Source organism: Atractosteus spatula, chromosome 15, assembly GCF_055471065.1.
Source record: "Atractosteus spatula isolate fAtrSpa1 chromosome 15, fAtrSpa1.hap1, whole genome shotgun sequence".
Lineage (NCBI taxonomy): Eukaryota > Metazoa > Chordata > Actinopteri > Semionotiformes > Lepisosteidae > Atractosteus > Atractosteus spatula.
The window spans coordinates 23,600,702-23,716,409 of record NC_142720.1 but is presented as its reverse complement, the minus strand read 5'-3'; the positions used below and the strand labels follow the sequence as shown (position 1 = coordinate 23,716,409).

Here is a 115,708-nt window from a genome sequence, read left to right as displayed (position 1 = left end):
TTGTCATCAGATGTACTGTAGTTAGAATTGTAATTAAAAACTGTAACAGTTTAAATAGAGTTGTGCTGCTATGTCTTTACAGTATTGACCCATAATACTCAGCTTCATTCAATGAAATTTGGGAGTTCAGAATGTGGAGCTCAGGACAAATACATTCTCTCCATTTAAGGGTGTAGCATTTGCTTTTAAGTACACAAAAGGGCAAAGAACACAGTTAAGCGTAAGACATTTTCGGTCATAAATTGCTCACTCCCAGGATACCTACTATTTGACCATAAGTGAAAAATGATGTTTAGGAACATGGGAGACCTTTTGGCAGAGACCTCAATAATCTCAGCTCTTTATCTGTGAATGTCAGGAGTTAACATTGTGTCTAAGAGACTCAATTGCTTTCTGTTTTCTTTAATGGATGACGTTAACTAACTATTCTTTCTGAACCATAAATAAATTGCACTGAACAAACAGATTTTTAAGATAGCAATATCTCGGTACCCTAGTGTCTAGCATCATTCCTCCTGCAGCCCAACTCAGTTCCTCTTACTGCATACTTATTACACCTTCAGGCTTCTTGTTATACATTTCTCAAGGCATCATGATACACAATCAATCAATATTAAGCAGGAAGGGTTGATTACCTTGATGTTAACAACATTACATTTGAGTCAATTAGGCAGTAGCAATGTATTTCCTAATAGAAATCTATCTCGTCTTTGGTTTCTTCAGTAGAATTAATACAATACTATGTAATGTGTGCTGTATCTGAAGCAAGTCCAGATATGAGCTCATTTTATAAACTCCAGTCTCAACAAAGTGTATGCCTGTTTTGTAGTGCTTCTATCCATCCATTCATTATCAATGTCCTTGTCCTGACAACAGCTGTGGCATGTTGCCATGTTCCTTCTAATACGACCAGGAAGAATCATCTGCCCTTCCAACCTCTGCTTGTTGAATCTACTTCATCTTGAGTTGGCTGTTCTTCACTGTATGCTCTATCTGCCTGGTCACCACCTGGTTCAGGTATTTATTTTTCTCTGCTTGTTCACAGTCGGCGATATCTCACGGTATCCTAGGTCTCATAAAAGTTCCAATGCAAAAGAAAAAATCATTCTTTTCTCATAAGCATGCTTTATATCCTAGTTTAATGTGTGATAGCTCCAAAGCCTGGGGCTATGGGAGGTATTTTCCTGGACAATTTAAAATATCTGAACAACTGCTTACAGTGGGTGCAGATTAAAATTATATTGAATATGAATGGAGCAAAGGAATAATATTCAGGAAATAAAAAATAACCTTAAGGAAACCATGAAGCATTTAAAACCAACAGAGCTGTCAAACTGAAACATTTCCTGCCAAGTTCACCACGTCTTAATATCCCCTTACTTCCTCTAAACAGGGTAGTTAATAATTTAAGCAGAGTGCTATTACATTTCTACATTTTTGAACTCGGCTAAAATAACAAATACATCATTTCCTTGTTTGTTAAATTTATGGTGGTCTCTGATATACAATAAAGTTGATAGTTGTTGGAGAAATTGAAGTAAACCTAAGACCAGTGATGATTTAAGTGTTTTTAATATTAGTATGTTTCCCCTTGCTCCACAGGAATATAAATTCATTAGTTTAGGTCATGAAATATTTTTTTCTCTTGTACAAAGTTATACCACAGGGCCCTGTTTTCTTGCCTCTTGACATCGTTTAGCTATGCTTGTAATCATGAATCTTGTTAGAGTATATGCTCTGAGGCACAAAGTTAATTTGCTATAAGCAGCTTCAAATGTTTTAGGCTGCAGTACAGTGCTTGGGACTGTATGTGTGCGTATGTAGTTTTATGTTTTACTTGTGTAAAAATCTCATTTGAGAGTCACTGGAGTTTATTATCTTGCTAAACTCAGCTGAAGCTATTTTAAAATGAACATAAATATGGCTTGTGAAAAATGTTAACTATCTAGCTCTGAATCGTACAAAATACATTTTTGTTATTTTTGTGTTTCTTAGCACTGTAAGATATTTTTCTATGGCATTATTTTCAATATTAAGTAAATTTTGAAGACTTTAAACAGAGAAGGGACAAATAGAAAGCTAACCAGCTTTATTTCTTTTTATTATTTCAGTAAAAAACTATTTTTAAATTGAATGAGGGATAATAATAATATGGTGTTTACAAGATGTCCCTAATTATGTTTGTAAATTAAATGTGAACTAGATTTATTCTGAAAACTGGCACATTCTAATGAGGGTTCTTGTTTTAATTTGGAAATAGTAGAACACTTATATTAACGCAACAACACAATGTGACAGCTTAAAGTATCTGGTATAGCTGGTAGAAACACAATACAGAAAATGAAGACCAATTACTCTTACTGAAGACAATTTACAAATGGGAAATTATTCATCCATATTACTATGCAAAATCATATTTTAATTATGAACCAATGCGCTTTTCTATTAGAGAAAAACTTATAGAGGATTATATCCAAATTTTAACTTGTTTAAAAATGTTTTAGTAATTGATAAATTAATAAACTGCTAAAGCACTTCATGATGTTTCTCAGAGATTCACCATGAATACATGACTTTCAAACAAAAATTCTAAGGAGTGAATTCCAAAAGAGAACATTCTACTGTAATATAAATCACAAATTAATCTTTCATGTTAATCTGTCTCTGCATTTCTTTAACGTTGTACAGTGGCAGATATTTAAAGCCATTTCCCTTTTGATAAACTGAAAGCAATCATGAATGAAGCATACTGCTATTTGAAATTTGCAGTATTGAAACTGACCACTAGAGAGCTCTAAGAATCCACACTACTTCAGTGACCCCTTTAAGAAGGCTTGTGAGAACATGTTTGTGGGTTGGTGGGGAGTTGTAGATCCAAAAAGCATTAGAAGGCTCGGAATCTGCCATTGTACAGATTCAAGAACTGTCTCTTGACAATTTATGACAAAATAAATTATTCCTGCAAGAAAATAATCCCTCATTTGTAAACGTTGAAAATAGTGAAAAAAATTCAAAAACATATGGTCCCACCTTGTGACTGTTGCTTGCTGGGATGGGCTCTGGCTCCCCTGAGACCCTGAATTGGATTAAGCAGTTAGAAATTTGATGGATGGATTTATGATTGGAACATACAGACTTCATCACATGATGATAGAAATTTCATCTAACAGGCACTCCTGACCTTCAAGAAAAGATTACTTTCTTTCATGTTAAAGGTGACCCAACCTCACAAAGGATTTTTCAAATCGTAATGCGTATGTTATTAGTAGCTTAAAGGTAAATAAATCTGAATGAATTAGAACCTCTGAGGCTGAAATATCTTTTGTTTGTGCCTGCATGAGTGCTCTCAATTGACAGCCTTAACTGGTAGCTGTGACCTCTAGGGAACACAAAAGGCATTTCTGTTTCTTAACACAGTGGTGTGTACATCTCCAACGTTTCTGCTGAAGATGAAGACATCTATTCTCCACATTTCAGTTCTAATTCCTGTATCATAGATCTCTTGAAAAGCAGCACATGGATTTTATGATACATCATAAATTAATGTGCAGGGAGCTTTTGCTTATGAAGAACTGTTCCTCCACTTTCTTTAATGTTGTTTTAATGTTTGTAGTCTTACAAATTCAGTACAAGGTTGCATTTGAGGTAATTTTAGAGATACACACCATAAGGTCCTGTCAGGAACACATATTTGAAAGTTTCTTTGGGAAAGCCGACTGACTCAATCTACTTTATATCAAACTTAAAAAGTCATCAGAACTACTTAACCAAAAGTATATAAATATATGTGGACAGTATATATATATATGATTAAAGTTTGTATTGCAGGCTTTCACTTTTACTTTCTTTAATAAAGCCAATGTTTTAATGTTCAAACCTTGATTGTTTAATATTGATATTATCAAAGTACAAGTTTGGGAATGTATCAGTTTACATTTTGATATATATATACAATATACAGATTCATACCCTTAATATAGTGTCCCATTTTTTTAAATTACAAAAGGACAGAAGCCTGATCTAAGCAGTGTCTGTGTGCTTTTCACTTGTCCATGTTCATAAAGAGACATTAAGAGGCTTTGAAATGTTTTCATACCCTTTTCTGATCAGTGCTTATCCCTAATGTCATTTTAAAAGCTCCTGAGTCTTCATAGTTTTAATTTTTGCTTGAAATTCACTAGCTAACTGAGTGACCTTAGAGAGTTAAGTGTATTTATTCTGAAATCATGTGAAGAACTATTATTGTGCACAGAAGCCATTCAACTACTTGTGTTTTAATACAAAAGGGTTTTAATATGTATGCAATCATGATTCATCATGATTTTTTTTTCCATGTTAATTTTTTTCTGCTTTCTTTTTGCTTTTTGCTTTGAATCCGTGGTGTAGATTGTGGATGTAACATATATTAATTGCTACCTCAAAGTATTATGACAGCAAGCTTTATAGCAACAAAATGGTGCAAGGGTCTAAAGACTTTTGCAGGGCACTGTATATAAAATTTAAAATGATCAAACACCCTAAAATAACACACTTAAATCTCAGGTCTGTAATTTTAGTATCTCAATTTATCACGCATTAATCTCTCTTACAAGATCTGCTCATATTGTCTCTTATGAAGAAAAAAAATATTCTTTAACCAGTCATTCCGAGACACTTTTTTCAGTTGCCTTAATATTTCAGAGAGAAAATCTATTAAACTGCATGCTCCTTTATCCCTTATTCACCTTTTTTTGTACAGCACAAATGTATATAAATGTGCCACAATTTTAACATCACTTCAGCTGTCCACACTGGAATTAATGATCTCAGTGTATCATTTTTTTTCAAACAATCAGTTACGAGCGAAAGTTGTGCAGTGAAAACTACATTTGAAAAATTGCAGCACAGTCACAGGAGAGTCAGAGAGTTATTAGTGGCTGCATGTTAGGTTTATCATTGTTGCTCTGTCGATCTTAAGTTTATTGTTAAAATCCTAATGTACATTGTAGTGCTTTAGCAGAAAAAAAATAAACTGTCCACTGGCCATAAAAACAACAATGACAGTTATAATAAAAACATTGCATTTGAGGTATTTTTCTCACCTGCTCCATCAAAATGCAGATCTTCTTTATTGTGGAGGCAGTAACACAAACAAGGACAATTCAGAAAAGCTGAAATATGAAAAGTTGGTAAGAGAACTTAATAGAGTTCTTTTCTAAGAATCACAATGGTAAAATTATATAGTCTAAATGTTGGGGAGTAGCACCAAGCTTCTTTTAAGTTATATGCCCATACCTCATGTTATTACAAATACTTCATTTTTCACATCACACGCACCTCTCAGACTACAGGCAGTTCCTTTCCTGTGCCAGCAGGGAAAGCTTAGCTTAGAAACTGGTTCTAATTGAAACAGTCATATGTGAGATGACAACCGTAACACCATGGAAAAAATCTAAACTTATAAAGAAAAAATTACAGTCAGATTTTGTGTATGATATATGATTTTCTTGATAATGCAGTCTTTCCACAGGCTCTTAATGTCCTGAGAGTGGGTGGAAGTTCACAGCAAACTTCTGGGGCATTGATTTTTTAGACTGTTTAGTCCAGGGGGAAGTGTGGAGTCTCTTAACCCACCAAGAACTACAGCCTACAGCTTCCAGCTGTCTTTATTCCTAGCCAGAGTATGTAATCATGTTCCACAACAGAAATGCTCAAATAAGTTATTTGCAAATAATATCATAAGCTATTAATTGAAATTAGACTTGAATTTTTATTGCCCACTTTAAACAAGAATTGTGCTCTGAATTTTTAAATCTTTATATGACATGTCTTGATGGTTCTTCATTAATGTCTAGTTTTTTATATGAACTTGACTATACTATCTGCCAACTTTATGACTTTCAGTCTTTGACTATAGCATTATCCTTTTAGGCCCTGTGGCTCATTTGGCTAAGTCTGCTTCACTCCTATTTGCAAAGACGATATACAATATGTGGATAAGAAAAGATAAAAATTCAGGTCTGCATGCCAGTCCATTTGAAATGGGGTAGAAACAGAGAACAGGTTACACCAAATATAATTATAATCAGGCAGAACCCTGGAAAAACAGTACAGTGAAGTGAATGTAGTGATAGTGGGGATAGTGGGGATGCACTATCACTACAGGAAAAAAACTTGAATTAATGAATTAGGACTTGAATATACAAGGTTTATCCATTGACATACACAAAATCTCAACAAGACTAAATTCCAACACACACACGTGAGACTGTACAAAAAAGGGAATTAATTAAGCACAGAAGAACTTAAACTAGGTAAAAGAGAATATTGGTTCCACTAGTAATAAAAAAGCTACTGCTTTACAGTGCAAATTGTACCTTTCATTAGAACAATGCATTTTATAGTACAACCTCAAATTTACAGACTCAATAAAATAACTGCTATGAAGTGTAGACCAAACAGAAAAACCTTACCACATGTGAAGAGATGTCACTATATTGTGTGCAGCATGTCTTCCTTAAGCTGTGTATCACAATACCTTTGTGTTTTATGGACAGATTTTTTTATTTGTGAGAGCTTCAAGTACCTCACAGAGAACTGCACTAGCCTTCACAGAATTGATACACTGTATATCTTTTGTGATGAGTGTGTAAAGGTTGTGTTCAGACAATGACTGGAACACTTCAGTTAAAATCACATCTATTTTAAGAAGCCACGCTTTTAAGACTTGTTTAAACTTTACACGATCTGCCATTACATTGCTTGAAAGCTACATAAATCCCAAGGGAAATCCAAATAACTAATAAATACAGACCTGACATCTCTTGAATATTGGGCATTCATTAACAGAGGTGTTATTCATCTGGGGCGGCACGGCAGAGGAGTGGATAACATTGTGGCCTCACAATGCTGGAGCACTGAGCTCTACTTCAGACAGAGATGCTATCTGAATGGAATTTGGATTTTCTCCCCATGTTCACATGGCGTTCCTCTAGGTGCTCCAGTTTCCTCCCACAGTCCAAAGACAAATGGAAGGCGAATTGGCTTCTAGACAAATTAGCCCCGGTGTGAATGTGTGCATGGTTGTGTCTGTGTTGTAATATGTCGCTTTTTTGGATAATAAAGTAGTGACACATATTTATAAAATAAATCCAAGAGCAGACAGATGAACACAGGCAATCAGGCAGGCAGCTGCATGAGCACACAACACGTTGTTTACAGCAAGCAGCACAGACAGGCTATCGCGGCAAAGGTGAGCACAGGCAATGTGGTCCAGGCAAAGACAGTCCAGCCTTAAACAGGGACAAGCAAAGCTCAAGACCAAGGGACACAGGAGAATCCAGAGAGCGAAGTCAGGGCAGTGCAGGTCTAGAATCATGGAAGCAAACAAAGAGAGAACCTGCAGTGAGCTCTAAGATACAGTTCTTGAGCACTGCCAAGTTACAGCTTACAGGAATGTAGTCTTGAACAACCTGAGGTGGGCATGGTGGATAATTGCCTCCAGGTGGTACAAGACTCCTGTCAAATTAATTACCATGGTAGCTGGCACTGAATGACTAAATACTATCTCTCTCCACCACTCATCTGAAGTGACGAGCATGACGTATGTGCCCTGTGATGGACTGGTGACCCACCCAAGATGTATCCTGTTTTGTGCAAGTTGCTTGAGGGGATAGGCTCTGTCTCCCCCATGGCCCTGAACTGGATAAAGCAGTTAGAAAATGGATGGGCCTCTGGCTATATGCCCAATTAACATCTGTACAGATTAAAAAATCTAGGCACTGTTCTACTGTCTTTTAAGAAATGGACTAAGACAAAGCATAGAAGCAAAAATCCTCTCTCTTCTTTTTAAACGGAAACAAGTCCAGACCTACGGGTTCAATTCCATCCATCAATTTCAAACTGCTCATGCATCGGGAAGCCCTGGTCCTCTATTAATAAGCAGCAGGTGGCTGTCCTAGAATTAGAAACTGAGTGGTCTGTTTCACTATCAGCTCAGTAAGTGCTTTCAACTTAGCAATAACGCTAGATCAAGTGGAAATGACACAGCATGCAAAAGGCTTAAATGTGCCAGTTTGGTAATAACTACAATATGTAAGAAAAGAATATTTTCAAATGAATCTTAGCTCAGCTTTCATAGTGATAATTTTGAGTGGTAAGACATCAATTTATTACCCAGTGGATTAAAAGCCTAAACTCACAAAAACAAAACAATATAGGCATTTAGTGACAAACGTTTTTAGTTAATATGTGAAGGGCCATGACGTCAACTGCATGACTTTAGATTTATGTTGGTATAAGTTATTTGTAAAGAGCAACAAACGATCTAAATATCTCTGACTTAGATTTAATTTAAAGTAAAATGAACGGTCTTAAATTAGTTTTGGTATGTCATCAATTGGGCAAAATAAAAGACAGTAGAAAAGAACAGAGGCCCATTTTTATCAATTCAAACCATGAAACATAAAGCCATAGAAAACATGATTTTATCTGCTATGGCTGCATCAGCACCCTTATCTCATCTGTGTTCTGACCATCTTTCTAAGTACTTGGAGCGTAGGTAGATGGGTTCAGGTCCTAATTGCTATTGAATCACTACGGGGAGGGTAGAAGATTGCCAGAGATTCATTTAATCAGAAGGTTTTTTCTGTAAGCCTATGAATACTTGGCTTCTTTTTATAGGAATGGAAATTGTTTGTGCAGTCACTAACTTTGGAAGATACAGTATAATGCCTATTAGAAATTGACAGCACTTAAATTAATTTCCAGAAAGAATATAGCCTATGAACTGGTGACCTCTGGAATGTCTGAATCACCTATGGTCTGTCCGTGTATTCTGTGAGCCTTGAAAAAATAGTCAAAGTAATGATGTTACAGTGGCCTTAACTGGACAGTTCTATCAGTTTTTTTTTTATTTTGCAGTCCTTTTGGCAATTTATCTTTTTAACTTAATGTTTTTTTGTGCAAAAATAATTGTATATGAATATCAAGAAAAATAACTCTTGTACCTCTAAATGAATGTCCCAGTGTTACTTTCATTCATAAATCCACAAATATGTTTTCTCGTTGGAGAATTTCTGTTTTTTTGTCTTTTTTGAAGAAATAATTCTGTAAATGCAATATTTTGGTTATTAAAACATAGAGATAATATACAGTTTCCCTAAAGGATATCACTGTATTTTGGATGAGAATTTGAACGTAGACAAGAATCACACATTATATCGTAGTTCAGGTGGGCAGCTGCGTCAACATGCACAGGCTGCAAAGGAACAAGTAAAGGTTTATTACTTATTCATGGGTGAGCACACCTGAAGAAGGCTGAGTTGTGTTTTCTTTCTTCTCTTTTCAGCATGGAATAAACACATTACATAGTGTTAGATATGCAGAGTGCATATCAGTAGGCACACATTTAAGGGAAAAAAACATTATCTATGCTATCAATCTATGTGATAAACAAAGTACAGATGTTTGCAAACATAATGGAGACTGGTCTAAAATTCATTGCTTTTTTGCATCTCCTAGACTCACTGTCACCATGCTCTAATCCATCTTGGCAAGGCAGAGCATACAACAAATCCATTGATTAGTATTCATCCTTGTACTAAACTGAGCAGCACTCACAGCGGAGAAAACACATCACAAGGTCTCTGGGAAGATCCTAGCAATGCAAGCAAGTGTACAGGCTTTCTTTTCCATTCATGGGGAGATTAATGTGTACCGTGTAAGGAAGGTGAGGACGTTTCTAAATGGGCTAGGATTTCTGTTTGAGTCTGTAAAACACTATTTACTCCCTCAGCACCAGCTTTATTCACTTTTTTAGAAATATCAACTACTTGAACAATCACTTCAAAACCTTCTCGTTTTTATTCCTTAGGAAGAAAATATAAAACATAGTAGTAAATGACAATGACATGCTTCAAAAACCCAAACAAGAGGTCATGAGGCTCAAGATAAAAACTACACTGAAAACGATTGTAATAAAATCAATTCATTTTCACTCCACTAGTTGAGATATAACTAAAAATAAACAATTTACATTTATTAATGGATTACATGGATTGTTTAAAAATATTTTAACGTTAAATAGCGTGCTGAAACATTTTGCTTTTCTTTGATGTTCAGGGGATTCAATGTTGCATGTAAATTTGAAAAAAATCTGCATTTGACCAACAGGAATATTCAGTATAACGGGCGGACAATAATGATTAGATTAATAAACTCAATTTCTGTACTACATATCTATAAATCGTTGTATTGTCTTCACAGTGTGGGAGGAATAATAATAATAATGATAATTTCGTCATTATGATGTGTGCCTCCACTTACTGAAGTCTTTCTCCATCTCTTCCCCACGTGTAGTGAGCGCTCAGCACCACGGACAGCAGCTTAAAGGTGCTGAAGATCCATTGTCTGTCACTTCACCGGAGCCGAGCCGCGACCAGTTGTGGCCGGAGAATGCAGTCTGTCGTTTGATATGACCAATCATGTTCTGAAGGGGCGGGAAGCAGGCAGCGCTCCAGTAGCGAAGGTGGCCACATCCAACAGGAGAGAGCCGAGCTGAGCGAGGGAGATGGGCTTTAAGCTGTGAAGTCTTATACATACAGTGATCATTTGGGGGAGATTCGTTACGGCATTTCTCTCAGTGGCTGCAAAGAGAATTGCATAGCAGAGCCCGAGTGCATATTGTGAGACTGATTACTTTTTTTGTATCACCTGCGCCAGCAGTGCCAATTAATGAGGGAGCGAGGAATAATGGATCAAGATAAATACTTACCAGAGCTGATGGCCGAAAAAGATAGCTTGGATCCCTCATTTGTACACGCGATGCGTCTTTTAGCCGAAGGTAAGTTATTTTTTCGTGTTTGCTTATTTGTTTTAACCCGTCTTATTGTATTGCTGATTGAATAACAGTGTAATCTAAATTGCCGCTCAACATAAAACATGCATTTAAATTTGGGAATATATCTAATTTGAGGCGAGCCTTGATTTGGAATTACGGGGTAGGTCCATGTGGTTTCATGTTATTTTGCTCTTAGTTCATGTTGCGTGGTGCCCCTCGATGGGAATTATCACAGAAGTAGGTGTCACAATCTTCGGGCGATGTAACTAATAGAAGGAAAATTAGACTCCGCTTTCGTCCTGCGCTTTTCCTTCATTACTACAAGGTGTTGCCGGTTCTGACACCTTTTTTCCGATTTTCAATTCAGAACAGTCGCGACAGTTCGATCACAGCATTTCCACGAGAGTGTCCTGGCATGTGCTGTGTGCGTGTTACAAACATTTGACGGGGCATATGTGGACTTGTGAAACAAAAACGTGAAGAAGTGTATTATTAGACTGCTCTCATTACTGTATAAGCAACTGTGAGGGATATTTGAAAAAAAAAGTGAGTTCATTGCATTTGATCCGAATTTCAAATGTAGAAATGTTTTAGGTTTATATATGCTAAGACATATTCTAAAACTCGCCGTTTAGTATCTTTATGAGATGAGGTAAACTACTGTATGTCGGGTATGAGATGAATTTGATAAGAAGCGCGAGCTGGGGTGCCATGCTTTGGTTACTATACCGATCTTCATGTTGCTACTTGTATACTGAAAACGAATAATCTTGTGATGTTCATCGACGGCAAATGTACGATGATCATTTTCGCAGCGGTACTTGTACCTGTGCTGTCAAATCCGTATCTTTGTGTAGTTCTTTTAAAAACATTATTATCACCTCTCTTGACATAGTGAAAGGAGAGTGTAAAAGTGCAAGTTTTCAACATCTATTGTCCAAAAGCAAATAATCAATAAAACCTTCACACATAATACTCACTGATTTATTCGTTTGTGATCAGCAGCTATAACGAGATAAATTGCGCTGAATAATGATTTCAAAAGAGTTGACCACTCAGTGTCCGTTTTACTCACAAAGGGAAGAACATTAGTTCAGCACAGGAGTCCCGCTTTGTCATTGATATGCAAGCAAGAAAAATTTACGATACTTAATTTACAATATTCACTGTCGATCTTCATAGACACGGAAGAGAGAAATTTTGCAGAGGATTAAACAAAAGACAATTCCTTACCAAATCAATTTTCAGATCGTACTATAATAAACAGACTGGCATTGGGGTTTTGCTACACTTAAAGGACAGGAAACTTCTTATGTGTCAAATCATCAAAGATCAAAGATTATCAATTGATTGTTAATTGGTAAATTATTTTTTTAATTCGGAGATTTATAGTTCATTTAGAGATGCCAAGATAAGCACCCTATCTGCTTATTTACTGGCCAAATATTCGCTTCCTCAAATCAGTTATTTATTTTATGTTTATTCTGTACTATTATGGATGTGAGAGAAATTAATAACAGAAATTAATCAGAAATGATTAATTTCCTTTATCCATAAAAAGGAGATCCCAGAGACCTACCCCTGAGAGATGTAGTACAGTTTTACAGACATACTATAAAAATAACATAAATAGTATAATGTAAAAAATAACTATACTGTATGTATTTGTATAGCACTTTTAACCCCATTCGGTCACAAAGTCCTTCATCCACCCAGGAGCTGCCATCCTGTGCCATCAGGGCCACTACAAAGTAGATCAGATGGGTAAGTGAGAAGTCACTTCATCACTGGAATTGTGGAGAAAGTTTGGTGCATAATATAGTATAAGCTCAGAGTGGAATTAACCCAGGACACTAGAGTTGGAAAGGCCAATCTTAGCAAGAGTAGAATGAGATCTTTATAGACCAAGTAGTCAGAACCCTAGTTTACTGTCTCATCTGAAGGACAGAGCCCTCCACACCACGATGTACACTAGCACCATATTGGGGTATTGGCTTAGAAAATCTGGTCCGGGTTCAAGACTGCCACCTACTGGTCCAGGACAGTAAATGCAGAAACATGGCATATTTATATAGGTACTTGTCTAAATAGGTGAGTTATCCAAGATTCTCAAAGTACTACCTTGCCCAACGCACAAAGTGTTTTCTGTATGACATTCTGCATCAGGTCCATAGGCACAAATCCAAGGAAAGAGGCACATAGGTATTGGTGAGACAAATGTGTGACTGCTCTGTTCTCTCCATTAGTGTTTAGTTACTGTTGTTCTAACGCTGAAGGATGCTCATTTTAATGTGGCAGAGTTCTGCATTATTAAAAGTACATTGCTTTGACTTTTTATTTAAAACAGGAGTATTTGTCAGAAATAAAATAATCGATATTAATAAAAATAACCTTTGTATAACAAGAAAAGTTTTTCTTTATAACTGGAGAGTGCCTACTGTATTTATACAGAAGGCACCGTCAACACTGGAACACTGATTAAACTGCCTTACTTGAGGGTACAAGAACACTGCTACACCTGGGATTGGAACCCTCTTCCTTACAGTTATGTGTCCAGATTACAGACCACTACTCAGCACTGACTTGAAGTCCATTTTGAGGATATAAAATCATGTAATTACAGATCTTATTCCAGACCATGGAACAAAGTTGCTAAAAGCCTCTTCACAAACAGTGCGTGTGTTTTGGGAGATAGAAAGTTCAGTCCTTACTTAGACCTCAGTTGCTATGAATTGGCACATGTGGTTATCAAAGGAGACTTCATATACAGAACAGGCAAAATGTGAGTAGCAGCTGAACATTTCCCATGGGCTCTGCTTTATCTAAAACACATATCCTGTATTTCAGTGGCAGGCAAAAAGAGCTTTTGTGCCTTATGCTCCAGTGAGTGCTCTAGAAGCTCAAAACTAGATGTTAACTGAGCTACCTGCTAAAGTAGCCCATTATCGGCTATTTCTTGTTTTCCATTTGGTGTACTTTGAAACGTGTAGTTATAATAAAGCTGTTTATTTGCCAGTTGATATGTTCTGTATAGTGTGTTTTATAAATGGCTGCACTTTTTAGAATACAGACAGGATTCCAAATGGGGTCCACACTCAGCAGCTGGAGTACCGAAAATAAAAAAATACAAAGGGCGGAGGAATTGTAATAACCTGTTGCGATGGTTAATCAAACTGGTTATTAAAGTAAGTGCCTTTGAGAAATAATCTGTAGGTTGGGGTGTGGAAGGCAGCGCACGTTTTGTTGATTTCCGTATTGCACAGGGAAACACAATAAAACAGGTGCTAGACCTGCAACTAATTACTCACACGTTTATTTGTTCACTGCAGGAACCTCTAGGCATTCTCTGCAGATCGGCGTTTTTTCCACACGCTCAGATCACACAAACATCAATTATTTACTGTTTGCTTTGGTGTTTCTCCTCCTCGTTTTTGATTGCAGTGAGGGATCTCTTCAAGGATTTTTTTTGTGGCATAGTTTAAGGAATAATATGTGAACGCTGCTCATTCATGATAATGAACCACTCAACTGTTGCAAACGTACCTTAGCGATTCTAGGTCTGCTTTTTCACTGCCTTTAAAATACTTCATGAGCTCAAGATCAAGTAACACAAAACTGACATTTTTGATAGGGAATCAGCACAGCTGTTTTTCACTGGTAGAAGTGAATAAAGTTTGATACTATAATGTCTTCTCTTATGTATTAATTTATAGTACTGCAAATATGGGTTGAGTGTGTAAATCGACATTGACTACTAAACATATCTGTGGATGAAGCTCCAATGTAATAATTCCTTTTTAAAAGCATCAGTTTCCTTTCAGAGTGGATTCTCTACTTACTGGCAAATGCAGTCTTTAAATGTACGGTATTACTGTAGTCTTAACACTTCTTAAAAATATAAAGAAAACTTGTATACAGTCTTTATAATAGAGGGGTAGAGAGGGACCTTTGAATGATCACAAAACAGATGTTAATTTACACTTTTAAGCTGGTGAAACACCTATTATTGTATGTGTGTCGTAATCACTGATATTTAGCATACAGTATTAGCACCAGCACACTATAACAATAGGATCGTTTTCCATTTCTCCCCAGAGATGAGTGCTTACGTCTCCCATAAATAATGTTGGCAATATATAACGATAGAAATGTTTAATGAAAAAAATGACTTCAGCAAATATCCTAATATTTGTAATGCCCAATTAAGATGTGTTTGACTATGGTGTGATGGTTATTGCAACTCTTAGGGTCCTAGATTCGATTTAGGACTGGGACTGTGTTTTCTGAATTTGCACATTTTTACTTTATCCACCATTTTTTTCCCAGGCCTCCAGCAGGCATGCTGGCTTCGTAAATTAGTGCATTTTATTTGTCCTGCATACTTGAGTACATGTGTTTGTGAACCCTGTAATGGACCAGTTGCCCTATGCCTCTGCATTAACTGTCATGAGAATGAGTGGTTTTCTGATCATGGTAGATGGATGATGCCCAGAACTGAAGTCTTAAACCTCTTTTATTACACTTCTAAAATATCTGAATCCCAGTTTCCCCTTTCTCGAAGCACAAACTTTATACCCAGATGAGTTTTTGTTCTCGTATAAAGCTTCCGGGCTCCATCTGTCTGGCACTGTTTGTAAGATGCACACAATGCAAAGCAAGAGCAAAATCCTCTTTCCTCCACCTCCTCTCTCAAGTACACAAGCAGGATTAATGCTAGTTTTCATTTGCAGAAAAAGAAAAATACACCACAAGCCATTGGCAGTGGTTCTAACATTTTTAACTTTCATCTGAGACAGGCCTGCTGATACTTAGATACTTAGATACTACCCTGCATGTTGAATTCATTAAACACGTATTTTAGAAACCATTCATTTCTAAACATGTATAATAATGATGTACTGTTTGAAACAGCATTTAAAATATATTACATGTGTGCTTTGTTTCAAAAACCCAGAGAAAATAGAAGCGGTTTAAAGAATTGCTTGGTGGTGCTTGAAATTTAATCAGTAGAGTGATAAATCATTTACTGTATGTAGTTAGAGCTTTACCTGAGGTGAAGCATCTCTCATTCATTCTGACTGTATTAGTGTTTGGGGAAATCCTTACACAAGCGAGTTCTACTTCAGCAGCACAATAATGCTCTGGGCCAGCATGTTTGGAAAACAACACTGCCAAAAAATATTGTTATTGTTTCTTTGTTTCTATTTGCAGCTTCAGATGAGAGCAGGGTATTTATGAATCACCTAGTTTATGTCGCTGGGACCAGCTGAGTGCTCTAATTTACTACTGCATTTGTACATTTTGATGTAGATAATATTCGTAATTTAGATACAGCAACTATACAACCTCTGTATTCTTTCTGGGTAACAGTCTCTGCACCATTAAATAAATAGTATAAACAGTACACTGTTTCTATATGAGACAAAAACAGTCAAATGCAATGGCAAAAAGAGAGTGATTCTGATGATCATGAGGATAATATTCAATTTTTTCATTAGTGCTCTTCAGAAAACCCAAAGTGACTAGGTGACACATTCAGATTATGGTGTAGTATGCTGGCCATTTTTAAAACCTGTGGAGAGAGTCTGTCAAATGTGCAAAATATCTTTAAAGCTTTTTTTTTACTGGTTCCAAGTGACATTATCCAGTTGTGATCTGAAGGACTAACAAATACTGTATCCTATACAGACGTTCCATAGAAGGCCTAGGTTATAATGTGCATTATTTTAAAGTTAACTTCCACCATCTCACTATTATTCCACTGCACCCAGTAGTTGTAAGAATTCTCGCTGATTTTTTCTTTTTGCGCCAGCTGGAACAAGTTCTTAACCTGGCATTAAGGAGACCAGCAAATAAGAAATTACATTAATCAATCTTTCAGGTTACTACAGCAAGCAGGCAGTTGACTATTTTCCCCTTGGTTTGTTTGTGAATCATCCCTGATGTTTTATTCCATTTGTCAGAAATTGGCAGACACTGGCGTTGCATTGAAAAAGGACTGAGATAGCCCAAGGGGAGGTATGGATCATTGCTTGACTGCCAGTTTATATTTACTCATAAGAGCTACTTATTAATCTCCTTTGACTCTCTTTATTGTATTCAGAAGCCTGGTCATGTGCGAACATTTCACAGATAACTGGCTAAAAGCTACCGTTCACAGTGTCAGACCTGGTGAACGCAGCAGAAAGGGAAATTGCAATTTCTAAAAGACACAACCGTCAGACCGTGGTGCTGTTACACAAAGGTATTCATCTTTTTCGTCTCATCTTCAACAGTTTGAAGATGTTTGTAATAGAGATAGGCTTACCTGTGATAACCAGCAAGAAATGCAAACGCATTTAAAACATGTAAATACCATTCTTAAAAACACTGACTACAACAAGGCCATTTTTTAAAACTATTTTTAAATCGGCATGAATACAGCTCAGCATTGAATAGCAACATAACCCAATATGTTGGGCTGCTGTACAGTATGTTTTGTTGGTTTCTGTTGTAAAGTCACGATTGATTTCATGTGCACTGGTGTTCATGTTAAAGTGCAACAGAAACTATCCTGGCTTTTTTCTACACACATTTTGTGCTGAAGTGAAGGGTGCTGAGGACTGGAGCATTCCATTGCAGAACTGCTGTGTGAGGAAAACAATTCACACCAGATAAAATTACTTGATTTATTTTACTGTTACAGAACTCCAAAAATTAGATTTTGTCTTAAAACATATGTCACAAACATAAGGTGTAGATTACCTGAGCAGCCCACAGTTGTAAAAACATTTATGATTCACAACAGTCAGCTGTTCTTTATGCCAATTAGTATGACCAATTTTTCATTAAGGTTATTACATTGATTATGATTTGAGCACTGTCCCTTTTTTCATATGATCATCAAGGTGGAAATTATAGTTGTCAAATAAACATCTGTTTTCAATTCTATGGAAGAGGCCTATGCTAGTCTATTTCAGAAGTGTCAAATCCTCGTCCTAGAAGATCACAGTCCAGCAGATTTCTGGCTTTTCAAATGACCGGAATCTATCTGGTCCAGAATGACCAGAATCTTGGAAAAGGAACCAAACACTAAGTTTGTCTTTTCAAGCAAATAATTAGTAGAGCAGGGAAACGGAGAGCTGAACTGGAATGATACAGTTCCAGTTTCACAGCAGCTTTCCGGGACCGGGCTGGAACCCCCAGTTCAAGATCATGCTGTTAATGTTTAAATCCATATAAACAGCCTGTTTTAGAACAGGAAGTTATGAGTACTTATTTTGCCTTTTGCAAACTACCAAACTCTGTAGGAAATACAATACCATGGATGGACAGAAAATTGCTATCTGTATATGACTTGTGGAAAATCTGAATATTTTGTTACTAAATTTTCAATAAAGTGAACTTAATGGCCCCTTGCAGACTGAAATATAAACATATGAAGCTCCTGAGCTTTGATTTTTGTTCCTTTTCTGAACTTTATCACTACCCCTGTGGATGATGATGAGGACTAAGGGCGTTAAGAAATGAAGTTTTGACAAAGAAGATGATCCCCAGTTCATGGCCTTGCTGTGTTTTCCCAGCAGCAGCTCCCACGGGGCCTGGGGGCCCGGAGGCCCTCTCCACGTCCAGGACACTGCTCCTCAGCCAGGCCAGCTCATGCTGAAAGGGGGACTACAATCCTTTCGCATAACCGTGTAATTGTATCAAGTTGTGGGAAGTTGTCAGTATCTCCTGCAAGATTAACTTCACTTCTGTTTTTTACCATGAATCACAGAGCTTTACAAAAGTAAAACTTTTAGAAGTTTATTTAAGAATCCTTTCGACTACAACAAAGGTGACTTTTGGTGTGATATGATGGTTCTAGCTCTGAAACTAGCTCAGCCCGTGAAGTCTAGAATGATTCTTATTTACGTGTCTTAGGACTGGGAGTACACGGTGGAAATCAGTCCTTATATCTGATGGAAAATCTGATACTGAAGCCATTTTAACTTGCACATTTTCTGGATCGCAGCAGAGTAGAAACTCACACATTTATGCCATGTTTCTTCTTTAAGTCAAAATGACTTTAAAAAAAATACAAAGTTGAGGATCAATGAAATTCTGAGACAACAAAAGTTTGAAAAGAAAAGTGGGCCTTGAGATGCTTAATTAGAAGCATCAAAAATGATGTGATCACGTTTTGCAGACTTTGGAGAAAATATTGCAACCTTTTAATTTTGACTCTTTCACTAGTGAAATGAAAGTACTTTTGTACACGCTCAGACTCTGATATAAAGGCCAGAGTTTTGTCTCGTGTTTTTGTTTCTCAGAGAATATACATACTGAATAAATGAATATTACAATATTCAAAATAATTAAAAAGACAGCCGCATTAGATTAAATTAGACAAATCTGGATCAGAAATATCTGTTAATAGAGCTGATGAGCAATTCGAGGTGTCAGAGGATCAGAGTACACCCTATCTGTTCAGATCTATTCAAGTACCTTCCTGCTGTGACATTCACATTCACAGGGCTAGAGAACTGGCCATATTCCAGGTTAACTGTATTAGACCGTTTTTTATCAATTCAAAACATACGACTGACTGCCTTTACTTAATATTCAAAATTACAACTAAACAAGAAATCTGAAATTGAAGACCTCCTTTCAACTTGAACCCTTTTGTTTTCTTTGTAAAATGCATTTTGTAATCAATGATTCACTATAAAGTGTTTTTTTGTAATCACTTTAATTTAACTTCAAAGTTCTGGTCTTAATAAGCACCCATGGAGCATCTAACAAACACTCCAAATTGTATTCTCAGATATATGAGTTTCCAAAATCACTTTAATGCTCCCTTCAGTTTGTTGCTCCTCCTTAACAATCAGAATGATTTCCAAGTGTGTGTAAAGCACTATAGTGGTATCAGATAAGAACCAGGGCAGGGAAGACAGTGCTTTGGTGTTTTTTTCCTCAGCCGTTAAATAAATAATGCTGTTACAAGGTTAGATGAAGCGCACTGAAGTCAAATGGGAGATAAGAATTGCATGTTCATCGGTGATGAAAGACAGCTTCTTGTATAGATTGCTCACAGAAATTAAAATTTCTGGATCATCTTCCACTTTAACTAGCAGGTCTTGTACTAAGAGAACATGATATTGGTGTGATACTGTATCCAGTATCTATAATTTTTCATGTCATTTTGCTTTGCAGGAGTTTAGATTTGTACTACAATTCTTTGTGGACTGGAGTGTTGCATTGACTCAGCCTGTGAATGTCAGTGTTGACAATCCAAGCCCTTGAGTAAAAAATTCTTTTAAGCACGTTTTAAGGACAAGAGGTCACGAGATTGGAACAATGGCTTGCAGTAACCGTTCACAGGACAGGAGCTCAGGGCATTGATAAGGATGAAGCAAAATAGTTCATTTTCTATCCATAGTGTCTCCTATTTCTTATGCAATCCCAGACCTGATTCCTAATTATGCCAGTCTCTTACTTCTCAACATCTCTGTTTTGAAATTAATCATAATCATATTTATAACACATAGCTCACACAGGGTTAGTACTTAGCGTGTTATTGCCAAAAGTTGTTTCTTTTAAATGATTAACATAGAATATCTATAAATACCTTGTCTATGGTCACCTCACAAACGTTCAGTGCCATGCACAAGTATTCCTGTTGTTCTTGGCAGATGTGCTCAAGCTTCTTCGTATTGCCTGGGGATCACATGTTGACAACAGTTTTCAAGTCTTTCCATAGATCAATAGGATTCAAGTCAGAATTTAGAGTGGGCTGCTCAAGGCCAATCACTTTCTTATTCTTAAGCTACTCCAGCTTTTACTGGAGCTTTTGCTTTGTCCTGCTGAAAGATGACTTTTTGCCCACGTTTAAGATCTGAAGCAGGTTTTCCTCTAAGATTTGCCAGTACTTTTGTCCATCAAGAATGTTCCCCTCAGGCTTGAATAGCTTTGTAGTCCCTGCTGGTGAGAAGCAGAACTATAATGCAATGATCCTGGTACCATGGTTTACATTAGGCATGGTCATTAAGTGACTGAGTGACAGTCCCTCTGGTTTGTGTCAGTTGTAATGCTTTGCATTTATATGATTTATAAGTTCCAATTTTGCCCCACCACAAAATCTTTTGCCAGTATCACTTTTTCAAAGTCACAGCTGGCCTCACAGTTGCATCCCTACCCAATTTCCTCCTGGCCCAGCTGCTCACTTAGGAGCAACAGATACAGTAGATCTAGGCAGTGTTTGGGTGGTGTATAAATATTCGGTGTTTCTGATCGCTTTATATACCTTTCTTCTCATCTTTGCTTCTCTACAATTTTATCTCTGAATTATTTGAAAAGCTCATTGGTCTTCATGATTGAATCTCTGCTTGACATTTGTTAACTGACTGAGGGATCTTACAGAAACAAGTTGCATTTATTGTGAAGTCATGTGAACCACAAAAACAGACTGAGGCCACTCCTCTAATTATGAAGTTTATTCAGGTAATTTGCTGCACCTGGAACTAGCTCTAAAATTATTTTAGGTTTCCCAGAGCATATTTTGCATACTTAGGCAATCATGACTTTTCCATTTTCCTTTCATATTACTTGTCTATTTACTTCCTTCTTTTTTGCTTTGAATGTATGGAGTAGGTTGTGTATATAACAAATCCAGTTTACTTTAAAGCAACAAAATATGAAAACTATGCAAGGATCTTTGCAAATGGTTGTATTCTTACAATCTGGTGATTTGTATATCTTCTCAGATATTCTTCTTCCATCTGGTTCGATCAAGAGTCATAATCTCCCTTGAGTTTATATTGAAGTTACATTTCTTCATGTTTGCTATTGTCATATTTGTAAACACTTCTTCGAGAGTCCTCTTGTATAATTGACTTGGCTATGCTAGGAGAAAATAAACTTCTTTGAAAGCTGGAATCTGACATACAGGCAACATTACCAACCCAACAGAGCTCATGGTAGATGATTATAGCTTCAGTGCTTGTAATGCCTTGTTTAGTCTTCTGAGTGTTACGTCCAAATTCCATTTTCTCGTATGCATCTGTGTACCGTATATCTTGACAGTTGTTTGGAGGCCCATTTCTGTCATCATACTTACTGCAATATCGTTAGCATACTGGAGTTTGAAGACTGAAGTTGGGGTTGTTTTAGTTTTGGACTGGAGTTTTTGGAGATCAAATAATTTAATTCAGCGGGACTCCAGCAAAGAGCTGGTGTGTTATTAAATAGAGCAGTCAAAAATATTAAAAATAGAGCTGGGGTGATGACGCATCCTTGTTTGACTCCTGTCTGGACTTCAAAGAGCTCTGTAATAGATCCATTAACGGGAATTACTGCATTCATCATAAAGCAGGCAAAGGATGCTGACAAATTCTGGAGGACATCCATACTTCAAGATGATTTTCAGAGTGCTTCACACTTCACACAGCAACATGTCAAAAGGAGTCAAACCAAAGGATGAGAAACTGAGAGGATGGTTTTATTCCCAATAACTCCTAATTAACAAGCTCTAAAAAGCTTATCAGCCATACCTTCTGAGGGTCTCAGCCCACACTGGGAGAATCCTTTTGCAAGAAGAAAGGACTCTTTTTGATGTATTCTTGCCAGAATGAACAGCAGAGAGATACCTATGTAATTTCCACCATTAGATTTGTACCTTTTTGTAAAAAAACAGAATTGCTCAGAATTGTTTTTATTCTAAAAACCCAATTAGAAATTTCCACATGTGTGTTTTACACATCTCTTCATGGCTAAAAACTCCTCTAACACACATGGTTGGCGGAGGCAAACTTCTCAGACACGCACACCTTTGAGCCACTTAACATTTAACATGTGACAGACAATAATGCCCAGTACAGTGCAGTTTGGTGAGGGATGCACCCCTCCTCCAACAGCATTACAGCCTTGCCAGTGCCTAGTATGCAGCAGGGTTCACTGTGTCACTGAGAGCTTAGAAATCCCTAGCCGGCTGGTCCCACCCTACCAGTGGTTTCACTAAGCTACTTGGGCACCTTCACCTGGGGACTCCTGGTCACGGCAGGCTAGCACATGATCAAGGTTCAAACCCATGTTGCCATGAATTGCATGTACTGGTTGAACCCATGGGGAGACGACCTGGTGCTAGGGTCTCAAAACATCCGATCCCTCAATGCTGAGCGAGGAGCAAAGGGTGACCCGGAAATATACAGCCCCACAGAAAGACACACCAGAAGGACAAGCAAAGCACAGGGAAACTAGGAACAGGACAGAGTAGGAGTGCCCTCTAGCTGTAGAGGGTATGACATAATCTCCAACATAGTGATTAAAGCTGGGCAATAGAACCTTCTGAAGTGCAGTACCATGTCTATGAAACTCACTGCCCAAAACCATTACAGACTATGACAAAAAATCACTTAAAGACCTCTCTTTTCATTAAAGCTTTTAATGTATAATTCAGATTTACCCTTGGCTTCATAATTTGGTTTGTATTTTTCCACTTTCTATTTGTCTCTGTTTTGTATTGCATTTGTGCTATTGGACAGCATTTTGTATATTTCTTGGAAAGACCTTAAAGATAAAATTTTAACAATATCCTCCTATTTCAAATGTTATCTGTAAAGACAGATTAGGCTGTTTCATAGACAGTTATTTTTCTTTTTTTCTTAGAGGAATTGTGTAATTAAATGTAAAAGAAGTTAAAATCATGCTTACAATGAGGATTCAGTGTAGCATTTTGTAAAGACAAATGAGTGAAATAGAAAGGAACCAGATTGCTACTGCTGCTTTTATTTTAGTGTATTTTTATTATTACAATTTATGTGCCATTATGGATTCTGTGCTTTGAGGACTACAGAAAAGTGTACAGTACGTTGTGGCTTTGTGCCTGGTACATTCCTCCAGCTTACAGTGTAGATCTCCATGCTGATACTCAGCAGGCGGTGAGTTCAGATCGAGTGCTCCCCTAAATCTGTAGTTGCATACACGCCACCTGTCATGAATTATGGATGACGCTGACAAATTTCCTCTTCTAGCCACACTGTACAGAGTGTTGCAACTACACTTCTAAAAGGCTTGTGAGCCAACTTTGTTGAAGAATATTTGGCTATGAATTAGCCAGGTCTAGGAAGCATGTATGCAGTCATACCATGATGTTTTAACCAGTGCAGTAACTTTCAATTAATATTTATTCTCTTCAGCTGCCTTTTTATGGTTGAGATCTATTACTTCTGTGTACTGGAGTATGGAGGTGAAGGATGTCATTTAGCATACTTTGCAGTAAAAATCAAGATGAATATATGTACTAGCCGATTGCAGACTTGGTATATGAGCTCAATTCTGTACCAGTGCTTTTACAACTGCCTTAGAAAGAATATTTATTTTAGATTTGTGAATGCAGGTCAATTTGACAAATCAACAGTAACCCCTGTAGTGTGTTTACAGTGCATGTGTTCTAGTTTCTGCTGACCAATCTGTTAACAGATTAAAGCTAGTTCAACTCCTTAAGTCCTTGAAAACACCCAGAAGGGGTAAAAAGTGTTTGAACCAAGCAGCAGAGTGTAATTGCAACAATTCAACTTCATGGATTCCTTGGATAAATTTAGACCATAACAAGTTTAAAGTGTATTTGATTTAATAGATTTTGTGAAAATAGCCTATGCATGGAAGAAACTGGGTTTTCCACTGTACCATGTGCCAAGTTAACAATGGAAATACAGAGTAGGTGGAAGCCTGCATTCCTTTTGATTCTTTTTATAATTTATAATGCTTTCCTCAAAGACTAATAATAAACAATATTTAAATCATTCTGCTTTGTACTTAAGCACAGCAACACTTCATTATCGCTCCTTATGTCGTTTCAGTGCCTATTTGTTCATTTTATTAGGAGTTATTTTTGTCTAAGATGAATATAAAGAAATGCATTTGCCAGCGTTTCCCAGATGTATGCCAAGATGAAAGTAGTCTAAGGTACAGTATTTTTCTGGACAAACCTGGACACCTTCCAAAATAGACATTGGAATTGTACATTCATGACTTAAAAAAGAATTGCAGCTAAATGTAGCCCTCTTGTTTCTTAATTTGTTTCATACAGTCTCAATGGAAAACCACCATCCACCATAGAATTCTGAATCCGTGATCCCTGCGTAGACGAGTTTTAATTTAATCTCGGTGTTAGCAGAGAACCAGTGAGAGAGATTGTAAATCACAGCCCCTTCTCGGTTAGCCTTTGCTAACACAGAGCTTGCCTGTGTAAGTAATTTCTTTGGGATAATGACAGAGAAACTTCAATAATGCTTCTGTTAGTCCAATTTCTCCATGTGTTCTGAATCTGTCCTCAATCTTTTTTGATTTCCATCCTAGTGAAATCTGTTTTGTAACTGAAGATTAATGGTTAGTTGACATTCCTTGAAAAATCCAAACAGCATTGTTGTTTTCTGTTTCCTTCATTCAGATGGAGAGTGATCATTCATAATCAAATGAAAGACCTGTCAACATTATTGGCGAACAATTTAATTATATGGATTAAAAAAACATATTTTAAATGTACTTATATTTGTCTGCCAAATTGTTTATTCCAACTTGTAATATATAATGTTTTAATACACAATGAAAATATACTTTGCTTTACAGAATAACTAGCCATTGATTTTATTAAAAAATGTATTGTTAAACCAACCTGGATTTTATAACCCTCAATAAATGGTAGTAGGAAAGAGAGCTGTGTTATGCCTGTAGTATTGCTCACAAAATAATTACACACCAGTCCACACGTATCTGCCAGCTAAGCATAACAATAATTACTGGTTACACCATTACATGATAAGAAGAGGATGAACACATTTTTCTAAAACGAAATATTTTTTCAATGTAATGAGAGCAGTAAAAAATATAATGACATTTTCTTAGCAGAATTGTTGAATAACTCCTTCGGTCAGATCCTTGCAATCTGAGATCAACCTAAATTTAAAATGAATGCTTTGGAAATGTTTTGGTCTTTGGAAAAAGATTCTGTTAGAGTTGTTTCTGAACTGGGGCAAGCGTACAACAAATGCAATAGTGAATGAATTTCATGAAATGTTCTTCGGTGGGAGGGCATTATGATGCACCTGCATTGTGCGCTGCCAGCCTTCTAAAAAAAATGCATTCATGAAGTCTACTATTCATCTGTGAGATAATATGACTGAAAATTGCAGGGAGGAACCTTGCAACAGTTGATTAGTTGTCATTCGTTCTGCCAGCATCCATTTCTCATCTGTTAGGACAACCAGTGGCCACTACAGCAACACAGGACCAAAACACTTCACTTCAACACCTGTCCAACAGGGTTCATTCAGCCAGCTCTATAGTATAGCTGATGGGGACGCAAAATAGAAGAGAGATGGTCACTTCTGCATATTTTGGCAATCTGGACTTAAGTGGATCACAGTCTGCAGTTTTAGATTGTAGTTTGTCATTTGCTGTACTAACTCCAGTCTGTTTTTTGACATCTACTGGGAGGGGTTTTCAGCTTCCTCACACATCTCTACCTCATCCTGTCTGACCACCTCAAGCTGAACTGTGCGTACAGGATGTGTCACCAGTGTGGCTGGTTTGGCTGAAGTCCTCCGAGGTGTCTAAAGAGTTGTGACTTATCATTTGCACGAGGAATCTGTGTCATCATAATTGCACACATCTGTTAATTAGTAGAATCGGCAGCTTATGATCTGTGTGGAGAGTGCAAGTGTCTAAATCATGCAGATACTAGGAGAGCTTTTCACAAGCCCACCCAGGCACTCCTTTTCAATCTGTGCATAGCATTTCTGGGCATCTGTCAGGGTCCTGGAGCAATCAGGTAACTGATTGTAATTGTTCATTTGGGTTTTGTAGTAAGACTCCACCCAAGCTGTAGCTGCTTGCATCAGGGTTAACAATAGTAGGCTTTGTGCAGTCATAAAAAGCTAAGACAGGAGCTTCTGTACTCGGATGTTGTCCCTTTTCAAAGCTTACTCTTGTACTAATATCCAGTTTCAGTCCACATTACTTCTCAGCCGTGTATTCAGGGGTCTTGTTACATCAGAAAGGCCAGATGGGAACCGGCTAACATAATGTAGGATCTTGCGTAATTCTGAGTCTTTCTTTGGAGGCTCTTCATTATTCTCATGTCCTTCAGCAGGACTACAGGGTGGACAAAGAAATGTAGCTGTTTTTTAAAAACATGCATTTACTGAGCTTCAGGTCTGCAAAGTTATATCTTCTTGCATCTGTAGCAACTAACATTCTCCATACGCATGCATTCAAACAAACATGTATACTGTATACTGTATTAACTTTCACTGTGGTGAAATTCTTATTGACAACTGAATCCAGTTTCAAATGTGTATGTTACTGACTGTACTCATGTTTCTGTACTTTATTCATCAACCTTGTCCCTGAACATTTGTCTGCTTTTTGAGGTACTTCACATAGTGCAATACAGGTTGCTTGCTTAGTCATCTCTAATTTTATTTTCTCTGGCGTGTGAGCAGTACAGTTTTTTCTAGGGTTAAATCAGGTTCCTACTGTAACTTTGGGGACATTTCCTTGTCTGTTATTTTGATCATGAGTCAGTTCCAAATATTTCCATTTTCCTTACCTTAAACTTGCATGATGTTATGCCTTGGCACAAAATATTGATAAAGTTTCTTAATTGTTTTTCATGCTCCCTGACTAACAAGCACATTCAAAGTATGTACTCTGCTTTTCTTACCTAAGTAGTAAATGGAAATGTATACCTGAACTTGTGGTGATCCAGTAACAGTAAAACTGTTGCTTCCATTCAGACCTCAAAATTCATCTTATTCAGAATAAGATGAAATATTCTAGTTTATGGTATATGAGTATAATCCCCCATTTCCTCAATTATGGTAAGAAAAATCTCATCAGACCCTGATCATTTATTAGTTTTTAACCATCCTAGCCTTTGTAGAACTACACTGTCAAAATACCTTATTTTGATGGATGTGATCTACTGTATGTAGTACAATAAATGTAATAACTAATAACATTATATGATTTGTACAATGCTAATAAAATAATAATGCTAATTTAGCCAACTTAAAGTGCTGTGCAATAAAACTTTCAATCAAATCAAAACATTTTTACACAAAATAAAACAGTAAATTAAGCAGAAAAGCTAGCTACTGTACGTGCTGACTGACTTGCAAGATCTGATATGAGCTGTGAGATCATTCCATAGTCTTGTAGAAACATAAAACGCAGTGTCCCTGTGGTTAGAGCCTCTTGCTAGGAACTGAAAGACCAGACTCAGAAGAGTGCAAATAACAGGAGTCAAATGAGAGAGTAAATAGTACACATATGTAGTCAGGAGCAAAATTGTTCAAACCTTCTAAGGTGAGCATTTTAAACATTATTCTCTAATCAACTGCCATTTTAGTTTTGCTCACAATCAAAGCAGCTGAGTTTGGAAGATGCTGCAACTTGCTAAGAGCATGTATGGACAAAGGGCACTGCATTACAATAATGAAATAATTAGAAAAAACAGGAGAATATCCAAAACATATTTTAGTTCGTCTGCATCCAACTGGGATGATGTGTTCAGATATATACAACAGTTCAAGTGGGGAGCTGCATCAGCATGCGTAGGCTGCAAAGGAACAAGTAATAGGTTTATTCCATGCTGAAAAGAGAAGAAAGAAAACACATTTTGGCCATGGAGCCTTCAGTTGTGTTTTCTTTCTTCTCTTTTCAGCATGGAACAGATATATGCAATGTTACAAAGATGAAAAACTGTGGACATTAATTTCCACAGCTCACCTGAAAACTTGGTTCACCTGAATTGAATACTTGCTGTAGACTGGTTTTGGGAAGGCTGCACTAAGAATGGGTAAATGACCAGAGTCATCAGCAGATCATTACCAACTATGACAAGTGCTGTTGGACTAAACAGTGTTCTGAACCCAGACTGCAAAGGCTCCTACAGCCTGTTTAAAGATAAGTGAGCTTGTAACTGAAAAACAACAGCAGCGGGCTCTCAAACCTTTGCCAACAACAGAAATGAGATATTGCTCAATAACTTCTGAACAGGCTGGAGCTAAATTTCTTTTTGTAAACAGAGTAAAGAGGAATAACCACTTTAGTCATTCATTGCTTTACTAGGTTTAAAGGCAGAGGGAGCAATTCCACATCTTAGCTTTTCACTGATAATATGTGTGACAATGGGACAGAGAATTGCAAAATGTGAAGGAAGGACTGGGCAGCAGATCAGTGAAAATAGAATCCAAGGAACATTTGGTAGGTTTTATGTTGGTGATAACTCCAGACAGCTGAATAGGAGAGACTGTATGAATTGCTGGAATGTGAGGTGCACTAAGCTTGAGAGCACATAAATTATTCCCAGAAGTGAAATCATAAGTTGCAATTTGAGTCAGAAAATCATCTCCGTAGAACAGCTTCATAATTCGTAGAGTTTTCTGATTAGATTGTTATTCTTAACCGGATATAAAACGTTAGGAAAAAAAGATACTTAGATTCTCTTCCCTTCTTAAATCCCCTTCTTTTCCCTTCTATTACATCCCAAAACGCTGACCGTGTGACAGTCATTGAATTACTATAGGATTGCTGGTGTTGCTTGAAGGCAAGTAAACAGTATCCAAAATGGTTGTTCAGCTAACCAGGGACTTCAGTATCCAACACTCCAGTGGAAGTCCAGCAGTGACTTTGGCCTGCCCAGACCATTCACTAAGGGTTAGAAACTTGCAACAGATTGAGACATAATCGGGATAGCAAGCAAGAAGTGTGATTGCATCAAGACAGACTGAGAGACCGAGCAAAACCAGCCAGGATCCCAGCACCTGCAAAGTGTGCAAGAGGTAGCTATAAAAGGTACAATGAGAAAAAAATACTAAGCAAATTAAAGACTTGTGTATAATCTATATTCTCAAAACTATTGGGTTGAAAAACCTTGAAATGCATGGCAGAGAAGCTACAGTAAGTGTACAACAATATCCTCTCTCAAACGGAAGTAATCTCTATATGGTATTTATCTACAACATCTTCTGTTGCAAAATCATGTGTTAAATATTAATTGCCATTTTTAACTATTTAGAATCTTCTATTAATCCTCTGTTATCTTGTAAATTATTAACTCCCCTTTTTATACTCCGTTTTAATGCTACAGTACTGAAAAAACATTATTCTCTGCCTCTGTTGCAAAATTATTTTCTGCCTCTGATGTCCTATTGGCAATTCTAATCTTTTTCAGGTACACCTACAGTATAACTCAGTATACTTTTTAAAATGTCTTTAAATATTTTTCAAATTCTTTCTTATTTTTTTTCTTAATTTTTACCCTAAACCTTAAAAGTTGTATTTTCCTTGAATTGTTTTAGAGGTCAATTCATTTTGAGCCTTTAACATGATGTTTTTTAAATATAACCATCTTTCTTTCATAGAGTCTAAAAATAGGCTACACATTTTACTTTGTTATGATCATCTTCACTGTTCTCAAAGGAATTTTCAGAGTTTTCTGTGATATCTTTTATACCTTCTTGTGATCTATGCCAACCTATCCCTGGGTTGTTTTGAAAGCTCCTTAGTCCTCGTTATTGAATATTTGTTTAAAATTCACTACATCACTGAGGGACAAAGGGACCATTTGACATTACAGAGGTAGGTATATTAATTCTTAATCATGAGAAACACTGTTATTGCACACATACAAAGGAAATGTATCTAATTGTGTGCCTTGACAAATCATTTTGTGCACCTGAACTAATTTCGATTCACCGTAGTTAAGGAAGTGAACACTAGTTCCATCAATATATTGTAGTTTTGGGTTGTTCTTTGCAGTTGTTGGTGACATCTAACTTATTTTGCAAATGTGATCCACCCTGGCTCAGATCTAAAGAGAGCATAGAATTTATGACTGATATTACTCTGATCTTGCTGGGATATGAACATGCTCACTTCAGAGCCACATAGTGCCACGGTCAGGCAGAATGGAGCTCACCCTCTGTGGAAGGATTAGTGCTATCTACAGTAGGTACCAATAGAGTGGTGTCACCTTCTGTAACTGATGGAGCTCTGTTACATATATTCATAATGTTAATAAGGTGTCTTTCTTTCATCCCCCTAACATTACTTTTGTCTGTCCTTGCTTTTCCCAGACAGAATCAGAGGATGTTACAATATGTTTGGAATTGAGCAACCTGAGTTTTTACCAAATTTAATTCCTATGAACATACTAAGCCAGTCTTAGCATCTCAGTATTGGCTTTTAGAGTAAAATTTAAAATCGTGAATCTAACACTTAAATCTAAGAATAATTCAGCTCTAAATTACATTCATTACTTTTTCATGACATACAGCATAAGTTTGCCCAAAGTGAAGCATGAATGAATCATTTTTCTAGATTTACACCTAGGCTGTAGCACAATATTTTACAAGTTTACATACACAGAAGTGTATGAAACAACTGTGAGGAATTTTAAACCAAAACAGAAAATCCGCATACAAAAGTATAAAATGCAATATAGATGTAAAAGTAACCTTGCCCTGCCCTGAATTGTGCAGCCCTCTCGGTAAAGCCATTCCCAGTGAAATGGCTACAATGGAAACGCGCAACAGAGGCATCACATCAGGTCTCCCCCAGCCTAGCGCCACTGACCCTAGCAGTGAACAATTCCTTCTGAGGAATATCGCGACCGGCCAGAATAAGATCCAGGACAGGGCGTAAGGAAGCTCTCAATGCACAGCCCATGAGTTTTAGCCGCAGTGTAGGCCAGCCGGCCAGATTTGTTCCTATTGTTGTAAAAGTCCTAAATAAGACCAGAGGCCTAAAGACTCTTCATACAGCAAGAGTACTTAATGTGAACAGGGAATAGCCCTATTTCAAATAAGTGACAAACAAGAAGAGACTGGTTTCCAGAACTTTACAACCCCTGCCCACTCCCAAAATGAAGGGCACAATAGAAAATCGAAATGATTATTATGATGTCTGATCTACTGCTTGTCCTTGGCTTGATCAAGAGAAAAGTATGAAATGATTTTTTTCTTCCTGTAACTAAATTAATGTGAAGCTTTTGTGTTCCCTCATTGTATTCATTTGGCATCGCTGAGGCAGAAGCAGATACTATACCAAGGCACATAAAGACTGTGACCATCTTATAACGCCTACTCAAAACCCATCTGTAAATTCGATCATCCCTGCTCACAATGTATAAACACTTACTGTATATGCTCTTATAAGAGATACTTTCAGTATGAGCAATCAAATATCAAGTACCATTATACTGGTTTTAGTACATTTGTTCTTCAGGTGTATTATATTGCAATCCATCCAGTCATTGTAATAATTACTGTTTAGTGTATTGTTTTATAATATATACTTGATTTCATTCAGTTGAATTTGAGTACTGTCTTGTTACAGTATATAACTCTGCTTTGTGGAGCTGTTATTTTCTGGTTCAGTAATTATTTTGAATTTACAGAACATTGCCCCAGCATAATATTATGTAAAACTTTTTAAGTTATTTATTGAATAGTTTGTGAAATTTAAATTTGAGTGCTTTGGTAGAATTGTTATGTGTGCAAAAATGGGATATATAAGGGGTGTTGTTTTAAAATAAATTCGTAAGTTAGCATATGATTTAATAGCAAATAAAGTTGGGTTTTACAGAGAGTAAGGTTAAAGTTAATTTTAGGACTTGAAATTAGTTTGCATAACATGCATTTAGAATTAATCATTGTTGAAATTATTTTTGAGTATAAATAGATACTTTAGGTGATTCATTTGGAGCCTGCAGACTTTTTATAAATATTACATTTTCCTGGAATTCCAACGCACAATTAATTTAGCAAACAACATTTACACTTTTATAATGTGCTGCACATCATAATGGTTCCTCAATGACGTCCATCTGTTCTTGAATGCTTGATTTTGAAAATCTGCCCTTTTTGAGTAGCAGAACTAGAAAGTAATCTAATTGTCATCTGTATCCTGCAGATACAACTTTGATTCTTTTAATTTGCTAATTAAGTTAATCTTTTGGAGGTAGATTAGATTCTTCAGACCCACCATACCTTGTTATGGAATCACAATAACAAAGAAACTAAGGTTTTTGTATTTTCAACAGTTGTTAACAGGATTTGCACATCAACAATACAGTTGTATCATGATGTGTGTGTGTGTTCATAATGTATTATATATTGTGTATCTCCAAGGTATTGTAGCTGTATCACAAATTAAGCAAACAATTTAATAAAGCTGCACTTGTATTGTTAGCATTACGTGTAATAGACCAGTACTTGTAAATGCTATTGCAAAACACTTTGAGAACAAACCTCAAAAGAAATCAAGTTAAATGAAGGATCAATCGAACAGCAAGACACTTGTGTAATAGGGATGAAACAACCATACGCTCTGTTAAAGAGTAACTGGCTTACAACCCTGCAAAAATGGTCACAGTCCTTTGTTTTATTATGGAAATGCATTTTTCTTCGTTCACATGAAAATGGAAAAATCAAGCTTGGAAATGCAAAACAGAATCATCGTAAGCTTTTGCACTTTGTGGTTCTTCCTATAGGCCGGTGCTCAAGCAAAAGTCTTTAGCTTTCTGTCACAGAAGTGCAGGTGGACTTTTTCTGAAATGACTGTACTGTATGTAGCAGATTATGGAAACCTAATTATTATACTATGCAATAACTACACACTCTTTCAAATTTGGAGACATACACAGGCAGAGCTGCATTAATGATTTATACAAAACATCTGCAGACATTTATATAATTTATGCAGACAGAACCATATAGCTCATGTTGCAGACTTGTTAACATAATCGCTTCAAGCTATTCCCTTTTTTTAAGTGATTGGTACAATGTATTAGCTATCAAGGCAGAGTTCTCTTCACTCCGTTTATATTATAACATATGCAGAGAGATACGAAGGTTTTTTGCTTATAGTCAATGTAAATATCTGTGTAATGGTTTTAAGTGTGGGGCAGCGCAGTGGCACAGTCAGTAATGCCGTCTCACAGTGCTGGGGCCCTGGGTCCAATTCCTGGGGTGCTCTCTGCATGCGGATCGTAACATCTCCCCGTGTTCACATGAGTTTCCTCCCACATCCAGAGACATGCTGGCACGTTAATGGGCTCTTGGGGAAACTGGCTCTTGTGTGAGGGTGTGCGTCTCTCTGTGACTGTGCCCTGTGCCCATTGCTTGCCAGGGTAGCCTCTGGCTTCCCAAGATCAAGTGGTTGAAAAATTGATGGATGGATGATTACCTGCATTTTGGAATAAAATGCCTAAAAAGGTTAACTCTTAAATAATGTTTTAACCACAACCTATCTCAATTCATGCTTATGTATAGTACAACTCCTCATTGCGAAGGACCAGAGTCCCATCCAGTGGCAGTCGTGTGTTCTCGGTCCACTGCAGGATATGGGGACCAGCATGGGTTTTGACCTGCTAAGCCTCTGTGCTCTGGTGTGGACTTTTACTCATAATGTATTTGAAGATTATTTCTATTAAAACAAAAATGAAGAACTTGTCTCTAACGTAAACTGACATGGCTCACATTTGACTGCTGCTCTAAACATAATTGAGGAAAATAGCATAACTCCCGGCTGCAACAGACTTCACACTCTTCAGAGTGATCTGAACATTAAGATTCCCTAAAGAGCTTGAACATACTATATGGAATCAACTGGTCTTGCAGATATGAAGGTCTAGAGTGATGAAAGACCTTCGATATCTTTAGCAGAACTTCAGATTCAGTTCCAGATTCACATGGGAGAAGAGGAGTGTTGTCACTAAGTATTAGGCCTACAGTATTCTGAACAAGCCAGAACAGGTATTGTTGAGCAGCATGAAGGTCAGCAAACATAGTATGCCTGCATTTCAGGATCTCTCTGAGACAGCACTGACTTTAAGGTCACAATGCTCCTAAGAAGATAAAAGGAAGATTTTTTTTTCCACAGAACTAAAGAGGTTATTATATCCAAGATCTGAATCCAAATAATTTAGTGGTGATTTAGCTGTGATTGATAACCTTTGACAAGTAGCAGTATTTTTTCAAGACTGAAATTCCATCTGAGAGTTTATGTACCCTGACTGTTCTGTCATATTATATACTGTATTTCTTTCTTTAGGGACTGAAAATTGTCTGCAGGTACATTAACATTGCAGAAGTGGACGAGTTAGTTGCACAAAAGAAAATATTAAATCTGCATTCACTTTCTAAAAATTATAGCATGAAGATGTGAATTTAAAATTATAACAATAAGCCTATGATAAAAAAATGCAAAGAAAAAAATTGCTGTGAAAGCTGTTTGCACCATTAAATCGGACATATAAAGATGTATTTATAGTTAAGGCATCCATAGTCACAGCACTTGTACAATCTGACATTGAATTCATTTAATCACATTCAACACCTCACATTACTGTGAGGCTTTTCAAAGGCTTCTGCAAAACACTTTCACAGCTTCATCTTTCATTTTCACCCCAGTGCAGTGCCATTGCCTTTGTGCCCATTAGCTGGGAAAGAAGAAAATAACATGACAGTGCCCGAGTGATTTAGGCCTGGATTAAATCAAAACCCCAGCTCACCCACTACTTGCAAAGCATAGACCCAGTACTCACCATTTGTCTGGCCCCTGCAGAACTGAAATGGAGAAAAGCTGTAATCAGACTGAGGGATCGGTTGGATTTTTTATTTAATCCAATTTTGAATGCATAAGCAGCACCCTCTGAAAGTATTAGGAAAGCTCAAATTAAAGCTTTTTTTTGCTTTACAGTCAAGCAGAGTTTAATTACAATAATACACTTCATTTAATATGGCGCCTTCAAAAGTAGCTTCTCAAAGCACTAATTAAGTAAAATCCTTTCTGAAGAAGAAGGTTTTGAGTCTGGAGTTGAAAGTTCTCAGGGAAGGTGACTCTCTGACATCACTAGGGATAGAGTTTCAGAGTCTGGGGCCGTGTAACAGCTTGGGGGGACTAAGAGGAGACCAGAGTCAGACAGATGAAGGTTTCAAGTTGGGAAGTTGGGAGATAATAAATCAGACAGATACTGAGGTGTCAAGCCATGTAGGGCCTTATAGGTGAGCACGAGATTTTGAAGTCGAGACGAAAGCTGGTAGAAGGCCGCTGTAAGGACTCCAGGACACTTGCACTAGACCTGGGCAGGGTTCCTGCTGCCGAGTTGTGGACATGCTGAAGGTTGTTCAGTGTGGATTTAGGTACTCCAGTGAGTAGAGCATTGCAGTAATGGGTTCTGTAAGGGCGACTGAGTTGACCAGCTTTTCAGCTACAGGCAGAGACAACAAAGGATGTAGTCTGGAGATATTTCTGAGTTGGAAGAATGGTGTTTTTCCAATATTTTGCACATGTAGGTCAAATATCAAGCCTGGATCAAATATCTCCTCCAAGATCTTCAATTTAGATTGAAATTCAAGTACAGTACCAGCCACAGATAGGATTACTGAATTGGCTTTACATAGCTGATGGGGCATGCTTGTTAGTTTAAATGAAGGAAATTTTTATTCATCCAAGTTTTTATATCAGAGATGCAATTAGAGAGAGCAGACAGACACGTCAGTGTCAGTTTTAATATGGACATAGATTTGAGTATTATCCACATAAAAAATGATAATTCAGACCATGCGATCATAATAGCTGACAAAGTAGAATCGTGTAAATACTGAATAGTGGAGGGTAGTACTGTGCCCTGATGGGACTTAAACCCAAATTCAGAACTGAAACTCCCAAAAGAGACAAAGTATCGGAATGTGACTTTAAGATTAATATGATTGATAAGTACAATATAAAACCCATTTTATTTTTTCCATGCATACATTTGATCATATAGTTTAGAATTCATTTTGCTGCAATCATTACATTATCAATTAAGATTGGTGAACCAGTTCTGGAGAAACTAGATAATAATAATTTATTTATGATGACACTTTTCTGATAAAACTTTTTTTTCTGAAATTTGTCTGCTATCGTAGAAGGAAATGCTTTGATACTTAATAGGAAGCTCTTCACCATGCGCCGTGACAATGTCCCAGTACATATGGCCAGGGAAGTCATTAGGAGAAAAATAGTGGAAAATCATAGACTGGTCAGATTTAAACAAGTAAAGGCTTCTTCCTACTGAAAAGAGGAGAAAGGAAACACAACGTTTCAGCTGTGGAGCCTTCTTTTCAGCATGGAATAAACCTTTACTTGTCCCTTTTAATCTCATGATGACTAACACAAATTACCCGACTGTAAAAGTTAAAATAACAGTTTTGACTTCGTAGTCCCAATACTTTTGGAAGACACTGTATAAACATGAAATAATGGACAGGGTACAATTTCCAGCTGACTCATTATGGTTTGACAAACACTATTATGTTCATAGATTGTGACGACATAAAGAGTAAAATTTTAATTTCGGCTATGTATGACTACATTTTTAATTTTAGAAAAACCTTATCATTAGTGCTTTGGAAGTGGGGTATTTTTAAATGCATATACGTGAAGTTTACAGATCCCTAATTGAAAGTCTCTTCACTTATTATGTTTTAATAAATACTGTAACTAGTATAAAATACATTTTAATTTGCAAATAATTATACAATTCATACAATAAATTAATTTTCTAAGGAAATATTTTATTCTGGATTGCAGGCAATGGAAAACATCTTTGTTGTATTTAAATGTAAAAAAACTTTTAAAGGCATACTGTATTCTCTTGTTCAGTCCTTGAGAACTGGGAACAAAGACGATATTGTCTAAAAGAAAATGGAATGGTCAAATCCTCCACTACTTGTGAAAAATAATTATATATATACAGTACACTTTTTTCAAGTGTTCTCAAACTAAAACATAATTATAGAATTATATTCTAGGTTTTATTATTTCCCAGTGAATGCTTGCTGTTTCTAATGTTTACTTTGCACAAAAAGCTATACAGACATTTTTTCAGCTAGCTTCTCAAACTGTGTCAGCTCAGCTTGGCTCAAAGGTATACACTAGAATCTCAGCAGAAGCCCAACAAATTCTTTCACTTATGACAAGGACAGTGAAACGTTGAGAAAAATAATGTATGAGAGGCAATGTGCTTCTTTCTTTTCTTATTTCAATACTATTTCTAGAAATGGAAAAGAAAACTTTCCTTTCTCCATTAATTCTTTTGAACATAAAAGGCTTTTGAAAAGTGCAGACATTTCTACAATACCACAGTCTGTATGCTGTCCTCCTTACTGTGAAATAAGTAAGTTCTCCTTATTATCAGTTGCTGTTTATTAGTTTTTTTCTTCAAGTACAATATCCACACAATACCAGTATACCTACATATTAGTTTTATAAAAATTATCTTGTGTACTGAAACCATAATTTATTAGGTACACAGACATTAAAAAATAAACATGTTTTAAACAAGGCGAGGGCAACATACACATCATGCATATTTGGTTTCTTGTAGCTTATCCTGAGATCCATGTACGTATTATTTTTATAATTATTAATAACAATAATCATAATCTTTATATAGTGCCTTTAAAAGTAGCATCTCAAAACATAAGAAAGATGAGCAGAAAGAGGTACATGGCTATTAAATAAAGCAGACACACGCACTAAATTCAATAAAAGCCCTTGTGGCATTATGCGGGGATGTGCCCAGTGTGGCCTCGCCTTTGTAGTCCCAGCTGTCCTGCCTTCCAGCTGATGAGCCCCATCTGGTCAGGTCCTATAAAGGCACACTGGACACCCCCCGAGGGGACGAGCAGGGCCACCCCTGGAAGGGGGAGTTTACAGTGAGGCACAGCGGTACACCTTTTTTTTTTGTTTGTTTTTTTGCTTATTTTTCATTGGGTTTGTATTATTTTGGTCCCTTCTAACCTCACGCCGGTGCTTCCCTCCCCTCGCCTGGGGTGTTGGCTTCTACCGGTGCTTCCCACCACACCCTGTCACACCCTTCTGAAAAGAAAGGTTCTGAGTCTAGACTTAAATGCCCTCAGGGTAGGTGACTCTTGGATATTGTTGAGGATAATTCAAGAGCTTTGGGTGTAGCAAGAGAAGGTCATGTCACCCTTATAATGTAAATGAGCTTGGGGGACATATAGAAGACCAGAGTCAGACGAATGGAGGTTGCAACAAGGGGAGCAGACAGATGATAAGACGGATAGCTACTGAGATGTCTTATACTGTAGGTGAGCATGAGGATTGTGAAGTCGATTCGAAAGCTGACGGGAAGCCAAGAACTCCAAGATCTAATGTAATGTGTTTATCACTTGCACGCAATCTGGTCAGGATTCTAGCTGCTGAATTCTGAACATATTGGAGTTTGTTCAGTGTGGATTTTCTGGAACCCCAGTGAGCTGGGTGTTGCAGTAATCAATTTTAGAAAAGACAAATGAGTTGTCCAGCTTATCTGCTGCAGTCAAAGACAAAGACATAGTATGGCAAGAATGATTTTTTTTTACAGTATTTTGCACACGAGGATCAAAAGTCAAACTAGGATGAAATATTACCCCTAAATTCTTCAGTTCTGATGGAACTTTAAATACTGTGCCATCCACAGATATGGTTACTGCTTTGGCTTTATGTATGTGATGCAAGGTGCTGAGAAGAAAGAGATCAATCTTGTTGCTGTAGTAAAGGAAATTTTGAGTCATACAAATCGTTAAGGCAGAGATGGAATTACAGAGTGCCAAAAAGCCATTTCAGTGTTAGGTTTAGTATGAACATGCAGTAGATCTGAAAATAATCGGTGTCGAAATGATAATTCAGACCATATTATTTCAATATCTGACCAAGTGGGAACATGTAAATGCTGAGTAGCAGGAGGCCCAGTTTTGAACATTGACATCAAAATTTGGGAATTTGATCTATCTTGGTAGCTTGATCCTAATATATGTGTTTAATACACTTTCTTACAGCCTGCAGTTGTGCCCTCATTCTTGCTTCATTCTGAAATATTAAATAATCCGCTGGATTGGTGTTATCAATACCTTATCAATACTTTCAGATTTATTTTACCATGCATGAACCTCTGAATATCATAATCATTTTGCTGAATTTTAATTCTAGTAGTATTGTTAACTCCCTCAATCTAATAAAATATAATCATAGAAATTACAACAAAGGAAGGCTTGACCTTGATCAGAGACCGACAGCCTAAATAAATTACACTTGAATAGGAGTGAATGTATGAGAGTAACATAGGACTGTGTGAGTTTTCATGAGGTGCTCTGGTTTCATTCACACCTTCTGAAGGCATGCTGGCTGGATTATTTAATGTCCCCCTGTGCTTGTGTGCCCTGCAATAGACTGGGCTTGAATTCAGGGGCACCATGTGCATCAGGGAGTGGCTCTGAGTTAGATGCAGCCTTTACCAGAGATTTGCAGCTTCTAATAATGGATTATGAAATGCAAATATTATGAAAGTCAATGTGAAATGTTAATGATGATATGTACAATATAAACAGTTGTGTGTTTTAGTGCACTAGTTTTGAGAACTCTGTAGCTCTTATTTTTTTAAAAAAAGGTATAAATACATTTGACAAAATTAAATTATAATGGTTTAAGTTTCATAGGGAAGAATCCTTTTTGTTCAGAAAAAAGTGGGTACTGAAAAATAGGATCATTGTTAAACTTGCATCTAAAAGTCTGCATGCTTTTAGAAGACAGATTAAAACCTTTGTGGTGATTAAGCCAAGATCAGCACAGTGATATAAATTGTCTGATTGCCATTTGAAATTCTTTCTCTGCAAAACTGTCACAGCAGGAAGCATCAAGATTATTCATGGGCTTAGCGCTGTGGATGTAAAAGGAGAACAGTGGCATGATTTGTTACAAATTGTGCTAGATGAAAACGATTCATTATAGGTTAAAAGATCAAAGGTCAGTCTCCTTGTTAAGCAAAACTTTTTCTCACTCAGTTTTTCATTTGGCATTCTACAGCAGTGGCACTGGTTCTTCTTTCTTTTAGAAGATTCTTCTATGAGTGACAAAAATGTGCCCTCAGAGACAAGGGGACAGTTTTAGTTATCTCTCATTGATGTTTTAGGGGTATGCCATTTTGACTGAATTCTCATATGCTTTACAAAATTCATCATCCAAGGAATATAAATATCTTTGAATTCACACTGGAGCATTCCAGTGTACTGTATACTGTATACAGCCACAGAACAGCCTTGGTGCTTAGTTGGCAAATGAACTATCTGTAGGTCAAACCTTGTACTTTCAGATAGTTTAGAGCCTCCTAGCTACCACTTGTTAATAAGAATTATGAAGTCGAAATAAATTAAATATTGTACATGTTATGTCCTTTGCAGGGTATCAGGTTGAAGGATTAGATCAAATAAGCTTCAGTACAAGTTCAACTTCAATATCTTATCTAAATCTTCTCTATATTTTAGAGTTTAAAGTAAACGTCTATAGCAGGTTGTATAGATGTAGATATGCATTAATGATATTTCTAAAATAAAGATGTACAACAATGCTCTGCCCGAGACTCATTTTTCAAGAACTTATTGGGTAACAATGTGCTACTATCATTGATACAGAAAAGCATAATAATGCATTACAAGACTATCAGAATTAATAAAGCATCACAATACATTAAACATTTATTTGATTAGATTAATTCTCCACTGATTTATCAAAAAGCATTAGTTTCCCTTGGGTGTTGTCAATGGGATCTCACACTGAAGCTACAGTTACGTTTCAAAAGGCTGAGAGATGGAAATATTGACAATGTGGAGGTGAAGGAAATCAACGGTGCATTATCTTTTAATATCACGTATTCAACTGCATAGTTTAAGGATCTCATAACTGCATTTTATTTATTCTTTACAGAAATTGAAAAATATGAAGGGGATGAAATAAAAAAAGAAGATGGGGAGAAGAAATACCTAGATGTCATCAGCAACAAAAATATTAAGTTGTCAGAAAGAGTACTGATCCCTGTTCAGCAGTATCCAAAGGTAAACTGAGATACAGTTCATTCAAAATCATTTAACTACCTTTAGTCCTTTTGGTTCCATCAGAATATGGTTTGAATTTTCATTTTTGTTGACCTCAATATCACATATCTGCTGGGAAGAAATGTTTCATATAAAGTAGCTACAGTAATGCACAGTGCAGTGTTACATCATATCTCCCTGTAAAAAGGCTGCAATTTTTGAATTGCATTCTCACACACTGCATTTGGAAGAGAATAAACATGCTGGCTTATGCCGTGCTTTATCACTTCAGCCAAGCACTACTGTATGTCTCCACCTGTGAGAATGGCAGTTTATTCCCACGGTGACAGTTCAAATCGAAGAAAATTGTTCTATAATCTCAGTGGCACTTCTCCTTGTAGATTCTTAAGAAATATCAACTTTGCAGTAGAAGTGCAAAGAAATACTGTGCTTTAAATTATTTGTGCCTCGAGCTAAAGAGGCAGAAAATCATTTGTGGGGCCAGTGTTATCAATTTCATATAGAGCTACATGGTTTGCTACACCACATGCCACAGTTTTTGCTCTCCATATGGTGGTACTGTCCTGCTTCAGTTTGTAATCCTTAAATGTGCACTTTTCTACACATGGCTGGACCTGACATTCATTTACATGCCACCAGAAAGCGCACAAAATACACTGGGATTTCTGCTATATTATAAGATAGTAAAACTTAAAAGTTGAAAAAGTAAAACCTAAAAAATGAATAAGAATTTTAGATTTAGTTTCTTCATGCCCAATATCCCAAATTTCTGACTTGGAAAATGGTTTAACAAGCTACTGTATTTCAAAGCATACACACAATCTGCAGAATCCCTGCATTTCCTTGGTTATCTTATATGCAGAGATTTCGCACAAGGATATTCTTCATCTTTTATACTCGATAAGCCTCTTTCCAGTTCCCATATGTATTCATTATACACATTTCACACAATATTTCATTTCTGTGCACAATGTGTTTTCAATGTTTGTCTAACATTTGTAGAATTCAGTGGACATTTCTCCATGAGCTTCATCATTTTAAGTCTCCACTGTCTTAATCGTTTTAAGTGATGTTGTTCTAAGTACAATATGAAAATGTCCACTCAAAGTATCTCTAAAAGCCTTCAATGATAAATGTTCAATATAGTTTTTTCTTTCATGGTGGCGTGAGATCAATGAAAAAAACATTTCCTTAAGAGACCATCACAAAATGAAATTGTTAAATTTGCTTGAGAGCCATTTGCTATTGATTGAAATTAAGGTATTTGTTAAAGCTTTGAGACTCCAGAGTTGTATGGCAATTCTAATCGATGAAGATGTGAGAATCTTTGTTTAAAGTCAGACATTATCATCATCACCCTACCTCAACTGTGCACAAAAACATATAGACCCAAAGGTTATAATAGGAGGATAATTATCTCTGTGTAATTGTCCAAGGCGTGAGCATACAGTGCAGGAATGTGGAGTTTTATGGACTATGATCTCATTTCTAACAGGATTAGAAACAGTATCCTTGCAGTCCTGGATGTTGTAGAAGTGAATCTACCGTGAAAGCGGAATTTTCCGCTTTTTTAAGACAAAACATTGCTTTTCTATTTTTAAAAATGACAAATATTGCTATGCTATGGGTATTAAAATTTGTTTTGAGTAAAAATATTAGGCAACTACTGTAACCCTTGTGACCAGAAAAAAGATAGCACCAGCACTGGGATACTTTCAACTCTAGGAAATAGAGCTAAGCATTTATACCAACACCTCCAATCTCAGGTGTGTGACACCAACACTTGGGTCTCCTCCAGCTGTGTGTGGAGACACCACTCCTAAACTTAAGATCCAGCGCATGAATAAGAGTCCTCAGCAGAAGTAGTGCTGCAGGATTCTACCTACAGAAGGAACTGCTTTGCCACTGAACTGGCAATACAAGACCTCAACATCTTGACAATAGACTTGGACACCAATCACGTGCTGTCTGGCCAGTTCCTGAGCACGAGTAGGAGGCGCTGAAGGACTAGAAACGCCAGTCTAACCCCAGGTCATTGATGTATGTGGACTGTGATCAGCATGTTTAAAAGCCATGCACTCTTCTCCCACGTCAGAGCCCCAGGCTTTGTTGGAGGTATGCTGAACTCTAAGTAGTGCTTACGTCCCTCCAAAATATCTCAAAATATCTCCGGGAGACACTGGTGGGGTTCCTCCTTCTTCTTCTCTTAGTTTTTCTCTTTTACGTGTGAAAGAGAATTGTGTAGGAAGGCAAAGGTAAGAGTGTTGTGGCACCAAGAGCAGACCGACAACGGTAAAGGGGGGCGTGAGGCCAGAACTGAAAGTAAAAAGAGTATTTACTCATTTACAGTGCAGAAGCAACCAGACCCATAAACAAAAGGAAATGTTGAAAATTCCAGAAATCTATTTTTTTGAGAAACACATGTGCAGGCCGGATGAATAGATTCCACTTCTATTTACAGTATGTATATATCTCTGTAAGAGGCTGTGAGGGACCTGCACTTGTAGAAGGGTAACCAACAGCAATAGGGGTTGGGCAGCAGAGAAGTCAAATGATTTGAGGGGTGTTTTTTGTATATGGTCGAGACACACACAGGATGGATAAAGACACCATAGCCCATTTCAGAGTTTCTAAACAAAATAGAACATGCAGCTCGGTCAGCACCAGTCCAGCATGACCAGTAGCACCTGATGATCCCTGATAGTTCTGGATTGGCCTGTGGGCGTTGCTGGTATAAATACTCAATCCTGTATCTCATTGTTTGCTGGCTACTCCTGGGCATGAAAGGGAAACGGTAATAATCCTACAGTGAAGGAAAGAATGATAATGAAACTGATCATACACATCCATAAAGCTAAAATGGTATATAGTATAGCTACAATTCTTCTTATACAGTACCACCTATTAAAGAAAAAATATTTTTTTATGATTTATGAGTTTATGGTTTATTTATGTTGCAATAGCACATTCTTTTAAGCTTTAAAAATGCTCACTAATGAAAATGTCTTTATTTTGGCTAACCTTAAGTTCACACATAGCACACCTTCATTTTTACACCAGTGAACAAATTACTTGAGGTTAATATGGTTTAACCATTTAATTTACATGTTTTACAGTGTTGCTGAGAGTTGAGAGAGTCAGGGCCAGCGAATCCCATCCTAATGCTGGTGGCACCCTGCCAGTTGTGAGCCTCTTTTGGGGAATTTCGCATGTTTTTCAGGCAGCTTGTGACATGACCCTGACTCACACCTGCAATCACCGCAGTCACCCTTCACATGCAGGCGCCACTTGGGTGGGTCCACTGGGTTAATATTGCCCGTGTAGAACTGCACAGCAATTCATTGAGGATAGTTCACTGCTTTATTGCACTTAGTGTAAGTGGATCAAATTCAGATCTTTTGCAGTGTAAAATATCGGTGCATTAAATATTTAGAGCATACTGTAACTGATTTATATTGCAATACTCAAATAAGTAGGAATACATCCTTGAAAATATGAAATAAATTAAACTTTGGAAAAAAAGAGATTCAAAATCATTTCCAGAATCCTGACATTAACGAGGGCTGTCATTCATAGTTTATTGTCCTTTGTAAGACAGAAAATTGGGTTTGTTTCAGTGCACAGTAAACTAGATGTTAAAAACACTTCACCATCTCAAATGAATGTATTGCATATACATCCTACAACAATAACTTCTAATAAGAGTACGAATAGGTTGTTTAAAGATGGCTCTTTCAAATCACCATTGGCTTAGTAAAAGAGGATATGAGCACCTCATTTATTCCCTACATTTTAAAAATACACTAAACTTTCTGAATCCCCACAACAAAAGTATTACTTTTAAAGAGACTTATGTGTAAAATTTTCAGGTTCCTCTTTGTTAGTGGATTTGGGTGAAGAATTGAATTTGACCAACGCAGCACAGTGGAGGTGCCATTCTTGCACCTGAAAATTAGCCAGTTTGTTTTGGAAACTGTGCCACCAGCCCAATTGCATTTGGCACTGCTTGTATAGGCGAAGGACTGGAAGTCGAGAGACAGCTGGAGAGGCTCAATTACTTTAACATTGACCTCAGTAATAAGGGGAAACATGTATTATGAGCTGGCATAATGAATATCCTGCTGGAAAAAGCACTTACTCGAATTCCCGAAAAAAAGCTGTTAACTTTGCAATATGTACGCCACTAACCGCAGAAAAGAAAATTCAAAGGCATGAAGAAGAGATGAGATATCAGTGTGGTCAATAATATTTGATTTTTAAAAAGTCATTTAACACAAGCCTTCTATTATTTTTTCTGCTATTTCATAAATTCATCTGCAGCATGTCATCAGAGCTGAATACAGTAAGTGTGTCACAGAGAGTAGCTCTGATGATAATTATACAGTTATTCAGTAGAGTGGATGTTATCATGTTGTAAGATTCGGCTTTTTCAAGATAATTGGTGCCAAGAGACATTTCCAGGTGTAAAGGTGAATTGTGAAGGGAGTTAATATGAAGCAGAAGCAATGACAATCAAAGACACGCACAGCACATTGATTTTGTACAACTTCTTTATATCTGCTGCTTTACCCCACATAGCCAGACACATTTACTATGCATGCCCCCAGACAGCTGCAACTTCACTTTCCCGGCTCTGTCACTGGCTCAGCTTTCTGCTAATTGCCTGCTCTGTTGCTGCCCTCATTCACTTCATACACTGATGGTCCTCTGAAAAGGCTTCAGAGTGACAGACACTCTGTGCAAAGCAGAGGAAAGCTACTGCATGTTTCCATCTCTGAAATTGCTCAATGGCTATAGGTATTTGAAGTTTTTAGAAGCCTTGTACCCCAGCATGAGGTACTGCACACAGGGAAACGTTAATCTCTGTGCACACAATTAAGCATTTATTAAATAACTTTTCAGGGGGAATCTTGTTAAACTGACATTAACAAAACGGCAAGTATCTTCCATTTAATTGTTAGCTTACATGTTGGAGGGTACCTCGTGGAGCAGAAAAGAAAATTAAGAGCATATGAACAAGTTTAAAGAGCGATAAGGAATCATGAAGCTTTTTCTTACATTGGAGGGCTGTCGCTGGCACATTCTTGTTCTATTTTTTTAGTCTGTCTTTTGCTCTTCAAGTGACCTGCTGTGGAATCAGTGCAGTTCATTTGCAGTTTTTGTTTAATGTTCCACCGAAACTGCTTGCAAAATATATTCTCTGAGGCCGAATGCTAGGAATTGCAGTGGAAAGGTAGATCGGACATGACTCCAAAGTGCTTCACTAAAGGGATTCTAAACTAAATTGTCCAGCACATATTTATTGCTCCTTCTGTGCTTTCTTTTCCTGAAAGACTTGAGAAGTCCTTTCATAGGTTCTTTTTTATTATGCAGTAATAGCTAGATAGGATGAAAAGAATCTAGTAACAAAAGCATACAAGACTGCGTATTTTGTATAATACGCCATTTAACAAGGATGAAATACCTTTGTTCGTAAGACTTAGGTTCTTTTTATCCTATTTATTTGCTACAATTACTTTTCCATAATTCAGCATTCTTTTCCATTAATTCGGTTATGACTTAAAAAAACAAAAACAAAAATCGCATTAGCAATTTCCCTGGTGAAAACATTTTTAATTGTATGATTCCAGCAAAAAAAGACTGAAACCTGTATCTACACATACCTGTGCATCACTAATGACTTGATCACATACAGATTTTCACCAGTGTGGATAATACAGAGCTACAGTGTTTTCCTCTTTTGCTAAGTCAATACCTGTCTTCAGCAGTCATTGTCATTTCAATTACAAGACAGCTAGCAATTTTCCTCTCCAGCTATAATTTATAAATGTTATTTTAATGTCAATCAAAAAACAATATTAAAAAGGTGACTCGCTATGCAGCATTTCCTTATCTATAATTGTGTGGTTTCTTTCAGAGTTTTATATTAAAGCTATAAATTCAATAGTCATGTATGGATTTTTTTTATTACTTTAGAACTTGGCAACTTTAAGAACTTCAGTTCAAATGAACCTAATATATGCATATCAATACCATGTTTTAAATTAAAAATGAGCCTGAAATGAAGCATAGTTCTTTCATACTTTATCTTTGTGACTGCTGTTATTATGGTCCTGTGCCACAGTAAAGTCCTACACTAATATAAAGGCTGTACATAACAATAGAGAGGTCAATGTGATGTTATGCTAATGGCACAACATACCCAGTGGCAGTAAATGATTTTTTATGGCCATCTTAAAACTAATGATCTTGCCCATGTTGGCACTTAATTATTTCATATAGAGTGGCATCATATGAGGCACAGTGGCACAGTGGTTGTGTCAGTGCCAGTGATTGTGCACACATTGCTGTCACTTCAAGTCAAGTTCATTTCTGGACCTGGGGCTCTGTCTCCATAGAGTTGGTATGTTCTCTCCATGTTCACTTGGTTTTCCTCTGGGTGCTCTAGTTTCCTCCCACAATCCCAAAACATATCAATAGATTAATTTGCTTCTGGGAAAGTACTGTATGTGTGTCTGTTTGTGTGTGTGCACTCTGTCTTTGAGTGGTGTGTAATTCGGGGTGTACCCTGCCTTGTGCCTGTTACTTACCAGGATAAGATAAGATCACTTTATGGGCCATATACAATTTCTTGTATTAGGATTTTGTCTTTTTGCATGCCCCAGCTTGCTCTCCATGAGACACAGACAGGGAGAGAAGCTGGGGGTCAGAGCGCAGGCAGCCCTACTTGTCTGCTTCGTGGCGGAATTCTGCTTCAGTCAGCTCCTTAATTATTTAATTGGTATTTAACAAGCATATAAACAATGAAGAAGGGCGGCGCAGTGTTGGCATTGCTGCCTCGCTGCCCTGGGGCCCTGGCATTTGTCCTCGTGTTCATGTTGGTTTCATCCTGACCTTTTGGTTTCCTCCTGCCATCCAAAGACATGCTGGTGGGTTAACTGGCTTTTGGGAGAATTGGCCCTGGGGTGAGTGTGTGTCTGCTCTATGATGGACTGGCGTCCTGTCCAGGGTGTATCCTACCTTGTGCCTGTTGCTCCCCTGCAACTCTGTATTGGATACAGCGGTTACAAAGTGGATGGATGGGTAAACGATAAAGGGTTAAAGGCTCCAGTGGACTGCATTGTTCTTCGTACTTCCCACTGTAAATCGAAGTGACTATTTCCATCCCTTAACTTTTTTATTTTTTTCATCTTTAATTTTGAGTTACAGTAGAAGTATAGAATTGTATATTATATGCATGTTTGTCACATAATACTTATTCCTGACTTGAGTTTTTCTTTGAATTATGAAAAGTAATTAAATATGAAATCTCTCGGAGAGGCTCCTTTCTATATTAAACACATTTAAGATCTCTAACAAGCCTGGTATGAAAGCCTCCAAGGAGTCACAGCTTTGCAGTGTCACAGTTTGAATTCAAGTAAACTGCAGAATATTCCTTTGATGTCCTCATTAACAGGGGGCTGATTTTTAATTTGTTTGTTTGCATATACGAGCACAGGCTTGTGTGTGCAGGATTCACAAGCCAGCGTTGAAGTATGGCAGATCAGTATGTTCACACTTTTACTGTTTGCTGATAACTAGTGTAGTTTGCTATCCTCTCCAGATCTGCCAATAAAATGGAATGTGTTTTTTCTACGAAATTGGGTGGATAAAAAGTTTGGACTTTTGTTTTTTCTACTGCATGTACCAAGTACTGTATACAGGCTCATATTTTCTATACCCTTGTGTACTGTATGTAAAAATCACTTCAGCTCCTCATAGGTAAATTAAACCCGAATCATTGCAGGGCCCACAATTTTTAAACGAATCCTGAAAAAGACAGTAAATGCTCTGTTAAACAAATGGTCTATATACAGTCTAATTGCATTGTTCTACTCCTTTAATCTTATTTCATTTATTTCTTTATGCTGAAACAAAATTCTTCTGTGATGATCTTCTCCTTAACATGTAGCTATTTTAGCTATATTTTTTATAAGCTAAAAGTTAATTCTGTGAAGTCTTTACTTAGTAGTACAAAAAATAAATATATTGAGAAGAAAAATTCTATTTATGGCAAGAAAAATGTGATAATGGGTCAGTTAGATTTGATTTATTAAAGTGATGGATTAACTTCTACAGCACTTTATATTGGCTGCTCATGTGTGGTTTACCTGGAGTTGTTGTCATCAAATTTTTAAATGCCTGATGTAAAGTGAATTAAAGATGCTAAATTACAAGGTCGGTTTCTTGTTTCTCTTTACTCAAGCTAAGCTGCATTAATAACTGTCAAAGATAGTAGAAAAGAATATTGAGTAAACTGTGGATGCTTTGTAACATACAATTTGTGTAACTCCTGATTGTATCTAGTCTGACTTTAGATTTGCTTTAGTGTTGCTTTAAAAAATGTTTGAATATACAGTGCTTATCCTGTCTTCAGACACTGCATGTTTATTTATGCAAGATACCAGAGATTGTATTAAAATTCCTCTGTGATGGTGTCAGTTGTTATAAGTCAGATGGTCTGCAGCAGAATCTGGCTGCCATGCTCTGCTGACTGCCACAAAAAATACATAGTCCCTACTGCTAGAAGTTTCAGACACCATGCGATGCAGTTATAAGTCACAAGGAGCTTGTCTCTTAGCTGAGGTCTGGCTGAGAATGAATTGGAGCACTGGAGATACCTTATGGTAATGTCAAAGATACAGTTTCCATGGAAACATCCTCATTCTGTTTGGGGATTTAAAAAAAAATCATCAATCATTGGGGTGGTTTCTATACTTCATGACAGTCCCTGTCCAAACTGTTTTATGAATTATAATAATCCCTGTGCTGCTAAATGTAATTATTTACTGTCAGTAACAACATTAAGGACAAAGGACTCACAGTGGACCACAGTTGTGATACCCTGTCTTTCTTTACCATCTCCAGCCTTGTGCAGTATTTGCACAGTGAGAGGAGGTGTTCACATTAGAATGCAGAGAAATCTAAGAACAAAGAGCAGCTATTTAAGCACCACGATTCTCAAAACACTAAGCTCAAGATATTCACCACCAAAAAAGCTACTGTGTAAAACTAACCTGAGGCTTATTTATATAGTAGTACATACTTACAGCTTTAATTTGCAACTTAGCAAATAAATTTGACTAGTTATTAAATTAAACTAAGAAAGTCCTAATTTAACTAGCATTGACATATGTGATAGCAGTACACAGGAAGAAAAGGAAAATCCACCATTTGCCTTCAGTGATGACAGCATGTCACATATTGTATAGTATGACAAATTTGGAAGAGGGTATCATAACACAGCAGTGAGGCAAGGTCTGTGAGGATATGTTAGTAGAACAAGTGTTATTGTTTCTTTGTTACTTTAATTTTACACAGCTGAAGCATTTTTTCAGCCGTGCTATGTCCCGCCGAGCTGAGGTATCACCAGCCTGTCATGTGAGAGTCATTAAAACTCCAGAACACCGCTGTGATGTATGACCCAGGGATATGCAAATTTCCTGCTCCAGACTGCATTTTTCATCCTGTCAGCTGAGTGCTACCTCTTGTTACCAGAATAGGTAGTCCAGTGTATCACATTAACAACAAAAATATAATTACTTTTTTTTCCATTGTGAAACCTGCAATCTGTAATGAATGCAAAATCATAGCTAAGTCAATCAGTGAGATGTCAATCAGTGAGATGAGACTGTTTTAATGATAAATTGTTAGGAGGAAGGTAATCCGCAGGTTTTTGCAGCTTCCAGCTCATTCAGGACTTTGGTCAAAAGGGTCAAAGATTTACAGAGAGAAAGACTGACAGTTCTGAAGCAGCATGCTGATCCAAATGTTTGCAACCAATATACAGTGTATAGACCATTGAATATTTCATCGAAGTTACTAGATATAATAGCAATGATGTGAAGTTTATATCACATTGAGGACCTAGTTTCAATAACTGCTATTGAGAAATTGAAAATTAAAATATTTTTTAAATGTCCCACATTGACATACCTAATACCATAATATACAAAACGGGCATAAAATAAATACATTTTCAAAATGCATCACAATGAGACCACTTTTATTTAGCAGGTTTCAGGCTTTTAACTCCTCTCTGTTGGTCAGTATTACACTCTGCACTAATAATATCATGTTGGGTCATATTAATGTTTCATTGCAATCAAATGCTTCCTTCTTTTTTCTTGATTCCCAAGAGGTGGTCTGTTTTTGTTCCTGTCAGCTGATTTCTGCCTTCTGGTTTCTGTCACATCACTTTACAGCCTGTCAGCTGGGGAAAGAAGCTCTAATACACTTGCATACAGGAAACAGGTCATCTCATATACAGTATACATCTCATATCTTTACCACCTTGCAGCCTGATCCCATCAGACATACTGTAAGTGTTTACCATAATACATGTATATCTCACGTTAAATTGCAGGTTTGTTTTGCAATTTAGTGATCTTGACCTTTAAGGATCTTGCATAATGCAGCTTAATAAATTGGACTCCATATTGTAGTCAAGGGAAATATCTGTATCTTACATTTTAAAGTAAAGGTACCACGATCTAGCTTGATCTTGTCAGAAAGTAAGCAGGGCTGGAACTGGTCAGTGCTGGCATGGGAAAACCAAAGAGAACTTAAGAGAAACCCAGGCTTCTTCTGTAAGTGACATTGGTGGACCAGTAGGTGGTACACAATCTAAACAACACTACACCATCTGCTGTGGGAATGCTGGTGCATAATGACTGTCTCACATCACTCAGCTGAGTTCTGCAATTTGCTGGAGGGCGAAGTGAGTTCCCTCCTGTATGTGAAGTAGTTGGGGATCCTTTGGGATGAAAAGTGCTGTACAAATGCAAGAACGTAATACTACATGGCAAGAAAGTGCCCACTCCATGTGGTCACTGCAAGCGTTTAATCCATCTGAGCAGCCTCCTGTTTTTCAATACATTTGCTTTTATAGTAGAATAAAATTGACTTTAAAACTAAATCTTCCAGGTTGTGCAATTCACAAAGAGGTTTGCTTTTACAAAAACCTGTCAAACAGAATGTTTTCTGCATATTTTATCACCTATCCCAGGAATATTCCTAACAGAGACACACAACAACACTCATCATCACACATCATTTCATAGCAAGCTTTCCCCACCACATGAAAACAAGCTGCTCTGAATTTCTTGTAACAAACAATTAAAGAATAGAAAATGAAATACCCATTATATAGAAATTACATGTAAAGCAAAGGACATAAAGGAAGTTAATTAGTATATACCTTTCAAATATTTAATTTAATCTTACAGTAAAGAAGAAACAATGCTAGGACTTTGAATATTTAATGTAAATTGGCTTTCTCCAGGATTGTTGGACATCTATTTACAACAGTTAAGTCTGTATATAACTCATTTCTCACACAGCTGAAACTTGCAGCTTATGATTTAAGAACAGTTATGATTTAGGCTTATCGGCTTCAGTTTATTATGACCTTTACATCAAGGTTCAGGTGTGCTTTCATGAGCAGAACAACCCCCCTGCTGTGCAATCAGGGAAATGTGTTTACCAAAAGAGGACCTTCATCCTAGAAAGGTGTTTTCTACAGATAAGACTGTAAGTGCGACCTCAGATCATAAAAAGTTGAACAAACTGTCTTAGAAATTATCTAAGTACATGGCTTAAAACAGTTTGCACAATTAGTTAAGTGAATTAACACTCAATGAGTGAGCAGTGAATGTTTTTTTTTCATTCTACAGTAAAATTAATTTATCTGAATATTGTTACTAGATGCATTAGACTTCAGACCAGTTTCCTCTGTGTTGTGTTAATATATTTTTGCTGACCATCTGTGTCTGACTGCTGCACACAGCTGAATTTCCTTAATAGAGTTCTGAAGATCGAAATGAAATGACATTTCAGGAGGTCTTGTTACTGCCCTGAGCAAGGTAAAAACATCTATCACTACATTCAGACAGGTCTCCAGCAGCTTAAAGATACTTCAAAATATACTGTATATTTAACATTTCTTATTAGATTTTATCACTTTTTTAAGAACCTGAATGCTATCATTATGTATCAGTAATGATAGCATAATAAATGTATCAGTGTATAATTACAACACTTTGAGAACTTTACCAAGAAAATGACCATCTTTGAAATTGTATTGAACAAACATACTATAGTATAGGAATAGGTAAATAACTATGCATACAGTAGGTATAGCATACAGTGGGTAAATACACCGGGCTGCTGGTCATCGGACTGGCGTCCTGTCCAGGATCTACTCTACAATGTGCCCATTCCTTGCTGTGATAGGCTTCAGCCCCCCAGGCAGTTAGAAAATGGATGGATGACTGTAATCAGCAAAGTTGCACAACAAGTGCAAATTGTGAACAAGTCGTATCCTGTTAAAGCCACTTGACAGTCATCTGTGGCCAGAGCTGGAAGCAATATCTACTGTATACACTACTTCAAGTATCTTTGTGAATTTGTTATTATAAGTTGTAACTTTCTTTTGTCGTTCGGTATATAATGTGTTCCCATTATCTATTTTTCACTTTACCTGCTGAATTAAACCCAAAGCTTATTTGCATTAAACAGCTTTCTAATTGATGATTTCATTTACAGCCTTAACAAGTGACATTTAGAATTGCCATGAAAAATTAATCCAATGTACATTACAATTAAAGTATCTATCTTTTAAACTCATTTAACCTTTTCCATTCAATAAAGCGATGCCTGGTTAAAAAAGAAACATCCATGGTTATTATAAAAGGAAAAAATGTTCCTAAGCTAAGTGACATTACAGGGGTGAATGATTTGAACTTATCGTTTCATCTGGGAGTTTTAATAACTGCAATAGAAAACCCTGTCGGGGGGGAGGAGGCACGGGTGTGAGCTTAGCGAGAACCGAAAATTAACGCGAAAAGTAGGGGGGGGAACAGAACAAAAAGGAAAGGAAAAATGCGCCGCTGTGCACCGCGATATCCAGGCTGGACTCACCCTGTCTAGCAGGGTCCAGCCTGGGAAAGAACCGCTTAGCACAGCGGTAACCAGACTGGATTTACTCTATTGAACGGGCTCCAGTCTGGGAGATGCACGGCGGGAGACCCGAAAAGAAAACGACAGCCCTACGGTCAGTCACAATCCCCTCCGGGCCTGTGGCTGGAGGGCCCTCCCCTTGCGGGGGTCCGCTCGTCACTCCGGGGGGAGGAGCTCAGTCTTAAAGGGCCCCGCAGCTGCGGCTCGTCCCTAATCAGCCAGGACAGCCGGGGCTGCTGCGGCAACGTCCTTAATCCAGGGCTCCGCCTCCACCCCGAACACGCCCCCCCCGCGTAACGCCGCGACTAGTTTCGGACACTGAGCGTTCAGGTAAGAATTTCAATTTCAAGCACTGTTTTTTGTTGCTTGAGATCAGGTAATTTTACTGTTCAATAGTAGACAACTATTGATACAGAGCTTTGGATACAGTAAACCATTTTGCTATAGTGGTATTTGTACGTTACACCAACAACGTACAAATTTATTGCCTATAGAAATTAATACATGTGAAATGGAGTGTGAATGGGTGCCTTGAGCTGTCTAATGGGTAGTCCTGCACTGGATTGCTTGATCATCTGCCTTTAACAATTTCTTTTCTATTCTCTACTTAGCAAGGTATCAATCTGACACTTTTTAATCCTCCTGGGAATCATACAACAATCCAGTGACACATTTCAACCAGCATTTTTCATTTTTCAGCCTTTTGCCCAGCTATATCCTGGGTTTTGCCCTTTGTGGTAATCCTCATATCGAACAAGAGCTGGACAAGCTGACGAAACCAGCAGATGGATCAGAGGATGGGTTGGATACACTCCACATCCAGGCAGTTTAGACAGGGCACCCAGAGTAAAACGCTGATGCAAATGAGGAAAACCAAAACAGTTGACTTGACTGATTTCAGTCTACCTACTGAGCCATGAAAAACACAGCAAGATGGAAATTGCTGGACCTAAGTCCAGTACTTGTTGGCTCACTGTTTAGGCAGTATCTAAGGTTAAAGACATCTTGTAAAACATTTAATCATCCAATCACCATCAGGCTGAGGTGATGTGGAAAGATGAGCTCAGAATTAAAGATACCTTTCTTTTTAACCTTTGAAAATCTGAGTGTTCATGAGATGGAATGATTTTTTTTTTGTACAAAAATGTAATAAAAACACCCCTACTGCACAGATTGCTATCCAAAGGAGAGATTGGCTTAATATATATTAAACTTCAAAATATAGTGCATCTGTGAGTAACCATTGCTGACTTAGCCTAAAGTAGCTAACAATGTTAGATGTGTTTATAAATAAGCAAGTCATAGTGCTCTCTTCTTTCCAGAAAAAAGAATGTAATTTATTTGAATTCCTTTTTCTCCTGATGTTTCAAAAACTAGGTTTGTTATGTGAAATAAATAAAGCCAAAGGCATAATTTGCTTTAATGATGCTGGAAGTGAATGAGTCGGAGAGAAGCAAAATAACAAAACCATTAAGAGAGTCATAAACTCCCAAAAATAAAGTACAGAGTTTGACTGCAAATGACACGTAATGTGTTTAAAATTGTTCCAGTGTAGTCTTGTGCATTGATTGGTGTTAAAAGGTAAATGTATTGCTTGAAAATAAATTGCTACAGTAGAAATTCCTTTTTAACAGCATTGCAAGCCTTTTCAACAAAACATTGTAGATATCCCAATGCTGGTGTAATGTGACACATGGTATTATTCTCAAGAGCTTCAGCAGCTGTTTTTAAGTGACACTCAAAGGTGAAAGCAGTACTTTTTCTCACATAACTGGAGATGTTTCACCTTCAGTTACATTGAAAATCTGGTCACATTCTCTCAAGAGCCTTAGGATAGCTTTATCTGGTTGTCAACTTTAAGGTTACATTACTTTGTGTTTTTGTGGCTGCATTCTGCATTACAGGACCCTGAAAAAAGAAAAAAAAATGAACTGTATTTAAACACATGTAGTCTCAAATGCCCCTACATGCAAAGTAAATAGGTGTAACCCATTATCTCTTTCTGAAGTGCACACATCTCTTTTAAATACATTGTGTTTACTGACAAAACTGCCTGCATTTTTTGAAGTCTTGTGTAATTCAAAACACACACTGTGTAACAACAGTGTTCAAAATGCAATTAAACTAGTTTCCAGTGATGCTAGTTCTTGCTGTCAAAGTTATAATATCGTTTAGAAGTAAATTAAATAAAGCAGTATGGTGTGCTTGCAGTTTTTCATCCCTAATAGGAAGTAAATACTGTAGGTTATGCTGTAGAGAAATTGCAAATTAAATGTAACGTCCATAAAGTTGTTCCTTATGATTTTGATGAACCTGCAGAGATCTAAACTATAAAAAGGGATCTTGTCACTACGGAATAATAATGAAAGTTTCTTATAGAATGTGCTATGTACAATAAATGGATAATCTGTTAAATAAAAACAGGTAAACAGTGGACCTACATTCTGCACATGATTGTCTTCATCTTGGCAAGTGTACTGTAGTTCAGCCTATAAAATATTTGAATGAAACATTAACATATTAGAAACTACATGGTAAACACAGTTGAAAAAAAATGCAGATGGTTTTAACTGCATTCTAAGACATATCTCAATGTAGACAGGAAGTCAATGTCCAGATGTCTCCTGCATACGTCATTACACACATTAGGTGTTCACACTGAAGATAGCATTCTGTCATATTCATTTCCTAGTAACACGAGGTTTCAACATCCCCACACATTAAGGAACTTAAAGGTAAATTTGAAATCATTGAACTGTGCCAATACCAGGTATTAAAATGTTTCTCCTGTGATTAAAACCAAGTGAAAACATACTTTTCTTAGTGTTAGTCTAACTAGTATTGTGTATTAATTGGTGTTAATAGGTAAATGTATTGTTTAAAAATATATTTTCACAGTAGAAATTCCTTTACGATGACATAGTCACCATACAAATACTGTGTATTAAATTAAAGTGTACATCCCCACTACTTTTATAATTAAATATAGAATTTACGATTGTATTACAAATATTGTCATTTTAAACACATTTATTGTGTGGTATTACAAAGCTATGCTGCTTGAGTTAAAACAGTATTTACTTATTTATCTACTAAATTCTGTTTAGCCTTTTTACCCAGAAAAGTTAAAACCATAACTCAAAGGTAAAGTCAGATTTACTCCATTCAAACTGGGTGGTATAGCAGTTAAAATCCAAAATCTTACTGACTGTAAAATATTCCCTGTAAAATAAAACTCTAACTGCATAATTGCGCTTTACCCGTTCTTGCATAAACATACTGTAGGTATTTTCACGGAAATTTTTGCTCAACCCTTAGCAAAGTTACGCCAACTGTTTCTGCCCACAACCGATCCTGCTTTTGATGAGTTCTTAACCTTTTCATTTTCCTTCCACTTGTTCAGTGTTAATGAGAGATATTCATATGACACAGTTGTCCTCCACACACACAAGAACATTCAGATCCCCCAGGCTCATCCTGTATAGGTCTGTGACGACAGCCTCACTCCCTCGGTTTCTCCAGTTTAAATCCCTGCAAAGCAGGAACAAGCCCTGGCAGCATTAAACCACTTAACTGCTAAATACCTTTAGTATTACATCTGGATACTATACAGAGTTCAAGGTACTAAGCTGTTTGATCATAACATTCAAATATTTTGACAAAACGAAAAATAAAGTTTCATTCGTTATGAAAATACACATTCAGCAACTGGACTCTGGTCTATTAGCATGGAAAATCAGTATTTCGTTTGGACTGTCTGGCTTGGTCCCCTGTGTTTGTGCCCAAGATACAGTACAAGTCCATGGACTTACGTTCGGAAAGTATGGCAGACCTGCTAATAAATAAAACTGTCGTTACAGCCAGCCTGTCACTATAGGCTTCTATACTACTCCTAATTATCTAGCAGCTAACTTACAAGTAAAACCCCACAGAAGCTCAGCAGGTGTGAGCCTGGTCAGTACCTGGATGTGAGACTCCCAGGAAAGCGAAGGTTGCTGCTGGAAGAGGTGTTAGTGAAGCCAGCAAAGGGTGCTCACATTGCGTTCTGCCAGGGTCCCTATGCCCCAAAATATTGATGGGAACACTTTACTGTAAAAAAAAAAGGGCATTGTTCATAAAGATTAGGGGTGTTACCCCAGTGTCCTGATGAAATTACCCCCTTGATTTTACAAATCATGGCCTCTTAATAATCCCCATCTATGAACTAGCTTCATCACTCTCTTTTCCTCCCCACTGCACCCTCAATGGTGTTGATGGAGGGGAGTCCATGATGTGCTTTGAGAGGAGTGTCCAGAAATGTGAAATATAAGTGTAAGAATTATTACTTAACCTTTCTGTTTAACAGTGTACCACTACCCTAGGTAGGTACTGTAGGTCCCTACCATCTCCAACACTGGAGGTGGAGGTGATGGGGTCAGCAACACGCTCCGGCTGGCCTGTTACCCCTGGAAGGATTAACCCCCGGTACTCACTGGGAAAGCAGGCCGAGTGGACCTGGGAGCTGTCTGAAAGGAATTAGAGCAAGCTACATCGGTTGACCCTACCTGGGATTGAACCCAGGACCTTCCTGTCAGGAGCTAGACATCCTTGTTGTCTGAGCTACCCTACCTATCCCACATAATAAACAGATAGTTTGACTATGAATCTGGACCCTCTCTCCTTACCAAATCAATGACTCCCTGATACTGATACTATCATAACAGTCAAAACTGTTATGCATCAATTTCCCTACGGGATAAATAAAGTATTATCTATCTATCTAAAACACTGATTCCCCCACCCCAATAATAACCAAGGCCACCAGAGAAATTTTCCCCTGTAAGATTAAAAAATAATGATAAAAGAATTCCACTCTTCCAAGCCGATAGAAAGGTTCTGAGTGCATAAAACATGATTAAGACCATGCTTTGTGAAAAAATACATAATTAAATAGCACCAGGAAAGATGCTTTCAAAAGAAACACAAGAAATAATGAGGTTTAAAAATGATCTGACATTCCCCTTTGTAACCATACATCAGTCTCAATAAGGAAATGTGACACAAAAATCCACACGGACAAATGTATATGTGCACTTCCATTTTGACAGTAGTGGTAGCATTTGCATTTATGGAAAATTTCTCCATACTGTATGTTGATGGTGTTTGCACAAATTGCTGTGTACCTCTTCAGCTGGTAATTCTGTGTTTGACACTGCAGAACGTAATAAAAATAACTGTGTAGGGGATCTAAACAATAACTGTCCAAGCAAAGAGTCATGCAGAGGCTGCAGAGTGCACTTGGTGGAGCTACAAACATCATTAACCACTGAACTGTGATCTCTAATAAAACCCAAATTGCTCACCATGGAGCTGGAAAGTTGCTCCAGACATTCATTAGTTTAATGAAAACAGGGCTCACTTTAGTAGCAGCCCAGTGGAGTTGAATTAAGAATAGTGTTTGTCTGTAGTCAGTGACCATCTGTTCTAGGGCTCACTGCCAGTTGAGAAAAAATGCCAATATTTATGTCAAACAAAAGTCTATGAAATCACATTAGTCGCAACTAAAGAATGCCTAGATAAGCATGCTCAACATTTGTGAACATTTCAAGGTGGAAGGGTTTTGAAGTTGCATTGCCCAAGCAGTTACACTAGAGCCTTTGACGTAGGCATCCGAAACAGAGCTTACAGCAAAGAATTAGGGTAGCTACATTCCCTCACCCAGTATCTTGAGTGATTCTGCATCACAGCTGGAAGGGGTTCTTATAAGCTGTTACACAGCAGCAGGTGAACCAGCACTAAGGAAGGATAGTAGCTTAGATCCTGTCTGGAGGATCTTAACTATGCAGACGACATCCTCCTGCTCACAAATCATTAAAAAAGACATGAAAGGGAAGACAGGCTGAGATGGTCCTAAAGTACTGGAAATACAAGGCTGATATAAACAAGGATGAAGCTAAGACTCTTCAACAACAATGTTCTCAGAGTGTTGTTATGTGGCTCAGGGTGCTGAAAGCTTGGAAAGAGACAAGCTAGAGACCTTCCAGAAAACACAGTATGTGCCTGCAAAACTGCAAAGCTTACTGTCAGTTGTAAAGGATAAGATAGGTTTGCAAAATGCCACCAAAAGCAAACCCAACATAGCCCTATACTGGACACAAGAAGAGAAGCCTAAAGGGCCCTACAGAGACATGAGGAAGAGGAGTCAACAGAGAGATGAAGGGATGCAGCCTCATGTGGAATATCATCATCAGACAGGCTGCAGATCTGCAGCAGTCACATAGTCATGGTTTATGTCATGTAGGCATGAGGAGGACTGAATGAATGTCAGTGAATAGATGAGTAAGGAACTGCATTCTTCCAGGTAACAAGGAGTGGATTGTTTTTACTGGGGACCACAGCTTCACCTTCCAAGTCCCTCAGTTAATGATAATGTTGTTCTAACCAGTTTGCATTTGTTACCTTGTGAATAACATCCGTAAAACAGTAAGAAATTGCCTGGACACTAAACAATGTTGTGGTGCCTAATGTGTAATGGCAAACATTGCAGTTTTCAAAAACATGACTTTGCTATACAAGTGAACTTCAGCTAAGCTTGGATTTTACAATTGATGTCACCGAATGAGATGCCAGAATTGTAGTCTCGGTGACAATCCATTATAAATGAATGTAATAGGATGAGAAAAGGTTTTAGTTTACACACAGCACATGCTGTAGTACTATACACTCCAAAACATGTTTATTTTCTTGTCAAACACAGGTTTAACCTCCCAAAACAAGCATATTTGAAGGTGTATACCTTGAAAATGCCCTTATTGCACTTAACTACATGTAATTGGCCACTGTAGTCAGGGAGCTTCAAATCCATAAACACAATTATAGGTAAACTGTGAATTATGATAACTGTTAACTGTTACACTAATTGGTACAGTATGTCACAGATTATTGTCTTCAGATTTGTCCGATTTCTTTCAGATTTTCACAACTAAATGTTCAATGTTTTTCCACTAGTATCGTGAGAAAATGAGAAAGGTTCAAATGAACGAGAGGCATATGGCCCATATAGTTAGTTTGGTTGGTTGTGAGTAGATGATTTATCCAAGGATATCATCAAGCTATGTCTTGAAAGAAGCCAGGGCACTCAACATTGGCGTGTGTGTGCTGCTTTTTCCTGACACCCACAATCCTGTGTGTAAAAAAGTGGCCTCCATTCTGAGATTTAAATTCCCTTAGTTTCCATCTGTCTTTCGGTTTGTTTGACTAGTGATTCTTAAGAAGTCCATGTGTACAATTTATCAATGTCTATGATGATTTTGGATACCTCAATCAAGTCCTTTCCTTTAAGTATGGAAATGTATCATCTCACTTTTCTGTCGAATGATTACAGAGCTGCCATCTTTTTTGGTAACATTGTGACCACAATTGAAGGTAATATTCTAATTGCCACTAAATGATGTATTACTAGTGCATTTTGCAGTTTTAACATAACATTTCAACTCTCTGGTTCTTTACTTTTAATGATAAATCATGACATTTGGATATATTATACTGTTTCCTGAAAAGGTCTCAAATTTAAAAATTACATATTAACAAACACATAGGACTTTTAAATTGGTAGTCTGCAAACCCAATGATTCACTAAATGTCATCTGCTACTCGTTTTCCCAGTCTTTTTGACAATTTTTTTGAATTATCATCCAATATAAAGTATATGAATTGACATTCTCTATATGCAAATTGAAAAATATACCTTTTTAGAGGTCCTCCTATTTTGGTATCATCTGAACTCGACTAGTTAATTGCAATACCAAAATACAGATCTTTGTTATAATTGAAGGAAGCTAGGTTCCTGGTCAAGATCGTAATTCAATATTTTCTTCACCCCAGTTTAAACATTCGCCTATCTTATTTGTATGCTGTTTTCTATGTACCAGTTCTAAGTTTAAACATATCCGTTGCTCTTAATGCCTACCCCCTGCAAGTTCGGAATTAATTTTTAATGAGGACATTCTGGGAGTTAACTCTACTGTTGCACTGGAATTAACCATGTGACCGTTGGGCCTGTAATTTAGTTGTTTTCTTCCAGGCGTCTGTATAGGCAGTCTAATCTCAGCAATCATTGTGTCTTGTATTTTATATGTTCCTTTGAGAGTTTTTACTTTGCTAACTTTTAGAAGTGTCCTCTTGTTCAATTCCTATGCAAATCTGATTCCATTATGTTGAATGGAAGGACTATTTGAATGTTTAAGTGTTTTTAAATAATTTTAATCCCAAATGTTCTTCTGTTAGCTAGCTAGTTAGCATAAACGTATTTAGGCCTGTACTGCCAGCTACAGTAGGCATTTCACGAAACAAGGAGACATGGTGAACTGGTTTAATTCACTCAGTGGGGTTGATTCAAATGTCCATTTATTCAAATGCATTCACTACATTTTTCGCCTATTCCTACATTTACACTTTGCAGATCATCTATTAGTTGTTTTTCACTTTCCTTCAAACCAGAGTCTTCTAAAACAACTGAATTAATTTCTGCTCTTCCCCTATACATATGTTTAGTTTACACAGAAATCCAACAGCAAGCCAGCTCTGAACCCATGACACAGAATGAAGAGAGTAGGAGGCAGAGAATGCAGTGTATCTGTCTAATCTCACCTACCCCAGAGGCATCTGACATGCAGCATCCACAGTCAGAACACAGTGTATTAAACCAAGGGCTGAAAAACCACAAGTGTGGAAATTAAATTATGTAACTGCAGCTGTTATTCCATTGAAGGAGAAAAATGACAACAACAAGGTAAATGGTGTGAAAGGTGTCTCAGATCATTAGTATCAGTCCTGAAATATAAAAGATTAGGTTTTGAAAATGACATTGCCTATGACATTCTTATTACAAAGTTGAAATTTCACTTTTTACATGTACTGTACTGTGAAACGTAAATTTGTTAAATTTCCCACTCTTTGACCTCCACTGTGCATTTGACTAGGAAAATCTGCAAGCTTTGAAACATGTTTGTAGACAGGTCTTTTCTCTTAGTTTGTTGGATTTTTTCCAGTACTTTATACCTGTAATAATAAGAAAGTTACAATCTTTAAGAACTGTCATTACATTGTGAACTCTTCATATACTGAGGATATACTGAAAAAAAAAATCTTATGCTTTCAAGGTTATAATGGAGTTTAGAAAGGGAAACTGATTTTTGTTGAAACATGCAACGTTTCAACAACTTTTTGTTTAAAAATTCTAAATTACCTTCAGGTTGATATACCCTGAAAAAATCTGTAACACAGAACAAATTTCAGAGCAGGGTCAGCAAATTTCTTAAATGGTAAATTGAAATACATGTACATAGAGTATTAATAATATTTTCGGAATGGACTTTAATCATGTTTGATTACTGCTCCAGAAACTGAGCCAGTTGCAGGCACCAGAAGCAGTAATTCACCGTTAATGCCATGCCTTTTGTAGTTCTGTAAAGTATTAGGGTTTGGGGGCAGCAAGTCGTAAAAAAACAAACCTCTATTTCAGCAGTATTCTACAATATTTCCCGAATTCGGACAAGACTGCAGTGCTTCTCAAATGTTACTTGGAGCCCCAGGGCAGGTAATTGATAGCACTTCAGCTGGAAAATATTGCTTGATTTCCCATTGGGAAGGAACTCATTATTTTTCGCTTCTATCTGGCATCTGACCTCCTGATCATCCTGGAGAACTTTATTAGCCTTTGCATGTATTGGATTTCTTCACAAACCCTAGTGCTCATCCAAGATTTCAAGGAATGGTACACGACAGTGTGAGAAACAACTGGCCGAAGCAATAGGGTCAATGGGTGGAGCACAGTTATGTAAGGCAGTATAAACAGACTGAATGTTCTGAAAAATGTAGAGAGAAGAAGAGAGCATATGTCTGAATGTCTTTAATTAAAACATCATTTAGAAGGAAGGTTTTGCAGACTTTTCTCTCTTATAGATAACTTTTTATTTCCGCTAACCAATGCACCCCTGTGTGCTCCTTAAACATGTACCATTTTGTAAAGTGCTAAAGTTACAGTAAGAGCCATGAACAGAAATCACACAATTAAACAGACGTCCAAATTCTGTTGCCGTTTTGAATTTCTTGCAGTTTAACTTTGTTGGAAAATTGCTGGGACCAAGAGGAAACTCACTGAAGAGATTGCAAGAAGAAACAGGAGCAAAAATGTCCATCCTTGGGAAGGGTTCGATGCGAGATAAAGACAAGGTATGGATGTTAATTGGTAACTCTGTACACTTATGTTTTTCAGAACACATCATTATTTACCTTTCATTAAAGGTGCATGCAGATAAAAGTCATATCATCATTTGCTGGTTCATTTTGGGTTAATCCTGTATTTCCTTTTGAAAAGCCCCATCCAAATGAACCACCTGCTTTGTTGATATTTTAGGATTCTTGCAAAATGTAATTGTAAGGTAGATTGTAGGCATTGCTTAATGTACTTTGATTTAATATTGCTAGCTCTCCCAAACCAACCATAAAAGAAAACAATAGAAAACCTTTTAAAACCAGTAGAAGTATCAGAAGAAAAAAAATGACTTTATAGTGCTGGGAAATATCCCAGTCCCAGTCCAATACTACAACACTTATTAAGGATAACCATTTTGAAATGAATGCTGTAGTCCAAATCTCTATATGCCTTTGTTCAATGACAGTGCAGAACTATTACAAACCATAGACAAATGGAAACATATAACTGCCATGAACTGCCGCAGTAATGGAGTCCTATGGGATGGTTTCTTTACTAATACAGCATTCTGATAATTGGCTGAGACTTCTCTTTCCAAGACAGTGAAGTCCCATAAACATAATAGTATAATGAGCTTAATCACTTACAAACATATCTCATAAGGAGGTACATTTTCAAACTGCAATATAAAGGAAACAAAACCTGGTCCTAGTTATTCCTCCTGTGAATACAACAGAGGGGAAATTATGCAGAAAAAAGTCTACCTTTACTGTAAGTGCATCTTCAAAGTAGCCATTACAATACGAAAACTTGTTCAAAGTAGAGCAAAACAATACCAACCCATGTTTCCTGGATTACGTTTCCCACAATTGACCATGCTTGCTTTAGTAAAGCTGCACATACACATGTGTGATCTGCAATCGGGGGCCTGCCTCAGTGTGCAAGCTACAAGGGAACAAGAAGAGGTTAAAACAGAATGGAAGAAGAATGTGCTGGAAACACTAGAAAAGAAAAGAAAAACATGAAAAAAAACCTTGGTTCTTCTTTCATTTTAGCAGGGAATTAACCTCTACTTGTTCATATAAATAATATACACCTTTGCTGCGGAAGCAATTCATCCTGCTGACCTTGGCTCCCAGGAGTTTCGTCCTTGTCTTAAACTATGGGCAGGATCAGCAGAAAGAACAGTGGAAGAGCCAGGTGGCCCCTGGTAGAGTAAGGGTATTACTTTAAGTCTCCAATTACTCCTGGAGAGAACTACAGAGTGCTTGTTAGTCAAGACCACCTTAACAAACAGTCTTAGTGGAAGACAAGATCACATAGACCAGACAGATGAAAGTTCCCTTTACCTTTAAAGGCTGAAGAAAGTGGATTAATGGGGCCTCGCACAAGCTATTGGTTGTATTGCTGTGCTATGACTTAGGTGCACAAACCTCCCGGTGCAGAATCCTCTACACCGATCTTCACTGCCCTGTTCTTCCTCTGTCTAACCTCTAGGCAGCTGAGCTCAATGGTTTTGGTAGCCCACAGCTTATCAGTAATGGAAATATAACTGGGCATTTTTCTGTCAATTAGGCTTAGTGAAACTAGATACGCACATACACATTAATATTTCCTCAATATTACAAATCTCAAAGTATTGCAGAAATGTTTCAAGCACTTTTCCTAAAAGAGCAGCCTTATAGGAAAATATTAACATAGGAGAGATTTCATTTTTTTTTGTAGAACTGTGTTGAAAGTCTAAATACGTTCCATATTTTTTTCTATTTCCAGTTTTGACATTTGTTTTTTTTTTCAATTTCATGTCCATTATTACAATGTCACCATTTTGCTTGTGACAGGATAATGAAAATATTTAAGAGATGTTAGTGGGGGAGTGGAGCAACTGCACTGTATGCAGGATTAGAGGAAAAAGGGAAAAGACAATGTGCAGAATGGAAATGATGGAATGTGTCTAAGGGCAAGAACTTTTTTGGGCCTTCAATAATTCACTCTGGAGACCTCAAGCACAGTGCCAGTGATTTAGTGTCACCACCTCAGAAAATAATAATGGCATCGGCAACATGAACATGTGTCTATCCAGATGCCAGGACATCAAAGCCTCCATCATTTTATTGCTACAGCATTGACAAAGCAGTTATCTGTGCATATGTGATGTTTTGCCATTGGGAAGACATCCTCGGTGATTGGTGATGATCATTAAGGATGGAAAAGGCATAGAATGCGTGTGTAAACTGAGCTTGCAAGAAGTGTGCTGCTAGTAACTTCACTGCTAAACCACCCACATGTGATCTGGGAATTGTCCTGTGCTAAAAAAACTTCCATTTATATTAGCATGGGGTATCTGGGATCTCCCTTGCAAATGTTGAGGACTATGAACATCTGAGATTATTTTCTCAGTCATTTCTGTGTGTACAGTATATACAAATTTATTGTTTATAGCACCATCATGACTTTGAGAATTCGTTCAGCAGCAGTGCAGAGTTGTAGTTAGGGCTCTGCTCCAGGGTAGAGGCTTGTAGGTTCATAGTCCAGGTGGGATGTTAACTGCTGTACCTTTCAGTAAGGTACTTCACTCAAAGTGCTCTGGGAAGTGCTTCGTTGCCTAAGTGGGTCTCCAAGTGGTCACTGAAAATGAGAACTTGTTCTCAAATGAGGTACCTGGTAAAATAAAGAAAAAAATATCAGCAGTGGTTAACATTGTACAGTATAACAAGGCGTGTACATCCATCTTTCAAAGATGAACAAGTGGCAAGTCTATTTTTCTCTATTAAATGTATTTTTAGCAATGCATTTTAACCATTATATTTAGGGAACTGCTTCATTTTGTTTTCATTCTTCCTTCATTACAGCATTGAGGACTCATGCTGATCACACCAGATTAAACAGAAATAAATGTAGCAAAGCAAATCTGTCACCATGTTTCTTAGGTCATTTTTATATGTATTGGTTTGCAAGGTCTAATTGTTTAATGAGCAGTAAAGTGCAATTTCAGGGCTGTGGCTTTGTATCTTCACTACTATCAGTTTTAGAACATTCCTGGTGGATAATAATCTTCCTACTCTGAAATATTAATCATTCCCATTTTTCCCCTGATTGAATAGTGTACAACACTTGAGTCTGACATTTATGTATTTACAAAATCAATACAACTGTTGAGCTAGAGTTTAATCCTGGCATGGTTTTGCGTGTCTTCAGCAATTTGTGGTTTCTCGGTATCACAAGGTTTTAATCTACTGAGGTATTTTGTTATGAACTTCCCTTCTGATATTCTGACACCATTTAGAGCTCATCATCAATAATTCTTCATATCAGAAAAACTGTATGACTGCTACATGTCTGACATAATAAATGTATGATGTTCAAAACAAGTCATTTATTGCAAGGGACTTGATTTAAAAAGAACATTTCTTTACGGTTTAAGAAGTTTCTCTTTGGGTGCAAAGGCAGCAGGAAAAGCTAAACACAATAGCAAATTTGGAGATACCATTCACAGGCAATTATGTACTGCAGTTTGTCATTACAAGGCAGACAAATTATACACATGAAAAATGTAAATATGTGTATGTTGCAATACCCCAGTTCTTGAATGTGTCTAATTTGTGAGCAATGGATTGTTGAATCTATTAAATGTTTTCAAGGAATGGCATTATGACTAGGCATAAGCAGGGGCTAGACTAAGAACAGTTCTCCAATCGTGGTTTAACTGTGTACAGTACTAATCTTTAAGAACAAACTCTTAAAAAACAACAGCAACAGCATGTTACAAAAAAGGCTGTACAGCAAGGAGGCATTTCCTTAACTTAATTTTAAAGTTTTGGATTGGTGACTTAAAATGCAGTGTCCCATTAGACATAATGATTTTGCTGCATAATGGCTTCAGAATCCCTTCATAACTGCAACACAAGACATAACAATCACATGGATAATGCTTTTATTGGACATGATTTAGGGGAAACTTGGCCAAGTCACTGGGGGTAACACCCATACTCTATTCAGGAAATATCTTGAAATTCTTAATGACCATAGGGAGTTAGAAATCTCATCCAAAGGAATTTTTATTTACAGTATAGTGTCCTCATCACTTTATCAGGGCATTAGGACCCACACGGACAACAGTGTGAGCGCCCCCTACTGGCTCCACTAACACCTCTTCAAGCAGCAGCCTTAGCTTTCCCAGGAGTCTCCCATCCAGGTACTGGCCAGGCTCACATGAGCTGAGATCCAGTGGGCTGCCAGTTATAGGTTGCAGGGTGATATACCGTAGCTGCTGGCTATATGTGCAAACTTAAATTAGGTTCTGCCTTAGCAATGTGCTGAAGTATTCACAGCTTCCATTTTTTCATATTTTTTTTTGCTTTGAATGTGCAGAGCTGGTTGTATATACTGTATAACAAATTATAACATTTAGGTTGATTTAAAGCTAAATAATGTGAAAGCTATACAAGGGTCTAAATATTTATGTAAGGCACCTGTTTCATTTGCTCATGAGGAGCAAGTGGTGTATATCTACCATGTTTCTTCATGTACAGCCATTTGTTTGCAACTTTGCTGAAAACATTAGCAATAAAACAAACATCAGAAGATCTGTCATTTTATAAAATATAATAAAGCCTCCTGCTGTATTTGGATTGAACCACTTCAGAAAACTTTGAAATTCTACCAGAAAGATTGCCCTGATTATGAAACAATACTGCATTTTGCTCACGGATTGACATAAAAAGAAAATTTAAAGCTTTCGAACATGATGCACAACAAATGTTTCACAGTTAAGCCATATTCTTCTCAGGAGATGACATGCTGGCAAGCTTTCAAATTATCCTTCCACATCTGTCTGTTTTTACATCACCTGATAAGTTTGACATTCTCTTAAGAAGGCTTGTTCAGTTTTGCTGTAGTCTGTCTCTGTCTTTTATACACAGTATATACAGTATTTTCAAAATACACAAAACATATATAGTACCGATATATTAAAATTATGTCAATGTGCTATACCTATACATATAAAAAAATACTTAATATCTGAATGTTAACCAAAATGATTTATTTGCATAGAAGGTTATCAGTTAATTTAGTGTCATTGAGGTCTATCATTATTGCATTACATTAGGCTGCATAAGCTGCAATAAAACAGTCAAATTTAACATTTCCTCTGCAAGAGGAGAACACATACAGTAGGTTAGGACTACTTTTTTTGGTGGCTGCAAGTGAAAGACTATTGATCTTGGGATTAAGTCAGTATTCTGGTCACAGGTAAAGATTTATTAGGCCAAACTGTGCAAGATTAAATGCAGAAGACAATATTTACCAAATTTCATTTCAAGTGAAAAGTCTGAGTAGCTGTTTTGACATTGTGAAGTTTTTTTTCTTTCAAAATCAGAAAAGTCTATATATGAAAACAAAAACCTCTGACTTCTAGTGTAGTGCTCTTTGAAAGTGTTGTGGAAATGAATAGATTGAAATCTGAGAGAAACACTACATATTCTTCAGAACACTGGTTCCCTGCAACAAAGTACCCTGTACTCAGAATAGGTTTGCGAACTGATTATTGTTAACTGGACAGAGGACTGTCTTTCATGTCTCCCTTTAGCACAGGTAGTGTGCAGCACAGATTTCAGTGCTCTCTTTGCACGTGATGATTTATAAGGTGCTTGATCTGTGTAGCTTCTCTACTTATTTTAAATGTTTTCTGCTTTACATCACTTATATAAATCTCCCACCTGGTCTTAAACAGCAGCTCCCTTGTTTAAACATTAGGCAGCTTCCCAGTGCTGCCACCCCTTCCTTTCCCATTGCTTTCCTCTCCTTAGACATGATTGTGATGACTCCTAATCAACATTTGATGAACACCCATATCAGACCTTGATTGAGAGTGAGTTAATGCTCCAGGGCTCATTTATGAAGGACAGTTATTCAAATTTAATAGCTTGATTACAGAACAGAGTGAAAGAAAAGGGCATTCTTCTTGAAATGATTGCTTGAGAGAAAGACATAGAAGCTGCATCACTTAACGCTGCAAACACAGTTCTCAGGTCCTTGGCCTGGAAAGCTGGGATAGGGCAGTTTCCTGCATGTTTTTTAAGATTATTGTGATTACCAAAGTGCTTGAAACCATTAACGTGAATCAGGTGCTTTTAAAAAGCAATCCTGGGTCACTGTCATCTCTCACTTTCCAGATTCAAGTAGCATTTCCTAATAATCAAGAGCCTATGTAGGTGTGTGTTACTGATAGAGTACTGTAGCTGTTGTCGTTTTCTACATCAAAGCCCTTAAAGCTTTGATTCTAGAGCTACACCAGTGTAATGAAAGTGAGAGAATCTACACAAGAAGTTAATACAGGCAGCTGTAATTACTGGCTTTCTGTAGAAGGGTTAGCAGTGACCTTCAGCAATCAGTAGACTTTATGAAGGTGACTGCTGGAAGTGGGATGTAATGTGTCTCAGAAGAATCACAAGACAGCAGGGAATTCAAGGCTACCCACAAAGATGTTTTTTAGTTATTTCTACTAGCCTGCAATTTGCAGAAAACTCATTGTTTGTGACAAGACTGGTGTCGATTTAGGAAGTCTTTCCTTTTCAGCGGCAAATGCCATTTAAAACAGTATTTGAAGAACAGATTTGAGAAACCACATTTGTGAGAGGGGGTGTTTTAGTGCTACTTACATTACATTTCACAATTTGTGAACAATAATTTGAATGACATTCCAAAATGTAAATAGTTATGTGGATTGAAAGGCAGCTTTCCCATTCCCAAATTTACTAATCAGTGAAGTACTGTACTAACTCCGTGTTTTGCGTTGAAGAGCCCCAAATCTGCAGAAGACTCTAGTAATTTAGGGGAACCCCCCCCCCCCCCCACTGCAATTCCATATTTATTATGTATGTCTGGATACTTCTAATAATGCAAAAATCAGCTAATTAGTTTGCTTCAACCTATTTTTGTTCACAGGAGGAAGACCTAAGAAAGAGTGGAGAGGCGAAATATGCCCACTTGAATAACGATCTTCACGTTTTAATTGAGGTTTTCGCTCCACCTGGAGAAGCATATTCCCGGATGAGTCATGCCCTGGAGGAGATTAAGAAATTCCTAGTTCCAGTAAGTGAAGCTACAGTCTTTCTTCCATTTGAATTCGAAGGATGGTGATACCATATTCCGATTAGAGTTTAAAGACTAGAAATTTGTTATAATATTCTTTAAATCTGTGCATGGTCTTTTGCTTGTACTACTTTATGGTTGAAAAACTTTTAGAAAACACAATTTAATAAATGCTTACAAAAATGCTTAAGAAAATTTAATTCTAGAGGGAGGGATCATGCAAAGTCGAGGGAGGCAAATGAGGGGCCATTCTTGAAAAGACCATAAGTGAAACTAAATGTTCACCATTTCTTACAAGTGCCCAGTGTTTGGGCCTGCATCACCTTACTGGGAAGCCTATTCCTGACAACTGTAAGTTAGTTCCTTCTTTCCATCCTAAATTAATTCCCTTTTAGTTTCTTATTTTGACCATGTCTATGCTTCACTACTGAGTATGTTATAGTCCCCTGAATTAACCCCAACTACAGTTTACCCCATAGGATTGTATTGTATGTCCTCGAATCAAATCACAGTCTTTGCTCTAGACAGATGAGATTGAGCTCCCTTAACTCATCTGCATATGACAATACACTGAGACCAGGAAACATTGCTGCCTTTCTTTGAACTCTTTCTAAGGCTATAACACCTTTTTGTGGTATGGTGTCCAAAACTGGACAATGAAATATTCAAAGTGAGGTCTGACTAGTGCAATGTAATGCTTAAGCATAGCTTCTCCATATTTAAATTCCACACTGTTGTGCTATATACTCTGTTTGCATTTTTATTGCTGATCACAGTCTTGATAAAGAATCTACACCAACATCCAGATCTCTTTCATGTGTAGCTTCCTACAGATTCCTTCAGATCATTGATGTGATATGTATATGATAAAGTATATGTTCCTAAATCCAGTATGGAGCTATATATTAATATATTAATTCAGCATGTTTACATTTACTGCACCTTTACAATTTACTATTATTAATCCCCTATTACCTCTTAAAATATTAAAGCCCACTTCTACTTATTTATTGTTAATGTACTAAACGAAGAATGAAATATTCTTTTCCGTGTCCCTCTTGGCAGTTCCTATATGTTTTTCAGCTGTGCCAGAAAAAATGCTGGCTTCTCTCAATTACTGTTTTTCTGTTCCCCATCACAATATCTCAATGTACATGAAAAAAAATTGGTTCCCCAATATAATAATGTCACCTTTGCTACATAACTAAATCACAAAAACTTAGACTCCGCAACGGCCAACAATCAAACGTCCGTTCAACACCTACTTCCTGTCTGTGCTACAGCAAAGTGCATCCGTACTGCAACCACAATCAAACAGCAAATATCTACTGTCTCATCGCAAAGCAAGATACAAATACATCTATATACAGTATAGGGCAAAGAGTGGGTAAATTGAAAACAACATACAATAGAGCACTAAACAGAGGAGGCTGCTGGTCTCAGCGCAGTGTTTTTGGAAACAGTGACTGAATTTAACGAGCAGTAGTGGATGGAAAGGGTAATGCTTAGCACTGTGGAGACAGGAGACAAGTGAAATTAATGTCACAACAGGTGAGACCTGGGAAATGTAGGGGCAAAATTATGTTCTGACATAAAATGTTCTGAAATTTACAGTTCAGGTTCTACCACGAATACTTTTTATGGTGCTTGATATTGTAAATACTGATTCATGTTGGTGATGGAAATTTACCTCCCATATTAAATATTCCTGATAAGAATCAAGCTTAAACAGCTTTTCTATTTCATTTTAACATGCTGTTTCGCACTACGGACAAGGGACACTGTGTACTGTGTGTATTGGTTCTTATATCTAAGACCTCCAGCACTGTAGGGATGTCTTCTTGATCTTGACTGCAAAATAAAAAGAATGGGATTATAAACACAGAGAGTGTTTGCAGGTTTCGGTGTGGAGTGGAATAGTGGCAGTGAGTGACCCGTTTTCTGATTCATTTCAACAGACTCCTCTTACGAGCAGACGAACATTGTCACCAGCTGCATAAACCTATTAAAGCTAAGTATGCAAGATGCTGCTGTGCCACAATGCCACTAGGCTTCAGGAGAACAGTCATCCAGGCCATATGTAAGACTGCCAGCAGATGCTACTGAAATTTCTTCTTTAATGCCAACTGTCGAAAAGCCATTAGTAAAGAAACCAGCAGTTATTATTGTTGAATTTGCTGATGCCAGTAGATATGAAAATTCTGCAAAATATATGTAGTACAAAATGTGGCTGATAACTACAATATACAGTAGTACATGCTACCCTGCAATCTGTATTTTTATGCAATTAATACCTTTGCTCCAGGATACAGTGTTTCTCATCACTTAACAATACATACTTCAAAGACTTAATATTATGTTGTGTATTTTTGCTATTCTGCTTTCATTACCTCTTAACTATGAATGTGCAGTTTTGCTGAGCATTTAACTTTATTTCTGTGCAGAAGAACTGCTGTATTATCCAGATATTACTGGGTGTAACAATATTTGATTGCATCTTCTTTCCTTATAGTAATAAGGTTCCAAGAATTTCTAAATGATGCCATTATTAAGTGAATCAAATTCATCTTTAGGCTTTGTGTGGATTCTGTTTGCTTTACAGTAAACTAAGCTCTGGGTGCAGTTTAATAAAGCAGATGGGCAAAGGGGAGTCCTATAGTTCTTGACATAATCTCTGTGCAGTGTCTTGTAATCTGGGATAAGACACATTAATCACTTGCTCTTTGCATATACAGTATATAGGGTTAACACAGGATAGGAGGCTCACAAAACTCAAGAATGGAAGCTGGAATTTTTTCTACATTTGTCATTTTAATAAATGCAGATTGCCTAATTTTTAAATGCTAAGAAATCGTTTTAATATGTGGCCAATTACGTAGTATAAGATAATTAGCAAAACTTACAATTATCCCAGTTAGCAGTTGTATGCACTTCAGTAATATCGATGCACATCTGTTCCTGAGGCAAAGTCTTGGTAAGCAAAACACTTTCATCTAAAAGAGAGCAAGACCTGAAAAAAATGTTAATGCTAAATTGCTTTTTTTATGTTAAATACACTTATTTCAGAAAGAAGCAGAGCACACTGGGGATAAACAAAAGTCAAAAGGCAAAAATCTGAAGGATACTGTATCTTAAGTTCTTCAGCATTATACGATTAAATCACATTAATCTTTCATATACTGTACATACAAAATATCTAATAAAAGGCACACGTGATGGAGGCCCTTGACCTACACTTATTAACAAACATACTGCCCAAATCTAAAGGTTTCTAAGTTTTCAGAAACTGATAATCCAGCAGTGAAGAAAATACTTCTTCCTTAATGGAGCAGAGGTCTTCCCTTTCAGCAAAACACAAACCCATATACAAGTCAAACTGTACACACACACCCATCCGTCTTCTGACTGCTGTATCCATTAATCATCTGGAGTGCAACAGGCGTGGATACTGTCCACCCAGTCCATCGCCGGGCACCGCTCTTACGCTTGGGCCAGTTTTCTACAGTGGAAGCCAATTAACCTGCCAGGGCTGTGGAAGGAACCCCACATAAACAGGGGGAGAACAGTACGATCTCCACGGAGACAGAACCCCAAGTCCAGAACTGAACCCACAGCCCCAGGGTGAGCAGCAAGGCTGGTCCCTGCCACTGTGCTGCCAGGCTACACACAATTTATATCACAATACCATATAAAGAATTGGTGATGCACCTTTTCCAACTGTCATTGTTTATTCTTCATATTCCTATAATACCAAAATATAGATAAATATACTCAAAGCTCTACAGGAAAAATACAATGTGTTCATGAATACAAGGTCTTCACAAAAGAATGCATTTATCATTTTAAAATTCTAACAAACATATTCCTTAGACAAAATGAAGGGGAATTTAAAAGATTTTTCATTGTACTTCAAATCTTAAAAGCAATGATATTAGAAATTATTCCTTTTTCAATACATACAATTATTTTTCTAGTAAGCTCTAGTAAGTAATATTAGAATACATATATCAATAAGGGCATTATTGTATCTACTAATTTTACATTCCTATTACCTTGAAATGTGAATGCCATACAGTCTTTCTAAATCTGTTGTCTAAAAGCTTTGTAACCATTACAGCAGTAAATGTAATTCTTATATTTTTAACAAGAGATGTCTCGAATTTTATAGAGCCAAGTAAAATTTACAGGTGATGACAGGAGTGATTTTTGAACTAGTCTTGTCTTCCTGAGGATTTGGAAAGACTGAAGCTGAAAGCTAACTGAAGGACAAAATAACTTGCGATATGACTGCATGTGTTTGAGGCATCAAGCTGCCTGAATGGGTGTTCTCTACTTGGAGTCTGTAGGGAGGAAAAGGCATATTTTGTATCTCCCAGGGAAGCCCTAACCCTTAAATAAATTAAGAAAAATAGACACACTGAGATCTTGGTGAATCTTAATAAATGCAGAGTGCTTATACCGTACATTATTTAAAAAAAAAAAACAGGTCTGGAGGTTCAAGCCTTTGAACACCAAAATAAGTTGTTTTCAAAATGGGGGCTAATCAAGGCAGCAGGCTGTAATTTTGTCTTCAATTGGATTTAATCATCTCTCTCCACTTCAGATTTAGGTCCTAATTGGCTTGAGCACACAGAGCAATGACATCAAGACTTAGATCAGTAATCCCATCAAAAACCCTATTGGTTCAGCTCCTGATACAGCCTCTTCACATTTCCTAAACAATTCAGACACAGCACGTTTTGGGAGAGGGACTGTGATTGAACTTTTCAATTCATCCTAAATCGCACACAGAACGCCACACTCCACCCCTGGTCGTGAAGTTCCCAAATCCTCCAGGTGCCATACTTGCCTTCAGACAGTGACTGATGACTGTAGTGATGCCAATCCAATCCAACAAGGGATTCGATAACGTATTGCAAGTAGAGCTTGGAGAAAAACAACAAACTGGCACTCCAGGACATTGGGAAGGAGTGTCACTGGGCATAGAAACCGTATGCACTTCTAAACAGACTACAACAAGTTTCCCAGCTATGTCTTCCCACTTGCTTTCAGCAAGGGTCTCTTTGAACATTCATTATTTTGTTACCATATGCTCCTTTCTGAGACTATTGGCAGTTTATCCTCAAATGAGGTGTAGCTTGGCATCACAGAATCTTACAAGAAATAATCTGGTAACAATCTGCTGACAGAGCAAGTGAGAATCTCATTAGCAGCTGCAGCACCAAAGGACTTTTAAAAGGAAAGAGTAAACATTTCTCATGAAGCAAAATTAAGTTCTAAAATTCATATTCAGAGAAACTAATTTTGGAATTCCACTGCTCTTCTTCATGTGTGGTGGATTTTTGCTGGGATCTGTAAATTCTATCCTATAAGGCTCTGTATACTATTCTGCATTTTACTACAGTATATTGCATATTCCTTTGATTTGGTGTTTTCATGTTTTTTTAAGAGAAATAAAATAAGGTAAGCATAACAACTATTTTAATAAATTTCAAGTAAAGAATAATTAAACTAAAGTATTAACAAAAGCTGTGGCCACACAGGAAGCAGTGTGAAAGCAGACAAGAGGGTAACAGTCACAGTCATGGTTGTTACTATCTCTATCCTTAAACTTTCCTCACTTTTGCATCCAATTTCAAAACAGATTTTCAAAACTGTTGTTTCCTAGAGTGAACTCAAGACTTTCCGGGCTCCTACTGTGGTGTACAAAGCCTTACTGGCTACGAAAATCTTGAAGAGATTTGGCTTGACCTGTTAAGCTCCTTGTGTTTCCAAAATACTGCCATGCTAAAGAAAGACCGCAAAACAGTAGAATACAGTACATCTGCAGTAGAGAGCAAGGATTTCTGGTCTCTGAATGCAACTTTTTCCATCTTTTAGAACCAAGTTAATCTGGAATGAAGAGTTTTATATGGAATACACTGTATATAGTGGCACATTTTTGTTTCTTTTCTTGTTTGGAGTATTCTGTTTTAGGTTCCCCAGAATGAATCCATTAATTTCAGTAGTGTTATCTGAACCTGCATGCAGTGTGGTGGATTCCTTAGGTTGAGAAAGAAAGGGCTGCAGCTGTCAGCTCACAAACACTGCATCACAACTTTGAATGTTTCTGTTAGAGACCCAGTTAATCTCAAAAAAGCAAAAAAGGTAACATAGCACAGTTCATTATACTCAAAATAAATTTTATTTCAGAATGCTGTGTTAGTAAACTACTTAAGGTTTCTGCTGGATAATAGTTCATTTTATTTTATAAAATTTTAACAATTTTTTTCCATTTTAAAAAGTGAGGTAAATAGGAAAAACTACTGGAATTTTTTAAACAGTTCTATTCACATTGTCATTGACTAACAATATGCATGAAAGAGTAAGTGAGGGATCAAAGCTGACACAGATTTCTAAACTCAGAAACAGACCTAATTGCTATCAAAAATTGTATTAAAACTGTTATGCTCAGTAGCATAACCTCGATCTAGTGCTGTCAAACATTGTGAAAGAACAGAGACATCCATTTCATCCATCCATCTTCTAACCACTTCATCCAACTCAGGGTCACGGGGAGCTGGAGCCTATCCTGGCAAGCAATGGGAGCAAGGCAGGATACACCCTGGACAGGACGCCAGTCCTTCACAGGGCAGGCTCAGAGACTCGCTCACACCAGGACCAATTACCCTTTCAACTGAGCAACAGTGCTGCTAACAGCCAATGCAGTTTAAGACAAAACATATTTAATATACTGTTCCATACAAGAAACTGTATTACTGGTAGCCCTTAGTTTTTAGCTGTTTTTGTAGTGCATTTTTGCTCTGGGTACAAGTCTGTGAGGCCTCAGCTCTTCAGTGCTTTTGATCACTGAAAGCTACCTGTGGATATTGCAGTTTGCCTATTTTTAATCTCCCCGTCAGGGATTTTATAATAATTACACTGTAGAAATGCTGAATTACTACACATTCTCCATGCTTTACTGTTAAAAACCTTGCCAATGGCTCTCCTATTGCGAGAGTATAGATATCGGAGATGAACTAGAATATTATATTATCATATTTACTCAGAACTAAGTCTTCATTTAAAACTGTGCTGTCTGTACAATATTTTAAGAATGATCATTTTTGAGAGTCTAGACTGTCTGCCCTTTAATTGGCATTTTATGGAAAAAGTCTTCCTATATAGAATAAAATCCAAAAAACAAAACCATATTTAAAATGTACTCCAAAACCTGCCAAGCAATAAGTATTAATTAAACAATTTTTACACTGGCTAACTTTAATGTGCTTACTTAGCCTCAGTAGGTATTTAATGTAAACTAAGTATATCATAGACTCTCAACTCATTATACATTAGCTCTGGAGTGTCTGAATTACTAAATTGTGTTTGTTGCGCCTGACTGCCTTTTGAATGAAGCTAAAATTGGTTCTGCCATGTGCCCTGGAATTCTCAATAACTTAACTGGACTGCTGCCATTTCTTAGTTAAAAAAACATCATTGTGTATTATTTTATTGCTGATTGTACTAATAAAGTTTTACAAAGTGTCTATCTGAGGGTGGCCAGGTTGATGTCAGGAATCGAAGCTATGCCTCAAGCTGACTGCAGTCAGGAGTTTCTATGGTAGCACACCCGAGAGGGGTTGCTCTGGCTTGTCCCACAAAACAGACATTTTTATTAAGGACTTAAACACTTTGTATTAAGGACACCAATCCATCACAGGACTGAGACGCAAACGCAGACATGCACACTCACAGGAGCCAATTAACCCATCTGTTTTGGACTGTACAAGAAAACCCCACACTGGCATGGGGAGAAGATACTGTACAAACTCCAGCCAGATAGCATGCTTGGAATTGAACCCAGAGCCCCAGTGTCCGCCTGGAATTTCCACCCCTTAAACATTGTTATATCTCTGCAGCAGGACATAGCAGGAGCCTGGTTCAGGTTTTACATTGAAGCTAACCTCCTTGGCTTTGAGAGTGAACAGTCAAATTTCTTATATTTCTTAATGTGTCCAAGCAGCAGACAAACATATGAAAAAAACAGAAGGTGGAAATGTTGTTTTGGTCTTCAGAGGTCAGAATTTTCAGTTCTAGGCCTGGGAATGATTTGAAAACCTTGTTCTAGGTGACTACTAACTTGGATAAAAATCTGGGACAAATTGATCAATTAGAAAAAAATCTGCATCATGTTTTGTGAAAACTGGACCTGGAATGAAATTTCACGCATATAATAAAAAATCATACAAATATTGAAAATAATAACAATAAAAACCATTGCAATTGCTATAAAAACCTTTAGACACTGCTAGAGAGCCTTTATGTGCTGTTATGCAATGAAAAAAAACCTCAGAGTTGCCTTCTGGTGTGAAGAAAAGGACCACTGATAAGAAACTGATAAAAAAACGACTGATTACCCCTTCTGAGTCAATGATTGACAGCTAAAAGGCAGGCGGAATACAGCCTGAGGCTTCTAGAGGAAGTCTTACCCCCTAAGGGCCCTGAATGGCTGAAAATACAATGAATGACGGTGCTTTTTACCAATCAGATTGCCTTATTTCTGGTGGTCCTGCTTCAAACATTTACTACAAAGTCAATAACGTTCAATAGCCTCCAGGTCTGGAGATAAGCTAGTCTAGGGTTCTGTGGATATATACCAAGCTTCAGAATAAGGTAAAAACATGGGATATATATATTTTTTTGCTGGTTTTTGCTTTTGCGGTCTTGTTTTGCTGGCTTATTGATTACCTTATCGATGCATATTGGAAGTTTGGAAGTGCGTCATCAGATAAAAAGTGACTTTGTGATCGATTGTCTTGATTTTTATTTAAAAAAAACATTTTTTTTTAAGTTTCGGTGGCAACATCCTACCCATGCTGTGATACAAGCTCTCTGGCCCTTCTTTGGGTGTGGTAATACATTCTCTGGCTTAACAGATTTGTACAGACGCCTTTCTTAAGACCAGATATTACTGATGAGATCACCTTAGACATAATTTATTTCTGAGCCTAAAATTAATTAATGTTATTATTACCAACCAGTAACAGGTCCACCTGTGGCAGAACTCTAACCTTTGATGGGATTTAAACTGGGAGTTGTTTTTATGTTCTTTGTTGTGTACAGAGTGCAGGAATTGGGTCTGCTCAAATCATGAATTCTTCTTCAGAGTAGAAGAATTCTTCCCTTTTGGGAGTGATACTACTCAAACTATCATAATCTGTATATTTCTGTCCTTCAAAAGCAAAGCAGTAAAGGATGTGAAATGGTACAAAAGAACCACAACAAGGGAAAAAATGCATTGTTGAAAAATATCAAGTTTGAAAATCAGGATTTTGAATTCTTAAACAGGTTTTTAAAGAAATTTCCATGCACAGCTTGAAAACATAAAAGGCTGAAATTGACAATTTTATCTCTCAAACGATCATCTATACTATCTCAATTTTAAGTTTCAGTGCCGATATTGGATTATTACTACAATATACAGGAACTGACACAAAGGACTCCTTTGCTTGCATGAAGTTCAAGAACTATAAATTGCAATGTAAAAGAAGGCATACATAGATGGGCAGGATTCAATGTCTCTGAAACAGGTTTATGTCTTTGTCAATGAAACTGAAGTGATGTTCCTTTCAGATGAGATTATAGACCTTTAAAGGTCTGTGACCTAACCACTGTCACTCCTGTTTGGAACTCGCCTTCTGTAAGACTCAAAAAATATTACTGAAGCAGGCAAGTACAATAAGCTGAGGCGACAGCATCAGGCACAGCAGGGTCACACTCAGCCAGACAGGGCCTTTGTGTGGTTGCTGCATCACACACAGCAGATGAACAGAGCGTCTTTAAACCTGCCAGCATTTGCGCACAATGGTGCCGTGCTCACAATGAACATGTCTGGCCTACCTGACCAGCTGCTATCAAGTCATCCGTTATCAGAAAGAGACGCGGACACATCTTGTACTTCTTGGACACATCTTTTACTATAAAAAATAGATTTCATTTGTTACAATCTATTTAAGAAATTTGTAGTGCATTGTAAGGGCATAATAAGCGAGACATGAAGTGTGTGCAAAGCACCTCTATAGCACAGTACAGTATGTGCTAATCAAATTGTGGTCACTTACAGAAGTACTGCAGCTCATGTACCTCTTAACATTCACCACGAAGGCCGTTGGATAGGTTATAAACAAGGGGAGGCCATTCCACTCAATCTAGATTATATGGTTGCTAATAGCTAAATCAGCCTAGGGCTTTATCCTGCTGTTTCTCAAGGGAAGCCAGAATATCAGCTTCTACAATGCAGCTGAATAGAATCACACTAGGAAACCTGTGTGGAGATGGACTGAAATTCCATCCAAAACTTGATAAAATACTAATTACGCTGAAAGTTTTGTTCAGAGATGGTAACTTTACAACATCAAATGGAAAATAACCCCTTTATTCAACATCGAAGGATTGTATAATTCTCTTGCAATTTTCTTTTAAATTTAACCATTTACGGACTTCTAATAATAATAGTTAGATAATAATATCTAATAATCCCTTTGCCCTCGGATTCTATTCTACGTTCCGCACTGTAGTTCAGATGAGAGGTCATATTAGAGGATTTTAGGCTTTTGGAATTTCAAATTTTGTTTGAATATTCAGGTGGGTCTTGTGGGGCTGTAATACTTATTTTGAACAGCAGAAAGTCATGGGGGGATCGAGAACGTCTTTGCCAATAGCCGACTCGGTAACACAACAGAGGAGACTCTATGGCACTTGTTATTGTGTTGCCCTGCCACTTTCATGTTAATGATCCCCTTGTTTCTTCTCAAAAAGGACTACAATGATGAGATCCGCCAGGAGCAATTAAGGGAGCTTTCTTACCTGAATGGATCGGACGATTCTAGCCGAGGGAGGAGTATTCGGGGCCGAGGTATTCGCCTCCCCCCTGCAGCAACAGCAACCAGGTACTGCACTGCCCCTACAAGGGATGGTCCAACATTGTTCGTTCAGGCTGTTAACCAAAATCCTCATTCATTTTTTTTAAAGATCCAGGAATTCCCAATAGGTAGGGCTTCTGTTTTTTTCCAGTTTTATTTTTGACCACTCTGGTTGCTTTTCCATGTAAAAAGAAAAACTGATCACAATTAAACGGTCTAAGTAACCTCTATATGCTAAGTATACTGAGCATCCTAATTCCAAAAACACAGACCTTCTTTTTAAAAACAAAACCTTGCAGCTTGCCGACATGGGTACAGTGGTTCAGCACTCTGGGAGTGAGCTTGTCAACCAAAGCTTTACTGTCTTTATATTCTAAACTCTCACCCTCCGAAATGTACTGTAATTATTTTCCTTGTCTTACAAGGAGAGCTAGAGTACTTTATGCAATACAAAGTTTAAGAACAAAACATTTCAAAAACTTCCACTGACCATAATCCACAACCACTTGTCTCCTAGTTCCTCAACTATCACTGTATGGAAGTATAAATACTACAAGGCCCATGAGTCGTTAAATGCACCGAGCTTCAAATGAAACTTAGAACTGCAACTAATTCTCAAAGTTATCATATGCAAACTTATAGCAGGAGCTATTTTTTGTAGCAGGAGCACTGACAGTTTACTAAACATTGTCCTGACAAAGGTGAATTCACCTGTGTTGATTGTGGTTAACATTTGTGAACAACAGGACTGATCAGCAGGTGCTCTACTAAGTCATGGACTCTTAGGACATGTGAATATCATGGGAAGCAATACAAGCTGTACATTTATGATGCAGGCTTTGAGCCAGGTTGCAGTCTTGTGGTAATCTCCTCTCAGAGAGCCTGGTCAAATATGTTCAATGGTCTTTGAGCCCTACATGCTGCATGTCGTTTAATCGATTTGCATAAATACTGAACCTTTCCGGTTCACATATTGTTCTGCACATCTGAGGTACACTTGCAGACATCCTTCAGGGTGGTCACTAAGAAAGACTTGACTGGTGGTGAATCTGCTTAGTCCAACACCTGATGGCAACAGAGAAGTCATCGTTCTTGGGTTTCATCAGGTTCGATATTCAACAGGTTAAATCATCTCATCACTTGTGCCCAAATGCATCTTTCCTCTAATGAAGTGATTTAGTGCTTATGCAACAAAGTCACTCGAATGTATCTCACCCAGTCATGAAGGAGCTATTAATCAAAACTACTCTAAAAGCATTGAATCAATATCCTACATCTTTGTTCTAAAAACGTACATGTATTACTAGAATTAAATGTTTCCTTTGGTGATAATACTGTATGTATGCAACATACAGTAAGAGTGGTAATATCATGTAGGTGAAAGTGATCTCTGTGTATACTGTAGAAGACACTATAGTTTTGTGCCTTACAGTGTGCCTCATGGCAGTATTTTATACAGAACAAAATATCGAGCTACAAAGGGGAAAAACTAAGCTTTTACCGTTAGCTTTTTATCAGGTGAAGGATTTTGGTGTCCTGGGCTTGTGATCTCTATTTTTTATGCACACAGAAATTTGAATGTTTCTAATGACAATCCCCAAAGAATTGTTGGATTCAGTAACAGCTTGCACCGCTTCAGGTGGTACTGTAAAAAATGCATGTTAATTTAAATATCTACTGCACTCACTTCTAGAAAATTATTTTTCATTATTTAAAATGACAAAAATATTCTTTTGGTATCTGTTTGTAGTTTACTTGACAGTACTCTTCTTAACAAATGTCTAGATTTTTTTAAGTTCTTTTTTTAAGAACTTTAAGTTCTACTGTCATACTTCTGCTAGTATATGTGGATCTGTTCCAGAAAAGAACTCTTGTGACCCAACAGCTCACACAGAGTCTGTGAGTATTTATCCCTTGCACCACAGAGCCTCCCTACAGATATAACCCTTTCAATGCCGAGATTCTTGAGCAACCTGTACCAGTTGGACCAATTTAACACAGAGCACCCTAGGACTAAATGTTTTTGTGTGAAATGCATTCTTCGCCGCTTTTGAGCCCTAGAGATGAGTATATTTTTAGCTCTTTTTGGCCCAGCTTTCCGGAATTTGTAAAGCATACAGACATTAAAATCCGCTAGAAATGTGAAATCCAGAATGTGGTGTCCTATTAAGTCATAGAGCTTAAACACTATTACACAAAGAGCACATTACACGAATAGTATCTCTTTTTTTTGTCTCTATGTACTGTAGGTTTTATTTCCTGGAAGGGCCTGTTTTTTTTTGTACTGCTTGCTAAAGAATAGAATAGATTCTTCATACAAGGTATTCTTTATATATAGAAGGTTATTTTGGAATAGTTCCACAGGATTCATGTACAGCCTTGGATTCGTATCGTACACTTTGGTCAAATATAACAGAAGCCACAGCATGCTGTGTAATAACCACCTCCCTTCCCAGCATGGTGAACACGCACAGACAGCTGTTTAAATATGTATATTATTCATCTATGGATTAGTGTCTCCATGAAAACCATCCAGTCTTTTCTCAAGAATGGTTTGTGTTCTCTGATCTATACAGCGTGTAAGTGTTTTTTTAATGCTAATAGGATTGCTGTGTTTAATGGAATATGCGAATACCATGATTGTGCTTTCTGTCTTTGTGATGCATTCAGTAGGACATTTAATAACCATGACACGGTTGGAGAGGGTGATCCATTTTTCTAAAGGCTGTCCTTTTCAGTTGCAGAGAAATGTATTGTCACCCTTCGGTTGAAACAATCCTATTCACTAATTCATAAATATTCTTGATTAACAGTTATATACTTTTTAAGTTGTTTGAACATCCATTGACTTGAGGTGAATTGTTCAAACAGGGGTACCAATACTAATATCTACTGTTGAGATATTTAAAAGAAATAACAATTAATACTGTTTCAAGGAAGAGCAGCACAGTGGTGCAGTGGTCAGCATTGCTACCTCACAGTGCTGGAGCCCTGGGTTCAGTTCCAGACCTGGCGTGCTGTCTGTGTGGAGTATGTTCTCCTAATGTTCACATGGGTTTTCTCTGAGTGTTCTGGCTTCCTCCCACAGTCCAAAGACATGCTGGTGGATTAATTGACTTCTGGAAAACTGGGCCTGGTGTGAGTGTGTGTGTTTGTGCTCGTCTGCTCTGTGATGGACTGGTGTACCCCTGCCTTGTGCCCACAGCTTGTCAGGATAGGCTGCATAGATAAGATGTTTATGGTTTCATGGGTTTTTACCTGACAAGGTGTCTATTTCTCAGTCTCTGATGCACTGTGGCAGACAGGTGACTGTGCTGATTGCTTCTGCAGTCAATGCTAAAAACTACAGGCCTTGCAAAAGATGGCATTAGGTGTGGAGAAGGAAAGTGAAATATCCTGTATGATCTTGTCATTTAACCATAGTTTTGGAGTCCTGGCTGGAGTTTGTTTTGTGAATTCACATGTGCACACATCTTGACAAATCTGGTCAGTTTAGACCCTTTGTCTCTGTCACAGTGTTAAAACATCACACTGTAAACGAAGACGTTAATCTTAACTGGGCACAGACACAGGACGCGATGGCTTTCGATGGTCTTTCCAGCTGCCTGCCATTTTACCACGACTCACGTTTCCCAACCGTCTCTGCTTCCAGGGGTCGTGGTGGAGCCATCCCTCCGCCCCCTCCAGGAAGGGGGGCTACAGCACCCAGGGGAGCCCCAGGCACCCGCGCGTCATTGCCAGTGCCTGCGTCGGCCAGAGGCGTGCCCGCCCCCAGGGCTCGTGGGACGCCTGGAGCTCCAGGGTACAGGCCTCCGCTGCCGCCAGCGACGCACGAGCCCTACGATGATTATGTAAGTTGTCTGGCTGCCCCAGGGGGCTTGTACACCACCGAGAGCCAGTGGGCTGCACCACCCGAAACCCCCACTCCCAGCTCCGTGCATCTCGTGCCGCGGGAGGTTTCATTAGGAAACGGCTCGGCCGCATGTTCCGCTTGCAAGAACTGTGGTCACACAACTTTCATCAAGTTGAATTGTTCTTAGCGTTCGTGATGAGTAGAGAAGAAATGCACATGATAGGTTGTTACTTGGAGGCATTTAGAAGAAGTCAACAGCTTACTAAGGTTAATAAAGCTTAATGAAGAGCAACATCCTCGCAATCAATTTCTACACAGCTTCCCTATAAAAAGGCCTCCTGTGCCCCTGTTTGCAGTTCAGACTGTTTACATGGGAAAAAATGGGAGTGAAGGGTCATTACCAAATCAGAGTTAATAATGAGAGACGTCTTATTGTTCTCACATCAGAGGGACAGATACCAGACACCAGATAATAATAAATTCACAGATTCTGGAAATATCTAAAACACAAGCCTCCATGTTCTTTCAGTACTTGCGTCTCACATTTATGTACTCAAAAGTGAGGGATGTGCTTGTAATGGAAACCTATACATGTAAGGTGCATTAATAGTAGAGTTCAATATTTACACATATTGTGAATCTAGGCTAGTAGTCCTTCGCGTGATTAATAGTAAAGAAGTAATTTTGGGAAGACACCTACAGCATTACAGCATTGAATATCCTATGATAAAAATTTTAAAAATGCATTTTGGCTTTCTCAAATTTTAATTACACTGATATTTAATGACCCTTCTAATATTCATTATTAATATAATGAATATGCTTTAACTGAGCATTGAAATGTAACCATTTTCCTCCTGGAGCTTTAGAAGAGAAGAGAACATTAGTTTAGTATCCAGGTGAGGTTTTCTAGTCCAGAGCCGAAGGATCTCACAACTGTTCATTTCCTAGAGCAGCACACTCTTCCGTGTCTGAGTGTGCAGATGCTGCACGTTTAGTTATGTGAAAGCCATCTGTCTGGTTGGAAAAGACAGTCTATTACACTGAGATACTGTGAACATTACTCATTAATCACATAACTAAATGACAAAAGTAAACCTAGAGAAATGAATCACAGGAAAGGACTCTTCTGCTAACTCTTGAACACTCGAAAAAGAGACCCACTTTTGTTGCCTGTAAACATTTGATTATTCATAAACATCAAAGATTTTGAATGCAGTTTAACATATTTCATAATACCATAATATTTTGGAATACCACCTCTCCATCCCTTGTTATTTCCAAATACCTTTAAAGGACAGTATATTTATATTATATTTTTTCACCATGGATTATATTTATCTGAATGTCTGTAACTAAGAAGACTCCTTTTCAAAACTCTATAGATATGGTAAAATTAAACATTAAGTGAATACTAGTGTATGGCAAAGACAAAATGTGAGAGTGACATGCACACAAATGCTTGAGTTGAAGAATCTGTGTCTTGTCCAGAGGGCATGATTTGTTTCATTGAGATCATTAGGGCTTCTTGCTCTTAAAATATATTTTTCCTTATGGGTAATAACCTGCAGTGCCCTGGTTGCAGTTCAGTTTTATAAAAGTTTCCTTTCTGGTCATTTTTATAGCACATACAATAATGTCTTTCCAGACTTCGTATACAGTTGAAGTCAGTAGTGTTAGCACTTCTTGTCTTAAATCTGTTAAGTCACCAAAATCTTACTATTACTATGGCAGAAATGAATGTCTAATTTTAAGGTGGTTTTATAAAAAAAGTAAAGAGAGTCTAAAGAATTAAAATGATTAGTTAAGAAACTGATGAATAACCTAGCTTTGGATGTATGGATTCAGTGCTCTGATCTATGACTGTATTGTTCTGCATCATGTCATTATCTCATAGGTAATTTCCCAACATGCAGCAGAGCACGTCTCATTTGCATATGGTACATGCCAGGAGATTCTGTAATAGTGGTTACAATTTATTGTGTTTTTTGTGTTAAAAGTAAATGCTTTGTTTTCTTTAGGGAGGAATTGCAATTGGTCATTTATTTTTTTTATATTTGTAAGTGAAAAATGAGAGCTGGAATAAAATGAGTAACCACATGGGAGAAAAGAGGAATGAGCTCAACACTGCTGTAAGCACAGCATGTTCCATGCACACACCTAGGACTGCTTAATTGTACCACAGCCAAAAGCATGTGTGCATGAATTCTAGCCAGCATGCAGCAGTGCCTGAAGTATTCGAGAGCTGTGAGCTGCGTAAAGGAGGAGAAGAATTTAAATTGTTGTGATTTTGTATCATTTCCTTCTTTTATGAAGACTGTTGTACCACACAGATAATTTAAAGGATTAAGGGTTGAGGAGTTAATTATAGTATTTTACATATGCCGTTGCTCAATAACAAAGACTGTCTTAAATTAGCATCTTTGGGATTGATCTGAAACTTTTGTACACGAAACCATCTTCTTTCATGTTTCAGGTACAGAACACTGCTTTTTTTCTGAGAAGCTTGTGGTTTAATTTGACAAATGAACAGGTGCAGTGGGAAAATGTGCTATATTCTGAACCTTGTATCAGGAAGCAGGAGAATTCATGTGCATAATCATCTTAAACTAAAGCACATTCCTGTAAGAATATTCAAATGTCAAAATGCAAAGGGGCTCGTTTAAATGACAGGAAAGACATATTTGAGGGTGGGGTTGCTAGGCTGCAAGTTTCATTATTTTAATTTTATAGGGTTCTAGAGAATGCATTTTATCTCTCTGCCACCCCCCCAAACTTTGGTCCTCTTACTTATTAAGTGTTGTAGGATGCCTAGAACTCACCATCCAGACCTCTTTAATATGACTGTGGAGCAGCTCCCCCGAAGTCCTCTTTTATTGGGTGTTCAGAATCCCGTGACCTATTTTCAGTTTAATTCTAGACTCGGTCATCAGTCAATGAGATAAGGATTACCCACAGTTGGGTTGTGCACAGCTGATCAAGTGCTCCACAGTTTGGCCACTTTGGGTCAGCCAAAATATCGCCACGTTTCCGAGCAAAACGTCCCACACAGCTGCAGGCCTGCAGCGATGTCAGAGAGAGATGCACAGCACCTCTGATCAGCCCAGCTCTTCTGGGAGGTGCTGTGGAGCTCCTAACATGGTCAAATGTGAATGGATCAATTGTCAGGCAGGTCAGAGGAGAATACCTGTTCCCTGTGCATTACAGGAGCAGGTGCTGTGAGCCGAGATGTACAGTAAACACATTATTCAAAGTGGTGTGGATGTAAAATTTTGCATGTTTTGGAGGAAGGCATCCTCGTCTCTTCTCTCCCTCCATAACGGTGTGTTCACCTGACAGGAGTAATGCTGGGGCAGGTAAAGGAAGTTCTTCTCTGAGGTGCCTGTTGCCTAGCAATGTGACTTCAGCTCTTTGCTTATACATGATATTAACGTATGAGAATATAGCAAAAGGAAATAACCAAGTGTTTTTGTAAGAAAACTTTGTAGTAAAGATAATTGTTCTTCAGGGTTGCAAAAATGTTTTAATCTTTCAAGTAGAAAATTCAAAATGTCATTTTAAGCAGTCAGAATTACAGAATAATTGTTCTAATATTAAACAAGCATTGCAGTAATAGTTCTGTTGTAAAATAACAATGCCCCTTTATCTTCCTAAAATCTCATAACTCAATTCAAGAAGTATTGGATAATCAGCAAAGGTGGCTTTTTTTAAATTCACAAATTACATTAATATCTTCTGTAATTGCTTTTTAACAATAGACATAGTTACAACCCTAAGGTTACAGTTCTGAGGTTAACTAATTATGGAAATGTGATTCAAGATTTCTCCATGCAGAACTCCTACCTTAATAAAACAGATGTACAGCATGCAATTCCATCAAATTGTATGATACTATTACACATGAAATCTGCAGTGTGTAGAATTTTTAAAACTTTGCTATAATTGTTAGAAATCTAGCCTCGTCTTCGAAATCTAGCAACATTCATGAAAAATCTTTTTGTCATTCAGAGCAAATATGATAACCTTCATGGCAAATCTTTTTGCATTACTTTAGTTTATTCTAGACAATGGTTTCTGATGTTTTTTCGATTGGACATATTTCAATCTTTTCTTTCTTTGGATTCTCTCAGATAAGCTACGAAAATATAAAAATAATGACAACAGCTTGTGTAGTATGATGATCATATTTAACTAAGGATGACTGTTATGTTTCTGTTTTAAAAGTTTTGTGGTTATCACTGAAGTTTACCAGTGTATTCTTTCACAGTCCACAATTTTCCTATCAACAGATTCCTGTTTGTTTGCATTATTTGTCTCATCTGTATTAGCAATACACATGTAATTACATTAAAGTCTAAGTGACATCCATAGATATACTGACATTTTTTAATCTTCCTATAAAATGTCAGCCAAAGAAAATATTCCACAGTATGTATTATAATTATACACACTTCATATGATGTATGACACCGCTCAATATTGAGATATTTAAGTGGGAAAAAACTAGTGTGCTATTAACAAAGCAGTACATATATAAAGCATCTTTCCTGCATTCTGAAAACACCAAGCTTCAAGGCAGTTTCCATAATGGTTTAATTAAGCCAGGTTAGATTAATAATATTACTTTGCCAAACATGAGGGACCCATTTTAATTTAGCACCAGCACACAACATACAGCAGGTTCCAGGTCTATGAATATGTATGCCTTATAGTGTAGGTGAGGTTATTTCAGGATGTCCAATGAGGAAATATTTTTAAGCTTGTACTGGACTGTGAAATATGCCCACAATGTCAAAAATATAAATTATTAAATGTACTAAAATAATATAATCATTAAAATAATTAGCATAATTGTAATTACAGCACTTCAAAACTAGTCTAATACATGAGTATAAGAAATTTAAGGACAAAATAAACTTCATGCTGCAATGGGGTGAATGCCCTGTCCTCATCTTTTCATTCTCCTCAACTTTAAGATATAGCAGTGTATAGCATATACTGTATAGCAGTGTAAAAATATATGCAGTAATGAAGTTTTCAACAGGCTTAAAACTCAACATAATCATGGATTTAAATCCATGAGAATACCCCCCTCCTCAAAAAAAACTTTTCATGTGTCCAGTCTAAGAATCAGCAGTGAAAAACAAATCAGAGGACACAAATGAAAAATAAATAGAAGTACATTTAAAATTTAATACAGGAGGAGCTTATTTACATGAAAGGTCGTGGGAGCAAGGAACCAGATACATGACCATGTGTTAATAAATTTACGAACAATAAATGTTGTGAATTAAGTTAATGTATTGTACATGTATGTGGTCTTTTAATTTCCTATTAGCAATCAAAGGGCTAGATGAGACAAGTGGCCTTCTCTTGTTTGTAACTTTACTAATCTTCTGTTAGTATACCAATGAAGGACATCTGGCAGCTCCCATCCCTAAGACCAATGGAAAGAAAGCCAGGAGGTTGCTGTTTGCCCCTCAGAACATAAGAGCAGACATATGTACATTTTCCTGCAGAAATTCACTTGGCTCCTTGACACCTATCCGCATTTACAGAATTATATTATTGTGAGTTTTGCTGGCATTCATGATATCTGCGTAACAGGGCACTAAGCTTGTGACATCACGGTGACATCACTGTATTGAAAACCAGACAGTGGAGAATTATCTAGAAAATTGAAAATCTGTCTAGAAAGCGCAGCTGTCACTTTGTATGTACCACACCTGCAAGTGACCATGAGCAAATCTCAGCAGGAACAGAGCATATTTGCACAACTCTGAAACCACCCTTTCTTACCTTCAGGACTGGGTGGAAGGGAATGTAGCTGGTCTGTCACATGATGACAAAGTAAGTGGGTGGATGTTCTGTAGGCAGTGCAGTACTAAAACTGCAACATCAGCACAGAGCCCAAAAAGGCAATATCCCTTATGAAATTCCCATCTAGCCAAAGTGGAATATAGAATCTGGCATTCTAATTTTCATAGTGTTGGGATGCTTAAGGTCACCAAGGAAGATAAATCTATTCAATTTTTACAACACTTTCTAAAAAGAATCTTTATAATTGCTGACCACCACGAGGCATATTAAAGTAATGACTTCCCACATGGTTTATAATGGTTCCAGTACATAGATTTATAGGTCTTACATTTTTAGCTTTAAGCTTCTTTGCTACAGTATATTGATCGACAGCTCATCCTTCATGTAGCCAGATGGTCCTGATGTACCACCTTCAGCACTTCACTGCTGTTCTTCAAAGATTATTCCATTCTAGTGCAGAACCACCTTCAATAGTTTGGAGTGCACAGCTTCCTGCTTAACCCAGATTAGATGAAGGTCATCCACTTGGGCAGGTCTCTTTGATATGGCACAGGAAGGAGACAGTTTTATCTCAGAACTGTAGGAAAGCAATCTCTGGTATCGCTCCATTTGCATTGTTGTTAGACACTGGAGGTGTTTTTTTTTCTATTCTTGATAACTCTGATGTTACAGTGGTGGTTTGGATTTATTTGCAATTCTTAAGAGAAATGGTGATTAAGTTTGCTTTTTTGGTAATGTTGGGGGTTGGTACATAAAAGCATTCACAGTAAATATGTGGAAGTCTGCCTGGATACAAACAGCAGGTTATTATGTGAGGCTTATCAAGCTATTGCAGATATCAAAAAGAGACACAAAAACAAGGTTTATGCGCTTAATTACACCAGCTCATTAAAATACTCAACATTCAGATACTAACAAGGAAATACTATTACTTGAATTAATTAAATTGATATCAACATGTGTTAGGATAGCAATTAAATTCTCAAGATCAGTAAAGTTGAATAGTGAACTATACTCATCCAAAACTGTAGATTTGTAAGTTCTGCGCAGAAAGATAAGGGAACAGCTAATGGGATCCGTTGCAGCGTTCAACATTGTCCAAAGCGTGCTCTGCTGCCTCAAGGAATCGGGGAGAAAGAAGGATCCTGCTCAGTTCTGTTTAGTGGGATGTCCGGGATATTGCTGAACTAAACTGCCACAAAGTCTGTGGGGAAAGTCACACAAAAGGGGGGAAACCCAGTTTGCTCCTGGCTTAGTGGCTACTGCTGAATAATAAGATATTTCTAGTGCTCAAGTGGATACATGATGGTAGCTATTGTAGCTGGTCGCAGTGTCCTGGCTGCAGGCTAAACCTCAAGTAGATTTCTGACCTTACATATGGGCTCACACTCTACCTCAGCGCTTAAGTCCCACAACTAAACATTGTGGCAGTCAACTGGGGAAATTCCAGCTGGTGACTGGTTAAGAAGCTACCAGGTGAAGTAGGTTTCAATGATTGATTGGTCAGTTTTTTGGATGATTGACTGTGACCTTGATTTAAGATCATGTCCAGACGTACAGTACCTATTAGTCTCTGCTAGGTGTCCAGGCACCAACAGTGGACATCCATCATAGTGAGTACTGGGTCTTCACTGTCCTAGGAAAGATTCGTATCCAGAAGATCTTCCATTTGCCATACTTTCCCAAATACAGACCACGGGGTTATTATGTGTCTCAGATCAGAAATAAGGGTCTCACTGGAGATCCACAACAACCCCTAATTTTGTGGTTTATTAATAAACATTGTTGATGCACCACCAAAGCCAAATGTTTATTTTTCTGTGGCTTTGCAATGATGATTACAGCTGAGAGCTGAGATGCGAGCTGCTATTTCTCCAATCCCTTAAATTATTAAGTTGCATTTGCTTTGTGGGAAAAAAAAGTTACATTATTGTGGGGGCAATTTAACATTTATTTTTTTACAAAATCTTCCATCTGATTATATTTTGGTTGAGCATACTATACTTACTCTTTTCTCTCCAGCTTGGTACTTCTGTTTTGTGTAACAGATGTCCAGCTCCCAAGGGGAAGTTTGACCTTCACTGCTCTTAAATCCAATATTTTAATTCAAATGTTATATCCAAGAATGTGTACATTTTAAATTCACAGATCAAAGCAAAAGATATACACGATAAAAATATTCAAAAAGCTTTACTTCAGGAGACCTGTCTGAAGTCTACTGATATTCACAGATGTTAACAGCTCAAACTCTTGAACATTGAATAAGATTAACAGGTTGCTAGTAGCAGTTGATAGGAAGATAAATATTACTGTCAAGGGCTTTAGCAGTGATACTGAAGGTTGTTGACATAAAATGATGGTAATCCTTAACAGCAGAAGGTTGTGCTTGTCATCAGTTTACAAACCCAATGTTTTTTTAATCTAGTTTTGTATTGTGTAATGCTTAGATGCTCTGAATTTGTGAAGTATGCACTTAATAATAATAATAATAATAATAATAATAATAACAACTTGTTATAGGAGGGGAATTTAATTTTTAATCCCACACTGAACAGTTCTTCCGTTTTCAAATAATTGCAAAAGCTCTAAAAGTCAGTGATGCTTGGTTAAAAATCATGGTTTAAACCATTTTACTCTTTATATAGACATATTGCAGTATATCCTCATATTAAATTGTAGCTTCTTTTCATAATCTTTGCAATATATGAACCCCGAAATAAAAATGGGCTTCGCGAGAAATAAAGCTCGCCATTTCACCAACATGAAAAAGTAAAAACCCTGACCAGTATTGGAGCAGAATTCCTGATACACAAGACAGGGCACGCTTTTTGCAGTAGTAATTCACTTGCCTCAAGACTAAAACTGCTTCCAACTTCTGTTCCAAGATTTAAGATTTTAAGATCACTTTATTATATACATATACAATTTCTTGCATTAGGAATTTGTCATTTTTCGCATACCCCAGCTTGCTCTCCATGAGACACAGACACACAGACACACAGACAGGGAGAGAAGCCTGGGGTCAGAGCGTAGGGTCAGCCATTGTACAGCACCCCTGGAAAAATGTGCCGCTGTGCACCGCGATATCCAGGCTGGACTCACCCTGTCTAGCAGGGTCCAGGCTGGGAAAGAACCGCTTAGCACAGCGGTAACCAGACTGGATTTACTCTATTGAACGGGCTCCAGTCTGGGAGATGCACGGCGGGAGACCCGAAAAGAAAACGACAGCCCTACGGTCAGTCACAATCCCCTCCGGGCCTGTGGCTGGAGGGCCCTCCCCTTGCGGGGGTCCGCTCGTCACTCCGGGGGGAGGAGCTCAGTCTTAAAGGGCCCCGCAGCTGCGGCTCGTCCCTAATCAGCCAGGACAGCCGGGGCTGCTGCGGCAACGTCCTTAATCCAGGGCTCCGCCTCCATCCCGAACACGCCCCCCCCCGCGTAACGCCGCACTTTCTACACAATTTGAAATTGTGTTTTTGCAACTGGTGTGAGTGCGTTACTTAGACCTCAGCTGATCTTTAACAATAAGGATTCTCGCTATCATTCTTTTATTAGGGTGAGTATCTGCAGGAACATATTTGTTTTGCAAGGCGGGCTGGAGACTCAGGTATCCTTAAATTATTCAGAGTTGCCGTCTTTTGGAGAAACTGTTCTTTAGGAAAGATTAAAGCTGGTAAAAATAGTATGACATTATGTGAGGTGACTTTTTCTGTCTTAAGAATTTTTTGTTTTGTTGTTTTTTGGTGTGAGCTGTTTTTATGTGGGTTTTGTATTTATTTCTTGTACTTTGATTTGCTTGAAAATTAATACAAATTTTATAACACAAAATAACTTAATGTTTATTTAGATACAGAAGATTATGTAAACCACAATACCCATATACAGTAGCTTATTGGAATCTGCAGCCTACAGATAACCACACGCAGCATGTCCGATAAGACACTGAGCTTTAAATTGTTTTTTAAGAAAACGAATCTGATAGCCCTTTACTTCATTTAAGTTACAGTATATTCTAATACAATACACCACTTAAACTTACAAGTATCCTAATAACATCTTGGTTTTATCTGAACAGGGGTCTCAGTTCCTATTGCTTCTTGTGCAATTGTAAGTATGCTAAAATTAACTCCAAAATATTGAAAGTGCAAGGTCCATATCAAAGATTTAGCAGATTTATTCAATCTTATGAGCATACAGTAAATGCATGAAATTACTCTTTATTGTACCTACCAAAAGTAACTGCATCAAATAGAATATATGTCCTGAGATATTGTTTTATTTATATTCTATCATAGATTTAAGAAGTTCTGAGTTTCCTTATCTTTTTTGCCAATCGTCCATTTACTGTACGTGGTTCCTTATAGTACAGTTACTGGTGCGTTAATCTTACAATCTTATTTGCACAGCATTTTCTGTTTCTCCACAATATCATTTTTGATACTGCCCAAAGCTAATATTGAGTTTTGGCATACGGTACCTTCATGTTCTTTACCATGATTTTACTGCAAATACAGTATAATGCTGAAAATCTCTAAAGGGCCCATTTCTTTTCTTCCAAAATAAGAATGATAAAAAAGGAAAAAATCATGCATGACTATACTTCACAACAGAATGTTCAATATTTATTAAGTTGTTTGAACAAAAAGTATTGTAAGAAAGAGAGATGAATTAACCTGAGGTTGAAGTTGCGCTGAGGTTAAAACAACAGTGCTGAGTGTCAGCTCCAGCCACAGAAACACTCACTTGATCTCTAGTAAGATGATATTCTGTTCACAAAAGCCACATTTAAAAGTACCCCCACATAAAAGTCATTAATTGCAACAGATAGTACAGGTTGTCAATTGTTAATAAAGCTCTGAGCCGTGGGCCATTGGCTCCTTGGTACCCTAATTACACAGAGCTGGGACTTTCAACTGATGTGTTAACACTTGATTTATTTCCCATTCGCTTGTTCAATAGAGCTGAAGTTAATTGGTTTTCCAAATGAGTGTTAAAATACAAGGTTCGAGCTTCATTAAGTATAGGCTGCAGTTATTATGCACACTGGCTTGTAAGGCCATGTAAAGGTTAGTGAGGTGAAAAGCAGAGGCTTTGTAAACAAAAGCATGCATTGAAATAAGTAAAACCGACATTGCAAAGACAGAGAATTACAGTCTGGCAGAGCTTCTTAATTAACACTACGAAGTCTTTTTTGAAGACATAAAAGCACACCACTTCCTCAGTTTCATTTTTTTAAGGAGACATTTCAAAGAGAAAAATTAAAGCAGCACAACTATCCGTGTTGGCAAAGATACTTTGTACTAATAGTCTATAGAAGTAAAACACACAGAGGTTTAACAACTTAAAATAATGACCTAATTCTTGGTTTAAGCTGAGTTTATTTTTGGTCACAAAGTGTCTTGCAAGTGTTCAACTCTTCCCACGATTCCCATTTGTTGAATTATGAATACTTTATACACATTTTTTAGTGAACATTGTTAATCAGCACCCCCCGCTCGGGAGAATACTTTAGTAGAAGTATTGCGTGAGTCTATACCAACTTTGCACAGTGCAGTTGAGCAATTGAGCAATGTTCTCGTTGTTCTGTGCACGCTTGTTCACATTCTGTCAGGATGGCTGAGGCTTGAGGTTTGTTTATGGACTGCAATTTTCAAGTCACATATTTTCTCTGGGAGATTGACATGACCACTCAAGGACATTTACTGGACACGTCTTGTAAAGCCACACAAGCCTGTGCTTTGGGTCATTCTCCTGCTGAAAGGTGAATTTTTGCCCCAGTTAAAGGTCTTTAGCAGACTGAAGGAGGTTTTCCTCTGAGCTTTATCTCTACTTTGCGCCATCTATTTTCCTCTCAATTTGACAGGTTTTCTAGTCCCTTCTGGTGAGATGCAGTCCCATAAAATAATATTTATACTGTACCAACGATTCCAGTTTTGTCTCATATGACCACAAAACCTTTTGCACATTTGCAGTATCATTTAAAATCCTTTTACAGACTCCATACAGGATTTGAGACGGGACTTCATTTCCTCCCATTCTGCCATATCAGACAGCTTTGTGGGTAATTAGTCAAAAATATCCCGTTTTGATTCATGGACACCCACCTCAGCTACTGGACGTTTTCAAAGTTGTCATTGGCCTCATTGTGTCGTCTCTAGCCAGTTTCCTCCTTGCCTGGCCTATGCTTGGTTTGCAGGGATAGCCTGATCTAGGCAGTCTGGGTGTTACAATACACCTTCCACTGCTTAATAGTAGACTTCACTGTACTGGAAGAGATATATTTTTATGCTCTTCTCCTAATATGTGCAATCTTTCTCTATCTCCCAGTTGCTTTGAATGCTCATCGTAATGGTTGAATCAAGTTTACTTATTCTGAAATCATGTGAACCTTTATTATTGCAGACCAACAGAAGCCATACAAATAATTGTGTGCCTTATCAAGTAATTTTGTGATTGTGAACAAATTCAGTTTCGCTCTTACAAAAGGGGGGAGGGATACTTATGCAATCAACACATTTTAGGCTTTGATTTTTCTCAGCTTTTTCTAAATTTAACTTCTTTCTGTTATGTCACTGCTGGCTGCTTCACACTGCCGGGGGCGGATGACAGGTTGAGATCTATATGCAGGTTGGTGCTTCTCCATGAGTCTTCAGGAGGAGCAGAGGTAGACAGGACTGAAGCCACTAGGAGGCGGTGCGCTGGCGGGAGAGCCGAGCATGTTGAGGCTGACTGGAAGAGTCTAGTAGAAAACAGCTGAGAGGGAGGCTGTTGAGGCTGGATCAGACTATTCGACCAGTGCTGCAGGTGCAGGTCAAGAAACCGAGGTAAAACAGCGTTTCTAATATTCTGCGTTACGCAAGGACAGAATTTCCAAAGGAGACAGAAGGTAGCTCAATGTCAGAGAACTGATCCAGGGGTATTTTGAGGCTTAAATACAGTGCTCAGTTGGAGGCTTGATCGGACGATTGGCTCCCGTATTGAAAGTGAGCCGGACAAGCAGAGAGGCGGCCCGACTTGGCTCTGATGGGTTCAGATGGAATGCAAGTGCCCGTGGGAATGCTGCCCTTTCCCAAGGCAAGTATATACCAAATATAAGCGTATATTGAACTATAAACATTTTCAGACAGAAATCAATGTTGATTTCTTTGAAAACAGATGTTATCTCCATATATCCATATATCCTTCTAACCGCTTCATCCAATTCAGTGTCACACAGAAACGTAATTTTTTGGGAGCAGACTGTGGCTGTTTGTTAAGACATTATTCCAAAGCCTGTGTTGTAAAGTACACAAACTAAATAATTTTGGACACTCTGCATCTGCTGTGTTGACTGTAGCTCAAGGGTATACCACTGATATTATTAACCACCTGAGTCTGAAGTACAACTGGCTGACTATTCACAGGCAATTAATGTAATAAAACCCCAAATCACTTTGCTCTCTTTTTTCTTTCTCTCTCTTCGAAACACTGCATCATTAGGGATGTTAGTGCAATGCACTTTGTTTCCAAGATTAGTAGCATAAAGGCCAGGAGACGAGTCCTCATAAGATCAGCTGATTATAACAATGTGTTTTTATTTAGCACATTAAATAAGATCTGTTAACAACTGCAGATGTATCGATTCAACAGAATGTGATATATTGTACTTTGCAAATCACACTGTCTTACGTTAGTCAGCAAATCAGGTCAGTCGGTTTTAAAATTTTGTCACAGATTGTGCTGCTGTCCAACCTTGGACAGGTAATAATTAAACAAACGCCCTTTTTCCTCCATCTAAGCATAAAGCCCTGACAATGTCTTTTCATCAGAGGCAAAAGTAGCCTTAGTGATGTGGTTAGAACTTTATTGTCATAGAAGCTGGACTTTTTTGTCACTCTTCTGTGTCATCTCTAATGGATGTGTAATGCTCAGAAGAGATTTAAAGAAGCAATAAAAAACACTGTGGTGTTAAGGCAGTAATAACAAACATAACAGAGACTATATGCCAGTATCAGAGAAAATAAGGACTGAGCCTGGAGGCTGAAGCTGGAACTTGGAAACCCCTACACATGCTCAGATGGGACCATACCTGCATATCTTAGTGGAAAAAAATGATCCACCCCCAGATGAAAGTGCTAATCTATCATTAGTGGAAAGAAGACCAAACGCACAGCTAATTTTCAGTTTGTTTTCAATGTATGGGAAAGTTAATTGATATTGATAAGAGAGGGGCTATTGTTCCACCTCCTGAATTGCACCAAGGCAAATCAAAAATAAATAATGCAGCCTTTGTTCAGGAAAAGAAATCTTCATTTTCCTTTGGTATAAAGAAATCAGAGGTGAAGCAGTCACTTTAATCAGTTTTCCTATCAGCAATAAATTAAAATATGTTTCCATATTGATTTTTTTCATTCACAAGTAATAGTTTTGCACCATTTATCAATTTAGAAACTATTAGGGATTCGATTTTCTCTCACACTCTCACACTCTCTCACTCTCTCACTCGTACTCTTTCGGCACATGTCCTTACCCAGAAAGTCTTTAAGTATATGTGTAATTATGTGCAAGTGCAGAGGATAATCATGCAGTTGCAACAGAGTAAGCATGAGTAACATGAAAACAAAGCTAGTACAAATTGGAAAACAATGTAAGTGTTGTACAAACAAAATGTGCTTGAGAGTGACCAAAAATGCTTGAGATATCAGTCAGTTAGAAATAGGGTTTTGAATCAGAAGTGTGCAGCAATCTGGAGGAAGTGGGCCTGGAGCCGCGGTCCAGTTGGGAGAAGAGCAAGGGCTGGCAGGCGGGTCAGCCGGGAGGGGTTTCTCAGTCATCTAGGGGAGAGAGTAGCAGGCTCTGTGTGGGAGGGACAGACTCTGCAAATGTTGTAAAGGAGAACCGGCAGGAATGTACGGAGAATGACAGAGAAGATACTGTATGTTTTGGGAGTAGGAGAGGGAGGGATCAAGAGAGACAGAGGAAGAGGAGGATAGGGTGGTGGTGGTCAGAAGGAAAAGAGGAGAAGAGGGCCAAAGACAGGGAAGAAGTGGAAAGGACTAAAAGGAGGTCAGATTTCATATGGCTGGGTTTTAGGTGATGAGAGGGTTTCCATGAAGAGACACGAGTAACAGTGGGTGGAAAAGAAAGGAAAAACCTAGTGAGATTCTGTGTCTGGAAATGTTACACCACTTCAAAATTAAACAGTATTGTGTTAGGGCATTGTGGCATAAATATTGTATTATTTGTGATAGTTTCATGACTGTTAATTAAATGATCACCCACTTTTTAAATAAAAAAGAGGGACTTTCCTGGCTTCAAGCCCTCATCCAGGAAAAATGAAAAGCAACTGCTTCCTTTACCTTCTTTACTCATATCCCTATGCTACTGTAAGTGAGTGCTGTTTCTCTCTCTATGAACCCAACACCCTTGTGTTGTAATGTGTTAGCAAACAACGCACGGGACTACTTTCTATTCTAACTGACATGATAGCACACACTGCATAAGAACGAATTATACTATCATTCCTTATTAAAGTTCATTTAATTACAGATGTTCCAGGGTCTTTGTGTGCACAATTGAAATGTATTATCTTCCAAACCATATGCCCATGTTCTGCCTCCTTACAGAAGTGCATCCGCTGTAATAGAACCCGCGCTTAGCTCTCTCCAGTACGCCAAACCACTGGCTGTGTCGATCCTGAACCGTGCATGGACGAGCTGAAGACTGCATTTTTCTATAGTAGTATTAAATGGATTTAGAAATAGTAATGATAAAAAATAACTAGCTTATTTTCTCTTTTTTTCAAATCAACATCAGAAAAGAAGGGCACAGTCATTTTCTACGAAACCGCAAAGTGGAGCGGTCTAGTGCCGTCACAGTCCTCTTAGTGAAAGGATTGTTCAAATAACAATAGTGTTTGATTTCAGACGTCTTTTGATCATATAGCTCTTGCTGAAAATCAGTAGCATAAAAGACTTGAAATGTACATTTTTATTGAATGCAAGGGTTTGCACATGATAATAAAAGCTTACCCTTACTTTTTCAATGGAGCGCATATATTCTGTTTCTTCTAACAATTCTATCAGAATATAATGGTACATCTAACTTACTTAAACTTACGTAAATGGTTGTATATTTACCAGGAATCAATTTAGGAACTAGTTAATTAATTTTGTTTCTTTATTTGCAGAATTTGCAGAGTCATAAACTGGGAAATTTTGACTGAAATGGTGTTATGGTACTAGTTGTTCCAGTTCTGTTTATAATGGATTAAAGGACAAATGTCCTATATTCCTGTGGTAGCCAAATAACCATATGAATAATCAAACACTAACTACCATATACCACACATTATGATTTTGTAATATATAAAATATTTGACAAATTTATATCTGAATTATAAACTAACTTTAAAATAGACATTTATTCCAGTAATTTACATTGCACATATGATTGCTCCAGGGTGCTAAAGAATCTCCTTTTATTTTTATATTGCTGTACTGTATATGACAGCATTTTCTTCACGTCTCTTATGAAATGACAAATCAGTTTCATTCAGACGCTGGTGCCCTATGTACTGGAGTACGCAGTAAAGCTGCAGCAGTGATGTGCTGTAAGTAGTGGACTCGGGGGCGAACCCAACAGTCAGAGGTTAAACAGCCAGGAACCAGAAACATCCTGTCATTTGAACTCTCGGTCAGTGTGGTTTGAGCTGTCACGGGCAGCTCAGGACCATATTGCTGGAATGTTAAACGAGGCTGTTTTGTAGCAAAGCTCCTTTATTGACTTTTGTAAAAACAATTGTCTTTGTAAACATCTGTCAATATTTGGAGTGAAACATGCATTGGTACTGTCACTCTTACTGTGTGTAGAGATTTTATTAATGAGAGGACTGGACTGGTGGAATTAATAATTGATTTTCTAATGCTGGAGCAAAAAATAATTAGGCTCTTTTAAAATTGTAGGATGCAATAGATTTTAGAAAGTCTTATTCCAGTGTCACTCCTTTTCTTATGGTCATTTTATCATCATTATGTACGTGATGCAATAGTTTACAATGCAGTCTTTTTCTTTCTCCTAGGGGTATGATGATGGATACGATGGAGAGTATGATAATCAGACCTACGATGTGTATGATGACAGCTACAGCAGCCAGACACAAAGGTAATGTCACTTTTGCCAGCCTTTTCTGCAGTGACTTTACGTATTTTAGCAGTAATCTTTCAAGCTGTTCACCACATGAATGTGCTTGTAAATAAGATAATTAAGAAGTTACCTGGACATTGGAAAGCATCATTGACCTACATTGAAATGTTTATACAGATAATGTCAGATAATCTAGCCTTCTTAGCTACTGTATGTTGAAAAAGTATTGTTAATACCATGTAAACAATAATTCTGTTTTAAGTTAGGATAATACAACAGTGAAATGACAATATTCAAGAAAGATTTAAGGGTGTTTTCATATGATTCTACACCCCTATCTGTTACTATACCCAAGTATGACACTCCACAGTGTAATGTTTCATTTTGTTATTTTTTTGGAGCTATCATCAATTTTTAAGTTACCTCATACTCTTTGTGCATATCTGGGCACTGTCTTTACTTTCTTTTCATTTTTTTATTCTAAATTTAGAATTACTAGTCATTTTTGTTATACGCTCCTAATTTTGGAATAGCCTCCCTTGTTTCTCATGTCTCAGCTAGTGGCTGCCAACCCCACGATCGCACACGGGGAGATTGAGGAAGTTTAGTCAGACCGTCTGACCTGTTCACCTTCCAGCCACTCATCCTGTAACACATCGCAGGGGACACAGCCCCATACCAGAAGGTCAGCACTGACTGGATGAGGCGCGTCCCTCATCAATAGCACCACGTGCGCCAGCACCCAGAAGGCCACAGGAGGCGCAGTGTCTCTGAGAGCCGTCTAATAGCAATGTTTGGCCAATAGGACACCTTCATTCCTCAGTTACAGTCAGCTATAGCAGAGCTCCCTCACCATGTACAGAGCTCAGCCTGGGCTCGGGGGTGAGCCTTTACTGGGTAAGACTCTAGGCAGTTTCACTGAACTTTCCATTTGAAGTGAAAACCAAACTGAAATTGACCAGGGAAAAGGCTTTTTGTGGGTCTGGTAATATTCTGTTCCCAACTCAACTATCCCTCTGTGTGCAACTGGGTGTAAATAGTGATTTCAGACAAATTTGGGAAAGCAGATTTCTTGTTTCAATATGTTATTAAACTCAGGCTCATTTATAACACAGTCATCGATCAATGTGTAAGCCTTGTTGGGATTACCAAAATGAATATTAAAAACGTAATGAAAATGCAGTTCTATTTCTGTCATTTTTAAATGCATATTATCTGCTTTAAATCTTATTATCAAATTATATAAAATCAGAAAGGAAACCATGATTAAAAAAAACTGTCAGTACAAAAGATTGCTGCACCCCTTTCCAATTGTCTTGTTTCACTTACTCTCACTGTACTGTACTAATGCTTGTGAAGTAACTTCATCCCTCCACACTGATATAAAATCTGCTTGCCCTCTATGATGGGATGCTAAAACTTCTCAGCCGCAGCTCTTACTCCTTAGTTGTGGCACCAGGTGCACAGGAAAAATAGTGATTGCATTACAGAACCTCATTCAGGATTTAGGTGCTTTACAAAGTCATCCCAAACCTATCACTGTAGAAATCTCTGCGGTCTGTCAACAGAGAGGATTGAGAAGGAAATAGACAGGGTCCACCTTCTGTCGATTCAGACAATGGACCTTTGATTCATGAAGTGAAAAAAATCTAATATCTTAGGAACTAGGAATAATAGTCATGCTTGCAGGTTTAAGGAATCAGCTCTCCATGCCTCAAGTAAGAAATGGATTAAAATTTCGAAGTAAGAACATTAGTACCAACATTAATGGGCAGTAGAAATTAAGCATTCCGTAATGTTGGTGATCAGGTACAGCTGTGTGAGATGGACTTATCATTGTTATCCCTTCCGAACTTCAGCTAATAACTTCCATTTAAATACCACATAAATACAAGCAGAAATGCTCAGGGCACTGGAAGACGAAAGACACAGATTGTTCAGCTGACATTGCCAAAGCTGTTGTGAACAGATGCTTAAAGACACAGAGGACATTCTGCACAGAGATGGTCACGCTGGTCATCAGAGACCAGCTCTCACAGTCCTGTTTGATTTGAGCCACTCGTTTGGACAGCAGTGTTACCACCTTGTAGGCTAATTTCACAAGCTAAGCCAAGCTGGACCTGGTCAGTACTTTAATGGAAGGCCCTTAATGTGAAAACCAGGCTGCTATAAAAGTGGTGTTTTGGACCTGTGGGTGGCACTACTCCATTTAGACCAGAATGTCTAAACCGATGGAAACCTGCAGAAGTTAGTCTCTGCTCTACCTGGTCTGCTGTGTGGTGGGGGCTGCTGGTGCAGAATGGTGCCATGTATCCGCCCGGTCCGTCCTGCACTTCAGTGGTGGATGTAGTGGGTTCCACCCTTATTGTAAATCGATCTGAGATATAAAATGCTACACAAATGCAAGAAATTAATAAATGATTTTGTTTCAGTCACAAAATGTTTATCAAAATATTTCATACAGCGCCTTGGGGCAACCTTGTTGTGAAAGGCACTATTTAAAAATAAATTGAATTGGATATAGTTATCAGGAACCTTTACGGAAGGGGTATTGTCCCACTCTTTTTCACACTGTGAGCTGTTAATTACAGTATATCACTGTATCTCTTAAACATTCTCTTGAGTATGCTTTGTTGACGAGTGTAATGACATTTAGTTTGGAAATACTGTGCATAGTAGTTGCTTCAATTTTGTACTGTGCCATCCACTTAAATCATATTTAGCTACAAAAACATCAAATCTGTATGGTTACATTCTTGAGTCGTTTCATTTCCAGATTTCTGAAGCCCTGTATTTGACTGGGAAAAAGACAAAAAAGTGTCTTTTTGTACCATTGATGATTGCACGATATACAGTACTGTATTAGATTACAGCAGCACACATGAAAGGCTGAAGAGATTGTGGTGTTTACAGTTTTCCCTAAATGACTTCAGCAGAAACCTCGGCTGTTCGGTAACAAGTGGCTCAGTTGCTAGTAGTTCAAGTGTTTTTTTACAGTACAAAGAATCCATTTCATGCAGCAGTTTTTTTCACTGAAAATTCTTTGAATTTTGGAGAGCTTCTAGGTAAAGTGAAAAGCTGCACAAGCTACAATAAAATGTGAAAAGTGGGCATCACCACAGAACCTGACACCATTCCGCAGAGAGCTCCTAAAAATAAAAAAATCCTGCGCAGAAATTTAAATATCTCCAGACATTTACTACTTAAATGAAGATGTCTGTATTTCTTGAGATTTGCAAACCTTGGGGAAAAACTTAAAAGAATCTGGCATAAATCCAAAAACCTAATAAATTTATAAACACTGATAAATTATAATTTCTCAGTGTTTAGAAATCACTGAGAAAGTACTCATGCCATAATGAACTAGCACTCAAAATAAAGCAGTTTATGACCATGCGATACACTCCTTTTTCTCTGTCATTTTAGCTATTTCGTTAGCTATTTTTTAGGTAGAATTAAACATCTTCCAGTTATGTGAAGGGAGGTGAGCAATAGCACAAAGCCCATGCCTGAATACGTAGAAGAGATTTTATTTTATTTTTTTTATTGGTTGCCTTGCCTTGTCCAATTTGAATGCAGTCATGATGCTCACATCCTGTGTGTGTCATCTGGTGAACATTAAGAGACTGTTTAGAGGCTGCAGTATGAATTTCGTTCTTATTCATATATCAACATATGTTCATGTATCTACTTTAGGAACAAAATGCACATACTGCAAATTATAACCAGTAAATGAGAGTTTAGAAGGTGCTGCACTGCTTGATGAATGCACATTTTTACAGGCATACCATGGCTGTGGTATATTAACAAGCTGGAAACACAAGGCTTGTCTTTTAGAGTGGGTGGCTCTGTTGTCCATCTTCACCTTTGCCTTTCACAGTGTGCAACAGTGGTTATTCTTTCAACAATGTTTTCCTTCTGGCACCAATTTTCTAGTTGTTTGTCAGGCCACCCTGTGTCAAATCTCCTGCACAATACCACACATGCTAAATAATATGTTTCAGGTCACCCATGAGAATTACGATTAAAAACAAGAATGTTTTTTATTATGATAGTGCCTGTCCAGGGAACTCCATTCCTGGAGCAGTATCTTATAAGTTATTTAACATTCTATAAACTAGAGGGCTTTTATGATACTAAACTAAAAACTAAGAGGTTATATTGTTAAATTTGAACACTATCCCCTGTTTTTCATAATATAAATATTCTGTGGCCCTTTATGTTTGCATAAAATGTTTGGAGCTCAATTTCTAATGATTAAGAAACATAAACGTGCCCAAGGCAAGGTAAGAATATTCAAATTGCTCATGCCCCTGCCCTCACGACAACACTGAATGGTTCAGGATTGTTTCGTGGGGATGGAGCTGGGTTTTAAAAAGCTTTTTCCGAGACTGATGACACTCAGGAAAGTGACCTTGGTAGGAGCAATTTGAATGTGCTCTTTCCAGGTCTTCAAGTACACAGGGTTCTTCAGAGACGCTGGAAGTCAAAACTGCAAAGCTCTGAAGTCCTCAAGCATCAAAGCTGCGCTGCTCTTATTTAAAATGTCAACCTCAAACTGTCACTGTCACTCAAAAAATACTGTTGTGTCTGCTTTTGACCTACTGCCAAAATGCACCTATTCTTACATTTCATTAGAATATCATTTGAAAATGACTCGGCAACAAAGGATTTGATCCATGCTTCTTTCCATATTTCAGGAGGAGTGTAATTCAGCTCTTATCTTTCACTCATGATTTATGCTTGCCCCATTATATGGTCGACACATGAGCTCTGAAGATGGGAAAATTGTAGTCAGGGCTATATTTTGTAATTAATTGTATTTCTGTTTATCATATAAACCACTAAAAAAAATCAAACCTTTTTTTTTCTATTCACAAACATTGTGCTTTTCACCTCCAGTAGCATTTTGGCATGTTAAAGGCAGCGAAATTTACTGTAAAACTGTTGGCGATGAGAATGCAGCAGACCAGTTTGTCCTTCCTGTTCGCACCCTCTCTGTGTTGCACACTGCCTCTGTGGCGACTGTGTGGTTGATTTCGCTCTCTTTTCCTTTAAGCATTCCTGAATATTACGAATATGGCCATGGAACAGGTGACGACGCCTACGATAGTTACGGTAAGGATTAGCGTCCAGGTTTTCCATTCTTCTATTCTTAAGCTAAGAAAGAAATCTGTTACTGACATCAACAAAAATGCTCCTACATTACTTTTTCTTCTGGATTTCAGACAAAATTGATTTTGTTTGATTCAGGCTTGAGATTTAGCTTTCAGGTTCTGGGGGCCAGAACCCCGTACAGATCTATTTTGAACAAAATTCCTCCAGCAATTAATCATCAGTCTAAAATCGATCTCCATGGGGACAGCAGGCAGTCTGATTAGTACCCGAGTGTGTTTCTCCGCGCAGGGTGTCAGCTCTATTGATGTGACAGTGCTGCAGCAGCAAGGCCAGTGTCATGTGCAGCAGATCGAAAGCACCACAGGACAGCCGCACACTTTGTTCTTTTCAAAGGCAAAAATGTTGAGCTGAAATTCGTTAAACCATTTACATACTCAGCTTTACACAAAAGCTTGTACATTCAAATCTTCCTAAAATAGATGCCATAGATAAATACAGTTTTATGGTCTATTTACTTGTATCTTTTGTCAATTAATGCATTGTAAGAATGTTGGAGCCTTTAGTCAATACACGATTATTATCGGACATCGCAGTGAAACACTTTGCCAGGTTAACACAAAGAAACCTAAGTGTGCTTTCTGATGGGTGACACAATTGCGTATCGATATACCATCCCCAGGGTATATCTCTTTGCTGAGATGTGCTGGAAGGAAAGCTTAAGGTTAGCTTTGTGGCTTGAACCTAGCACCCTGGCTTTGGGTCTCCCCCACGACTTGACAGAGTAGAGATGGACAGAGAGACTGACAGTGTTCAGAGGCTGACCATCAGTGCCTTGCCTTTTTGAGATGTCAAGCAAAAGGTTTTGACCTGTTCTTGAGGATAATGTTTCATAATTGAGCTAAGTATTTTTACAAAGTTGTCTTTAGTCTGATCTTGTAGTAAAAGCGTAGCTTGGTTAACAAAGAGTTGCCATGTTTATTTAGAAGTGCATTATGGCTTTTGCTTTTAGTTTTTCATCTCCCAGATGTGCATTGTGTGTAAACCTGTTATGAAAGTAATACGTTTATGTGAGTGGTGTGCTGTGAAATAAAAGAAACATTACGTACCATAAAACCTCTGGGTTCCTGTAAGTTATCAGACATCACCAATGTCTACAAGGTCTTACCTATCTGGACAGTTTCTGTTGTGGCTTTCTGCTGACTATGAAGTCCACAGTCGATCCACAGAATTGCAGCTGCCTGTGTGATGTTTGACCCAAATTCGTCCAGCATCACACACCTCGTTAGCTCACCAGTATAAGACCTGAATGTTATCGTGGAAGGTGCTCTTCTTGTCACAGTGAGTGTGCGCATGTGATAGGGCACAGTGTGCTGAGGGAGTTACAACAGTGACATCATCTCCCCTCTGAAACCTGCGTGGCGGAGCTCAGCCTGGCACAGGCCCTGGGCTTTTGGAGTGGTGGAGCTGTCTGTGGAGTGGTGCTACAGTATGTGTGCTTTGAATCCCAGCAGGGTGAGAGGAGAGTTGCATTTGTTTTATCCATAGTTTGATGACTTGTGCCAAAGTTGCACAACAAACACCGTATGAGTTAGTTCTATTACTATTTCATGATACTCGTATAGAGAATAACTCCTGTACATTAGAAAATATATGAATTAGGTCATTGTGTGGTTGACATATCTTTAATTGAATGGCCTAGAAATAAAACTATATTACTAGTAGTGCAGTACCTTGGCTTTCATGATACAAGATACACCAGAGGCAACTAACTTTGAACAGGAGAAAGGTCTGATGTTTTGGAAATTTATTTACTATGTATGTTACCTAAAATTTCAGATCTGTTATTATACTGAGAGCATTGTACTTTTACTGTCATGTGTTACCTGTTATGATATGCATTCAAAAATAAATAATATAATTAAACTAAAGGATGGCTTTGAAACTATGGATTTCTATCCCTGCAGAGCTAGTTTAGTCTGTAGGCATCTTGTTCTGCAAACTTACAGATGACAGTTTTTCAGCACATTCCATATTTTAGACATTTTATGAAAAATATGCTGTTTTTACTGTCGTGCTTTTGCTGCTGTGCGTTTTTTGTTGTAAAGTAAGTTAACTGAATGCTTAATAATGTTTAATTAATTATTTAATTAATTATTAATTAATCCTTATTTTTTTAAATGTTTGCTACATTTAAACAGTGCACCTTGGATGAAACAAAAATAAAAAAAATAAAAATAAATCAGGATATTTACACGCCCTATCCAAAGTCTAATCAGGAGTGAAAAATGCTCACAATGCTCTGCAGTGGACCAGAATGCTGCAAGGCCAAGTGTAGTGCTGTCTGAGTGCCACAGAACCATTGCATTATAGTTCACCAAATACCCATATTTCAGCAAATACCCAGTGTATTGGCCAATGCAGATAATAGACCAGTCAGGGATCGGTACCAAAATCAACATTGTATCCGCATGTGCAATATTTGTTGTGCAAACACAAACACCTTTTTTGCTTGAAATGGATATGATGGAGACACCAGAGGAGAGTGTACTACATTCCTGGCCTAAAGCACAGGAAAATGACTTTAGGTGTGAGGATGATTATGAAGAAGACTAGCAGTTCCTGCCTCTGCCTCAACTTGGAGTTGGGAAGAAGAGGCGGAGTTGTCAGGTATTCCTGACTCAGGAAAGAGTCCTAATGATGAAGGAAACTGAAGTTCCAAGCAACTGAGGAAGAGGTGAAAATGCTATCGGACTGTTCCCTGACAGTGGTGGGAGAAGAAGAGGAGGAGGAAATCAGTGCTATGCAAAAATAATATACATATGCTCTGTGTTCCAGTGGTCTGTCAAACTACAGTAGGGCCTGGCATTAAATGACATCTTAAATGAAAGAACTGTAACATCACATATTTTACAACAGCAGTGGGAAATGTTCTGTGACTTGTTGTGCTTGTTCATGGCTATAGAGCTGTGACAGCTGTGGGACGGTGAGTTCCACAGTTAACTGCGGTAGTTTCACTCTGATAATCTGGTGGTTACTGGAACTAAAACAAGACAATGTCACATTCGTAAACCCCTCCTCTTAAGGACGCTCCAGCCCTTCCTTGTTTTTTACTTATCTCCCGCACCTGCTCCCTGTTCCAGCCCCCTTTAAAAGCCAGACGTCTACTCTGTTCCGGGCTCTGCATTGGTTCCTGTACCAGGCGAGTCCGGGACCTGGAAGCGCCTGGTCCCGTCAAGTTTTTAGTTCCTGTTCCCGTGCCGGTCCCGACCCAGTTCCTGTTTTTAATCCTGTTTGTCTTGGATGGACTGCCAGGCTTTGGACTTTTGCCTTGTCTCGGATTCCCCCTTGGACTCCCTTCTGGACTGTTTGCCTCGGCCACACCTCCCCCGAACACCAGCGCACCTTGGACATGCCCCCTGTTTCATTCCCAACTCCTGCATGCTTTTTTCCCCGTGTTTTCCTCTCTCTACCCCGGATTGTGTCGTCTGCGTAGGGTCCCTAAAAGAACGCTTCCGTTACAGGCAAGGTGTGCATTAAAAATATGAATGAGCATACTGATACTCATTGGGTTTTAATCATCTGCAGCTCTGGACAGAGCACGTGCCCACCATCCAGTTGTAATATGTAGCTGTATCTTATGAGGTACGCCTATGAGCATGGGTTCTGTTTTTAGGAATCAGTTCTATAATAGTTCCAGTCAATGTTGACATAAAATTATTGCTTGGTGTCATCTATTGTCGACAGAGACATTGTGCATTTCTTTGGAAGCAAGTGTCTATGCTGAATTTGTTTTAATTATTTTCTGACAACAACCACAAAAATACAAATATGTACTCAACAGTCTTCTTTGCTGTGGTCTCCTGCAGGCTTCTGCAGCAAAGCAAAATATCATAAATATTTGGTACAATCATAACCCAATGTCTCTCCCTGCAGGTGCAGCCATTTCTTAGAGTAAAACTGTATGAGCTGTTAATGAGCTATTCTTCATTTTTTCCTGTATTTTGTCTTAATTATAGCTGAAGAAGACTGGACTGCAGCCCGCCCTAGCCTCAAAGCCCCTCCAGCAAGGTTATCGCGAGGTGGCTACAGAGAGCACCCCTATGGTAGATATTGAAGGTGATCGACGCCCATGGCCTTCACTCAAAGACTACATTAGTACCCTGTGGTCCCCACAAAAAGCAAGACAAGTAATAGTCCCTTTCTTTTCTACCCTTGGGATTTCTGCTCTTGGGCACCTTGCGCACATCTTGCATTACCTAAAACTCTGAAACAAAGTCAGCGTTGCAATTTTATAACCCGGACTTAAACAAGTGAAAAAAAGCAAACAAGCTTTGTCAAAAAACCATGCACTGGAATGCTGTTCTCTTGGTTGTCCATCGTTGTGTGTACTTCAATCGGAAAAAAAGCATGAAGTTGCTACATATCTGATGCCTCCAGACGCTCACTAGCAAACCTGGTTTCCCATTCAAGAGGCAAGAGCAAACTGCAACCTTTGAAAATGATGATAACCAAGTTGTAGATAATCTGTTTCCTTTAATATTTGTTAGTTTTATGATGTTTAAATATTGAGTTTGTAAATTTAATTTAAAAATGCTTTTTTATTGGAGTTGAAAGCAATCAGCTATGTATGTAGCTAACTTTAAGTGCTCTGTTCGGTGTTTAACCTGTATTTGTTTAAAAAAAGAATAAAAAGAGGACATAAATCACCATGTGTAAGCTTCTCTAAATAGGTGACCATAAAATGTCGAATATGTTTTGCCATAATTTGTCAATAAAGCTGAAATCTTTTTGTAAAAATTTAAATTTTTGAATTACTTGTTTCTAGCATTAAATTGCCTGCTTTATTTCTCCTTCAGGAAATGGCTAAAATGTTTTGATACATAAAAACCTTCAACAACAACAAAAATATGATTTTTAGAAATTTTGTCTTAAGACCATTTGTGTAAAGATAGAAAAGCTGTATTAATACGCCATGATTGTTAAATAATTTAAAAGTTAACGAGCTAAACTGTTCCTTGAATCTTGATTAGTCATATAAATGTGCAACATGTTAATGGAAGAAACTGTTTAGAACAATAAATGGATTTTAAACTATCCTCTAAGCTTGATCTTACTAAACACAAACTCTGATTGACTTGTTTGCATTAGCACGTCTCTCGTGAGAATGTAATGGAGATTAATGAGGTAAGACTGCCACTTACCACTATTAGACTGTCTAAATGCCTTCAACCTTTGAGTTGCCCAGCACATTCAGTATCCCATCAAACATGTGAACATTGCATAGAGTCACATTTCTGTCTTCACTCAGTGGACGGAGTGGAATGCATTATTTAGAGTACAGTGTCTTTACCAGCAAATCATCAAGAGTCACTGCCCAGCTGTTTCTTATTCTTGCTGTTATTCCACCTCAGGAAATGTATTTGTAATTTTCAGTGCTAAATATCACCACCATTGAAGGCAGTGTAGAAAGCTGAATTTTCTTTTCTATCAGACCTGATTGCTGATGCTTATTAAGGAAAAATATCGCAGGACTCAAAGGATGAATAAACGTTAATCAGGTAACATTAATAATAACTATAATTTTGCGTATGCAACACCAATTATAAATGATAAAGTTACTAATAGTTAAAAAAGTAAACCTTCCAAACCTAACCAAAGCAAATAGGTGTACAGGCTTATTAAAACCGCTAATTAATATTAACTAGTGACTTCAATATTATGCAAAAATATAACCCTGCAATCTATAAACCAAACTAAAACTAATGTTAATGACTGTCTTTCTAAACTTCAGATGCATAACCTAAGTTTCTCCAGAAAAAAAATGATTGCAAGAAATGGCTTAGGGCAATCAAAAGGGTCCATCCTATAAGTGTAACTCATATTACTCATGATGGTGATTTCTTTTACTCCCCTGATTGGTTTACTTTTTTGATAGTAACAGGATTTTAACCTCATTTTACTTTGTGAAAGTCTTTCAGGTTAATTTGCATGCTAACATTATGTATTTTATATTTTGTTCTTTAAGAAAATTGTTGTAAAATTTAAATTTGTGTTTGCTTTTTAATGCATTTGAGGTGTTTCCATCTAAATTACATGTTGTCTTTCTACAGGGATCAAATATCTGGAGACCAACACAGTGGAAGCCAGAATATAAATGACAGGTAAGCAACATATTCCTTTGCCTTCTCTGCTTGTTGTGAAAGTTGTGCCAAAGTTGGAGTAATATTATTTTGCATTTCTTTTTGTGTGCAAGGTTTTTCAGCATTGCATTGACAAGAAGAAATCAACAAAATATCTAAGTAGCCTAAAATATCAACAATCTAGTCAGTTAATTGGCACAATGTGTATGAAGCACAGATTGAATGGGAATGTTGCTATTAGTTAGGGTAAAACTCTTCCAGAAAATGTGTTTCACAGAGCAATCTGATATAATTTTTTTCATAGTGCACGTTTGTTAAAAGATTTATCATTCTTCGAAGTTAACTAACTGTGCAAAACAGTTTGCCATCATCACATATGAGACCCATACATTACGGGTCTTGTGGAGAGATGAGACAGTTGTGGTCATGTCATTCTCCGAAGCTGCTATAATAGCGCTGCGGTCTGCAGTGGGAGGCTGGCCCTTTGACAAAGTGGGTTTCACTGCAGCTGGAAGGTGCTGTGTGCTGCATTCATCTCTTTTCTCAAATGAATTGTTAAAATGACGGCATGTTCCTGGTTGTACCAGAATTTTACTACCAATAATTTGACTAATTTTTCTCTCTGATAAATTATTTTTATGATACGGCATATTTTAAGTTTATCATTTTATGTTTCATTATCTTAACTAATACCGTACATCTTCCTGTTTGCCTCACAGGCTGCACCTATAGTACAAAT

General features: G+C 37.6%; 1 protein-coding gene across 1 annotated transcript; it reads left to right on the top strand.

Moving 5' to 3' along the window:
• The first annotated feature begins 10,592 nt into the window (after nucleotides 1–10,592).
• khdrbs2 (KH domain containing, RNA binding, signal transduction associated 2) lies at nucleotides 10,593–114,983 on the top strand. Its single transcript, XM_088933984.1, has 10 exons — nucleotides 10,593–10,822; nucleotides 41,597–41,724; nucleotides 64,819–64,935; nucleotides 71,867–72,013; nucleotides 82,814–82,944; nucleotides 86,570–86,768; nucleotides 103,647–103,729; nucleotides 108,771–108,829; nucleotides 112,846–112,932; nucleotides 114,940–114,983. Exons 1-10 carry the CDS (start codon nucleotides 10,714–10,716, stop codon nucleotides 114,981–114,983), a joined length of 1,104 nt encoding a protein of 367 aa, XP_088790110.1. The 5' UTR covers nucleotides 10,593–10,713.
• Nucleotides 114,984–115,708: the final 725 nt, after the last annotated feature.

Excerpts from the sequence above, each read along its gene's own strand:
- khdrbs2 (XM_088933984.1), top strand. The coding sequence starts at position 10,714 with ATGAGGGAGCGAGGAATAATGGATCAAGATAAATACTTACCAGAGCTG. Across the intron at positions 103,730-108,770 it reads TACAGCAGCCAGACACAAAG|CATTCCTGAATATTACGAAT; the intron begins GTAATGTCACTT and ends TTTTCCTTTAAG. Across the intron at positions 112,933-114,939 it reads CTACAGAGAGCACCCCTATG|GGATCAAATATCTGGAGACC; the intron begins GTAGATATTGAA and ends GTCTTTCTACAG.